Source organism: Numenius arquata, chromosome 5 (assembly GCF_964106895.1).
Source record: "Numenius arquata chromosome 5, bNumArq3.hap1.1, whole genome shotgun sequence".
Taxonomy (NCBI): Eukaryota; Metazoa; Chordata; class Aves; order Charadriiformes; family Scolopacidae; genus Numenius; species Numenius arquata.
Genome location: NC_133580.1, coordinates 50,936,096 through 51,079,042, shown reverse-complemented (window position 1 = coordinate 51,079,042; position 142,947 = coordinate 50,936,096). Strand labels below are relative to the sequence as shown.

Sequence of the window (142,947 nt, the reverse complement as noted above, 5' to 3'; positions counted from 1 at the left end):
CAATGCAGAGGAGAAGCTGTGCTGTACCACCCAACAGGACCCCAATCTTCCAGTGAGGTCTGTGAGGAAATAAAATGCATTTACTGTGTGGCACTGTCTGCAGCCATGTGAGAAGGTGCACCCTGGTGAGGATGCCTGGGGTCTCACCATGGTGTACTAGAAGCCCTCCTCCCCACCACCTGCTCCAGAGCAGGGCTTTCAGCCATCATCCTCACTCCTGCACAGGAGGTGGGCATGAAGATGTAATCCAGAGAGGGGTCCACTTGTTTTAAAACAGGAGGCCCAAGTTATGGTTTCACAGCCTTTTATTTTAGATGCAAGGCTAAATTTGACTTCCTGGGTTAGAACTGGACAGCCTGATTAAGGCAGGGCAACCCCGGAGATGCACTCAGCTTGTGTTTGTGATGCAAGTGTAGCTTATCCCATTCAGCACGCTTCCCAAGGTCCATCCAGGGCAAGAAGTTCAAATTATAATAGCAGAGACATGGTGGGAGAAGGTCTGGGCTTTGGTTTCTGTGGCTGCTGCAGTAACAGGGAAGTAACAGAGGAGAAAGTCATTCCCAGGGAATAGTCGTGTTCAAAACGTTGTATTTAAGTGTTGCCAAATGTGGCTGTCCTCTCTTCCACCTGTACAATGCTCTCTTTCTTGATGTCTTCTGGGCTGTACAAACCGTAACACCCTGTGATGGGGATTGCCATTGAAGGCACTAGGTTGTATTTTAGTGGTTTATCTTCTGCAATGTTTCCAGCACACAATAATCCCAGATACCCAGTGAAATCTTCCTCCCATCTTCTCCCAATTACTCAGCCTAATCCTTGCCAGCCTGTAATCAAGACAAGCAGCCTTGTGAGACACTGATGTGTTTCGTGGTTGTAGTTTGCTTGCCAGCATTTATGACATTTGGATAGACAGTGGTGAGTCATGCGAGACAAATGGTTAGTGTCGTCTATTTTTTTAAGTACGTATATAATTAGATTTTACAGCACAAGAGAAAACAGCCCCTGTCCAGCTTGTCAGAAAAACAATACAAAGGGAAAAGAAAATTTTCTTTGGCAACTTTTTGCAGCCTGACAAGTGGTTTCAATGATAAGTTTCTTAGATGGCTTTTTTTTTCCCAATGAGTTATAAAATAATTTCAGCGCTGTTGCTAGAAAAACATAATAGAGCCATGAAACAGAATTGTTGGAAAGAAGTGAAAATACCACAGCTATTCAAATAGATACTGCATCCTGATACAGTGTGTAGGATATACTGTCTCTTTTCCTCTGGTGGTTTTGTCTGTGGGTCTTCACTTCAGTGCACTCCTCCCTCTCAGGACACTGTTTTGTGTATCACTGTGCCCACTGGTGATCTTTTCTTCTGAGGTCAATGAAAGCCTTTGCAACTCCCCTAGGTGGTCTCTGCAACAGATCTCTAGTGCCTACTCAGTGGATTTCTGACTAGATTTATATTTTTCTCCCTCCTTCACATCAGAAACATGTAATAGTTAACACACAGAGCTCAGTTTTTGTTTCAGACTATGACGTTGAGTCATTATGCAGTTTTTGGCAAACAACGGAGGCTTACAAAAATGTCCACTCATTTCTGATGACTCGGTTTGAGCAGCTTCATACCTCTTGGGCTTGAATTTTGTGAAGGTCTTTGAGAACCCCAAGCACACACAAGAGTTAGTTACACAAACCTGCTGCAAACTCAGCCAAAGTATCCCAATCTGGACGCTTAGAAGCAGAGGTGCCCATAATTAGAGAGCACTTTGGGGAATGTTGGTCTTACTCACTGGGTTTCGGTTTATTCCTCATTAACATAAGGCCAAAAATACTAAGGCTCCTTCTTGACAATAGGTTTTTGTTTGCAAAACACAGTGACCATCAGGTGAAAGTGCAGTGCTGTAAGCAAGGGAAAGGAGTGTGCCCATGTTGAAAACCTGACCATCTGATAACTAGGACATGCCCTTTTACAGGCAAAACCATTTTGCTTAGAAGTACCTCCAAATTTCTGGAGAAATCTCCCACACAAATACAAGGCATCTGCCCAGGAGCTACAGAGAGATAAACAAGCCACTTCAGAGGTGTGAGCAAGCAATTTCATTAGAATATATAGCAGATGCATGCACACTTCAATGCAAGCTAACCAAAGTTCCCAGAAAGTCTCCTGATACGTAACAGCTGGTCCTGCTGTAAAAAATCACCACTGCTTTCATGTAAACTCAGATATATTTTTCTGGCAGCTGTAGATACCTCTACTTGAATTATAGGATCTCTCAAGTATAACTGTGACTGTTGGATTATCAGTCAGTGTGGAAGGACTGTGATCTGGCAACATCAGATCTATTATCCCTCTATGGGATAAAATACCCAAGGTCTCCTCAAGGTGTGATGAAGATTCAGCTGGAGCTTCTCACTGCTGTGTGGAATAATGCCCGAGTGTGGCTGAAATGAAGCTACAATGAACAATTCAAACATTAAAGAGCCTTCAGGAACTGTCTGCATTACAAGTCATGGGCTGTGCTATGCCATTTCTGTTTCTGAACATGCTTTTAGAGAATACAAGCCTCAAACTATTCTCTAGTGCAAGAGAGAATCCGTAACAGAGCATAATTGGATGCATAACTCCATATATTATCTAACTTGGTTCAGTACCAACAGCCCTGCAGTTGAGGGATTATGAGCAGAGGTATGGGGAGAGTGACCACAGGCACTTCTGGCAACTGCACTTTGCTTGTTTGTACCAATGAGAAACTCATGTAAAATAACAGAATAAGGATTTTGAAACCGATTTTCACGAACAAGCAGCTACCAAGGATACATTGTCCTCTCAAAAGGAGTCACACAGGCGATACCTCAGGAGCTCCCCTGCAAAATAGCCCTCCTCTTTGCCCTGATCTCTGTTGCAGATCCTGTCCAATCCTACTCTTTGCAGACACTATATTTGCATCCTCAACACCAAGAAGAACTGGATCGGACCAGCACTTGGATGGGAGACTTCTACCACATTCTAGAGTTTGAGTTTTGAAGTTTTTAAATTACAATTGCTCTTCTTCCTCTCCAAGGGAGATTGATCCAATGACCCGAAATTGTCCATAAGACCACAACCACTGAGTACTTCCATAAAAACCTCCTGATGCTTACAAACGCTTGCTGTCTTGAGCCAGTTTAACTTTTAAGGATTGTTTTTCTTTTATTCTTTCTATAATTCCATAATTATATATCCATCTTCCTGCCTTGAATTAATGGATGCTGTGATAATAAGTTTCAGATAAAGTCTATCCCAGCTTGCAGTAATTCCCATGGATTTCACTAGGAATGTTTTGGGGATTTCTAGTTTCCTTGAAAATCAGGAAGATCCTGATTTTTCAACAGAATGACTCAGGCTACAGTTCAGCTAGGGCATGCACAAAGCCATGGAGGGGTTTGCAGGGTTAGAAGCATATCAACAGAAACTTTAGTGGAAGCCAAATGTGGAAGGTCAGTGGGAGCATCTGTACTATTTACTTCCAGAATATAAATTAGATACAATTAAGACAAGAAAAATCAGGAGTGTGTTTCCTCTACACAACCATTGGAGAAAAGTGAGATCACTTTGAGGGTCAGAGGGGCAAGTGGAAGCAGCATAGAACAGCTGAGCTGAATGCCTGCAACAGGCAACAGGACTAATCCCTTGGTGTTCATTTTAGGAGTGAATATACCAAGGTAGAAGGATTACAAATCCCACCTGAAAAAGAAAATATAAATATATGGGGTCTGATGAGGGAAAATTGAAAGGGAAATTGTCAGATAGAATTCATCAAGTACAAGAAATGTCTCAGACACAACAGCACATAAGATATTAAAAAAGCACAATCAGGGACCACAGCAGGTATCATGTGTCAAAGGAACTTCATTGCTTGAGCTGATGACTAACACCATTTATACAGAAAACAAGCATAGCACGCCAATGCAACCTGACAGAAAGCACATCTCAGAGGCAGCTGCCTCTGATCTGCAGCATTGCTAGAAAAGCAGTGGTTAGCAAGTGTCTTTTGTGGCTTCTGTTCAGGAACCCTGTCAATCAGCAGAGTTATTAAAGAGTTATTTAACACTAGAGGCAACTGTACAGTTTCACACTTGGCTAAATCAAGACAGACAGGAAAACAAATGTTCATTTCTTCCTTCTACCTTTCATACAGCTGCCCTAAGAAAGACACTAAACAAGGGGCAGTAACATCAGGACAGGCTCCGTCTAAAAAGACAAAGGAAGAGAAGACAAAAAACCAAACCTGCCACTCACACAAGCCTATTTACCCAATCCATGTGATTTACAGGCCTCTTTTATTTGCTATTCTCTGTGCATTTGGCAGATCTCCTTGTGTGACGGGGTTATCATATGCCATGGTAGTATCCCCACTGCTGAAGGCCTGATGTCTAAAAGCTACCAAGGAAAGTGTTTCCTTGTATCCATCCACTTGGCAACATAACACATTCCTCTGACATCCTTCCCCGCTTCCGAGGGGTTTAAACAATGTTTTCCAAGTGGGTACCAAAGGTAAATGAAGCCTCAAAGCATTCCTGAGTATTCGACACCCTATACCCTCTTATTTGCTAATTTAAGGAGATTTGTTATGTTCTACCTTTGGCTGTACCTCAGTGTCTGCATGAATACAGCTCCACTACTGTTCAGATTTTCTGAGATCAAGCTGCTTTTGATATGCAAAAGGTGCTGGAATGCACATTTCCTATTATATTTCTTGTTGCCAAGATCAGAAAGTCAATTAAATTCAATTTTTCCTCACTCCTCCCTTTCCAGGTAGCATTGCTTATAATGTAAAAAACCCCAGCAACCCATAAAACAATATCATGGAAATTCCTGCTTGACAATATCCTAGAAATTCCAATAAATATTAAATCTTGCCACGTTTTTTGTTGGTTTGTGACATGCTGACAGGTGATATCGATGACAGATGACATTAATATGAGTGGTTGACACAGAATTTGCAGCACTTTGTCCAAAACACTTGCTGCTGCTTCTTGCTGTTATCTATCTTTTTTTGTCAGTTTTTTGGAATCAGTGTTATTATGCTTGAAGAACTTAAGGCTTTTATTATTATTCCCTACTCTGTAAAAAGTCTATTATTGGAGTCTGACAGCATTCCTAGATTACAGAAAGAAAGAGAAATCCACAGCGAGAGGAAGGTGATGGCTGAGCGAGGCAGAGGCGGCGCGACTCGTCGGTACCATGGACAGCGGCAGCCGCTCCCAACCGCCGCCTCCGACCCATGGAAAATGACCAATTAACTCTAATTTAGGGACAGAGGCGGCTTCTTTCAGGGGGTTTGGACTATTTTGCACTATAGATTCAAGGTAAATAGAGGAGGAGAAAAAGGAGTGTTCAACAAGGCCAGGTGCAAGGTCCTGCACCTGGGTTGGGGTAACCCTCGGTATCAGTACAGACTGGGGGATGAAGGCATTGAGAGAAGCCCTGCTGAGAAGGACTTGGGCGTGCTGGTGGATGAAAAGCTGGAAATGAACTGACAATGTGCGCTCACAGCCCAGAAGGCCAACCATATCCTTGGCTGCATCAAAAGAAGCATGGCCAGCAGGTCGAGGGAGGTGATTCTGCCCCTCTACTCCACTCTGGTGAGACTCCACCTGGAGTACTGCATCCAGCTTTGGAGTCCTCAGCACAGGAAAGACACAGAACTGTTGGAACAGGTCCAGAGGAGGGCCACAAAGAGGATCAGAGAGCTGGAATACCTCTCCGATGAAACAGGCTGAGAGAGTTGTGGTTGTTCAGCCTGGAGAAGAGAAGGCTCCAGGGACACCTTATCATGGGCTATCAATACTTTTAAAGGGGATATAAAGAAAATGGGGACAGATGTTTTAGCAGGGCCTGTAGCAAAAGATTAAGGAACAATGGTGTTAAACTAAAAGAGGGTAGATTTAGACTAGATAGAAGGAAGAAATTTTTTAAAATAAGGGTGGTGAAACACTGGAACAGGTTGCCCAGAGAGGTGGTAGATGCCCCACCCCTGGAAATATTCAAGGTCAGGTTGGATGGGGCTCTGAGCAACCTGGTCTAGTAGAAGGTGTCCCTGCCCATGGCAGGGGAGTTGGACTAGAAGACCTTTAAAGGTCTTCTCCAACCCAAAGTATTCTATGATTCTGTGATTCTATGAAAAAAGCATGCTTTAGGAAGGTTCTATAAAAAAAAAAAAAAAAAAAAAAAAAAAGAAAAAAAAGATACATTAGCCATTATTTGAAATTACAAGGTTTTTCTTGTTTCTGTAACTTTTTAAATATGTTATATATTAAAAATATCATAAAAATGAGGAAATATATAATAGATATGTATTTTATATATAAATCTAATTTCATTCTATTTGTTGATATTTGGTTGTCAGAACTGGAGAAACAACATAGTTTGGTACAAGTTTTTTAATAAAAACTTCAACCCATAAATTATTTTTATTATAACATATTCCCCTTAGCTTATCTTCCCTGGTCAGGTGCTCCCATTTTGCTCAGTGGCACTAACCACATGAGGAAGGAAGTCAGAAAGTGGCTTCAAGACCTCAGCTTGCAAAGAGGATTGGTGAAGAGTACACAAAAGTTTTCTTTAGGTTTGAAATTTTTTCCTTTTGATCAGGAATAAAATATTTTGCTCTAATTTCAAGTTTTGTGAAAGCTTTTTTATTAAAAAATGAAATGTAAATTATAACTAAACACAAGAATGTTAAAGTATTTTACACCAAAGTTGTCAAAACTGACTTTTTCAGAAACACACAGAAGTTTATGTTGACTAAAGTAATGAAATCAATCTAAATTCACAAAATACTCTCATCCACACATTACACATTTCTCTACCTTTACAGGAAATATTTCGTCCTTATTAAAGAAAAGTACAGAGATGAGATTATGTCCGTCCTCCCTTCCTTCCTTCCTTCCTTCCTTCCTTCCTTCCTTCCTTCCTTCCTTCCTTCCTTCTTTTTCATTTCTGGAGTGGAAAAGCATAATTTAAAGTCGATTTTGTTATTTTCAAAGGGTAATGTGATATTTCTGAAGCAATAAATATGACATAAAGGATTCCAAACATGTTCAGCCACCACAGTTTCATTGTTAATGTCAAACACAAGTTTGAAACCTGAAAGTCCAATGGCCAGTCAAGAGCTGAGCAATTCCCAGGGAGAGGACAGTAAATCTAGGTTTCTTTATTTTCCGCTAACCCTACTCAGGAGGTTTCCTCTCCAGACTCATTGTGAAAATTCTCCAAGGGCATTTTTGGTGATAGGTGAAGCCACAGCCCAAAACCTTAGTGATTGCCTGTGGAAAACAAGGAGGAAAGGAGAGGGACTTTTTGGTGGCAGCAAGCGTGAAGAGTTGATGCACTTGGGTGTGATTTGAGGGGTTGTTTTAGAACAGGAGCTATTGCTGAGGTGACACACTCCCAGCCTCGTGTATGACACTCACCCAAGCACCCAAAGAACCAGTTTTTTTATACGTTTTCTTGCTGAGTTCATTTTCTGACAGACCATTGAGCTGAGTCAACTCCCCAAGGAGTCCAAGAGGTGCCAGTCACTTCTTCAAGCCCAGACCTGCAGCTGGGAGGAGGACCTCTCCTTGCCAAGCAGTTAATTTGGCCGGGTTTTCCCGAGGGCCATGCCCAAATAACCCAGTGTCCAGTTTCCAAGCTGGCCAGTTCAGCTCCAAAACTCAATGGCCACCATTCCAACGCACTGAGCCCCACTCAGCCTTCCTGCCAAGGCAAAGAGGGGCTGGGCAAGGAACATCTCACCAACGCTAGTGCTAGCAGATTCCGCTTACATTCTGGGATTTTTTTAGCATTCTGGTTTAGTTTATGAGCAAAACCCCTCTTTGCTTTTAGCAACAGGGAAGCCAGTCCGATTGCACACCTCTTTTTCCTTTTTTTTTTTTTTTTTTCCTAATTTTTATCCAGTTGTGCGGTTGCCGTGCCCGTGCAGCTGCTGTGTGCTAGGAAGGACCGGTTTGAACGCAGAAAAATGCATCGTTTCCGCGGGGAGTCACCATGCCCGGAGGGATGAAACACCTCCCGGCTTGGAGCGGGGCGGAGGAGCGGAGAGGAGCGGGGCGGCGGAGCGGGGCGGCTCCCCCGGCTGCCGGCCCCCGCGGGAGGCGGGCTGTACGGCGCCCCGCTGCCGGTAAATGCCTCCGCCGGCATCCCCATCCCCGGGCAGGTCCTGCCATCCCTTCCACGGGCAGGGCTGCCTCTGCTCCTCCTTCCGGGTGGGACCCCCTCCTCCAGCAGGCTCCCCCCAGGTAAGTCCTGTAAACCCCCCTCCCTGAAGGATACCCCCCCAAACACTGCCTCCACCCCGGGCAGCCCTTCCCCCCGCTTCCTCCCCTCCAAGGGAGAGCCCCTTCCCAGGCAGGACCCCCACAGCCCCTCCCTGGGAAGTGTCCCCCTGCTCCGGGCTAGTGCACGGGGGGATGTGCCCTCCACCATCCTTGGGGTTTTTTTCACCCCTGGTGGGTGGGATTTGGCAACCCAGGGGTGGGGTTTGGCACCCTAAAGGTGGGAGTTTTTGCAGCCCGGGGGCTGGGGTTTTTGCACCCCTGAGGGATGGGGTTTGGCGCCCTGGCTCAGTGACTCCCCTAACGTCAGTGGGCACCCCGGTGTTTGTGAAGTGGGTTTAACTTTGCCCTGAGTTTTACCGCTGCGATCACGCTCCTGTTTCTCCTCACTCCTGGTTGCAACGAACTTGCTTTTGCTGTGGAAGAGCGTGCACTTCTGCTGGGTGGGAGATCTCAAAGGGCAAACCGCTGTGCTGTCTCATAGGTGCGGGTTTGACGTCCTGCGCTGGGGCAGAAACCATCAGCCACACACAGCCAGGCTGGGAGCAGCTCCGTGGGATGGAATCTGGGAGCCTTGTGACCTGGTGTGAGTCCCTGCTGCTGGGAAAAGCACCACGCACCCGGCTCAGCTGTACTGCTGAGCTGCTTTGAGCCAGCTGGCTGTGTTCAATGGTCAGTTTTTAAGGTAATGATCGTGTGTTTTGCTAGGTTTCCAGACCCTGGGCTGGTTAGCTGTTGAAGAGGTTGTAGGAGTTGTTCTGTGCTGATTTGGGGGTGGAAAGAAACCATTCATGCCCTGAGAAATACTGCCCTTCAAATGGGAAAGTTGGATGGAGGAAAAGAGAAAGAAAAGGAAAGTCGGTGCAAAGGCTCACTTGCTGCATGGCCTCCTTGAGCGCATGTTTTACAGGTGGAAGCACCCCCAGGGACGTTCCTTCTCCTTTACCACCACACATCAGCCTTGCAGAGCAATGCACTATTCGGCAAATTACTGAGACGCTGCAGTCTCAGCTCATGGCAGAGGAGAGAAGGAAAATGTGTTTTGAGGTCCTGGGGCAGGTAGAGTTGCATGCTGCCATATGCTGAATTGTATTTAGTTTGGCAGAAGAGCAGAGTCTGGCAGCAAATATATTTCCAATTTTCATAATTCCTCTCAGATTTTAAAGTGCAGTCAGCCTTGAGATTGCAGAGCTTTTTTTTCCTCCCCTGCCGTCAAAAGATACCATTTAGCGATGAAATTAACCATTTACTTGGGATTTGTCTGCTGAATAAAATAGGTCAAACTTTCAGTATATTAAAGGAAAACTGTTTGAATGATGGAGTTGCTTCTCTCAGGCAGACTAAGAGCAGAATTAGCCCATTGGTTTTTGAAGGGAAGAAAAACTGTGATGTCCAAATAAGAACAAAGCAAAGCCTAAGGCACCTGAGATCCCCAGGGAACCTGGGATGATCCCACATCATGGTACAACTAGGCATTTAAACCATTGATTTAAGAGGGTTCTTTACAGGAAAGGCTGAAAGACTGATGTTAAAGAAAGACTGTACTATATCAGCAGCGTTACCACATGAGGAGAATTTAAAAGCTCCAATATTTAAGTTGTGGAAGTATATCCCTGGGAAGGAAGGCACATCCTGCTTTGTCCCACAGATTTCCACAGAGATGTTAAGATTGTATCATCCCCCGCTTTCTTGTATTAACAATTCTCCAGGTGGTTCAGGAGTAGCACTTCCTAGCAAGAGATAAGTTGCTGGCTGCTCAGTCAGAAGCAAAAAGGATGAGAGACATCAAGCTTGGGTGCTTGGCTGTGACAGAGACTGTGGATGAGCTTCCTGGGACTCTCTGCCTGGGGATCCTTGAAAAAGAGCCAGAAGCAGCAGGACCCTGTTGTCTGCACCCTGAATCCAAACCTGAAGTTTCAAGCATCCATCATCCCTTCTTTTTGCTGAATATTTGTTGTTGGAGAAATTGCGGAGGTTGAATGAGTAGACTCTCACTTCCAGCCCCACAGCCTGTCCTCGTGCTCACCAAAAAATAGCATGGTGCAAGAGACTGTGGAGGCATTTGTCTCCTGTGTGCATTGTTGTGTCATGCTCCTGGACATGTCCTACATTAAGCAATCTGCTGTTAGTTTGTCACTTTAAAAAAGCTTTTAACCCAGGCTAAGGTGGTACTCAAGTAGCATGAAGAGCTTGCAAAGATGAACTCTAATAGCTGTGTCCTACTTCTGCTTAAAGTTTGAGGGCAGTGTTTGTTCACAAATCAGTACCAGAGCAACATTGTGTAAGTAATGATCTGCTTTAATTAGAGTTGTACTAGCACTGATACTTACTTAACAACCATGTGGGCACAGTCATTGTTTGCAAGAGAAGATAGAAGTGACTTCTAAGCCTTCTCGTTTCAGTGTTACGCTAAAAAACCCAGGCAATGAACCCATCTGTGATTATTCCAGGCCATAGACCAAAAAATTGACACTGATTTTTTAAACCTTAAGACCTGATTTTTTTTTATACCTTATAATTTGACACTGATTTTCTAAACCATTGATTTTTCATTAAACCTGATTTTTGCTATTTATGTTTTGGGAGCCTGTCTTAAAACTGCACCTTCTTCTGGGAGAATGTAGAGCTGTCTGGGTGCTGTTTATGTGCTTAAATTTGTCAGGGGTCAACTTGAAGTGGGAATCAGAGGACTCTTTCTAGACCCACAGACGCCCCGGAGGTGTGAGGACACCAGCATCTCCCAGCAGATGTGGGAGACAGCAGATGACCAGATGAGCTGGAAGATGGAGGCGGGACTTGTAACCGAGATGGCAGGTTCTGTAACCTGGCCAGCTGTGCAGCCGAGTTGTCACCACATGGTTTTGCCAGCCAGCAGTCACTGTGCTGTCTGTGCAGACCACATAGGGAGAAGAATGGGCTCAACAATTTTTCTGCCAGAAAGTGTGCTCGCATTAAAATCAAACTGTTCCACAGGAGCTCATCCAGTTTGATGACATCCTCAGTGGGATTGTTAGAAAGAATGGTGCAGGTTCTCCTCTTTCCTGTTAATGACGTGAGAGCTGGAGACAGGATTTTTTATTTTATTTTTATGGGGTGTTATCAGGAAGTGAAACGTTGTCCAAGGAACATTTTCATTAAGACTGGTGCACTTAAGACACCCTGTAGACTTTTAGCAGCACCTGCTAAGGGATCTGCCATAGAGCTTGAAGTCCAACAAACCCACTTGTTCTCAGCACAGGAGCAGAAGAGCTTCAGGTCTCTCTCAGCAAGTCCCAGCTCTGGTGAGGAGGGGCAGAGGAGGAGCTTTCCTTCTTAATTTTTTCTAGGCAGTTTTAGTTATTTCTTGATTATTTTTTTCTTAATTTTTATTTTTTGACTTGAAAGAAAGGAATCCACTAAATCCTGCAAGTAAATAGAAGTCAGGGGAGGGAGCTGAGAATTCTGAACTATGAGTGGGTGCATGTAATACATGACTATCTCCAAGGAAAAAGTTGGTATTGCTTTCACAAAAGGCAGCCAGCCTCACAATCACATGGAAGTCCTTGGAAAAAGTCAGCAAGTATGTGGGTGGGTGGGAAGCTCCTAGTTGCTGTAGTCTGCTTGGATTTCTGAAAGGTTTTTAATATGGTCCCTTATGGTGGGGTCTTTTAAGGAAACTTAATAGTCCAGAGTTAAGAAGGAAGTTCCTTGTGTGAATAAATATTTGTCTAAAAGGTGAAAGGCAGTGGGGAAGTGAACGGTGAGTTACCGATGGTGAGTTACCGTTACTCTTCTTACGGAAGAGAGGTCAGCAGTGCTCTTCACAAGGACAGGGACTGGGATATGTGGTGTTCAGTAAATCTCTAACTGGAAAAAATTGTGATTAGTGAAGTGGTGATATTTGGAGGTGAAACAAAGTTTAATCAAGGCATGAAGGATAAGGCCTGACTTAAAGAATTGCAAACAAGCTTTTATGAGGCTCAGCGAGCATTAAAATGGAAGAAGAAATTCAACTGTGAAGTGATGGAGTTTGGGGAAGATTGAGAGAACCTAATTTCCTCATTTCATCCTATTTTCCTATCTAAAACAGCAGGCTCTGAGATGACCATTACTGCTCAGGAATGAGATCTTTGGGTAGTGATAGGCAGTTCTGTGGAAAGGTCAGCTCAGTGCTAAGTGCCAATCAAAAGCAGTAAACCACGTTAGGGTTTGCTATGAAAGGGAAGCAGGACAAAACACAGAACATCATCATGGCCTTGTATAAATCCAGAGTGCATTTACCTCTTGGAGATTTTTAGTAGTTTTGGTCCATCTCAGAGGCTCAGAAATGAAGGAGGGGTGGCCAGTGGATGACAATCACTTCTGTATGAGGAATGGGCAAGTTGGCGAAGGCTCCTCAGCCTGACCAAGAGATGACGAGGTGGCTGAAGGATGTGACAGAGATTAAAGGGCTCACCAGTGGCATTGAGAGAGTGGATGGGGATTGCTTGCATGATGTCTCTTCCAATACAGGGAAGGGCACGAGGTGAAACTAGCTGGTGACAGGTTCAAAGCAAACAAAAAGAGGTGTTTCTTTGCGCGGTGTATAGAATTCTTTGCATGGTGTATCGCTGAGCTGTGGAAGTTGTTACTGTAGGAGGTCATGGATGCTGAAAGTTTGCATGGTCCAAAAGGAAAACAGGACAACTTCATGACTTAGTCCTTGAAGTCCTTGAAATCATCTTTAGAGGTAATTCTGGATCATAGGCTGCTGGAAGGAAAAACAGACATTGGGGAAATTTTGATACATGCTGCCTTGTTCTCATAATCCTCCTAAAGCAAAGCTTGGCCACTGTGAGATAAGGCATGTTGGACTACACGGACACTTATCCTGACCCGTTCTCATGCTGTGCTTAGTAACGATGCCCCGGGAATGTGGGATTGACCTGAGGATAATGTGGAAGCTGAGTCCAGTTGCAGGAGAAGTGGTAGTGTTCAAATATAAAAATTTAATGTCTGGAAATATTTGTATAATTGTCTTTTACCCACAATTTTTGCCTTTGTGTTCCCTTTAGCCACACCAGTGAATTTTGAACTGCTGGAATTTTCACAGTACATCGGTCCCACCTTCCCAGGTACTTGTGACACCACTTGGTCCAAGTCTGGGAACTGAGCTGTAGACAGAAGTATGTGAATTTCCTTGACTTAAAAGTTGCTCATTATGGAGTTGCAAGCATCTTCTCCCAGCTGAGACGCCTCAATTACTTGCTTACTTGCCTGAAGCTCCCTATGTGGTTGCTGGCAGCTCTGCATGGCCATTCAGACTGTAGGATGGAGCTGCTCACCATGGTAGTAATAAGTTCTTAACTTCAGAGCCTGAAAAAGTACCAGGACAACCCAGGGCAGAGCATGTGGGGTTACAAAAGCAGCCAGCCTGGACAAGCAGCTTTACCTGGTCTGTGGTGGTAAAGATGATAACGAGAATATAGAATCAGAGAATGGTTTGGGTTGGAAGGGACCTTAAAGATCATCTAGTTCCAAGCCCATATTTTGTGGACATGGCATGCTGTTCAGCAGGATTTAGCCGAACTGCTTTGATTTTGAATTTCGGTTGCTTGATTTGTTTCCCTCTGCTCTCAGTGCTTTGCTTTTTTTTTTTTTTTTTTTGGTATCATACTTCAACACTTCGCCTGATGATGTATTTTTGTTCACAGGAGGGCTTTTAATTGCCATGAAGGACTTCGGCCAGTGCTGTATATTTATCCTCACCTTTGGGATTTCAGACACTTCTAATGGACTGATAACCACGGCACAGTGATGGCACAGACACAGCAGGGTGTGTGGATTTTTCTTGAAGTAAATGAAGCATAAATATTATTTCTGTACTTTCTTACCCAGACCTACAAGTCATGTGTATTAAAATCCTTATTTATCATTTTTTCCCCTTTCGTCTCTTCCAGATTTTAACATTGGGAAGATGCTAATGGGCAAAAATGAGTCTTGGCTCTCTAATTTCTCCTCTGCTGCCTCCTCCTTTGTGAAAGAAGGTGGCAACTGGGCAGGGATTGGCTTCCAGGAGGTGGTCATTGGGCTGATACTAACCCTCATTGACTTGATCACGCTCCTTGGAAATACAATAGTCTTCATCTGCCCAGTAGTGGAAAAGAGGCTGCGCACCGTCACCTATATGTTTATCATGTCCTTAGCCATGGCAGATTTCCTCGTAGCTTGTCTGGTCATGCCCTTTAGGTAAGAAGTGCTTGTAAGGTAAGATCAGACGGTGGTGTGTGCGTGCAATCTCATTTCTCCTAGCTCAGGGGCCACTGTTTGAGCAGGGTTGGCTAGAAGTTCACATGCTTAGGACTGGGTTCTCAAAAGAGCTTATCTGTGAGTCCGTGATTGTAGGTGCTTCTGTGCCTCAGTTTCCCTACCCTTTATAATGGGTCCCATTATAATGAATGGAGAGAGGCTTCCCAAGGGTATTTTTCCTGTGGGCTATAGAGGGACTCTGGCTGCTGGTCTGAACTAGATATCCAGCTTTTAAGATGGCTCCAGTGTGACGAGTCCCCTCTTCCAGGACTAGCTCTGCCTTGCACGTGGGGCCAACATAATTGCTAAATGATTTTTCATGCTCTGATTGTTTGAGGATTGTGAGATGGGGACTGTCACTGGTGTGTCAGCATTAACTGTAATGACTGTGTTAATCCTAGGTACAGCAACTCATGGAGTATATTTTTCCCTTATTTTTCTTAGACAAGAATGACCACTGAAATCAGTGAAGTTAAATTCTGTGCTTTGGATTCTACATTTCTTTAACCTTATCTTTTATTTTCTGGTATTGGGAGGGAGAAGTAACAAAGTTCCTTACTAATGTAAGAAAATTAATGTTTTCATATTACTGAACTTGAAAGGCTATTGCAGAGATGTTATTCTTCATATTCTTTGTGAAACACAGAATTTTGATCGTTCCTTCTGGTTCAGAAAACATAGCAGTGGAGTTCATGGGGAAGGCTGGTGACCTTGCAAAATAAATCTTTTGCTCCCATAAACAGACTAGAAGAGCTGCAGTCTCCAGTGGGGTAACAAATGGGATTCACGGCACCTGGGGGATTTTTTTTGCCCCTATTACCTGACCACATTGCACATCGATAACTGGCACTGTTGACATAGGGACAAAGGCCATCTCTCTTCTCTGTGGAAATGTAATGATTTTATTTCAGTTTAAGTAGGGTAATTTAGGCTCCCCCTATATTAAATGGAGGAAGAGGCACTTCAGAGGGCAGTTCTCCCTCCTTGAGATTTATGTTTACAGGACTTCACTACCTGGCTAAAACATAGTAAAGCAAATCCAGAAACCAGTTTACTTTAGGCTCTGGCTGGCTTGTGCTGCAAAATGGCCACAGGTTTGTGTAAAGCCGGGGGCTGTGCCCCATTCGCTCCAATTCTTGGAGCAATGTGAAAAAGCTGAACTCTTCTCACATTTGTGCTTTAGTTCTCACAGGGCTGCCTAAGCTTTTGAATTTGGTACCAGAAGATATTTTCCCAACAAGCAATTACAAACTGAGTTATAAGTTTATAGTCTCAGGTGAAAAAAAAGCTGTTAATGACACCCTTTAAAAAATAGTACGGCCAATTTAAATTCTAAGCTTGGTGATTTTTCAAGTTCAGGTTCTGAAATCATCCCTCTGTATTCACCTGTCTCTCCCCTCCACCTGGTGCTACAAATACCCTGAGGGGCTTGGATTGCAGCTTAGTTGACAATGATCTAACCTCTTCTACCTTATTAAAGTCAGTGGGAATGAGGGTAGTGACTTAACCAGGAGATTTGTAGTGCTGATAGTGGGGGGTTTGCTCTATGTTAGAGAAAGATGGGGATGTGGAAGTGGCTTTTTGCCAGACAGGGATGGAAAGGGTCTCCAGGCTGGCCGATCTTGTTCCTTGAGGATCGCCAGCAGCTCCGAGCGGGTGTGTGGGTGAGGACCTGGCTGACATGGCTGCAGCAGTTTGGCTGTCCGCTTCCTTCCCCATTTCCAGCTACCAGGCTAAACTGGGCTGGAGCTGCGCTGCAACTGGGAATGGTGGAGTCTGCGGGCCTGAGCTGGGCTTTCCTGCAAAACAATATGGTTCTCCCTGCCCTGCCCATAGGGGATGCAAAAATGATCCATGTACTCCTGTCAACAGTAGCACATGCTATTTTTTTTTTCCAAGAGACGCTCTGATGTTTCCCACCACATGGTCGGGGTCACTGCAATAAAATGCAGCAGACCATTTCAGCATCCCAGAAAGAGAAAAACAGTGTGTCAGACATCAAAGATGAGCTAAAGCAACAACCTTTCTGCTGCCTGGCATTTCCCTGGGCCATTTTTCTTCTTTTTTTCCGTGTTCTTGTTAAGATCAGAAATGAGAGGTTTTTATCCCAGTCCAGCCCGAGTGTCTTAAGGGCTCCTCTCTGGGACTGCACAGCATCACCTGCTCTTCCTCCCACTCCAACAATCCCTCCAGGAGATCACCTTCTCCGTTACCCCAATCTTACCCAGGAATGGCAGCACCCTCCTTGCTCAAAGAAGACAAAAGCTGAACAACTCCTGCTTTGGAGTGAGTTCCAGCTGATAATTGTTATCACTGCTTCCTCTCCGAATTAGTCTGTTGTCCATCTGATGACTCCTCTGGTATATTCATGTTCAGCTCATGGTTGGAAATCTCTGTGCTTGATTTCTTCCTTTTCTTCTCAATGGAGTTTGGTAATTTCCATTTACCCAGCATCCTCATTACTTCTGCCTCCCACCTACTGATGTGTATTTGTAATCTGGGTGATGGGAGGAAGAGGTAGCAAAGGCAAGTAGGTGTCTTGGCAGCTGTAATTTCCCCTTGCAAGACTGATAGCACCTCCCATAACTGGAGTAAGACCTCTTCCTTGGCAAGAAGAAGAAGGGAATTTGGTACTAGCTTTTATTCAGGAATGCAAAGAGGAAGGAAATCGGACAATTCCTACTTCTAGGCTCTCAGGAACGCATGGAAGGAATGAGAAAAAGCAGCTAAAAATATGTTTCATTAGGAAATCTGTCTGTGGCTTCTCACACCCAACAAGAAAGAAAAAGAAAGGCACAAGTGGGATGAGAAGGAAACCACAGCTGCAAAGAATATGAGGGGAGGGGAAATGATAAAATCATATAATAGTTTGGATTGGAAGGGACCTTTAAAGGTCATCTTGTCCAACCCCCCTGCAATGAGCAGGGACATCCTCAACTAGATCAGGTTCTTCAGAGCCCCATCCAACTTGACCTTGAAATTTTCTAGGGATGGGACATCTACCACCTCTTTGGGCAACCTGTTCCAGTGTTTCACCACCCTCATTGTAAAAAAATTCTTCCTTATATCTAGTCTGAATCTACCCCGTTTAGTACCCTGGTCCTATCAAAGGATGGTAGAGGACATTAAAAGGGTGGGAAAACCAATGGCTTTGCTATGCAGCTGGAGAGAAAATAGCCCACCCAGAAGAGTGATGTCTTAACAAAAAAAAAAAAAAGAAAAAAAAAAAGAAACAACAAAAATAAAGGGGAGCAAAGAGCAGAGCATGATTGATGCTTTGTGCCCCTCCTGAATGTCCTGATGCCACCTGGTGTGAAGTCTTGCCAGCTCCCAGTGGGCCATGTGGTGAGGAATGGACCCTGCTGGCTCCATCAGGCGTTGTTCGGCCCTGCTGATGGGGTGGCTGTTGGTCCACATCTTTCTCACTGTCTCAGCTCTGTATCTATATTGCTCTTTTGAACTGCAGTTTGCTCCTTGTTGGGCATGTTAGCACATGCCAACAAGAAGCTACTTCGGCTCAGGAAAAAGAGGTTTTGTGACAGAAAGGAAAAATAAGGTTGTCACCTGGTGCCTTAATTTCATAAGAGTAAGACTTCTGTTTTGTTCCTGGTTTGGCTTGTTTGCAAGAGTGATTCAGCTTTGTTTAGCTTGTCATCTGCGTACTCCAGCCAGCTCAGCCGTTTCCAGGCTGAATATTTCCAGCTACTTTTTTCTTTCTGATATGTAAGCGAAACACAGAGGTGACTTCACTTCTGCTCCTACCGTGCATTTCTTTGGGCTTTTATTATTCCTTTTTAACCAGCATAATTTTTGGGCTGCAGACTTATTACATCAGAGAAGAGGGAACAGATATCCACTACCCTGTGCTGTGAGAACATCTGATAGATCAGGCGCATCCCCCCAGATGCATGGTGATGAGAGTTAGGTACCTGCTTAGCTGGGATCTGTGTAAAGGGATGTTCATGACAGCAGCACGGTCTACTTCTGGAAGGCTGTGCTGTGGGCACCAAAGGCTTTGCAGCATCTCTGTATGGACCTCCGGATCTCAGGACATCTGAGGAACGGCGCCAAGACATCCAAGTCCGTTACCAGACCCATGCTTCAACTTCTGTATGTCTCATTTCCCCATCTAGAAAAGACCCATAAAACCTTTCCATGTGTGCGCAGTGGGACCCTCCATGATGCCCATGTGGAGGACACCGTGGTGCAGGGACGAGTTCTGCTGTACATTAATGCTTGCTTGAATTTTTGTGTAGCATCCTGCATAACAAAAAGCTGCCAAGGGCCGGGGCCCTTCGTCCAGCACTCTACCCACTTACATTAGTTGTGCTCTAAAAGAACCTTCATAAAGTCATTTTAATGAGTTGTTGCTAATTGGATGCAGAGCAGGGGTTGGTTTCTAACTCCTCTGACATCAAGTTGACTCTTTCTGCCCTTGTCGGATGGCATAGCCCACCTGAGTGCACTGCAGCGCAGCAGCCCCACTTTCACTGTATTTGACCAGCAAGCTGTGAAGTTACAGGATAATTAAAGCTTTGCAGGACTAGGTAGTTACTCAGCCTTTCACAGCAAATTCACACACAATGGTTATTTCAGCAGCACCCCAGGAGCTGCAGAAAGCTGGTGAAAGAAAGGGGAAGCAAATGGCATCTAATTGAATGCTATAGAAACATGCATCAGCCTTCCTACAACTGCCATATGTTCCTTCCTTCGCTGCTCACTTCTTACAGGTCCCTCTTGACTTTGTTAGAAATAATTTTGGCATAATGTCTGCTCTTTGTGGGTGTGTTTACCTCGCTGAGGCATTTGTGAGCTACATAATGGACAAACCACATAGGCTTCCTCCTTTTTTTTCAACCAGGACTCAAAATCCTCTAGTTTTGAAGCGTGAGACCGGATGAAAAGTGAGTTTTGTGGAGGAGAGAACATCTTCCATGCCCCAGGAACTGGGAAGAATTCATAAAAGTCTGTGCTGCTTAGGGCACTGGAAAAAGCTGTGACAAATAAAGCTGTGTAGATGTAAATTTGGGGAGTTCTGGTGGGGGCAAAGCACCTCGCTCAAGGCACCCACTTAGAGTGCAGGCGAGGAGCATAGATTCAGTCTTCTTCAGATACACTCCACCTGTGGATTATTGCCTTGGGTTGAACTTTGAGGATGAATCTCTGCTGTTTAACAGCCTCCCCAGGGTGCATGCCCACCTTTAGTACCTCCATGTTAAGACATGGCATTACCTCAGTGGAGGCTTGAAGAAATGAAATCAGTCCTTCTTGCTTTGGTTTCTACCCGCTTTCTCTGGCAGTATCATTTACGAGGTGACGGGGATGTGGTTGTTTGGGAAGCTGTTCTGCAAAGTCTGGATCTCCTTTGACGTCATGTTCTGCACTGCGTCCATCGTCACGTTGTGCTTCATTAGCCTGGACAGATACTGCTCCGTGGTGACACCGTACCACTATTCCAGAAGGATGTCCCGAGGCAGGTGAGTTGAGTTGCTCCTCACTTTGCGCCTGACCTCCAAATTTTTTACTTGCCCATGGCCTATATTGACTAGGGACCAAATGAGTTGTCGACAGTTGCTGCCCCAGAGCAGAGCGACGTGACAAAAGGATCCTCGCACCATTTAAAACTCCGCAGAAAAATTCTAATGTGGTGCAGGAGAAAAGGAGAATGCAGATGAACTGGTTTGATGGAGCTCCTGGGAAAGCACTTTTTGAGTTAAGAACAGGTTGCAAAATGGGGTAGAAACCGGTGGGGTGGGCTGACTTGTACCTACAATTTCTGCCTTTTGCAGGCATTTCACGGGAATTTCCTCAAGCAGTAGGGGAAACGACACCCAGAAGAACGCATGTAGCAGGAGCCTTCCCTCTCTTAAACTCACGATATTCATGGGGGAAATAAAGAGAAAACAGGCTAAGTTTTTAAGCTTCTGTCAAGGTTTCATGTGAAATATTGAGAGGACTGTAGGGTAGGGAAAGTTGTCTGAGGATGGACAGAGAGGATGTTGCAGCTGTGGGGTACCTTACAAGGTGGGTTCAGGCTCTTTTGATGATGTTTTTCCTGCTGCAACCCTTGCTGTGTACAATTAGTGGAGCACGGGCAGTCACCAAAATGAGGCAGGGGCTGTGCAGCATGCCCTGTCGCAGATCAAGTGGATTTAGTGTCCTCCACCTCTATTGCTCCTCCGAGGATAAGATAACGGCCAGATATTAAAGCTGAAACTAAACAGCAAAATCTACATGCTGTTGTTTAAAATATGAACAAAAATCCCCTGTGAAACCTTTCCTCCTTTCTTTCCACCTGTTCTGAGCGGAACTGACATCCCTCACACTGACACCAACTCTGTAAGCCACAGACCCAATTACCCAGGCATTTGTTAGAGATGCTCACGTATGGACTTCTTGTACCTCAGCTTCTTCCCTGCTCGGTCACTTCTCCAAGCCTTGTGGGACTGCTGAGCAGTGATATCCCACCCGGGTTACCATGGGGATTGAATCGTACTGGGTGTTCTCAGCTCAAAATAACTCAGGCCGTCTCTTCCCTCCGTGTCTCTTTCCTTTCGCAGATGCATCGTGATGACCTGCATGGTCTGGGTATACTCCTCCCTCATTTCCTTCCTTCCTGTCATGCAAGGCTGGAACGAGATCCCTGGGGTGGACTTTGATGCAGGCAGGGAATGCATCTTTGTCACCAACTGGATTTTTGCCATCGTGGCTTCTGCTCTGGCATTTTTCGTCCCCTTCATGGTCATGTGCAGCATGTATTTCTTCATCTACCGAGCTTCACGGCTCAAGGCCACGCGTATCATGTCTCAGACTCTGGAGATTCACTATCACCCCAACAGCAAGCGGCAGAATCATCTGCAGCTGGAGAACAAGGCCACACGGACCATTAGCATTATCATTTCAGTCTTTGTGCTCTGCTGGCTGCCGTACTTTGTCCTGAATGTCTGGCTCGCTGCCAGAGGCACTGACTCCACCAGCACGGTCTTGGTTGACACCTTCAAGATCATCACTTGGTTAGGATACTGCAACTCCACCATCAACCCAATGCTCTATGCGTTCCTGAACCGGGACTTCCAACGGGCCCTGAAGAAGCTGCTCATTTGCAGGCACAGGTCTCAGGTGGACATTGGAGAAGACATGGTTTCCATAGCCACCTTCTCCAAGACTGCTCCAGACCTAGAATATAGCATTACGGTGCCAGTGCCCAATGGTGCCCTGAAGGGCAAACCCAAGTAATAGAGACTCAGAATCAGTTGCTGGAGGTGGTGGTACAGAAAGTGCCAGAGCACATCCTAATGGAAAAAAAAATGGGTAGGAAAATCGGGGAAGGAAGGTCTGGAATATTACAGCTGGGGCATACAACAAAGATCCATTTCTTCATCTTCCACAGTTTTATTAATGAGGAACTTTGATATTTTAGGTGTAATTTGTTACAACTAATGGAGCTAATTCCTTCCTGGGCAATTATTCTTCTAATGAGCATTTCCTAAGACAAAATCAATCTTCATGCTGGAGAAAAAAATCAGTTATGATAACATGAACTTGTCTTTGTGACATCCTGCTGATCTGCAATGTAAGGTGGGACAGTATTTCTTTCTTATCGAGACACTGTAGCTCTCATCTTGCCACTTACACTACAGATTTGAGCAGTTTTAATAACTCCACATGTGTCAGTCTGTTCACGTGACTTAGGAGGGATGTGGTCAAAGAGCAGAGGTCACTTCTTTACAGAGGCGCCATTCTGCTGTCTGGGCTGCTGCTCAGGGTTCAACTCGCTTTTGAAATATTGAGAGGTTCAGAGCTTTCACTGGCTTTCTGTGAATTATCTGTGAGTTTCCTTATTAATTCTGGAATGGAATATCCTGTGTGGCAGACCCTGGGAGATAAGAAAGACTTGCTCTAACAGCAAGAGCACTGACTGCCCAGGGGTTCACAGGGGACTACAGGTGACCAAAACCAGCCAAAGAGGGGATGTGAAGAATTATTGTTTACTCGTGTGTTTTGCAATGTGATATCTATGCCTTGATGCTATGAGTGTAGCTATAGAGTACTGCTGGACCACACAGCCATAAAAAAATGATGATAAATGGGATTGATTATTTTTACCAAGTGCTTGTCTGGACTTCAAACAGCATCGGCTCCCTGCAGAAGGGCCATGGAATACCTCACTGAAGGATTACCCCAAAAAGGCAGGACTGCTCTGAACATCTCTGCAGCATCTGAACAGTGAGTAAAAGCAGGAGCCGAGTCCTCAGGATTACAGCTTTTCTGTAGCATGTCTGGTAACCCCTCAGACAACACTCATCACTCCCCCCGGCAGAGTTCTGGTGAGGTCTCATGCTGGTTTACATGGAAGTCACTGCACTCAGAGCCTGCTCTTAGACCAATCTTCTACGGACATGAAACATTCCAATGATGGCTTTTAAAACTGAAGTTTTCTGAGTGTTCAATCACCTACTTGGGACAGGCAAGGCTTCTGCAGCCTGAGAAGCGGAGCAAACACAGCGGAAAGATAGCCAGGGCTAACATTTAACGCTGAAACTACTGGACTGAGGCACTCAGAGGGGTTAGTAACAGTCCTGAGTCCCTCTGCTCTTCCAGTTCAAAGGCAGCAGAGGAGGACTGTCCTCAGAGGTGTCAGAAAAAGCAAGTAACTACTGCCTGGAGCAGCTCAGCTACTGAAGACACTGGTACAAGGGTCAGAAGTTCTCTCTCCTTAAGAGCCTGGTAGAAGAAACAGCCCTGACCAGGGGTTGCAACACTGGTACTCCTGTCAAATGACCTGCTCTGGGCTGGGTCTCCCAGCTCCTACAACTCTAATAACACCATGGAAGCGGTAAGGAGAGTAACTACACAATCCTGCCCTTATTCTGGGGGAAGTATCTAGGTCCAGTGGGCACAAAGGTGGACAGGCCAAGATTCTTACTTCTGCCACTCATTCATTTTGATAAAGCTGGACAAGGAACTGTGTTTCAGCCCCAAAAGCTAGGGGGGGGCAGGGAGCTGAGCCAGCATCCTCTGCAAGCACAGGCTGCACAGTGCAGCAGAGCCCAAGACCAAAGCTGCCTTTTGCAGGGCTGGCAGCTGTCCTAGCCTCCCATGTTCAGGTGTCCCTCTGCAAAAAACCTTGGCAGGAAGGTACACACCAATTTCCATGGCCACAGGAAGACCTGCGACAGTCTGATAGTTGGTTTCTAGATGCTGATAAGCTGAAAGAAGGCAAATAAACTTGTCTATGATCCCGTAGATGTTCCTCTTGTGGGCTGTCATGTAAAGAGCAGGATCTCACAGAGAAGGAGGAAAGCTGCTGCTGTCATTTGTGCAGAGCTGAGAAAACCCTGCCTTCATTGCTTTCCCTTCCAGGATGTAAGCATAGAGCAAATGCACATTAGACCAAAGGTCTTTTGTCTTTCAGTAACAGTTGACTATTTGGTCTGCATTGACTGAAGAACATCATCTGGCAGAAGGACAGGGATGGAACAGGGAAGTGTAGTATAATTAAAACCTGATTTAAATAACAAAAACACAGAAGCTGCATCCCTCTGTGTAGCCTGGTAAAATAAGAGCTGGTAAAACAGTTCTGGAGCTGATGGGGGTGTTGAAGCTCAGGCGGATATTTCATAGCAGAGAGTAGTGCCTTCTTCCCCCATGGGTGGGGCAGAGCAAGTGGAGCTGCCAAAGGCAGGGAAAAGAGCGCTTGCAGGCAAGACCTGAGTTCAGAGGAAAACCTCTCTGGTCAAGGAAAATACTTTCTTAGTCAAACCCAAGAGAAAAAAGGAACAAAACAGGGACACCACACTCCAGCATCCAGTGCTAAAAGAAGCAAAGACTCACCCACACAGGCAGTTAAGAGCTGAGGGTGGCCAGATGCTTTTGTTGCTGGGCATGCATCACTCAGGGTAGGCTTTGTACATGCTTCGAGGATAAGTGTAGCTTTCCAGAATACACAGACACACCTAGTGGGAACACGTATGCCATTTTTGGTACTGAAATGCTGCAAGGCTTTTGGAATAGGCAGCTACTTATATCCAGCACAGATCTCCAGCAAGGTAAAAATACCTTATTCTTCATTTCCTGTGCTCCATCTGTAATCACTGAACTGGCAGGGAAGCTAGAGAGGCTTCCAATGTAGCCACTTAACTGTGCATTTACAGCTGATGCTAACAGGGAAATCCAATGGAAGAGGACACACTTAACTGTCTTCTGCTTTAACACAGCTAAAATTGATAGTTCCGTTTCTGACCAAATACTCACTGCAGCATTTTGGCTTCAACTGGACAAGCCACTACTTAGGAGAGTTATCCAAGCACAAGAAAGACAATATTTGTAACCCACTTTCGCTTTATCATAAGGCTGCGGAGTGTCAGCTGGTTTAATTGCTAGTTGTACACAGTGCAGTGGAGCCCCAGAAGGATTTGAATGCAGCATCTCTTTAAGAAACTGATTTCAGAGCCTACAACTTCAAAAATTTAAGCCTGTACAACAAGAAAATGCATTTACGCAAAAAAAGTTCTAACAGTGTAAGAATTATCTCTTCAAGACTTCCCTCTCTTGATAGTTGAGAGATTGAGTTCATAAACTGCTCAGTTTAGAAGACCTCAGTTCCCTCCTCTCTTCTGGTAGTATCTGACTTCCAAGCAGCTTGTGCACCTTTGCATCATCGCATGCACCGTGGCAAGCACGAGACAGGAAAGCAAAGCAAGTTACAGCAACGCAGTGCCCGTCCTCCTGTTCCAGCTGCACAAGGCTGCCATCTGCAGCGCACACTGATGCAGGGTCTGAACAGAAGCAACTACTATTTCTTTTTTATAAATAAAAAGTTTATTAAATCATTTAGACTTGAAAGAAGTCACGATAATTAATGCACTCAACAATTATAGCAAGTGCATACTGTACACCACCAACCCAAATGGATTGATTCTGTATTTTATAAATAAAAATTAACATATTTACAATGAGAAATAAAAGCATGGCATTAGGCAGTTAAATTAGCAGATTACACAAATGCCTACCAGTTGACTTTTTAAAAAGTACAAATCTACAAGATTACATACGACATGTATGACTTCATTAGGTTTAAATTTTCAGAATGACAATCTTTTCATACATAATTTTTACTATGGCTCTTCCAACCACTGCCTATAAAACCCCCCTTTTTATGGCAAAAAGCTCCTTTTCCTTCTCTACTGTTTTATCTGTATAAAATGCATTCTCTAAGATCTACTATAGTGCAGAAGTATGAAATGATTTCCTCTAATGACTGGCTATGGAGAGTGACAGTATGTACAACTGTGGTACTTTTTTGCTTTAAAAATAGTGCATATTCCCAGTTTACCCACCAGGGACAAAAATGGAGTCATAGTTCATTTCAAAATCATCTTCATTTCACCAAAGAGCAAGTGATCCAGATAGATACTCACTAGGCTTAGAGACTGTAATTTGCTCTATAAAAATACAGTATTTTAATTCTATTTACACGTTACAGATCTCTCACTTACCCAGCAAGCTGACTTTTGCAAGCTTCAAAAAAAACCCAACAAACCCAAAAAAACGATAATGGAGCACATCATTGGTAAGCACAGTAGCTGGACCCATCTGCCTAGGAGAGTTAAGGTAAGAAAAATGGAATGTGAGAAGTGTGGTTACTGGCTTTTGTTGGCTGTCAAAGTAAACAAAAATCTGTCCAACACGTCTTATACACTAAACATGGCAAAAAAAGTTTCAGTAAACTATTTCCAAGATAGACATTCTGCATCATAGGACCCTTCTACTGAACAATCCCTGTAAAACCTGCCAAGTGGAAGAAGTGATCCTGAGGATAATTATTTGCTTGGTTGTCTTGAATGCTTATTTCCTGATAAACTCATTGTCCGTGACCTCTGCCTAAGCACTGGTTTTGGTGGGAGTTCCAAGTCTTCAAATACAGGATTTTCTATGATTGCTGCAGCCTCTGGTCTTTCAGTGGGACTTGGAGAAAGCATGTCCTTCACCATGGTGTACTGAAAGAAAACACGACATGTGCTACATGAACCAATTCATAAATTATTTCTTCTTTGATGTTCTGACTTCAATTGTAGCTGTATGAACAAGTGGGAAATATATCCAGTGGCTTTCTGAGTAATTTGGGTGTTAGTGCTTTGGCATGGTAGTTAGAAGTGCATTAAACATCTGAAAATATATCACTGTGCATCCATTAAACTGTCTTTACTGTCAAGGACTACAATCAATTTGGCAAATCAAATCGGACCCAAGATTCAGTAGAGTTATAAAATCTTTATATTAATTTGCAATCAAAATAAGTGTAAAACATATGAAACACAATTTATGAGTAATTTTTAGCTTCATGTTTAGGCCACCATGTTTCAAGCCGTACAATAATTTCTCACAGTGAATTAGAGGTTTTCCTTTAAATATACAGTAGTTTGAATATTTGTCTCAAATTTAATCAGAATTACAGTGTCCTGCTCCAGTTGAGCACAGCACATTCCCCCGGGAAGCCTGCAGCTGTAAAGCAAGAAAGCCTAGTCTCATTTAGCTGCTGGTCTGAAGCAGCTGAAAACATCTCAACTTTTTATCGGAGAGGTTTTGTACATCACCTCCTCGTTATCTGAGATCCCATACAGCCACGGTACTACCTACAGTCTCCTCTTTACCTGTCTAGAACTCTGCACTTTCTCTTTGTGAATATGGATTTGTTGCAAGAAATCGTGTCAGAATGCATGTGAAATGAATGATATCAAGTGACAAAGGGAAGCCAGGTAATAGTGTATAGTTCCTGGGGGTAAACTCTGTGACAAAAACATCAGCATCCATGTTACTGCAATGTTATAGCTTTGAAATGTAGTAAAAAGTACACGGATAGAGAAATGTTTCTTAACACAAAAGCTATTTTTTTTCCACTTTTGTTTGCAAAGCAATTGGAAAGCAAAGAAAAAAGCTAAAATTATTAAGGAAAAAACTACAATTAATAGCATCAAATATACTTACCTCTTGTGCATATTTCTGAGTGAACAATGGTGGAAACTGCAAATTTCTAACATCGCTCAAGGTCTGCAAATATATTAAGAAAAAAATGTAAATTTTCTAAAATACCAATCTTGAATAGTATTACTCTATTATTTTTCAAAAAATGTGCAAACAAATAAGTCTGATGGAAAAAATCTTGGTTTAAAGTCTTGCTTTAGTGGTTAAAAATCACAACATAGTTAAAAAGCCAAGTTGCTGCTTCCCTAGGAATACAGCCTGCACTAGGAATCATGTTACAAGATCTTTGCAGTTTTAAATTAGCCAGATACACAAACTTGTACTTTCTTGCTTTGGCTCAACAAATCTGTGCACCACCCATAATCCCCAAGATCACCTACACCAGTAATAAGACACATGAAATGACTGGCTCTGTCTTAACAATGTAAGTGCTAGTCTTTATTCAATGTTTATGGACTAACAAGCAGATTTATCAGCAGTTTCAAAAGCAGTTCATGTTGCATATTTCTGTGTCCTGGCAAGGCAGTTGGTCTCTTTCAGTGTTTCTTCCATAATAAGCACGTTGGCTCCATCTAGTGACAGTAATTTCCCCACGTTCAGACACACAATTTTTTGCAGCAGGCTGCCTTACGAATTTAAGTTCTGTAACTTCCAGCGACCTATGTCCCACTTTAGCATGTTTTTAGCGCAGAAGGGCAATATTTAGCACTTAATTTCTTTTAGGAAGGACCTCCTTTTGTATAAATTTGCACACAAAATATAATAATTCTGAAGTTAAAACAAAATTCAATTAATTATTACTTCACTGAAAGTATAAACTAACCAGGTGATAGTGACAGACAACAGTCAAACTCCTGTACAAGAGAACTGAGTTTTACGACAATAAAATGTTTTGAATAATTGTTCTCTACCAATTCAGTGATCACTTTTCAAACATCTAATTTGGAAATGAATTGCACTGCCACAGATTAACTGCTAACAGCTTGAGGCAGAGGCAGGTCTCCTACTCCCCCTTTGGAGATTTTTCCAGCCCTTTGTCACAGATTCCTAGAATTTGCTGGGCTACCTGGTCAGGCAGAGCACATTTTGCTTCAGCAAGCAGGGCTAATGCTTGGCTGATGCCAATGAAAGCTTCAGCATAACAACTCGGAAACAACTACTGAAGTAGGTAAACTCCAGAACTTGACAATAAAGGGGTGGGTTTATTTTCGATTTTATCAGAGTGGAGCAACAGTGAAAATGATGGTAAGTTAAGGCACTCTTTTTACCCTCTTACAAAGTAAAACATCAGAGTTGGATGCAATTTAAGATTCACTCTGGTTACTTGCTTTGCTTCTATACTCAGGACAGAAACTGGAAGGGGAAAGCTTGATTGCTGCAGGAGATCTATAGAATCCAGGATAGGTCTTTATTGGGTATGTGTCTCAGTAAAACTGATTTTACTTCGAGAAACTGAAACTGGTTCCAGTGCAAGGGGTTCAAGTTAAGCACTGTCGTTCCTCCTCTAGACTGCTCTCTTTTGTGCCATGAAAAGCCAGAGTATTCTAAGCAAGAGAAGGCAACACCAGCATAAGTGAAGCATTCGGTCAGGCTGCATTCATGGTGTGGCTCAAGCTGCTTCTTACATCTCTGCTAAAAACAATTCATTTTCACATGAGAATTTAAACACAGCAAGCACATATAAATGATAAATACAGGTTATAATGATTCATTCTTCCATGCACAGGTCACTGGTCACCACATACAAGAGGAAAAACCTTTCTGGCTGTAGCCCCTGTTCTCTATGAACTCGTCCCTGAGCAAGATGGATCTCACATGCATTTTAACAGCAAGGAAGAGTTATTATACACCATCAAACCTCCCAAATTCACAGCTGATGCAATGAAAGTTGACAATCACTGGGAAGATTGTGCTTGAAGCTGAGTGAGACTCATAGCTAATACTTACTATAGGAAAAGGAGTAGCAATTTTTTACTAAGTGCTTTGGGTGAAAAAGCACTGCAGATGCAAATGAAGGAAGAAGTGATAAAAATGCACACCATGGTTCCAATTCTTGAATGAAAAACAAGCTGGCAGGCTTAAAGTCACAAGCTATATTTGTTGCTTGAGATCTTGGATATCCTAGTTCAATAGTTTCTCTTACTTGGCTTGACAACAGAGGAGCTTTGTAAAGAAATTAAGGCCTCAATTCAACTGCAGACATTAGGAAAACTGCAATTTATTTTCAGTGATTCAGGGGGCCTGTATAAGGCTGATAAAGAAGTTGTGCTCCTAATTGCAAGGCTTTTTCAAAACTGAGAAGAATCTCTTGCAAGTGTTTCACCAAGCGAATAGCTGTTTTAAACAAATGATCAAACAGGATAATCCAATACCGTACATACCCTGACCCTCTCCATCTGTGTGCTGAAAGGGTAAAGCAGCTCAAAGAGAATCAGTCCCAAAGAAAAGATATCCACTTTGTGTGAATAGGTGTTTCCACAGATCTGAAAATTCAAAATTAGGGTTAGGTCAATCAAGCTACTCAGTGTCCGTAATTATGTACAACATAAACAACCCCCTTTCAAGTCAACATACGGAAGTCATTAGCCCTGTGCAGAGCAGAAAACTACAGGACAGGCACATTGGCAAACTTCATCAAATAAGCATGGGCAAGAAAGGTCCTCATCACCAGCTCCCCTTTGCAGACTCAACTGTAATTTAAGTAAGCTGAAACATTTTATACCTCAGACACAATACTGTTTCCTTGCTCAATTAACTTGAATATTATGCAGATATCTTTCTACTATATTAAAAGATCAATGAATGCATCTAAGTACGAATCATTAGCCACTTTTTTGCTAAAATAAATATAGCTATATTAAAATATAAATTTTGGAATTCAATTTAGCTTAAAACTCTGATAAGAAAGAATTTTAGTAACTTGGTTGCAAGAATTTACTAGAAAGAGTGCCTGATCTTTGAGCTCCTGGGAATTCACGTGTCTTCCAGGCACTCCCAGATACAGCTTTAGAGTAGAGCGCACAAACCTGTTCTGGGCTCATGTAGAGTTTGGTCCCTACTTGTCCTGTGTGCCTGGCGTAAGCCGGCATTGGGGTAAGTACTGATTCCTCCTCCTCATCTTGGTCCATAGCAGTTACCAGTCCAAAATCCCCAACCTTTACTACGTCATCCATTGTGAAAAATATATTGGAAGGCTAAGAAAACAAACAGGTGAAAAGAACAAAAATATGTAAGTAATAAGCAAGTCTCTGTGTTTCAGTAGATACAACACTTTGCTCTAACTCAGATAAGCCACACTGTCAAGGCTAAAAATGCTCATTAAACATCATGTTAGCAAACCCAACTAAGAATCTTAGCCGTTCAGGAAAAAGGAAACTCAGGCTGCTCATTTACTGTCTTCTGGTAGCGGTTTACTGACACTACATAGGTCTAACGAGTGACATACTCAAAAGTCAACAATTGTGGGGAACAGCACAGATGAGTTATCCAGCTCTCCATCACATGGCAAGTTCACACCAGATGCTGGAGTTCTGACTCTTTGTCTTTTTTAATCTAATCTCCAAGTGTTAAACTTGTTCACAGTATTACTAACCAGCACGTAGCAAGTCACCTTAACGTTAAATTAAAGATACAGTGGAAATCTGGGAACAAGGTCTGCTTTTCAGTTGGTACTGCAGAGTTTAACTGTGGGAATGGGAGTCTGCATAACAAAATTAAAAAAAAATATTTTTTGACAGAAGCTCAGAACTTTGCAATTCAAAAGAGCAGCAACAGTGATGATGTGGCTTAACTCTCCTTTAGCTTGTTTGCCAGGTACCACCATCTGTGGCTTAATGTACTGATGAAGAAGACTGGAACTGAGATGCCCCCTTGCTAATGGTACATATCTCAGACGGTTTCTCAAGAGACTTGCATTGTGGCTGACAGAATATCACATGCCAAATGAATGATTATTTCTCTGAAACACGACCGCTCCACCTTGGTTACAAATAAAGACAGACATACAAATTTTTTTTGAGGGGAAGAACAGACTGCTTTTGCAAGGGGGAAGAAGCAGCAAGATTATGTACGGTGAAGGGCCGAGGTGTGGTAAAGAGGCAGGTGGTGCTGGGCAAGCTCCTCTCAGAGCTCCTGGACCTTCAAGGCTGAGAGAACATGGTCCGTGCGTTGTTGATACAAACCCTGGAACAGGAGGAGGTAGACAGATACAGAGCAGTATTTTTCCACAAGATTAACGGACTGCAAAGCTGGCCTATTTCAAAAGTCCATCTGACTTTCTCAGTTAAAGACAAACCCACTATGTGCAAGAGGGAAACAAGACAGAAAAAAAAGGCTTCTTGTTTTTTTTTAAGCAACGGACAGCTCTGAGATAAGCACTACAGAAATAGATATAACTTGCTGGTTCCACTGTGCCCACATCCTGCCTCAAACTACCTTCTGAGCCAGGTCTTATCTCCTGATATATTTTCCTGTAATGAATATCATGCCCTTCAGAGTCACAGCTCATTTCGTGCACAAAAGCTACTACCCTGTAAAGCCATAGCGTCCTCCAGGCTTTCTCTGAAGCATTTACACAGCACACTCATGCTATCAAAATCTCTGTATCAGATTTTTAATGCTCAAGGCACAAACATCTCCATTCGGGATTTGTACCCCATTGCCTTCATTCCCCTCTTCCTCCTCCCACAAACACACAAGAAGTCAAAAAGATCTGTCTTGCTTCATGGAGCAAAACTCTTAACAAAAAATTTTATTTCTTCTACTTCTCTTGCTGAAAACAGACTGTGAATGGGCTGGTATATAGTTTCTACAAATTAAGGAAAATAAAGTCTCTGCTATTGCAAACTGCCAGCAAAAATGAGCCATCAAGACCACATTCGGAAAGAGGAAGTCTAAGGCAGATGCACAAAATTTTGATTTAAATTGGAAGAATACAACCACCCTCTAGTTTATTAATCTTGCCAGCTGCAGAAAGAAATTCCTCTCCAGATTCTTCAGTTAGAATAAAAGTTCCCCTTTTTTTCACAGATATGAATAAACCACTCGCATATCTGGAAGGCTACTGCTTAATTCGATTAATGCTGCAAAACGTATTTAAGACAGTTCTTGCAGTTCTATGAAACTCATAATTTCTTTTGAGTTGTCAGGCATGACCGATGGCTTATCCTGGGAATAACAGTGAATTCCCTTGTCGGACAGACTTCGTTTCTGTACCTCATTTTCTTCAAAAGGATTTGAAGTGCGACCTATTTGCTTGCCTACCTAAATTCCTTGTCATTATGCCATCTCTGATCAGTAGGAGCCTAATTAATGCCTCTCAATATGCACTGTTAATTTAAATATTTAAAAGATCTTCTTGACTCTTTTAATATGCATGCATACAAATTTATTTCACATAAGTCAATGAGTTTTTGTTGGTGCCAATGGGAGCAAGTACTGGCTTCTGCTATCAGCTCGCTCTGCCTCTAGCAAAGACAAAACAGCCTCAGAGGTTATTTGCTTATTAGTGCTGGCACAAACTTAGGGTTGCATGACCAATCTCTTGGACAAATTACAAAATTAGTGAGATATGTTCCTAGGAGCTTCTGAAAACTATAGAAAAAAAAATAAATACACTGGCTGTTGTTTTGACTGAATTAACACATAACAGACAAATAAACTTCCAGGATCCAAGAATAACATCTATACACACACGGGAAGTTTTCTGAAGCAGGAAGTTGGTTGTGCATGGAGAGCCTTTCCAAGGCTTATACCAAGTAAACAAAATAAAATCTCTTGTTCAAATTGCTGCCAATATTGAACTTTTAAGATGTTCCAACAAAACACCCCACAACTGCAGATTAAGACTAATACAGCTTTAAGTGAAGATCTACATAAGCTTTACTGAACAGTGACTTCAGTAAAGACTACAGAGCATCACAGCTGACAGTATTGTTGAGAAAGATTAATATAGGGATTTAATTACTTTTCTGGTCAGCTTCTCAAGCACTAAAGATTTTTCAGATAACTGATTCAAGGTAATTCCTTAATGCTGGTGGGGAAAGAAAAGACTTGGATGGGTTTGTGAGTTTTCTAACTTTGACATATCCTTTCAGTGTTACTGAATCTGAATCCCCTTTTACTGCCACACCTGAGATGGTATTTTTTTCTTTTGTTTTTACTGACACCAAATGATTACCATCTGAGAAGCTACAACAATGGTTCTAATTATTTCAGTATTTATGCCACTGAGGTAGGTATTAATGCCTCCTCAAATAAGTGAAGCGGAACAGGAACTGCTTCTCCACCATTCGGCAAAAGCAGTCAACTTCTCAGAGCTTATAATAATAAGACTAACTTCAACTGGGCGCTTTAATTACATTCTGGTATTTGGTAACACATACTGACACTTCCAGTGCTAAAAGTTCCAGCAAGATTAGGCACTAAGGTAAGATCAGAAGCAAAATGAAGGAGGAGGTACAAAAAGTTACTCCTGACTTCAGTTGCACTAAATGCTAGAAGAAAAAAAAACACCCTTCCCAGCCTTAAGATGCTGGATGTTATCAGACATTAAAAAGATTATGATCCTTCAGAAAGCTGGATTATGATAGTTGGAACTGACTCAGAATTTAACTCCAGGACAGTTTACATTTCAATCCTAGAGCAGCAATACTTAATTTTTACTTTCTCTAACAAGGAGTAACACTGCTGGTCTTAGGCAGTATTACTACAGAAAGAAGGAAAATACTAGAACTAGAATAACAGAATCACTAAGGTTGGAAAAGACCTTTAAGATCAAGTCCAACTGTAAACCTAACACTGCCAATTATCTGCTTCACTTGAAACAGCAGAACAGGATCTAAAATAGCTTTCTTTGCCACACAGCTCAGCAATAAACAACCCTGTATAAAAAAATCTGAATTAAAAATGCCATAAAACAAATGCAGGTGATCTGTGCCAGGTACAAGAAGTCTTGCTGTAAAAAAGACTTTAATTGCAACAATGAATGATTAATGTTTATTTCCTGGAGCACTGCACCTCCAGATTATTGTACAGACACTAACTCAGCTTTTTTAACACCTATGCTGAGGTCACTGATAAGAGTCAACTATTTTAGCAAGATTTGTCTCCAATGTTGTATTACTCCCACATACAAAAAAATTTTACCAGTATCCACAAACTCATGATGTGTCAGTTTAAAGCAAAACTTGACACTGAGCTGAACAGTCTGGCACTGCTGTATTAGGAGCAATCAAATTTGGAATTGCTGATGCACAAGTTTGTAATGAAGTAGAGAGGCAGCTACTCTGTGATGCCATTTGAGTCAGCCCACATGTTTCAGAATTCCACAGCACCAGAGACTTTCATATGATACTTTGGGTACAGATAATTCAAGTTATGATAGCTCCAAAGATAATCTCTCAGTACTAAACCAGAAAATATTTGCCTATAGGACACAGTCAGTGAAATAACCAGTTACAACCAGAATTTGGAAAGTTCAGGCATTCAGTGACGATCATGCCAATAAATAAATAAAAAAAACCCAAAACAAGTTTCTACAGTAATCTATGAATACAAACCTTGAGATCCCTGTGCATTAATCCTTTGCTATGCAGGAAGTCAACTGCTTCAGCTATCTGCAGAAATATCTGCAGACACTCTGTCCTTTCCCTCTCCTCTATCACGCATCTTCTACTCATCCAGTCTTTAAGGTTCTCCTTCCGGCAGAGCTGCATCTGGATGTAAAGATACACCTTTGGAGAGGTGGGCTTGACTTTTTCTGTAATATTTTTAGAAAGGTCCAGACTTAAACTTGTTGGCCTTGGTGGAGAAACAGAGAGGGGACTTCCTGAAGTAGATTTCTTGTTATCAGATTCCTTTGTACTTTTTGCCTTATCCTCAGAAAGACTCTCATCATGGGAAACACCAACTTTACCTTCCTTACTAGAAGCATTTCCACAACCAGAATCCTCAAACACAATAGAAGAGGAGGTCCCTTCCCTCAGGTGTACAACAGGAACAGCTGAAGAACAAATTTCCAAGGAGTGCCCTAGCTCGTTATTGTTGATAGTACCGTCTTCTACATCACAGCCTGTAAGGACACTGTCTTGGAGGTTTAATAGTGGATCTTCTGACTGGTGTAAGTCCCTGTTGTCTGTGACAGAAAATTCCAGAGGAGAAAACTGGCTTCCAGATGAATCAGACTGACCACAGGGTATTCCCACGGACGTTACCCTCTCTGATGAAGTGGCAATAACTTCAATGTGCTCCTTTGTAGAAAATGGCTCTGTTCTGATCTTAAATGATGGGACGTCCATCGGACTGGGAGAACTGAGAGGCCAGTCAGTGCTAGAAGAACAAAATCGGAAAATCAATACTACAGAACTTCATTCCACTAGAAATGCATTTTCAGAAGCCCAGGTTTTAACAACTGCTACCTCTGAGAACTCTGTCATACCATAATGGTAAATGACTAGCCAAGTGTGGGAATCACTAATAACTAGGATTTAGCATCCATTTTTCTTAGCGAGGATAATGTTTTCTCATTGAGACAACAAGAGTGTTGATAAAGGAAAATTTAGCAAGCTTTACTTCCTGGATTCCCAATATGCAATCAGGCTCATCTTCAGCTTGAAAATATTCAGTCCTTTAGAACACACACTGCAATGACTATTTAAAGTGCCTTGGAAGAATTACAGCTGTGAAACGTTAATTTGATGCCTGAAATATAAAGGTCACTGTATTCTAAAAATTGTTAAGCATGTTAAGTCGTTATTATGAGACCACTAAATAGTCTTGCATTAAGACTCATTCTTTAAATGCTAACATACACCCACTTTCTCTTAACATCCTCTGACTCCTTTATCTGATTTTCCATTTTTAACCTACTTCTAGCAAGCTTTATAAATCATCACTCTGATTATCCCTCGCATATTTCTGCTGAAATAAATTCATTGAAGCAGTGGAGCACCGAATCAGATCCATCTAAAGCAAGACAACAAAGAGGAAGGACGCAGCAGAAAGGAAAAAACTGGACAGAGATGCCCAAGTTTAAAAATTGAATCACAGTAGCAATGGTTCGACCTTCCAACCACCCAAAGATTCAATTACAGAAGTTAAATTAAGAACTACAAGGTGCCTCCCAAGCTGAAAGAAGGACCTTAACACAACAGAGGACCCCAAAATTGAGAGCCGCTATGCAGAAGTGTGACATATGGGTACCTTGTTCAATTGAAAAGTTGACAGACTAATAACCATCTCTTTCCTACATAGTCTCTCCATCTTCCTGGATCATCTACCAGTTCTCCAATTCTGTGGATGTACAAACTCATATTCAATTGTCAAAAAACCCCACGAGCTACCTTTCATCTTTTAACCACTGTTCATCCATCTTTTCCTGCCATCTCTCAGGTGGAGCTTCCAGCCAGGCGTTGAAATACCGAACAATACCTGGATGCTCAAGTTTAGCTAACGCCTTGACTTCCCGCATCACCTTTTCACGAGCCAGCTCCCTATAATTTGGAGTGAGGAGAACAACAGAGACATGGTCACGTAAAGGAACAGCACAGTACAGAAATTTCTGCAAAGGAATTTAATCAAAGCTAGCCCAGTATAAATCACGCCAGTAGTATTGCTCTTCACACCAAAAAGACAGATATGTCTTAAACTTCTCAGAGTAACTCCTTAGGTTAGAAGTGTAGAGGAGCAGCAAGTGCTCATAACAGCTAAGTATTTAGTCATCCCTTTTCAAATAGTTACAGGCAGCAAAACTGAGAAGAAAAGGTTTATCTTGTTTTGAACTGTTTTCAAGGATAGAAAAAAGACCAATAAACAGCAATATTCTACAAGGATGTAGAAGACACTGACACAAAAGAAGACAGATAGTAATACCTTAGTATTTCTTTTTTAATTGGCATAACATATGGAGACTGCATATATATTATCCCAGCTCTATGCACAGGAAAGCAAGTAGACTTATCTTATTGAAGTAAATAATTTCTCTTCACAAGACCGTAACTGGATCAAATGAAGTCAGATGGTTTTATTTAATGGGTTTGAATATGCTTGGAAAAGAAGAATTTAGGCTACCTTCTGAGCAAAACCTTTAATCTTAAATAGTGACACTTATTTAACACATTAAAAAAATAGTAATTCTAAGTTTCATAGCTTTACCCCCTCCCTCTACTGGCCTGCCTGTTGCTGTTCTAACTTGAGATTTCCAGAAGCAGTGTCTCCCATCTCCCACTAAAAGGAACTGCTGCAAGCTCTGTGTAGGGTAATTCAACAGCATGGCTTGACCACCTATGACTGAAAGAAAAGGTAGGGGTTGTGGGACCAGAAAATGAAACAAATGGACAAATGGAGTCAGAAAAGCTGGTGAGGGAGAGAGAAAGGAAAGAGAAGGTGGAGTAGGGAAGGTAAGGAGAGGAAGGAGAGAAGCAAATTAACAGCACTACAAATAACTGGTCCTGTTATCAAAGGCTCTATTCATAAAGGACATCAAAGGAGTTCCCATGTAGCCGCAGCATCCTTGCAAGGGTCCTGCTATGCAAGTACTTTAGCCAAGCAGGTCACCCTTCTGCTGTGATTACATATGCTAATTCTTGATGCCAAAACTAAGTCATCCCCCCCATTTAAAAGTATGTCATTCATCCTAATGCAGTATTTTGGAAATCAGTTCAGGAACAGATGGTTCAGTGTAGGATGGGATCCCACCATTCATTCATTATTTCCTCTATATCTCAACAAACTCATTCATTACCTGTTAGGTAAACGGATCCTTTTGATAGCATAGTTGCAGTCATCCACTTTATTTCTGGCTTCAAAAACTACTCCAAAACCTCCACGGCCAAGACACTGAATTGGTTCAAAATCTGTCAGATATCTGAGAGGAGAAAGGTGTGAGGGAGGGACAGAAGAATGGAGGGAGGACAGAGGAAAAAAATGCATTAGTATAGATAGAAAAATGAAATCATTCATGACTAAGAGTGAAATATTTCTGTACAGGCAAAACATGTGAACAACTTGAAGCATTTCTGACCTTCTTTCCAGCTCATCCACTGAGGCAATCAGATGGTTGCCTATTTATGAAATGGACAGTTGCTTATTATGCACTTATTCAGTGCATTCTATCACAACCCAGCAAGATCCATTATGCACGCACATGACAAACTAAAGAAGTCTTTCAGAATATCAGGTTGCATGCTTACTGGATCATCATGAGTATGTAGCCTAAGTTTCTATACCCAAACTGACAGCTAAGTATTTTATAAATCATGATTTGCCTTGAATGCCACCCCAAATAACTCTTTCTGCAACTAGTACTTCTAAGCATTCCTTCTGAAACACCACTGTTTTTAAATCTCACTACCTTTCTTATTCTTCCTCATTTTAAATACTCCAATTATTACTTTCAGTAAGTTACAAACGTAGAGGAAGCAGTCACATTTTCTCCAGAGTATCATGACATGCCCCTATACACCCTTCTGTCTTAACCAACTCCTTCATAACAGCAACAAAGGTTTGTTCCAAATATAGTCTGCTTATTCTGCAGAGTATATAAAACATCATCTACTTCATCTGCAACTGCCTTTCTCTGCTTTAATCCATAAACACAGAAACAGAGGGAGTTAACACTAATTCAGGCCTTCAAGAATCAATCTTCCATTTCATGTATCAACAGGAAATATGAGAGCAACATTCCTGACCACAGATATCCTGTAGACAATCTGGGACTGCTCACACTAATCATAACTGCAATCACGCATTGGTAGTGGGGCGACAGGGTTCTTTGTGTCAATTGCCCATTATCCTGTGAGGTTGGAGGACTAGGGTAGGTAAGAACAAGTGAACATCCAGACAGTACTAGTTGTCACACTGACTAAAAACCCTGTACATGTTGTGTTGAACTGAGCTCACCTTGACACGTATCCAGAGTTCTTGACATCACTCCAGCTGCTGTCTTTAACATCTCCACAAGTGGGCTCATATTTACTATCAGTCTGACACTGCGTTTCAGATTCCTTCCGCAGCTAATCAGGGTTACCAAAACAAGAACAAAAAACAAACAAATTCAACTCCTTAAGTACTTGAGACCAGTTTGTACTGCTAGATATGGCATTAAATAATTTCAGTGTAAATATCTCCAAAGATGTCAGATATAGTCGAAGCAGTCTAATCTGCTTGCTAAAGCAGTTAAGCAAATTGTACGTGGCAGGTGACAGCCTTCACAGATAAATTAAACAATAAATTTAGGCTTTTGATTTTGTTATCTCATTAGTTATTAACTTATTAATACCACTCATTGCAGACTCAAAACCAAAAGAAAAGGCTAACATAATACCTTCTATATTTAGGAGTCAGAAAAAAAATACTTACTCTGCTGTAGGGATGGGGATGGAAAAGTTTGCGAACGATAAAAGTTGTGGCCACAATGCAAAATATAATGGTGCCAACAATTTCTTTCCACCAGTGAAGCAGAAGAACAGGATCTTTTTTGCGAATGTTCTTATAATTCGTCTCATCAAAAAATCGAACTGTGATCTGAGTGCTACGTTTATTTCTTTCTCTCTTGTAGTAGGGTAAGTAATAACCATTATCTGTATATAAAAGACACAAAGAGGGAATGTAGGTAAGTAGAAAACAATTTTGTCTTCTCAGTAATAAATTTCCTCAACAGACACAGGGTATTTTTGTTTGCATGCCCCATGATTTTAAACGGCATACAGTAAATTCAGTTAATCAAGGTTGTGGACTCCATCGCAGCTAGGTCTCCCATCAAAGTTTACCATTTCAGAAGGCTTGACTGCTGCTAGCTTTAAACCAGAATATCTTCCATATGGAAAACTTTATACCACCAGGCTGAGTCTCTAGCACTATCAGCAAATTTTGAAAAAAGCAATTCACACGCTTTTTCCACTCAGACCAACTATCAGTGGCAATGGCAGTACACACAATATCTCTGCAGTAGGAATTTCTGGCACTCCAAAGTGCTTTGTGTGGCACTAACTGTATATACACCACAATTTGGAAATCCTAGTTTCAGCAATAATTTCCTAGTTCGTTAAATGTTAAAAAATTACACATGATTAAGATCGAACAAATGGCCATTTATCGAACTTCACAGATAATAAATGGGTAAACTTGGCTATTTAAAACACTTCAAGATTTGGAACTTCCGCCTACCATATGGATACTGCAGAACCGAAAGTGCTCCATTACTGTACTCTTCATGAGAATACTTGTCATTGCTGAGACACTTATCGAACTCATCAGACCCCACCAACACTGGAGTCCTGGAAGGGGAATCTAAGCATAGAAAAGACACAACTTCTTGAGCTGAACTGTCATAAAAATTCTGTTCTTGTATTAATTTAATGACAATTCCAATTGCATAATCTTAGAAAATGCCTTGGACCAGACCATAAGAACCAAAATTAATGCAAGGTAACATTAAGAAGGGTATTTTAAGGTAACAGTTACTTAGCACCTCTCCCCCTTGACAAAATACTAGTTTTGGACAAGTCAATTCACTTATAGTCACATCACTGCAAAAAACTTCGTCTTTGTGTTGAAAAAACTTGATTTAGATGACTCAACATTTCATTATTAAGAAAGACCCTGTCAAATCCATAGTAAAAGAAAGCAGACATGAAACATTTAATTAGAAAAAAAATAAACAATTAATAAAGGACAGAAATATTTCCTGAATTGGTTTACAGCTAGAAACATTAGACTAGTTTGAAACATACTGGAAATCAGAAAGATGTCCTGTCTTTTCAGAGCTAAGGCAGTAAATGAAACTCTGAATTGTTACTTACGGATTAAAGGTTTCCATTTGATTTTGGGAAGAGGAATAATTGCATTATCATTCCTGGATTCCAGAGCCTTTGGGTTGGTTGGGAATTTCTCAGAAATTCTGACTGATGACTGAAGATACAACTGGCCCCTGTACATACCTAAGTAATAAACCAGAGAGCTTATTAGTCTTAAAATTGAGTTCTCTTCACCCCCAGAATAAAATTGACTATTTAAAATATGTGGTTAAAAACATTTTTGAAAGTATTTCTTTATATTCTGAGGATCTGAGATACTGACTCTGATTGCTAAGCTGAACGAATTCAAATACTATGTTCCCTCTGTTCTAGAAAACAAGAGATCAGGACACCTCATTTTCACTGTTGGAGAGCTGGTGCTACAGAAAAATGCCAGCAATTTTTAAGAGCTATAAAGAAGCTTGGGCTTTGCAATGGTAAAACTTCTTTCAGACATCCTACCCATGTTAATGGTGGTACAGATTACTCCTCAACAGCCATTACCAGGAAGGCTGGAACAATCTGGCTTTCTCTTAGTGTTATTCTGTACCGGTGTAACCACTAACAGGATAGCTACAAGGTGTAAACACTTACATAAAAAAGGCTAAGACAAATAAAGTCTTAGAAAACCTCTCTCTCCTCTGTCTCCTCTCAGAGACAGACAGACAGCTGAGAGGAAGAAGGACCTGGGGTCACTCTATTTCAAATTGTCACAAACCACATCAAATGAATTCTGACAGCTGGATGAAAATATTTACCACATAAAATCTTAACTGAAATGTCTTCATGGTAAGGTACTGTAATCAGTGTAGAGGAAAAAATGAATGTGACAAATTAGTGGGCTGGATGGAGATTTGCTTATTGCTTACCAAGCAATAAGACTGTGTTGTTAGCCATAAACCTATCTTTAAAAATTTCAAGACTTTCAGTCATCTCTAATGTACTGAAACTACAAAAAAAGTGAACGTTTCAGAATGAAAATGGAAAAGATTATGGTTTTGAAATGTTTTGGTTTTGAAAAAGGAAAAAAAATAAAAAAGCAATCAGTCTTTTAACTATCACTGTCTAGGTTAAACAGTCACAGATATTAATTCTGCCATAGACAGAGGCATATTGTACCTTCTCTACTTGTCAGAATTTCTAAGATACATACACAGAACTCTGACTTTCAATGGCAACAGCAAAGATGATTAGAGCAGGCTAGGAAGAGATGAGAACAGATGTCTACCTTTTGAAAGTCTTTAAATCAAGTCAATGTGCCTTTCTGGGAGAAGTATGTTAGTGAAGCCTCAATTTTTGGACTTTATAAAGCAAAGTGGGTAAATTTAACAGCCTTCATTATGCAGAATATCAGACTGGACATGTTACAGCTCCTCTTAACTGTAATCTACCAGTACAGAAACTACAGTACAGGTTGCTTTACTACAACCTCAATGGAGAAAAGAGTAACGTTTACAAAAGAAAATGCTCACCCAAATAGACGCTGGACTCTGTGGCCCCTCTGGCAGCTTCCACAAGATCTTCTTCATCTTCCAATACTTCATTGTTAGCAGTGTAACTTGTGTCATCAAATAGACTGATTGGAATTACTTTGCCATCCTTAACCAGCCATGCAGAAGCAACTGGAGTGCAAAACTGAAGGAGAGAAAGGTAACAGGAAAACTGATATTGTATTAACTAGATACTATATAAGAATAATACTAAACAATGTGCTTAAATTCCTTGTTTTAATTTTTGTAACAGATGTAGCAGCTGAAAAAAAAAATTAAAAGTTAAAAAAATTACAAGCAGATGTGTGCTTCTTTACAAAGACAGCACCTGAAACCCAAGATGAAAGACATCATCTATGATGTCGCAAAACTTCTACTTTTGTAAAATTTAATATTCTGTCTTTTCCTCTACCTGGTATTCCCATTCCAGATGTCCTCCTCGTTTGTTAAAAGCCATCACCTTCCAGTCAGCTACTGAGACCTTTATCACTGTATCTTTCATCATAGCTTCCTGCTCATCCACATCCGAAATAATTTTTGTGTCTTCTTTGTTCATATTTGATTTAAAATTACTCTCAATATATCCCGCTCTAGTTTCAATATCTGGGACGTAGCGCAGCTCAAAGTGACCAACGCTGAAATTCCACCTGAAAGAAAAAGAGTAAAACTTTGCAGAAACAACTTACATATTCCAAGGAACTCCCAAATCCTCTGTCCAGGAGATTCTTAAACTGAATTACTTATTTGGCCCGTATTTTCACAGTAAACTCTCAGATTGTCAGATGAACACAACTGTACCAGGAGGGGGAGTGCTAATCCAGAATACAAAACAAACAAGCTAAGAAATCTTGTCCAACATGATGGGTGAGTTGAGAAAACAGCTGGTGTATTAGGGCCAATGGCATTAAAGGTTCAGTATATGGAGAGGGCAATTAAACCCATCAAGTAGTACAGCTCAGTCTCTTTAGGTACAAAAATGTCACACAGCTGATGAAAGCAATGAGTCCAAAGCGTTTAGGAAGCAGCATTCTACACAAGACATTTCTCTTCATTAATAAAGAAGATTTAATTTGAAACATAAGGTTTTCAAGCTAGGGGAAAGACAATGCTATTTTTTTGTTTTAATCCCACACACAATGTAACAAAGGATCTCTTTGACAGGTATTTCATGAAACCAGGACTCTTCATATCCCATAGATTAACACTGAAAGAAGATGACTATAGAAGGAACACAGACCTGTCCTGCACAGCCAAAAGCTCTTTAATTTTTGTAACCCAACAAATTAGGGCAGAAACTCAAAATTATTTTCAGAAAGAGAAAGAATAATTTGTTTCTTATTTCCATGATATATTCCAATGCTGTAGAAAAGATACAGAGGCGAAAGATGGCAAGTTTGTGTCTTGAACAGCAAGGATGGGGGAAATATTTCTTGAACAGTATGTTTGAGTATCCAAAGTTTCTTATGACCAGTCTGGCATCAACCAGGAGCTAAAACTGTCTCCTTAAAGGATTTACACCCCTATGGTAAAAGTTTGGTGTATTTTATATATTCAGTTGATATATCAAAAGCTTTTCTTTCTCTGGATTAAAAACACAGGGCTATTTTGTAAACTCCATAGCAACAATACTGTGCCACCAGGTCTCTGACTACAAAGACAGGAGGATTCAGGTGCACAGGATGTCATGCTATGTTTTTGAAAGAGATACACAAAGGCAAAAGCTTATTCTTATGATATATTTTTCCCTGTCAATATCAGTCTCCAAGAACCACGGAATCCAAGATTTCTCTTTTAAGGCTTCTGATCTGCGAATCTATTTGAGTTCTAGTTAGTTTATCTCTAGTACACTACAGATGCACAACCTGTCAAATCCTGTTGCTAACAGAAGAGGGAGCAGGGGAACTGGGAATGACTAGTTCTCCACTAAATTGTTGGGCAGTTACTGTATCTGTGTATGGCAACCAGCCTTTTAAGCCTGCACTTTATGAAGTGGGTTTTGGTTTGTTTTGGTGGTTTTTTTGTGGAATGCATGTCTGTATTTTTATAGAAATCTTGATACATTAAAACTTCAACATGACAGCATTAGAAAAGTCACGCAGTGAACTAGTAAAAAACAGACCACCCTGTTATGAAACAAAGTAGATTTAAGAATGGAACTTTTAAAAAATAAGATTGAAGACGTTTTAAAATGAACTTAAAATGAAAGCTAAGACATCAAGGTTAAAAAAAAAACCAGTTACCATGAGTAGGTAAAGAACTTAAAAGTCAATCAGTAAGTCTTAAGACTTTTAAACTGTCTCCTTTTGTACAAAAATCAACAGTTGGAACTAACGTTAAGGACACTTGCCTTGTGCAGTAGAGCAGTGACAAACTCTTTTGAGGTATGCAATGACAAGAAAAGGAATCTTCGTTTGATTTAGAGGGAGTAAACGTGGACATGTATTTTTTGTCTAATCCTCTATAAAACTGAAGTTCAAGACATTTTTCACAAGCTGTGAAGAGCAAAAGGGCTCGATCCTAGCCAACAGTCTGGTGCATTCCTTTGGTTAACAGTCTGAACTCCCTCATGCAATTCTTAGTCTAACGAGTGTAAAAAGAAGGTCAAATCCTTAAAACGTTACATATTAAGAACTCATCTCTATCGGATGGTTTCTGAACAACTGTTACACTTACTTTTCATTGCCACTGCGTGGTCCAACAGCACGGACTGTTTTTTGGGTTCGGTGTAATAGGAGCGTCTCTTCCTGTTCTGTTTCATCGTCATCCCACCGGCGACAGCCCATAGCTGAGCAGATGTACTTCACCTAAGGGACAAGGCAAGAGAGTCACACGTGCTTCCAAATTCTGAAGAACTTCAAGACAAACAAATGTAATCACCAGCAATATTCAAAGCTAACAATCCTTGCAACACACGATTTTAGGTGCTTGACTTGAGGGATGTTGAAAAGCCTGGTTTAAGTGATAAGGGCTTTTCAGAAATAGAATTTTCAAAAGACTGTAGTAAGTCTACAGTTTGGGCTATTTTGACTACCTTTTGACTATATTTTGCACATATTTCTACTTCTAACAGAAAGAAATCTTAGCTCTCTCTTTTCCCACTATTCCTATGCACATCAAAAGAACATTCCTACAAGACCCAAAGCATAATTCTGCTTTCATGTCATGGTTGCCTCAGCATAACTCTATTAGCTTCAAACGAAATACTATTGATTTATATAAAATAGCTCAGAGCCTTCCCCCTTTACCTTGTCAGCTATTAATGGGGAAAGACAACCTTATTTAACTCTCATGGTAACACAGACTTTGCAACAGTCCCAATCTCAAACAGAATTTGGATTATATGGGCAATTGCATATTGAAAAGGGAGTTGAACACACTTTCAGGAAGTCTGAATCAAATTCATACTGCCAAAGACACCAGACTGCCCAAACTCTTAACAAGGAAGAGTCAGGCACTATTTCCTGTACAAGGCACCTTTGCTACTGTGAGCATAAGCCAGAAATTAAAGAAGAAACCAAATTTCCACTTCCTGAATACCGGGGGAGGAGCAGTCTGTTGGTGCACAGCTCCCTCTGCTATCAATGAGGAAATCAAAATGATTTCATGAACTCTTGTTTTGGGTCTATACTCTTATCACTGGTGATCACTCTACATCATACCATAGAAGTGTTCTACATTAAAATGTATCGTCAAAATGAAAAAACAGATTTTGCGGAAAACAAACATTGGAAGCTTAAAATGTTTAAACTGAATCTATTTTTTTAACTTGTTTTAAAATGCACCAACATTTCTGATTTAACAGATGTCTGTTCTTCACAAAGTATCTACAAGCATTTTAATGACATCTGACATTAAAGAGGGTGAGGGGGACGTCAATTCTAGGACTGTGGATAACACAATTAATTCCTGTGCTTTTTCTAGCCTTTTTTCTTCTGTGCTTTTTCAAAATGTACAACTTTTAACCAATTGATTTCAGAAGAAAAATACCTTCTGAACTAGTCAGATAGCCAGTAGTTTTCAACTTAACTTTTGCATACGATTTTAAAATGGAAGAACTTCTTCTAAGAGATAGTAAACTCTTAAGACTTGTAGTTGTTGTCAGAAAGTTTTGCATATGTTGAATGTTTTCCTTACTTTCAACAAGCTATCCCTCATTAGTTGTGAAAAATCTGAAGTTAGCTGTGAAAAAAGTGCATCACCTAAAGCCTTCTTTCATATGCAGTAAGCTGAACAGGAAAGTGTACTTCAAGCAGAGCTATATGATAAAGCTGAACTCCTCTCTCAGCTTGGTAGAAAGGGGTCATCCCTCATTTGTTCCCTCACTCATCTCTGGTCACAAAACCCCTGCCCATTCCCTTGTGCTGGCTCTGCCACTCCCTGGCCCCTTGCTGAGCTGGCTATAGCTAACCCAGCACAAAACTAATCCAATAAAAAGTGAATAGTTTTCTGTGGGTTAGTAAGTTGAATCAGCTTAGCAAAGGGTGAAAGAAGCGTTAAAGCCAGCACAGGTGATACAGCAGGAGCTCCCAGGCAGAAGATTGTAGTGAGGGGCTCAACCATACCATCTAACTACACCAGCCATTAGCCTCACTCCAGCCCACTGCATCTGTCGCCCAAGAAGCTGTTTCTTCTTTTTTGTGCTGTGCAGTTGTATGCTTGAGCTGTACTGCAGTTTAAATCTCATGAGCAACCTATTTGCAAGACAGTACTAGAAACGTGCATATGCCAGGCAACTTTTCAGGATCTTACCTTCCCTGAGTATGAGCTCAGCCCATAGGTTGTTAAAGACTTTCCCCCAACTAGGACAACATCCTCGCCAAATTTGTAGGATGACTCAAGAAGAGATTCAACTGTGAAAGGAACTGCTTCCATGCTCTCTCGATCCCGATCCCACTGGAAAAGGTCTCCATCCAAGGAAGGGATTATCATCTTATTTCCAAATACCTAAAATAATTGAATTGAAGGTTAGCAACCATTTAACCATGATTTTATCAAAACACACAGCTCACAAATGGAAACAGAAACGCTGTATAAGCAAGTACAGTGCATAAAATTCCAGTGTCCTATTTTATGGTTCATATCCCAGAGTCTTATTTTTCAAAGTCATACTGAAGACAGAAAACTTTCAGGCATTCAAACCAAATCCATACTTCGCTATTCTTAGTTAAATAACAGTTCAGTGTGTGACACTTCTTCCACTTTAAATATTTTAAAGCTCAATCAGTTGATAGACTAATATTCATCCAAACCGCAGAAAATACGATACTGTGAGAAGCATTCTTGAAGAGACTGTCACTGGGTAAAGTGCAAGTGTTGCAGATTATCTGTGACAGTTTCAAGACAGTGGCATTGTAGGAAAAATTCTACTTCATTATTGTTGTTTTTTCCAGAACTAGTTTACTGCTAAACACAGTATCAATCATTCACTCTAGATCAGAAGGCTGAATTTAGTTTTAAAAGAAAGCTAAGGCTGTATGTGAACTCGCTTCCAGCTAATGACCACTCCAGAGTATCTATGCTCCTGTAAAGCAGAGAGAGCAATTACCATTGAGATCAGAACTCACATTTCACCTTTGCCTTTCCAGACAGTTAAACCTAACATCTTCCCTGAATTCCTTAAGTATACTGTTCCTTTAAAACTTGCCTGGCTTTTTCTTAAACACGTCAAAAAAAATAAATCTTCACTAGGATATGGCATTTCATCCATTACACTGAGATTTTCAAGGATATCCTAGTTCGGAAGTATGAGTCATTGTCAATGAATACTAAGGGACTTATTAAGAAACTCATTATCAGCATGATAGACCATAACTAATACTGTGGAGCCACAGTGGCTGTGCCCATCAATAACAGTGAGAAACTGTAATCCACATAATCTTAGCTATTGAGGATATGGATTAACATAGAAGATTTTAATGCTTTTCAGAACCTCTGTCCATTTGGGCAGTATCCTACAACATAATTACAAGAAATTCAGATACCTTACATGTTAGGATTTAAAGACTACTTGTGGTACATGTGTATCAGTCACTTCAAACAAAATATTCCCGCTCAGACTCCAAGACACAGATGTGTATTACAAAGCCATATAAAAGATCCAGAAGGTTTCTGGTTATTATTTCTGGAACCACTGTGAGGATCTGAAACCACATCTTCTGCATGATTAGAATTCTCTGAAACATGAGACTTTTTATTCCTCTAACTGGGTCACAGACAAGCAAGCAGCACTAAGCAAAGTTGGGAATCACCTAAACAGGGAGGGTAGGACCGATCTTGTAAATGAGTTCATGTCATGACTAATATATCTTCTTACACTGTTTGACACACCTCATTCAAAGAGAAAATTGAGATGAGTTACCTGACAACGCTGGTGACTGTGTATAAGATCCCTACAGGATCCAACATGGAAGCTTTCTGGCTTTGAAAAGCCTCATGATGACCAACAATTAAAATAAAAACTCCTCTCAGGAGCACAATGTGTAATTGAAGAGATGATAAAAATAAACCCCTGAGAGTAGCTGCAAAGTTTTTTATAAAACAAAATGAGCTATGTTCTTTCCCTCACAGATATTTACCTTATGGCAATAAAGGCCAAACATCCTGGAAAAGACATTGCATGAGATCTGTGATACACAAGAAACGTCATGCTATGTCCTACCATTGGGGAGGAGAAGTACAGACGCATGGGTCTATACATATGCTTACAGAAATAAACCAGCAAAAAAGCAAAAATTTGTGTGGGGAGGGGTCATTTGTAGAAATCATCTGATCAGTGGAAAAATAAAGCAAACAAATAAGGTTTACATAAACATTCATAGTCAAGAGCAGCCTTGTGATCTTGAGAAACAAAAGCATGCAGATTTTGGAAAATACCTTTTTAAAAGTAAAAGATACTAGTGCCAAAGTTGCAGCTGTAACCACGTTGGAGTATCTTGTTAAAACATTCAACACAAGCTTAATATCATATAATGTTTTTGTAATATATTATTTCAGAAATGCATAATAATTTTGATGACAACTTTTAGTCTGTGCAGCTGTAACTTTGCATTAATTAATCCTCTGTAAATTTTCTTCCTGCAGATGGTCCAGATACCTGCAAGTAGTTTGCAGGCCCACGCAATATGAGATATTCCATATATAAATAAGAATGAACAGCAAAGGTTCTTTTTATAAGCAGCTTTCCAAATATACAAAAGCCAAACTAGCTCCTGTACCAGTGTTTCAGCACACAGAGCCCAAGCCCGGCAAACCCAGCCATCAACTGACCTTCAAGTCAGATCCTGAAGGAATTCTACTGGCCATAAGTCAGCTGAATTCATATAGTGTGGTCAAACTACACGTTTGCCAGTGTGAGCTAGACAGCCACTTGCAAGTTCAGACTTTGAGATATGCTTGGTGGAAACCACAACTGCAATGGCTTTGTAACATGGCATGCTCATAGGGCTGCAGACCATCCCATCCGTTTGGGAAGAGAGGAGGCAGCAGTGCAAACTGCCCAGGAATCGCTGCTGAGCAAAGGAGGCTCTTGGTGGGTAACTCTGTGAGCTCCGGGGACAGTGCGACACACCTCACATTAAGTGGTTCCCTTGCCCTGAAGCTCTTGCTCCAGGGCCCAAGTAGGACATATTCCACTAGCAACCAACAGGCAAAACGCTGGCCATTTCTGGGAACCACACACTCAAATTCCCAACATGCATGAAGCTCAGTCAGCAACACACACTTTTATACTCCCAAAATATGGGTCAAATCAGGTCATGGCTTGTATGCCTTCCAAAATTCCCTGACAGTAGGGCACTGCCTGCTCATCTGTTAAAACCTTGCTCCCCATAAACCGTGGAGGACAGACGAAAGCGTTTCGGTCAGCTCTGCTGATGACCTGCCTATGCGCCCAACCTTGAGGGCAGCTACAGGAGCAGCACGTCCTGAGTGACATTGGGAACAAAAGGCTGAGGAATGACACAACTGCTGTCGGTGAGTACATCAGGAAAGGGAGTGCAGGCAGCAGAAAGAGCGATTGCATGAACGGACAATGCCAGAGGATGAGCAGATGGGGTTAAACTGACCGTAAGTGCAAGCTACACATTTCAGTTACTAACCATCACAAACGTGGTACTTCACAACAGAAACAGAAGAAAAAAATAATCACCTTCTTTTAAGATAAATGTATCTATAAACGGGATTACATGACATGGTGCTGACAAGGGACTGCACCTGATTACCACAAAGATCTTCTTTTGTTAAAATAGCTTTATTTGAAGAATGGGGCAGGTATGCAAACCTGCATACTTGTGGGTGCCCACATACACACATAACAAAAGGCATTTGTGGTGACATCCTTTAAAAGAGCAGTTTAGCCAGAGGCTTTAGAAGGACATTAATAATAACAACTCCTATCTGAGTTATGCAGCTCATTCTCTAGTATATCAGAAGCAGCAAAGGGACTTTCCTTGAGAGTACTAGCAACTAGCATCGGCATGCAGCTCAGGTAAAGGAATGACATCACCCTGTATCTCTAAAGCATTACCTCATCTCCTAATCCAAGGAGTGAGTCACCCAGGCAGTCAGCTGCAAATCTCTTGGCACAGAAAATGTAGGTTACCACGATGCACTTACACATTCCTCTGATCTGTCAATGTAAATAGCTATTTGTTCAGCTTCACTGGTCAGCAATATGGCATATAATTGTTAAGTGGCTTGTCTTTCAGAAGTAACACTTAAACACTCCCCCCCCCCCATTAACTATCGAGCCCTAAATGAGACGCTGCTCTTTTGCTCATTAAGAGTTTGAAGCTGAAGTTCTCCATTGGCTCGGCGCGGGGTGCCGCAGCCCTATCAGCGGCGCTGGCTGCTCAATCTCCAGGCCGACGGGTGAGGTAATGCAGTTTCTAAAAAGCCTTCACAAAAAAGCAAAAAGGCATAACGATCCGAAATGGCATATGCTACCAGGGAATTTGCTGTCTAGACTCTTTACTGGAAAGGAGGGCACTGCACGCGAGGTTCCATGGCAGGTTGATCGGTGCAGGAAGAAAGCTGCTGATTTACAGCAGGGAAAAAAAAAAAAAAAAAAAAAAAGAAAGAAAAAAAAAGTGTAAACAGAGATCAAAACAAACTGAAGCACTAAAGCTTCCATGAGCTGTTTAACAGTAAGTGTGACATTCATTTCCCATGCCTAACACTGTTTATCATATGAAGCAGAAATCAAGCCTGTTCACGTGCAGGCACATCTGAGACAAGTCTGGTGCCAAAACAGTCAATATTACCGGTTTCAGATGGGCTGTGCTTTACAGTGACTACAAGGAAATAACTAAGCACAAGTAAAATATTTTCTTTAGAATAGGAAGTGTTACATCTTTATTGTTTTTCTAACACTTCAGCTTGTGGTTTTCAAACCTCACTCTTACGATAAACTACGAGAGCTTCATTCCAGTTACTAATTAACTAAGACTAACCTATATGATATTAAATGTACCGTTTTTTTTCCCTCTATGATTATCTCTACAATAGGATCACTTTAACAAACAGGGTCAAAGCCAACAGCAGGCATGTTCTTAAGAAAGCTACTTCTCAGTGAGAACTATGTCTTTTAAGCCCCTTGAAAATTAATGTAGACAACACATAAAAAGCCACGTATTTTTACTCTAAAGGGCAGCAACAAAAGGCTGCACAAAAAAATCTGGGAAAGAGAAAGCAATCATTGTATGTTCAACATTTTTTGAAGAAATGTATAGGCATACAGTAATGCAGGTATCCTTACTATCAATGGTTACAGATGTTTCAGGTGTTACGTGTGTGTGTATGTATCTATATGTACACACACAGAGGGCAACATCTTGAGATGTCCCTAGTTCAGGTTCCTAGACCTGGAACCGATTTATCATCTGCCCTTTTTCGATACACACACAGGGAAGTATCTGCACAAATGCACTGGTTTGACTTCTTTCCAGTATAAGAGGTTATTTCTCCTCTTCAGCTTGGATTTCAGGATCTTGATTCATCTGTTTTCCCTTCAGCTGCCTGCAGAAATCCTGAAGCATAGGGTACTAACAAGGATGAAAGCATACTAACAGGGAGACCCTAATCACACAGGAATACACTGGGATGAAGCGGCCAGCTAAAACCTAAGGAAGTATTTTTCTTCAAACTTCCTGCAAAGCCCACAACATCACTGCTTCCTTAAGACAACAAAGACCCAGAGACTAGTACAATTTTTTGAAAAACAAAAGCTGTCGAGTTAAGCTGTTCCTCTGCCTACAGCACTGGTAAAAGAGCAAAGTATTCTTCGGAGCATACAGTGCTGTTTAACCAGCCAAGGAAGAAGAAAATTAACTTCAAAGGGAAGTCCATGATTTACATCAGCAATGACCTTCTGAGATGTGTTCAAGGGCAATGAGGAAGCTGAAGCAGGAAACACCAACAGACAGGTGGCTGTTTTGTCTAGAAAAATTTTCCTTGTGAACGGCATTAATTTTCATCTCAGCACTACAGTTGTTTACAAAGCGCATAGCCATCCCTGACTACCTCCTGCTCCTGTTAATCAGCATACATGCTCAGACCATCTTCAAGACCAGGACTGTGAGAAAGGCTGCACGTAGACATCTGATGAACCCAGTATGCTATAGAGCAGTTTATGGAGGCAGGATTACGTGGTCTTTCTCCTCTGAAGAGGTGAAAGCCAGCCTGTGCCAAAGCATCAGATCAGAGAAGCCATGGAAATAAGTTCCATCTCAGCTGGGGTGTGACACACCAAAAGGGCACACCAGCTCTGCACAGCAACAGTGAGTGTAGATGTTTCTCAAACCTCAGGATGATTTTTATCATCAGGTTGTACAGCTCAGCCAGTAACAGTTCACTGAATCTGTCAAGAGACCAAACCTAGTCCCCTCTCTCATTCATGTTAAGATCTTTATGACAGAAGTTTGTACCTATTATAGTCTTTCTTCTCCTTCCACTATCGCTCATACTCCACAAGCTGGTAGCTTTCATTTCATTTTTCAGTGGTGAGAACACAAGTTATAAACATAACTTTCATGGCCCTGTGTTTTGCGTAAGATGAGCGCGTGAAGTGATGCTGTAATCCTGTGTCTGGATGAATACTGGAGAACTCATTTGAAAACTCCCTTTTTTCTCTTTCCTCAGAGCAACACCTGCAACGTCCTTCCAACAACTTTATTAAATGGCTACAGTTGGTATCTCTATCGGGATTCTATACTTCAAATCTTAAAATCTGATCAGGTGTAAGCTACCAGGGTTCTGACAAAACTGTCTTGTACACAAACAGTGCAAAAAGCAACAGATGACAGCAGCACAATCGCTTGAGAATTATACTCTCCTTTCCAGTGACCGGAGCACAGTATCTTGTTCATCTTGAGTTTGCCATTAAAGGAATCAGCCCTACTCTGTCCTCTGCTCTCCCTTGAGCAGCCATGCAGGGAAAAGGAGGAACCAGAGTGTGTTAACTAGACTGCCCCAGCTTCAAAAGAGATCAGGTCCCCAGTACTGTTCGCTGTGCAGTCAAACAGACCCTTCTTCTGAAGACTAGCAAACTAAAATACCACCGTTATTTTAATCATAGTCAAACAAGACTTGGGGTTTTGACTACAGACATGCCAGCCTGCTTTGCTGCCATGGTAACAGACTTTTAAAAACTGTTCTCCTTAATAAAAAAAAAAACCTCATATGGTGCTTTAAGAAAGACTTAATTTTGACATTATTCCATCCCCCTCTTTAACATGGCAAGTTTTATTAATAAGAAAAGACTGCAACAGTCTTCTGGAACTTAAGAGTAGTCCTTTCTGAGACAAACCGGAGCTGCTGCTACTAAGCTCCTTAAAACTAATAGCACATAAGGGAGAACATAGTGAAACACCCAGAATCTTGCCTCTACAGAAACAGGCCCTACACAGGAGCTCATTAGTCACCACATCGAAATTAGTACTGTTCCAGTATTGGGATGTTTTAAGAAGATTTTTTAACTCCACCCCCACCTCCACCCCTCGAAAGCTTTCTTGCAGACTACCTGGGCTCCTATAGCACCACCTGGGAGCTAAGCAAGATGCCTCTCTCCAGAGACAGCGAAAACAAGCAATATCAGAAGCCCATATCACTTCAGGGGTCCAGGATTTAAGCTCATCTCTGCCGGCTCTTCTGTGTTTCTTCCCTTGGCCCTGCCCTGTCCTTTAAGATAAGGACACAGAGTCCATGTGTCTTGAAAAATTAAGTCACAGAACAACTCCTATGGGAAAGCAGAGCCCAGTACAGGAGATCAGAACACAGCAAGTGCAGAGTCCCCTTTTTCAAGGATGGGAAGAAAGTAGAGAATATGAAACATGCAGTGACTGTGACAGGAAGATTAATAGTTACCTGCGTATGGAGGACAAAGTCCAGAAGAAATTCGGAAATGAGATGTCAGTGACTGTGCTGCAAGAGGAAAGATTTCCTAAACTGTCTCAAATGCTTCGCACTTGAAACAAGCACTTTCTTTTACAGATGAAGATACAGGCTGAAAGTGCAAAAAGGTTTTTAGGGCAGAATAAATCACTTTGTTTTGTTTTAGGCAGCTGAGCTCCAAATAGTTAAGTTAACCATTCCCTGTGCTCAAACGGGTGTTTGTCTAGGCGTTACTAGAGTTGATCCATGTTAATATCTGCAAACACCAGAACTGCTTAACAGCCAATATAAAATGTGCAGTGTACCATATGTAATTAAATTACAAGCTACTGTAAAGATAAGTAAACAACAGAGACAGCAAGCTGATGGCAAACGCCCTTTCCAAGATTTGCAGCAAGGCATTTTGACCATGTCTGTAAACGTGACAAATGAAAGCCGGCGATAAACATTAGCCCAGAGTGACTTTGAGAAACTTTCCTGGCTTTGTTCAAGGCACAGCATCACTTGTGAGGATTGGGGTTGAGAGCGCCGATATCACACAAGCCACAAGATCTCATTCTGTAGCTTCCCACATGTCTCATAACGGACGTTGTCATCCCCACAAACATCGTTACAGTACGAGTTAGAGGACACATGTCAGCACTTTATCAGAGCTTTATCAGTGCTAATGACGTCAAGTGTCAGCAAGAAAGGCACCAAGCTGCAATTATAGAAGTCTTTTGTTTTTTTAATTGAACAAGACAGTGAACTCAGATGACTGGCTTTGAAGATGTGCAGTTTCGATAAATACATAGGACCACTTGTCTAAGCAGTAGCCCTACTTGTCACCCCAACAAAAATCATGATGCTGCATCATACGAACCACTAACTCAGCTGTCAGACGCATCTGTCAGCAATTCCCCTCCTCCACAGGTTTACCACTTCACATTAAGAAGTTTGGTTGCATTTCCTAGCACAACTTCTAGCTATCCAAATATTCTAAAATAATTAAGTTTTTTTACCAATGACTTTTCTCCACTAAACATCACTAGAAGTTTATTTTCAGAAGAATCATAGAATAGTTTGGGTTGGAAGGGACCTTTAAAGGTCATTTAGTCCAAACTCTGCTGCAACGAGCAGGGACATCTTTGACTAGATCAGGTTGCTCAGAGCCCTGTCCAACCTGACCTTGAATGTTTCCAGGGACGGAGGATCTACCACCTCTCTGGGCAACATGCTCCAGTACCTCACCACCCTCACTGTAGAAAATGTCTTCCCTTTATCTAATCTAAATCTACACCATTACCCCATGTCCTATCGCAACAGGCCCTGCTAGAAAGTTTGTCCCCATCTTTCTTATAAGCCCCCTTTAAGTACTGAAAGGCCACAATAGGGTCTCCCCGGAGTCTTCTCCAGGCTGAAAAACCCCAACTCTCTCAGCCTGTCTTCATAGGAGAGGTGCTCCATCCCTCTGATCATTTTTGTGGCACTCCTGTGGACTCGTTCCAACAGGTCCATGTCTTTCCTGTGGGGTCTCATAACAATGGAGTAGAGGGGCAGAATCACCTCCCTTGACCTGCTGGCCACACTTCTTTTGATGCAGCCCAGAATACGGTTGGCCTTCTGTGCTGTGAGCGCACATTGTTGGGTCATATTCAGCTTTTTCATCCACCAGCACCCCCAAGTCCTTCTCCTCAGGGCTTCTCTCAATCCCTTCAGCCCCCAGCCTGTACTGATACTGGAGGTTGCCCTGACCCAGGTGCAGCACCTCGCATCTGGCCTTGTTGAACCTCATGGGCCCACTTCTTGAGCTTGTCCAGGTCCCTCTGGATGGCACCCTGTCCCTCAGGTGTGTCAACTGGACCACTCAGCTTGGTGCTGTCTGCAAACTTGCTGAAGGTGCACTTAATTCCACTGTGTGTGTCATTGATGAAGATGTTTAATGGTACTGGTCCCAATATGGACCCCTGAGGGACACCACTTGTCACTGACCTCCATCTGGACATTGAGCTGTTGACTGCTACACTCTGGATGTGGCCCTGCAACCAATTCTTGACCCACTGAACACCCCAACCTTCAAATCCACCTGTCTCCAATTTAGAGAGAAAAATGTTGGGGGGGGGAGGGGACACGACCACGTCAAAGGCCTTACAGAAGCCCATAATAATTTATAATTATAAATTATAGCTTTTTGTTTCACCAAGAAAGCAGCAAAGATCTGTACTCAGAAATCCACAGATCTCTCCAGAAAGTTTCCCAAGCCTGTCACCTCTTTATGGCCATGCACACCATGCATGTTTCCAGCAACAGAAATGAAAAGAACCACTTGTGCCATCAGGAATCTTAATACATCTATGTAGTTAAAGAGCAGCCACATCTATTCTCTTCTTGCAAACACAGGCTCCACTCCCCTTGATAGCCCTAATAAACCTTCTCTGCCTCAACTGCAATTAGAATTTATCTTCCTTTGAAGTACAATTCTGGACACTCACTTCTTATTCATTATGAGCTTTTCCAGGACCATTTAAGACATTATATCTCTCTCTCTACCCGCAGGCAACACAGGATCACATTTCCTTTCCCTGCAGAGGAATCGAGATGATAACGTGTCACAGGATCTCTTAGTACACAGTATTCTCAGTTTTAAACTGATCGCCTTCAACAAAGTTGTCATTATCAATTCCCACATCTTGTATTTCATTTAGTACAGTTTAATTCCATTTCTGTTACAGAAAACCTATACAATGGAGAACTTGATGATGCCCCAGCCTTCCTCTATAGGAATGATATCTTAGCTATCAGAGTGCCTGGTGGTCCCACATCTGTCTCAGTAGCACAGACAAAAAAAAGGTCGGCTACAGGACACAAGGAACTCTACTAGCACACTCTTCCAGACAACTGTGATCAGACCACCTTACCTGCAAGGAAACAGATTTTCCCCAGATTAGTCACCTCAAAACCAAATCCATTGATTTACACTCTGCCTGCTTGAACAGAGTGGCAATTTGGGGCTTTACATCTGGTCACAATATATTACAGCTGGAAAGTAATTTTACAGCATTAATAGAAATTTTTAAAATTTTATTCTTCACTTCCTTGAGTAAAACTTTGCTTTAGAAAGTTTTGCACACACTCAAAAGCTTAGGAGAACCCACTTCTTGTCCTCTGTATATGGAAGTCTGATCCCACTGCACAGCATTGGCTCCTGCAAGCACCCTGTACAATACACACAGACTCTTCCTAGTGCTAAGCAGGAAAGACTGCTTCTGTTGCTGATGTGCCCATGCCAGATGTCTTAACTTTTAATGTATTTGTGCATGTTAAAATTAACACCAGTGAGCTAGACAGATCCATTCATTTTTAAGTAGAATCCAGAGAGAAAGCCATTGTCTCAGAATGTTTGTGTACTAATCTCCTTTTGTTTTGTCCAGTGACCGTTAGCAGCATCAGAACAGATTTATACAGGTCTAATAGAATTTCGTAATACTCAGCACTGTATTCAACTGCTGCTATATAATAACCTTTGAAGCAAAAATACTCAAACAAGTCTGACAGTCTTAAGTATTCCTCACCTATGCCCAAAACAAACATATCTCAGTTTCCAGTTGGATGATATTTACAGGCAGTGACTTAACTGAAAAAAAAACTAAAGTAGAAAGCTAAGGACCAAACAAAAGACTCATTTTTATTCAGGCTAATAAAATGCTGGTGCAGGTGTGCCCTAAGTGGTAGATGTGACTTTCCTAAAATTGATGTCACGAGATTTCTCTTTCAAAGAAACTGTTAAATTATTTACGCTCCCCTAACCTCTGGGAGAGCACATAAAAGAATTCAGACATCACAATTCAAGCCCCTCAGAGGGCATTTTGACCTCTTGTCTTGCCCTGACCCACTTCAGTGTGGGTTTTGCAATTTCTTCTGCACCAAAGTGTAGGAGACCAAAGGATGAGAGTTGCTGAATTTCTTCCCGCATTCCCAAAGTGACCCACGACAGCTTTTGGTTTTTCTCTGGCTTGACTGGGTACAGAGGTTGCCTGATCTAATGTGCAGGAAAGTGCAGGCAGTCAGCACCTTAAAGTGATTCCCAGGTGCCTGGACACTCCACAGCAGAAATTAGTAGTTCTTTTGGGGAATCTAAGCACTGAAAATTTGCAAATGTTTGTGATGCTGGTAAAGGGAAGAAAAAAAAAAAGTAAAAAAAAAAAAGATACATTCATACCATACATTAAATCATGTCACTAGCGGAGCTCTGGAGATTTCAAAATTCTTTCCCAACTCACTGCTCTAAGCATCAGTCTCTCCTCTCCAACAGGCAAAAAAGGAACAATCTGCTAATGGTATCTACGGGTTCACTTTGCCTACAAAGCAATTACTTTTCATCTGACTTCAGTATAAAACTTCTTTACATCTCCACATTTCTCTGGGGTGAGCGGGGGGGGGGAAAACCACAACAAAAAAAAAAAAGGCTATTCCACAAAACTGTGGCACTTTTCTGTCCGAAAGAAGATCACACAGATGTCTAAGTTTGTAGAAAAGTTTATTTTATTGCATTACAATAAAAAACAGCAAGAATTTAATTTATATACAATGCAACTCAAAGATAACGAGAGCATGTGACATGACATAACCCAATTATTTCATTTTTCCAGGATACGGTGGTATGTTTACTGTGACTGCTATAAATGTCGGCGTTGTTGACTGAAACTCATTTTGTCTCATGATCCTCAATCTCTCAAATAAGGAAATAACATGCTTACATAGGGATTAGTCTGTAACAGCCAAATCATGAGCCAATGCAGCTACTTTTATCGAGTATATGCCAGTGCAGCTTCTGTCTGGAGCACTGAAACTACTATGACTGGAGCTGCCCCATCAGGCTGAACTCCCTGCAGTGTTCCCGACAGTGCAAAGAAAAATCATGTCACAGTCGTGAATATATTTTTAAACTGTTACTCTCACATCTTCACTATCAAGTATCCCACTTATTTTGCCCTTTTCACATCAAACATCAGACAGCAGCTTTTTCACAGGAGTATCTCTACCATTTATCCAGCCCACAGTAGACTTTTTTTTCTGTCTCCATCTCTTCTCCAGACTCCTCCGTCCCATCAGTCATGCTAGCCACTACTGGCCAGTCATTTTAATATACAGGGATGATCACACTTTCTTTCTCCTCATAAAAGAAAGAGACGGAAGCCCATTTAGTAATTCAGTATAAAGCTACCCAGGTAAGAGAACACATCACCCTCATTAGTAAACGACAACAGTCTAGTAATGATGTGCTAGGAATCATTTCCACTTCTTGAGAGGCACATGCCTATTTTCACTACGATCAAACATCATTATTTTAACAGGCTGATTCTCCCAAAAGTATTCCCTTCTAAGTACAGATGATGTATTCATTACAAAGCTAAATTTTAAAAGAGTAAATTAAAGGGTTTTCCTTAAAAGTAAGCCCCCTTTTAGAAAAGTTGAGGTTCAATGACTTTACTCCGAACTTCAACAAGCAATCTTTATGTGCAAGTAACAAGAAATCTTGGAGTTGTAAATATACAGCTTTTATAGAGAAGGGCTCATCATTGTAACACAATGGATGGGGAAACAAAGGGGTTTTTTTAATTCTTATGCACAAGACTGAAACAGAATCATACCTTTTCAGCCTTGACACCCTGACCGTGATTGTTTATGTTGGAGCTTAGAGCCAAGGAATGAATTTTACTGTTTCAGTTACCCAGACACACAATTAGTAGTTCAGCAGCCTTTCCCTTCTAATTGATCTGTTCACATGACAAATGATGAACATCTCACTTGTCAGTGTCGTAAGCAGTAGTTTCAAGATCTGAAGTGTTTGACAGACCTGCTGGAACATTTGAAATTTTACTACCTCGGTTTCCTAATTAACACACAAGCTTCAGACAGCCAAGTTGACATTTTACAGTTAGGCAAAGGAAGTACCTACTATTCTATTAAACACTAAGTTTGAAGATCTTATCTCTTCTTTTAAAAGCCACTTGGAAATTAAATTGATGCTTTCACACCAGGACCTGGAACTACAGCTCATTGCACTCTCACCCGAGATAGTTAAAAAAACCCACCTTATCAAAACAATAATACACCGAAGCACACACTTTCCTCATTCTGAAAGAGCAAAAATCTTTAACACCGCAAGTGTAACGCAAAAAAAGTTTCTCATCTGCCATTTCTTGCAAGAAGATGTAGGTTAACAGCTTACATATTGGTACTGGTTTAGGATGAAGATAATATTGTGGTTGCAGGCACAGAGGCCTTTTTTACCTCAAAAGTGTTGGAAGAGGAAGAAAAAGCCTTAATAGTTAGAGTAAAACTTAACATGCCACATGCCCAAATCAGAGAGAAAATACCATAGAGTGGGGAGATGACAGACTCCGAGACTTTAGTGAATTTAATATTTTGACCCAAACGAGAATTGTCCCAACAACTTTACTGAGGCCAATTACTCACTCAAGCAGTGTCTAGATTCACTGCATGAAGTCTTTCAGCTGACACTGATATCAGATTAAACATTTTAATATTTAAATAGCTTATTTGGAATATTCATCACTTTTGTTTCTTGTTAAATTCTGTCTTATCTTAACAGCATTTGTTTACATGACAGTAAATCTAAAAAGGCCTATATTCATAACACTTAAAACTTCATTCTGGCCTTTTAGAAGCTGTTACTTCCAAAATTAGTTCTCTTGTAGGATCTGCATCTTAACTGCCAAAATCCATCAGTGTCTTTGGTCACAGTTGTAGAAATGCAACAATCAGAAAGCCCCTCTGAAAACTTCCTACATGCATAACAAACGCTCTTTGCAAGTGTGTTTTTATGATTCCCACAACTTATTAACTTGTAGCTACAAAAGAGAATTAAGCATTGCACGGACAAACTACAATTTTTGATGTCTACGCATCAACCTTTAGCTTCTACAGTCATACCATACTGGAAATTATCAAACCTCTGGACATATCAGTTGAGCAACAAAATCTAGATTTGCAAAAACCTCTTCTCTAATATTAAATGCTTGCATTCTTGACAAGTTTAAAAACCTGAGCTCATGTCTTAATTTGTACTGAAAAATTAAATTTATATTTGCACATATTTCAAATGTGTGTTTTATAACTGGTTGTTCTATTTTCACAGTGGTCATTAGAAACTATTCGCAGCAACAACAGATAACAGAACAATATTTTAAGTGTCTAGTATTGAAAACATTTGTGAAGGACCACAGTTTACAACTGGCAGCTTCCTCTTTATGGAGCTCTTTACAGTTCTTTTTACAGATTTCGATTCTTTTAAATTCCGCCCTAGAACATTTTTAAGGAAGTTCTCCTTTCTCACAGTGCTTTTTCTTCAACACAAAAATACATCTTAGACACAAAAGTACATTTGAACGAGACTCAAAAATTTGCATTTGTAAATGAAATTCTCTCTCAGAAACAAAGAAATATGAGTTAACATTCACATTACTTCTGCGATCTGAGATAATTATCACTAGCTCTCATACTTACACTACCACAGCAACAGACCAAATCTTGCCTTGGACTTCTTTATACCGAAACAGAGGTCATGTAAACTAGATGGCAACAAAAAACCTTAAGCAAGAAGCTCATACAGTCTGAATACCCCTGAATTCAACTTTCATTCTCTGATGCTTATCACGTGAAAGCACAATATAGGACTGGTCATCAAATTCTACCATCCATGACAGCGAAGGACTGTGCACTTTGTCGTCATCACCACAAACTCTCTCTTAGTTGGTATATTTACTCCTCCTTATCCTAGGAGAAGATGACTCATGGGTCTTACTTCTTCAGTGGCAGGGGGGGGGGAAACACCAGCAAAAAACTTCCTTCTAAATTCTAGTGTAAGTTTATTCAAACTGATGGTGGAAATAGCACCAAACAAGAAATTTAACTCTTTATATTTCCTTCTTACAGTTCATCAGCAAGAATTGATGCAACCCTTTACCACCTGGTAGTTCAGGGTGACCTTCAACGTTCTATTTCATTGTTAACACATTCTATTTCATAGGCAGTCCATTTATCTAGTATATTAAAAAAAAATAAACAGTAAGTCTTTGTTCATTTGTTAAGTCACAAGGACTTTTGCTTTTCTTAAGGAGCAAAAAAAAGCCAGTACTTGCCAAAAAATACTGTAGTAATACAAAGCAGATGATCCTTTCATTTGCTTCGAATTACAAGTAACTCATTTTCAGTCAGCGATTGCATACAATTCCCAAACTCAGTTACATCATCTGGTTTGAAAGTTATCATATATGTCAATCGCAAGACTAAAATGCTGACACATTCTAGTTTGAAATGGCAACATGATGCAAGCACTCAAAAAAAAGTTTCAGAACAGCTATCAAACTTTATCCATACTAAGTTTGTTGCATTATTTGACATCTATCAGGTACAGAGGAAGTTGCATTTGTTTTATTATAGAAAATTCTGTTTTTAAAGATTTAGTTAGGAAAGAGATTGAGCCTTACCTCTGGTTTACTGAGGCTGGATGACACAAGAGAACCTGATCCCACATCCAGATCCCACTGTTTTCTCCCACTGTTTTCTGGATCCAGTGCAGCAATTCGTCCATCCAAAGTGCTGATAATTACTAGAGATCTGCAAGTTGGAAGCATTCAGTCAAAACTACAGCAGTATGGAGTTTATCTATTAGCTCTTTCCTATATTTAACACAGTGCAACTCCAACTTAAAAGTTAAGTCTATATAATCTGCAAAACAGCAATTAAACTTGCTAGCTCTACCTAGCCCAACAAGGGAGAGTAGAAAAGTTGAAGTATCTGGCTGGATGTCATAAATGAATTTACATGCTGTAAGACATTCAGGGGAAGATAGTTGACTTCTTGCTCCCACATGCAGGTGTTACCACAACACTGAATGAGATCCTCTTGTTTTGAGATATTTATATGAAGAGTACAGATCCTATTCTTTTCCAGTCCCTTCCACACTGATCTTTAATATGTCCTTTCAAAACACCCTAGACTGAAACTATTAACCCAGCAAATAAGTAAGTAAGAAATACTAATTCACAACTAAGTTTTCAATACCTCTGGATCAAACATCGAAATCCTGGAGATTCGACAAGCCTTAGAATAAAACAAGTCTCGCCTAAGGTACACACAGGACACCAGAATCGACCTCCAACGTCTGCAGATAACAAAGCAAGCAAATTTCCTTATGCAGCTTAGGCTGTAAGTAGCCCGTCTGTCTGGGGATACATGCTAACGGGAAGCTAGCTGTCAATTTCTACAGCACCTGAAGCTCATCAATTTTAGTAAATCTTACACAGCAGTACAATTAGAATAATCATTTCTGATTGGGCTAGAATTCAAGCATTAAAATAAAAAACCAAACCAAACAAAACAAAAAGAAAACAACAAAAAAAACCCTAAACAACACATCAGAGAAAACACCCTGACAAGGCTTTTTTGAAGGGCCTTTTTTCCCTTGAAGATTGTTTCACTCTGACCTGAAAAAGCTGGGATGTGTTGCCAGCTTTGGCTTGCAGCAGGCTCACCAATCTTCAAAGGCTGTGGGAGTAGAGCTTGATCACTTTACAGCCTGTTTGCACTGAGGGGGGCTGGATCTAGTGACCCAGAAGGACCTTTATAGACATTGGTTTCAATGAGAATAAGGAACTGGGCAAATAAACCTGATGGGTAGATTAACTATTTTTGGGTAGAGTGAAAGGGCTGGGGGGAGGTAATGCACATACAGACACGTATATGAATCATTACTTTAAACAATAAGGGACACTAAATTACTGTGTAGAACTGAAGCCAAATATATTCACTTGTCCAAAGTTACCAGTGCAGTAAGCTGAAGTTTAGAGAGGAAATGATGGGGGCTATTGTTTTTCTTTAAAGAGGGAAAAACTAAAATCATGATCTTAAAAATATGTTCAGGGATAGCAGCTTATTACATCACCTATAACAAAGGTCATGTAAAACACTGCAGTTTTACATGTAAAAGTAACCCACACATTTTATAGGACCTTATACCATACTATAGCACTATATTATTAATAAGTAGAAAATGAAATACATCTTTAACCTTTACCAAAAATAACATAGCAGCTCCTACACATCTGAAGGTGGCCAAGTATCACATTCTTTCAAAAGCTTAGTTTAAGAAACTGCTAGAAAAACAGCAATTGTGCAAATATTTGAACAGTAGAACGCATGAGTTTTTATAAGCTGAGTACATACAATTATTCAAACTGTACCAAAATCAAGACCAAGTTAATAATAAACCAGATTGCAGGAGACTATCTATTTTCAAGCACCGTAAACAAGTGCTCACACATTAAAGGCCTTGGACACACATGTAACAGAATATGTTTGCTTTACGGTAAAACAATTTATCTGAAGCCCTCTAGCATTACATAAAAATATTATTTCAAGTGGGTCTATTTAAATTTTATGTTGATCCAGCTGACAATGAGGTTATAAAAAAGGTAGAAGTGTAGCTAGAAGGGAATTTTGGCATTAACACTGCAGAAAAGAAAAATCCTAGAATTGGACTGTGAAATGCTTCCTTGCCATCTACTCCCATTGTTTTCCCTTTATATAATTCTTCCTGCTTGAGTTCTCCTGCAAGTAGCAAATCTTTTATGCCTTTCTATCTTACCTTTCTTTATTATCTTTTCCCACCAGATGCAAATCTCAACCTTCCCTAAGAGTTCTCGCATTATTTAACCCTCGCCACGACGACCCAAATTTTGGAATCTGTACTTGCATCATGATCTCCAGTCACCCAAATTGTAGTGTAACTGCACTTAATTTTAAATTCAGCTGATTAGGAAAGGGGTGGCAGGGCGGGTGGAATAATCATGCCTTCAGAGGAAACCTTTGTACCACTAGCACGCATTTTGAGAAACTGGTTTATCCAACCGCTTCTGCATACCAGAAAAATCCTAACTTCTCTTAGGTGCAATGGTACTCTTTATTAGTCCCCTTAGCCAACAACTCTACAGTGGACTTTGTTTCACAAACTCCACCTACTGAGCAAACACTTCACTAAGGCACAGGAACAGGACCAGCTCGGCTGTACCCAAATCTTCCATATGGCTACTTTTAGAATTGCAACTACGTACAAGAAAAGCATTCATTTCTGTCTGCTTTTTTTATGACTGACTCATTTTGAACCACATAGTCATGTTTCTGGTCCCGTCTTCATCTTGCCCTACAACAATAATCCCGTGTGACAGAAAACAACTGCTAAGAATCCTTACTCTTGTAATAAAATTCTTCGTTAGTCTATTTTCTATAATTTAAATCTTAATAGCTGTTCTCCCCATCTCTGACTGACTCCAGTGAATTAAAATCCTGTCACTTGACCTCAAATTGGTATAAGATCTGCAATTTGTCTACATGTGCCCTGGATCCATGCTAGTGTTATACCTTCTCACTACAAGATTCTGCTTTTTTCAAGTCTCCCCCCTTTCTCTGTGAGATTCCACTGCTTGCAGCTTTGCGTACTGAGAGTATGAAGTGGTGCCAAGAGATCTTCCCATCTTTCAAGTAATCTAATCAAGCACTAGATCAACACACTCTGATAAAAGCAATTTAGGCAACTACTTCAAGAAACCGTTTCAGAGCTTAAAAAACAAACTGGCAACTTGCTTTTTGTCACCCCACAGTGTTATAAGTTTACTGTAGCATGTTAAGCCCAATTCTTAAAGCAAATTCTTACAAACACCAGTAGAATATGGCCATAATTCACGAATAAAGAGCCGGCCTTTTAGCCATCTCTTTGCAAGCCTTTGCTGGCTGAAGAGGTTAAAACTGTGCCTGCAATTCCATTACATTAAACTGAAACGGTGATATTCTGGATGCATCTTGGGGACACCTAATCAACAAGTTGCAAGGAAAAGGAATTCCCACGTTAGCTTTTATTTTGGTTAAGCCTGATAAACTCTGTTATTCTCTGCAAAACGACACCTTATCACTGGCTGTATCAACACCACCTCCAGCTTTACTGGGGTAAAGCTTAAGGACTACCTTAACCAAAGAAGCCAGCTTCCAACAACACACATTTTTTAAAAACGCGACTAAACTAGACCTAAATTATGCATACCATCCCACACAAAACACAAAATATTACCCAACTTAAGGTCAACGGTCAAAAGGTCAAAAGGCACAACTATAATGCCAAGGAAATGAGGAGGATAAAGACAGCATCAAGGCTGCTAATTCCTGAAACAGCAAGGCATTGGGGGAAAGTAAATCACGGAGCATACTAGGGAGTGAATCACATCACGCACATAATAGAGAGGGAAAAAAAACCCCAAACAAAACAAAACACCAACAGAAAATCAAAACTGCTGTAGTCTCCACATGCCTGGACCAGAACAAAAAGATAAAGAAAGGAGTTACTCCAAACTAGGCAGTTACTTAAATCCCAAGATCCATCAACCAAGCACCTGAGAAACAAACCTCAGTAAAATGATGAAGACAGGTACTTCACCTTGCCTCTAGCTGCTGCTCCAGAACACATTATGAACCAAGTGATGGAGAAGAAAATCCCTTCTGGGCCCTTACAGATGGCCAGCAGAAGGACTAACGCAAGGGGCTAGTACAGTACGGTGCATACCAAGGTTTCTGTAATCACAGCAGCTGGCAGAGACTAAGCTAACACTATCTAGTCAGATTTTATTTGCACTTTGACAATATGAAAACACATCTGGACATACTTCCCCCACCCCGACCACACACAAACAGCCTCTATGGTTAAATGAAAACGTTTTCCTCCTATTTCCCATCCTTTTCACTCACAGACTTGAGCTTCTTGTTGAAGGGCAGTTATAGTGTTCCCCCTTGAAACTATGCAAAATATCTACTACAAACTTCCACATACATTGACAAAAGGCCAGTCCTGGGCTTTAAAACTATTGTTTATTTCCTATCACGAACACAGCACATATTATGAGATCAAGTGGCCTGACCACAGCTCTGTTCTACTTTACAGAAGTGAAGGTATCTAATTTACCTACAAACAGAAGAAAAGGGCTAAGATTGCAAGGGAAGATGTAAACAGGATAGAGGAGAAACACTTATGCAGCTTATCTACACCCTTTCACTGTGCAAAACAAAATGTAGCTATTCAAATGAGTTTTGTTAGAAAAACAAAGCAGAATTTGTCATCGCTTTATCACTATTCCTGTTTCAGTTTTAAAAAAAAAAAAAAACACAACCCACAACCCTAATACCCTCCACCCTCAAAAGCCATTTGGGACATTGCAAATAGGACTGTTTGTCAAACGAACTCTTAAGCAGCTATTCCAATTTCAAAACTCGCATGTTTGTATGTAAACAACACGGTAATTCACTAACCCATACATTTTCTTCTAGGAAATTACAAAATCCTCAAAACCAAGAGGATTACATTAATTTGCCTACAGCAAAAGTAGCTGGGGTTTTTTTTTTGGATTCTGGTTTTGTTGTGTTTGTTTTTCAGATTATACTGACCTGTTATATTACACGGATATTTGATTGCTGAAGAACAATTAGCTGAAGTGAGTAGAGTTCTCAGAGATGAATAAAATAAAGAAACGCAGGCAGATACTGTGGCCAGGCAACAATTCTATTTTTATTTGATGACAGCAAATCTATTCCTATACACTGATCAATTAGAGAACAGCGACATTTAATCTTAGTCTTAAATTACTAAATTGAATATCTTTAGCGTATTTTACTTAGCTCTAGCAGTCAGACAGAAAATCCATTTTTAAATATTTTCAGAGCTAAATAAATGAAGGACTTATTAAAAATTGAATGCAGTAGAATTGTAATAAACTAGGTAGCATTTTGATGACCTGATACACAAAAGAATGATATCACAAAAAAAAGTCAATAGATTTTCCTCAAAGAAAACAGGGTGCCAAGTTATCAGCCAGTTTCTTGCTCTAAGTGAATGCTTGGCTATACTAACAAAAAGCTTTGGGCTTTTCATTTTTAGAACAGGTTCTCAAATATAGTAAGCATTTAGTCATGCTCTTCTTCCTTGAAACTCTGGCTGTGGCTTATCACCTCATCTTTCTCAGCCAATTCAGAAACAGACTGGAAACAGCTCAGTAACATTTCTGCACTTGAGTCATTCATTAAAATCCTTCTTTTGCCAGAGCTTCTTGCCACATGCAGTTATTAAAGGATGTTATTTCCTCTTGTTACATTCTGAAACTTGTTCAGCAATTTGTCTTGCATGTTTGGCTTCCTTTCGAGCATACACCAGTGTCTCTGTTTAACAGACAATTAAGTAAACAGGAGAACTGTATTTTCTTTAAAAGAAAAAGATGGCAGAAAGGGATACAATGCTCCGAACAACTGTGAGCTGCAGGTGCTGGAAAGAGTTTAGACTATAGATGTGGTGCTTGCGGGTCTCCTTCCCACAGGCACAGCACTGCCATGCGGTAACAAGTCAAGGAAGGGATCGAGACTTGGTTATTACCAGGCTAAGTAGACTAGCCAGATGTCATTTAGCATGACAGCCGGCAGCATATCTGTTTAAGAATTAAGGCACCCATTCTCCCTACTAACAACCACAGAAAAGAACAAGTTCCTTAAGGATGGTGAGGTCCTGAAGTACCCTTTCCTTAATGCTACAGCCTCTCCCCTCACCCCTCCATCCAGCCTGTCCATCACTGCAGGGCTCCTTCCAGCCCCATGGTGGGACCCATCTCTTCCGTCCTTTCGCCTCACCTCCCACCCTCAGATACTTCCCTGGGTGTCCCTAGAGGTCAAAGCCACACACCAGCTTGCGGCACCCCTGTTTCTCCACGCACCGCTCCCTCTATAAACGACCCACAGCCCAACTCTCCCACCTTCGCTTTCCCCAAACTACTGATCCTGCCAAACCCTATTCCCTGCGGCGCACCCCTAAGAGCCTTCTCCTGCACGACCCCTTCACCACACACGACCCCCGGGACCCTGCAGCTCCTTTCCCACCCACCGACCCCCCCACAGCGCTCCCTGATGCCGATTCCCAGCCTGGAGACTGCCACTCCTCTCCCTCCTTCCTTCCCCAGCACCCCCAGACACTGACCCTGGACGCTGGCCCCTCTCTTCCCGGAGGCACCGACCCCCGCCCCCGGGTAATGGCCCCCGCCAAAGCACCCGAAACCGGGCGCTAACCTCCTCCCCAGCATCTCCAGGCACTGACCCCCCCGCCCAGACGGCTGACCACCCCTCACCAGCCCCAGGCACTGACGCCCACCCCGGCCAGCCCACCCCCTCCCCAGGCCCAGTCACTGACCCTCATCCCAGTCACCGACACCTCCCGCCCCGCCCCCGCCGCTGCCCACCTGCCGCCGGTCCGGGCCTCTCCGCTCTCCTCGGGCTCCTGTTCTCCGGGCGCCGCGGGGGCCACACCGGCCTCATCGTCCTCCACCGTCACATCAGCGGGACCGGCCGACAGAGTGGCGGGAGCGGCGGCCGCCCCCAACCCGAAAGCGGCCTCCACAGCCGCGGCATCACCGGCCAGCGGTGGCGACTCCGGGCCGCCTGCCGCCACCCCGAACAGCAACAACAGCAAGGTAAAGGCGGCCAGAGCGCTGCGGCACCGCGGCCCCCGCATGGAGGGGCCCCGCCTCGCCCGCCGCCGCCGCCGCCGCCGGCCGTTAGGACATGAACGCTGCCGCCAACGCCGCCGCCACAGAATGGGCGCCCGCCGCGCGCCGCAGCTCTCCTTGCCCCGCCCCACCCTGCCGCCACGTACCGGCACTCTGCGCGCGACCGCCCCCGACACCGCCGCCCGCCCCTCCGCGGCGGGGAGGCAGCCCGTTGGGTCGCCGCCACGCCGCTCCGCCCGCTCCTGCCTCTTGATTGGGGCCGGCCGACTGCGAGGGCGGGAAGGAGCGGTGTTTGTCAACAGAGCGGCCGGGCCAATTGGAGTCACGCCGCTCTCTCCCCTCCCTCTGCCGCTGCCCTGGCCAATCGAAAGCGCATGATTCACCGATCCGCTCTGGGATTGGCGGAGCCGGCGCCCAAAATGTGCCGCTGACTGGAGCGCCGGGAGGCGCGGCCCCACCCCTTCCCGGCCGGCCCTCCGCCGGGCTGGAGACGTGGCTCTTCCTCCGGTGCCGGCAGGGCGGGACCAGCGGCGCGCACCACCCGGCACGCGGGGACGGGGGTGGACGGGACGGGTAACGGACCCCTCCGGAGCGGAATGGGCTCGTCGGGCGGGAACGGCCCCAGGGGCCGTCGTGTTCCCCCTGGGCGGTGTGAGGGAACGGCCGGCCGAGAAGAGGGCAAGAGTAGGTACGTCTGTACTCACACCGACACGTACAGGCCCTGCTGAGGTGCCCGTAGTGGCCATCCCCCTCCCGAGGCCGGTGGTTTATGTTGCTTCGGGCACCTCGAGCACCGCGATTCCTTCAGGAAAGGGCACAGCAGCATCAACTGCTTCCCTCAGGAGCTCATTCCCGAGTTAATGGCCACCCTGGCTGGTGTGGCCTTCAACAGATGAGCTTGGCTGGGTAGGTGTGTATGTTCCACAACATGGTGACTGATAGGCCCAAGAACAGCAGCCTCAGCATGTTGGCCAAGTGTTGCAGCAGCCTCGGAAGCCACCTGTGGTACATTCAACTCATGTTTCCTCTGTATTCAGAGATTTTGATTTCCTTCATCAAGCAGGTAATACCTCTGCATCCTTCAGGGACCATTCCTCCCCCCCCCCCCCCCTTCCAGCAGTTACGCCCTTTGCTCTGGGAAGCAGGAGGGGCTGCTCTGTCAGTTCCCATCACTGGGGCTGGCTGTTGCCTGCTGAATGCCTACGGTCTGCCATGATCTGAATGAACTGAATGCCAGATCGTGCCATGATTAGAGCTGCTACCATCAGTCTGTCTGTGTCAGTATTCATCCCTGTCAAGGTAGGTGTGTAGTTTATCAAGCCACACATTCATCATCTTTGTAACAAACCAGATTAGTTAAAACTCTTCAATTTTTGTTGTGAGATGTTTCTTCCAGCCCTTAAATTACAGTTTTTTATCTCTCCTCTTTTCCCTTTTTTTCAGCATTGCATTTCAGAATATGGAGATGACGGTGCAGTCTTCATCTGTATCCAGGGGTAGATAAGGCTCTAGTTTATCCCTAGGTGTGCCTCCGCTTTCCGTAGGAGCAAAGGCTGACTGTAGGTCATACGTGAGCACACAGCACAATGCTTTTCTTCTTTTAACCCCCACATCTCACCCAGCTGGTCCCTGTGGGTGCGTACATGTGCGTACCTGAGATGCGTGGCTTTGCATTTGACTATCTTATCCAGTCACTTTATCCAGGCTCTGTTTTGAACAACGGCTTTTGTCATCCTGATGGTACCACCCTGCTGATGCAGATGTCATCTGCAAATTGTATTAGGAGTGATTTTGTATTTACTTCCAAATGATTAATGAAAATATTGATTACATACGTGTGCAGTACCGTACACAAGATCCTGGAGGGATCCCATTAGATTATTCAGTAATGATTTATAACCAGTTCTAAAAAAACCCCACTATGTGGCCAGTGTTTAATATATGCTTAACTGATGTTTTATTACCCTTTATTTTTCATTAAAATACTGTGCAGTTCTAAGTAAAAATCCTTTAAAAAGTTTATTACACCTTCAAGAGGAAATTGAATGTTTTGTTATCGTCTGGAAGCATAAAATGAGATTACTATTAGACCTCTGACTGGCATTACTAATTCTTTCATCAGAGTCACATAAGAGCTTTTTTTGGTACTCAGCCGGGACCTGTTCTTACATCTACATTTGCTACAGATCATACAACTGTCCTTTCTGAAGACAGGTACCAACCTGGTACATTTTTAGCTTTCCAGAATTTCCCTAGCATATCAAGGTTTAGCAAAGATGAATGTCAACAGACAAGGGGTCTCCACAGCCAGCTGTTCCAGAGCTACTGGGCCGCAGTTAGCCCTAGAAGAGAAGAGCTTCATTGGTTACTAATGGACTGATATTTATCACATCACTGTTAAGTAATCCACCCACATATCTTCCTCCTTCTTTACAAACATAGATCATAAGTGTTCAATGAACACTTCTGCATCATTATTGACATTTTAATCATGTCCATGTAGTAATGGGCTTGTACCGTTACGAGGGGTTTCTGGGATTTAGCCCTGCCAGCTATGGATTTCCTCTGATGTGCTTCACTTCCAATAACTAATCTGCTTCTCATAACTTATATGGTCATTTATACCAATGCATTTTTATTTCTTGCTTTCCCCATTTTGGCTATTTATTTTTCATTTTTAATCACTCCAGTCCACTAATAAAACAGGAATTGTCAATGTATTTTCTCTCTTGATTTTGAAATTTTGGCTCTCTGAACGCTCACTGAATTCTTTTTGAAGAGCTTGTAACAGTCCTAAATTGTCCTTCTACCTAAATTTTTCTTCCTGCTTGCACTCTCATTTTCTAATGAGTTGGAAATACAGCTCTTTTAAAGCACTAGATATATGCAAAGTCAGCTCATGAACACTGCTCCCCAGACCACCACTGAACTGCAATCCAGAGTTGTTTTTTTTTTTAACTTCATTATAACAAAGTTCGAAAGAGTTTACCTTGTGCCGCATGCCAAACTGCTCATGCCATTTTTAGTAACTTAAATGACATTTTATTATTCTACCCATATGGTCTTGTGCTAATATTTTCTTTATTTAGATAACTCCTCTCTTGAGTGTCTATCCGTTTATATGTTTGGAAAGTAATTAAATTCCTTCTGTTTTGCTAGGCAAAACAAGCCAAAGGCTTTTATTCTTCCCTTACACTTTTGGCTCTCTGCTCCCATGTTCATCTCACTAGCTCTCCCCTGCATCTGCTCCCATTTAAATTATTCTTTCTTGCATAGCGATGTTTTGAACAGTCATGTTGAAGGGTAACTAGTATATTTAAATTTTAAACTCCATTATATTTATGGACTGCAGAAAAACTGGTTTTGTGCTATGCCTTCTACAGTAACTTACTGATTTTCCTACTAGGTATTGAAGAGGCTTAGATAGATACACAGTGACCACAGACCCCAGCGAGTTTCGGAATATGAGAATACTTCACAAGTAGACTTGCACTTTTACCTTTGTGCTGGTTCATGGAGGTTTATTATGCTTAAAGCAAAACAATAACAGCCTCATGCAAGTGTCCCTGTCACACCCATGAGCATTACCTCATTCTCTTGTGTTTCCTCCCACCTCCCTGTCCCAGATCAGCAGTCTTCCCATTGCAGCCTTTTATTTTAGGGGGGCTCTAACAGTTTTCAAGAGAGTCCATGTTTTCTTCTAGCCTCCTCCTAGATTCCTTACCACTGAGGCGTAAGGAATAACAACTGTAATCTAAAAGTTCTTCCTTTTCTCTTTTGGTAACATTTTTCTAAGGCATGGACAATGTTATTCACAAATCTCTAAGACAAACACTGCAACACAGCCATATAATTTTCTCTCTGTATTAAAAATTTGTGCCAACAAAACCAAACTTCCTGCTTTTTTGCACAGCATGACTCACATTCTCCATTCTGTTTTGACTGACTGACTGACATAAGAGATCTATTTCAATCATATGACAATAACTTTAAATCTGACCAGCCGTTTATGTGGAAATCAAAGCTTGTTCTTGCAGGAGGGATGGATGTTAACAGGAATAGTGTTTTACATAACTCGAAGATCTGCCTGCTTTTCTTGAGTAACTTGCTCCAGAGCAGCGAGGCGCAGCAGCGAAAGCCCAGCATGCCACCTCGTGGCTGCCCTGTATCAAGGGCCACTCGTAGCCCCCTGCAAAATGATCATTTGTAGCCTCCCTTTTCCCCCCAGGGAAATTCAGACCGTCAAAAAGCTGCATATATTGTAATTAGTATAGCAGCGCCCCTGCTGATGTCTTTTCACAAGCAGAATAAAACCAAGCAATTCATCCAACAGATCAAAACAGGGACAAGCAGTGAAGCTGGTGTTATTCAGAAGAAATGTCACTGAACAGGAGTTTGTGGGATAAAAAATTAGGTAGCAAGAATGCAATTGCTGGGACATGCCAGGCTTGTGGAGCCACTGCCAACCAGAAAGGGAGTTTATCTGGAAAGATGAGTTAGAAATGCTCGCTCTTCCACTTGGTATCTCCAGTGTGTTGGTGAAGTTTTACCTACATAGGTCTGGTTGTTATAATTTTATGTGTCATGCCTTATGAAAGGAGAGACATACAGTGAACTGGATAAACACATCTGACACCCGGAGACTGCTGTGCCTTCACCAGGATTTCACTCAAGTTAGCATGCACTTTTGCAACAGGTTTAAGCTGGGCAGAGTCTGCCACAGAAGATGGTCCTACAGCCTTCCCACTCCCAATGGGTTGATCTTGCTGCCTTCCTCAGGAGAGGTCAAGGAAAACTAACCTTGATTTTGTTGGTTGCTTTACCTTTCAGAAAAAAAACCCCAGCTCTCTGTCAACACAAGGAAGTAGCAGGAAAGCTTGGCAAGTGATGGACTGTAAGGTGGGAATGCTCCTTTTTAGGGACGGAGCTGCTCCACTCTGTCTTAGACCAGAGCAGCTTAAGGCATCGGAGATATGTCACATGTTAAGTTTGGCTGAGCCAGTTCAACCTCACTCACCTGGCAGGAAGACTGCTCTTTTTGCCTGCGTGGCAAGGTGAATCAGCACGGGGTCAGAGGAATGCCAGAGCCAGCACAAACTCTGTACCCAGGTTGAGAGTGGATGGTGGGTGACAGTAGTACAGAGCAGGAGCTTTCCATTTCGTCAACAGCAAGCTGTTATCTCAGCTACTATGTAATTTCCTAACATGTAATTCCAGGCTCAGATGCAGAATTCAGCGCCCAGAATCACGCAGCCAGCCTTGGCAGCCTGATGGTCCAAGCTACTCTGTTCATCAGCGTGGCATTTCGTGAGGGTTAACACCTCACAGTTACCACCCTCTTCGACAAGCAAAATGTCTGTTCAAATAAAGCAGGTTCAAACACCGCCCTCTGTTCTGAAGCAGAGAGGATGAGAGTTGGCTCCCAGAGAGGCTTTGACATGGGGCAAACACAGGCTGGTACAAAAGGACTTTGAGCTATTTGCAAACAGAGCTGGTTGTCGCTGAAACTTAAAAGGAAATCCATTTCCAAAATGTCCAACGTCTTCTTTTTGTGCGTAGGCAAGGCTCAGCACACCACAAATGAAAGATTTTCCTGCATTCGCTGAAACTGTAACTCACCAGCAGGTTCAGATAAATTGCTAACAGAAAGCCCCATTATCTGTAAGTGGAAATTTCACTGAATTTCACTGAATTTTTTAGAGTTGGGACCATAAAGATCATCTAGTCCAACTCCCCTGCCGAAGCAGGATTGCCCAGAGCATGTCAGAGCATGTTACTCAGGACTGCATCCAGGCGGGTCTTGAAAATCTCCAAAGAAGGGGACTCCACAACCTCCCTGGGCAGCCTGTTCCAGGGCTCTGTCACCCTCACCGTAAAGAAGTTTCTTCTCATATTTGAGTGGAACCTCCTATGTTCCAGCTTGTGCCCGTTGCCCCTTGTCCTCTCACTGGCAACCACTGAAAAGAGTCTGGCTCCCTCCTCCTTCAACCCACCCTTTAGATACTTATGAGCATTGATAAGGTCTCCCCTCAGCCTTCTGTTCTCCAGGCTAAAGAGTCCCAGCTCTCTCAGCCTTTCTTCATAAGGGAGATGCTCCAATCCTTGAATCATCCATCAAATGCCTGTGTTCCTCCAGGCACGTGCACTGCACAATGTCTTTCAAGCCAAAGCCATCAGCTGTTGCTGTGAGGATACAAACAGGTTTATTGCCCCATCCATACTTAGCTTCTCCCGCTCTGGTGGGATTACAGAGATGCCCACATGTAAGGATGGGATTCCTGAATCAGCGTAAAACCCTCATCACTGGTTTTCATTTCAGGCAGCAGGCAAACATTTAGGGTACTGAAAGGAGTAACCCCAAACCCAGTCAGCTGCTCCTTCAGTTGTACCATTAGTGTATGGTGGAAGAACACAGTACTTAAGGTCTGATTCTTTCTGGAGTACATATATCCCATGAGATGTGCGTATTTACACTCTGAAACGTGTAACTTGCAGGAAAGATCGTTGCCAGCTAGCAGAAAACACCTAACGACTGCACAGCAATCACGTGCTGCTCTTAACAGCAAGTCACCTGCTCTGTACAGAAAGGTAAGGCCTTACCGCGATGAGATAAGCCTGGGTGGTGAGAACGGAGGCTTTGTTGAAATACCAGCCCATTGTTCAAAGGCTGCTGTGCCGGCCCTGGGAAAACAAAGGGAAACGTTTCTAACCCTTAAAAATCACAGTAGAATTGCAGAGGTTGGCAACAGAACAAGTCAGTCACGCACCGAATTAAAAAAAAAAAAAAAAGCCAACTGCAGCTTTTCTGTTGTGCAAATAATAATAATAAAGAGATTATTCTCTGTGCATTGTGGTGTGGCCTTGGAGTGTGTAGTGAGCCGTAAGTACTTGCAATTCTCATCCATCTTGGTGGGACTGCAGCCTGGAGAGAAACCGAGATGCCTGTGCATGGTCCTAACGTGGCCCCCAGGTGCAGAGGTACCTGGAGGTTGATCTGCCTCTCTTAGTATTTTTCACAAACAGTTTCAGCAGAGGCCAACCCAGGACAGAGCGGGGGAAAAAAAAAAAAAAGGCTGTGCGTGCTCCCTGACAGAAACACTTCCAGAGGGTTTTATCCTGACCCTCCTGCAGGGTGGGGTAAGGACGAGCGAGCGCTGGTTGGTGACGGTCTGAGGAGCAGCGTGTTTTGCCACATCCAAGGTACTACTGGTGAGTCCTGCGACACCATCGCTCCCAGATGGGGCAGGTCCTGGCTCACCAGTCCTTCACCCCCTGCCGTACAGAAGAGCCTTCCAGCGAGGTCGTGCTACGAATTTTGAGTAAAAGTCCGAGAAACGTTCATTCTTGACGCTTCTGGCAGGCCGGGCAGAGTTCCAGTAGCCCCCTGAGCTCGCTGCGTCGCCTGGCGCCGTGCGGGGGCTCCCCCCGCCACCCGCTCTCCTCCCCCAGCGCTTCCAGGTGCAGCATTTCCCATTCCTCTGCACTTTACGGGAAAGCCTCAACCCCTGCATCCCTGGAAAACCCCATACACACATGTCTATACATCGATAAAACAAGTGGTTTCGGGGCTGCGGGTCGGGCGGGCGCAGCGGGCACCCCCAGCGCTGCCGAGCCGGGCCGTGCATTGTGGGAGCTGTAGTTCGCGGCTGGCAGCACTACAAGTCCCAGCCTGCCGGAGGAGGAGGAGAAGGAGGAGGAGGAGGAGAAGGAGGAGGAAGGGAACCGGCTCGGCCCAGGCCTCCAGCCCGTGCGGGAGAGCCCCCCGGGGGCGGGCCGCGGCGGCATGCGGCTCCTCGGCCGGCCCGGCCCGCTCCGCAGCACGCCCCTGGCTGCCCGGCCGCCGGGGAGGGTCAGAGCGCGGCCGGCGGCGGGGAGGCGCGCCTTCGCCCGCGGGCGGCTCGGCGGCACCATGGCAGAGGAGGCCAAGAAGCTGGCCGCCTGCGCCGCCGTGGACAAGCACGTCCAGGTGAGACGGCCCGGAGCCCAGCCCTGCTCGGGGCGCGGAGCCCCCGGTGCGCGGAGCGGCCACGGGGTGCATGGAGCCTCCCAGTGCGCGGCGGGGATCCGGGGTGCACGGACCCCCACAGTACACGGAGTGACCATGGGGGGCACGGACCCCCTCAATGCACAGAGTAGCCACGGAGTGTACAGAGCCTCCCAGGGCATGGAGGGGCTCCGGCGTGCAGGGACCCCTCAGTGCATGGAGTGGCCGCGGGGTGCGGGGACGGACCCCGAGGTGCATGGAGCAGCGCTGGGGTGCAGGGCACCCCCCCCAGTGCACAGAGTAGCCGTGGGGTGCCCAGAGCCTCCCAGTGCACGGACGGGCTCTGGGTTGCACGGACTCCTCCAGTGCATGGAGCAGCCCTGGGGTGCAGGGACCCCTCGCTCTCTGCACAGCATGGACGGTCCTGGGGTGCAAGATGGGACCCTGGGATGAATGGACGGGCCCCGCTGATCCTCTTCCTCCTTCTCCTTTGATTTGGACTGTGCTCCTTTAGGCTGGAGAGAAGGCAGAAAACTACTTGTCCCCTCCTGTCTCTGTGCTCCTGCCGGGCAGCAGCTCGGTGCCTTGCCCGGCTCAGCACAGTGCTCCCCGAGTTCAGGGGAAGGTCTTGCACCTCCAAACTTTCAGCATGCACCCTCCTGCAAGCTGGGCTGCGGTGGGAATTCAGGCTAACGCTGTGTCCTGCTCCTTTCTCCGAGTCCGAGGTGCTCTGCCGCTGCACTCCCTGCCCGAGCACCGGAGCAAGGAGCAACAGCTCCTAACCAGAGGGTCATGTCCTGTCCGCTGCAGGGAGGGAAGTGCAGCAAAGGGCTTTCGTCAACCCCTTGAAGGTCAAATAGGACTGGAGCTGCTTTAGGTTTGGCACAGGCTGATTGTGAATACTTGGAAGATCAACGGTTAAAGTCACGCAGGGGTTTATCACAATGTTTGCTGTGCAAGTCCTTTTGCAACAGCCGTGATGAAACGGGCGTAGAGTCGCTGCCAAAGAGGTTGATGTTAGCACTTGGTGGTGGGGGGAGGAAATTCCCTTTTCCTTCCTGCTCCCCCCCACAGGGTTGGGGTTTTGAGGTTCAGTTGCCGGTGGCTTCCCTGGTGTCCCATGAATGTTTCACTTGTTTTGCAGCCTCTCCTTCCCCTGAGCAGTCTGTACTTACCTGCATAGAACACACCCGCCTGCTGCCTGAGACCTACCCCCTGCCAGGCCACTGCGCTCAAAAGCTGTCCGTGGGGTGGGGGAGTCTGGGGAATGGACTGGCAGTTGCATAAAACCCCATTTCTTGCACAAAGCAAGCTCTAAAGTTGCACATTGAGGGATTGCAGGAGGAAGAACTTTGTGTCGCAAGGTGTGGAGCCAAGGCACGACCGCTGCTGTCGGTTGTCGTGAGCTGGGTCTGCCTTTGATTTGGGCTAAAACATGACTCTTAATTTTGGACTTTTCCTAGTGAAATAGCTGGCCTTTGTGCTGTTTTATGGTCAAGCAAACTTAGGACAATGTTTCTGGCTGTGTCCCAGCTGATTAAAGTTCAGTGCCCAGCTAGCGACACTGATTAAATAAAACAGTCAGCGGCTGGGGTAATACTGGAATTCTTGCTGTGCAGATTGGTTTGAGGCGATGATGGAGGAACAGGTTAGAGTCACTGCCAAGGAGTTAGATGGTCTCGGCTGTCAGAGAAAAACTGCCTCCCCTTCAGTTTGCACTGTCAGGGTGCAGCTGCTGTTTGCAACTGATAATTTTGTGTGTGACTGTTAGAACTTCACTGTTAATGAAGGGAGCAAGGTAATCTTTGAAAGCAAAGCTGCAGACTTCCTTCCTTGCACGCAGGGACGCGTGGGAGACACCACTGACTTCAGGGTTCAGTTAGGCTGGACAAATCTCTCCCACTTAACTGTGCCATAAATCTGTGGCACCAGGGGCTTGGTACCGGTACTAGATCAGGCCCCTCGCTCGGAATCCTCCTTCACACCCATCCCTGTCTGTGCCAGCACAGCAGCTCCTCGCACTGCCTGCACCAGATATAAAACCTGTGGGTGGGGGGATTAGGAGAGAAGAACTTTTTTCTCTTTGGGTTTGGTTTTTTTTTTAATTAAAGCCAGATTGGTGTGTTTACCCACAGCACTTGTCCCCAGGCAGCTGTAGGAGCAGAGTTCCCCGGTACTGGAGCAGACACAAAGATGACCAACCTCAGAACCTGTGGTGCTGACGGCTCGGAGGAGTGGGGCTGGCACGGGGCTCAGGGCTTTAGAGCTGTAAGCTGCTTGGGGAGAGCTGGCTTTGCGTTTATACAACACCTCTGAAGGCAGGCCCTGCTAGCGTCTCCATTAGAAATGGAAAGATAGGTGAGAGCTGTAGGTCCTGCTGCCCCAGAGGGCTGAGCATTAATTAGAGGAAACTTTGGGCTTTGCACTGTGTTTATCTCCTGCTCTTTGTTCATATAAATCCTAGTCTTAGAAACTTACGTTGGACCGGCCAGCCCATGTGGTGCTGCTGATACCCACTCGATGTGCGTTGCCTTGTCAGAATCTGTAATGTTTGGCAGCGTCTTTAGGCCCTTGGGTTAACTGAGAAAATGCTGTGATCCCTGCTGACTCCCCTTGTGGAGTCCATACGTGGGTCCTCAATGTGCTGTGGCTCGGTGTCTTGGTTTTGTTTGCTGGGGCTTTAGTATACAACCTGAAATGTCATTTTTCTGCATGGGGTGCTGCTCCTTGGTGCTGTGAGCTGGACCTGCCCCTTGCACACTGACCTTGTGCTCTGCTTCTCGCCAACATTTGCCCTGCCCCTGTTTTTTGGCTGCTTTTGCCCCTGGTCTGGGTGGGGAGGGAGCTGAGGAGGGAGAGGTGGGAGCTGCGGTAAGGCAGGGGTTGCGGCAGCACCAGCTTATACTGGCTTAAACTGTTTTTCTGGGAAAACCACTTAGCCCAAAGTCTTACCACCACCTAAGGGGGGGTGCTTCACCCCTCCTTGCTGATAAACACCTTCAAGTTTATTGTCAGCTGTGGGCTGGGATCCTTGTGAGCTCTTCCCACTTCACTACAATGGAGTGGCTGATGCTGAGGCTTTCCCCATCCCTTTAGGGCGTCCAGCTGCTCCAAGAAGCTGTCCCGCCCTATAGAAACAAGGGCAAAGAGAAGAAACTGCTTCTTCCTGGGTCGAAACAAGTCTCTTGGGAACACCGGTACTGCCCGTGTCCTGCCAGCCTCCGCATAGCTTTGCTTGCCCCTTCCTTGGCCAGCCGCGCTTGGCTCTGCCTGCTGGGCAGGAGAAACTGAGGAACCTCGGGAGCTATTGGGTTTCTGCTGGCAACGTTGCAGGCGTGCAGCTGTGATCTGTTGCTTTCCCCATCTTTTGCAGAGTCACGGTGATTAGTGCGGGCTGGGATATAAACCGAGCCTTTGGTTGTGTGCTGGATTTTGGAGAGCTTTTAGTTTTTTGAAGCTTTTTAAGCAAGGGAAATCATTAATCCTAGGGGAATGTGACCTGCCTTGAGCTCCACCTTTTCACGCAAGCTTGCGTGCCAGTAAGACTTGAGCTGGTTGAAATGCTGTAGGTGTGGCTTTTTCCACACCTGCTGAACTCTGGATTTGCTACAAATGGAGAAAGAGCTCCAGACCTGTCTAATGTCCAAGAGATAACATACAACAGCTCTGTGCCTGCGTCTCTGGCTGGTTTGAAGTCTTGCTCATCTGAAGTCTCTGTAGTGATATTGGGCCCCCTTAAGTCAATTTAAGCTTTGGATCCCATCCAAAGAAGGGGAAGTAGGTTGAGAACTGGAAGTGTGCAAGAGGCTGCAGGTAGCTCTCAGTGGGTGGGCGATTGAGCTGATAATAAACAGAGACTTACATCACAGAGCGTTCTCTCGTGGAGATAACACAATTGCATCCATCTACCCTCAGCCTGCAGCGCCTTTTAGAAGTGTATCTCTGTTATGGATGAGGTGGTAGCAATCCTTCTTAAACCAGACCATAAACAGAGAAAGTCCAGGGCTAAGCTGTGGTTAAAGTGTGATCCTCTTCAGCATACGCTGTCAGGCTCACCCGTCTTTCAGGCGCCTTGCTGGACTCTCATAGGCAGTTGTATACTCTGTTTTGGAGAGCAGATTTTATTATACTGTAGGAGCTGCTGCTGTGCTCTTTGCTTTGGCCGCCGGTGCATCCATACTGTTTACTAACAATACCGTTGGCAGCAAACCCATGCTTTTAGTGTGCGGCTTCCTTGGGAGATGTTATCTTGAGGTTGTTTCAGCTTCTTCCTCTGTGGTATTGTCTGAAACTCCCAGCTTTCTGGCAGGAGAGGGTGCATGGTGTGCCAGCAACTAGCAGTGAGTGTGCATTGAACACCCTGAGATTCAGACCGTGGTGGAATTTAGCAAGCACGTGTCCTTTAAGGTGAAGGCCAATTGCTTAAAATCCCTTAGCTACAGACAGTGGTCGTGCCCTCTCTGGTACGGTGTGTTCCCTTCCTTGCCTGCAGCGTGCTAAGACGTTGTGTGTGGGCAATGCATCTCTGGGCAAGGTTCCTCTTGCATGTGTTTATAAGGTTGAGTCTACCAGGAAAAGCAGACAGACCTTGTGACGAGCCCCCAGTAACAGATCTCCTCTGTCTCTCTTTGATTTGCAGAACAATCAAGTTCTTGGGATTGGAAGTGGTTCTACAATTGTCCACGCGGTGCATCGATTAGGTAGGATGCTCCCCTTCGTGTTCCTCTCACCGCAGAAAGTACCCTTGTCTGGCTGCCCCAACTACTTGAAAAACATGCTAAATCATCTGAATGCTGACTTAGAGCTAATGCGTCGGGTCTGTTCACCGACTGCTGTGTCTGCCTTGAAGCTGAAGGTTAAAACTGGGTCTTATACTCCAAATTTATTGCATAGAGAGTCCTGAGGAGGTAATGATTTGCCACCTGTTCTCCCCATACAGGCGGGCAAAGTGCTTTACTGGCACTCACCACAAACTGGATCTAACCCCCTCTGTTTTGTTCCAGCTCCTCCTAGTCCTGACTTGCTTTGTGGCTTTGGGCCACACAGCTGCTCTGCTTCCGTTAACCCATTTGTACGCGGCTGAACCTGCTTGCTCGCATCCACATTATTCACATTGAGGGTCCGGTCCTGCTGAAGTGTAATGAAAATGAGGAATGTGAAATCCTGCTGCATTTTTTAATATACCCTACGGCTAGGTTTATCTGCTTGCCCCAGGTGCAAGTTTATGCAAGGTGTGATTCAGAAAATTTCAGCAAAATATTCAGTGCGGTAAAGGCATTTTTGCAAAGTGAATGTGAGAGTAATTATCCTCATGCCTCATTACAGAGGGTGCAGAGGTTTAAAATTTCCTTTGCAGGGCGCTTTTGGCCCTAGGACAGATCTGCTTGTGGAGGTAGTGTACGTTGTCCTGCTTTGCTGTCCTTGGATGCAAAACGGAGCAGCCATATGTGACGGGTCGGGAGTGCAGCATCAGGCTGTTGTTCATGGTTGAACACAGAGCAGGACATTCATTTGGAAGCAGAGTTCGGTGTGTCCTACCTGGGTAGCTCTGTGAGGCTGGGAAGTCCCCTTGTGACTTCCAGCTCCCTAGGGCAGAGCCGTCCCCCAGCCCAACAGGGTCGAGCAGGGCTGAGGTCTGGGCACGGCGCAGTGCTTTGCTTCCCAGGGGAATGGCAGAGATGGTGCTGTGCCTGCATCTTGGCACCCGCCTCACCCAATGCTGTGTGCAATACACTTACTTGTCTGGGAGCTGGCTTGGGAGCTGCGGGTCAGCTTTCTGGGTTTGGCTCAGTATTGCAGCCACTCCTGACTGTAAGACAGAATCAGTCTCTAAATAAATAGGTACAGTATTTAGAGTGCATTGCCTGTTCCAGGCTGCAAAGTCTGACTTTTCATGTCTACTGAATGCATTAGCACTGGGATGTGGGTTTCCTTGAAGCATGTAGCCTATGTGCTTGCTCTGGTGCAAGAGCTATTGCTGACTCTTGGACTGTTGGCTTATGCCTAAGTATTGTAATTATTAAAATAACATTTTGTCCATAATGATATCTTAGTAATAGATTTTAGTCATTTGAGGTTAACCCAGGGGAGGAAATATTTCCTTCCATTTAATGGAATACCGTATTTTATTAGTCCTTTCCCTGCCATATATTTAAATGTTCTATAATAAATTAATGTGATGTCCCTAAGGCAACAAGCCAGAAAACCTTTCAGACAGCTGCTGAAGCTTTCTGTTTACAAGCAAAACCTGTCTAATGGAGTGAGAGAGGGGAGTGGAGCTAATTTCCTAGGTGACTATTTGCTGACGAGGCTCCTCTGCTGCTGGAGACACAAAGGTTAATGGCTCGTGGTGTCTTGGGCTGAGCCAGGGTGGGTGTTTAAACATTTCTGACTGTAGAAACTGAGCCTATGCAGGGTGGCACCTGTTTGCGTTTGAGCGTGACTGAGTTATTTGCAAGCCAAGCAAGTAATTGCAGTGATTCAAAGGGGCTGCTCTGAACTGAGATTTCTTAAAGTGAAAGTTGATGTGTTTTTTCCCTTCTGCAATGAACAAACTGAGGCTTCTGCTTTTTTTCCTACAGCTGAGCGGGTTAGACAGGAGAACCTAACAATTGTCTGCATCCCTACATCTTTTCAGGTAAGCACATTCCTCCTTTGCTTTCTGCTAGTCCAAACACTCACGCAGGGGATCTTCCCTTTGGCTGCAGGAGGCAACCGCGCCGCTCTCTGGACTGGCTCACTGTGGGTGTGAGTTAACTGAAAGCACCGGTGAGAGCAGCCGAGGCGCAGCCTGCCAATGGACCTCATGAAGCCGGTGGTGATGATGCTGTGTTACCCTGATGCGGGCTGCAGGGATCCCGTAGTGCTAGGAGGCGTGTTTTGAACCAGTGTGGTAACGCTGGTTGTGTCCGTGTTGATGTGTGGCTTGCTCTGGATCCCACTTTCAGAAAAACACTGTTGACAGTGGTGAACCAGACTCATAATGCAAAACTCATTGGAGACACTCTCTTTTGATTCTGTATCAAACCCTTAAGCTGTAAAAAAACATGCTGCAAGCAAATAATAGCAAGCTTATGTGTTTTCAGAGGACCTTGAAATGCATCAACTGGCTTTTACAAGAAATTGCAGAAGAGAAATCAGCTTAATCTTTCCTTTGCTGCACAGCTTTTGCAGGGATTGGTTCACACCAAGCTAGCTGTTGAGAGGTTTGCAGGGAGAGGGAGAACATGGCTTGGTGGTGAAACAGAGTTGCTGGGGAAGCTTTTGAGCTTCCATGCTTCCATGCCTTCAGGCAACTGGCTTTGGTCTCCCTGCCTCTATTTTCTGAGGTGGGAATGCCCCTCAGAGGAGCAGTTGTCACCTTGTCCCCTTTGGGCAGGGAGAAGTGACATGATGGGGACTGCCCATGGGGTTTTTAAGGCTGGGTGGCAACGCCCCAGTCTAGGAATTGGGCATGTGTCCTCACGGTCCTGGTGTGGACCTTGGGATTGTACTTTTGTCACAACTTTTTCAATCAGTGAGGCAGGCTGTGCAGAGTCCGTCCGGGGTTTTCAAGTCCTGAGTGGGGTAAAGACCTGAGCGATCTGTAGCTGACTCTGCTTTGACCTGGAGGTTGGACAGAGACCACCCTGAATTATCCTGAAATCTTATGAAAACTTAACATCCTCCTACCCTGCAGATGTTCTTTAAGTGTGAGGCGATGGGACACTCTTTTCCCAGTTGTTGCAAACAACCAGTGGCCAACTGGGATATAATACAAACTTCTGCAAAGGGAAAAAAGTAAAAACTAGACTTATTATTTTTTTTTAACCTATATCAGTACTTCTGCTGCATATAGACTGTGATGAGAGTCTTGTCTTTGGTCTGTCTAAAATGATCCTCATCCTGAGATACCAAGTCCCATTTGAACTTAGGAAAAGTGCTCTGAGTTTAGTCATTAGGTCTTAGAGAAAATATTGATAAAACTCTCATAGTGGGCTGGAGCCTGTCCTGCCTTGAAATGTTGGGATAGTTTGTGTAACACTACAGAGTTTCTTACCAGTAAAACAAAAAGGTTGCTGTTAAAGGGAAGACACAGATCATACACCTGCAGGAGCCCAAATCTCCCAGACATGGGGCTGCCTTGTATCTTTTGCAGTCTCTTAGACCTCAACCAATTCCAAGTGAAGCATCCCCAGGTCAGCAAAATGGCATCTTATTTTTGCTACGTACAGGTGTAAATGGCTGCCTCAGGTCACTGGCAAGGAAGAATTGGTTTCAGTGGGCTTTTATTCTCCTCCCTTCCCTGTTGTCAGGTTGAGTTATTCCATCACCATCAGTAAAGCTAGAGCCGGGGTAAGTATCTCTCCCTTGGCTTTTGCGTTGTTTCTTCTTTTCACCTGGACATGTGCTGAGAGCACAGAGTGAGACCGTTCTTGGCAAGTGCTGCGCACTTACTGCCACTTTCCCCCCATTTGTGGGAGCTCTGCTCTTGATTCCTGCTGGTCTGCTCCCATCGCCTTGCAAGCAAAGAGCCTGAAGAGGGCCACCTCGTTTCCACACTGCTGACTCTAAGCCTGTTCAGGATCTGGCCTGCATGTGCAGCACAGTGTTTTTCAATGCTTTCAGTTCCCAGATCCCAGAAATTTCTTTATGTGGACACCATGTAATGACTGTAAACCCACTGATTTTTACTCTTTTTATTTTGTGAGTCCTTAGGGCAGTCTCAGTGCACAGATCAAGAGCCCACAGCCCATGGATGTTAAAACTGCATGCTATGAAATGCCACAATAAAAGATTAAAGTCATATCTCATTGCCAGGATTACCACCTGCTAACTCTTTTTAATGTTTCTGGGATGCCAATACATGCAACTGAGACATGTTGTTAGTGTTAGTGGGTAAAATTCAGGGGAATCATTGATCGGGGCTATAGCAGTAGGGTTTCTTGGTCTAGCTACAGCACAGTAGAAGTTGAGACTTGAGCAGAGTCTATGCAAGGAGAGACTCTTACTCAGGTGATGATTTGTAACACAGAAAGTTCAACCAATTCAAGGTTCTCTAAGCTTGAACTCCTATTTAAACTGACAGACTGAGTGGAGGGTGACTTTGGGTGCTCTGTGTTGTATTGCCACTAGAGGGAAATACACAGCCACTTCTGTAAAAGTAGATTGGAGCCACCAAACGGCTGTTTCAGGTGGCTTTCCACACTTTCTCCATGAGTTGTGATTTTCTTTTTTGCATTTTTTTGTTTGTTTGTTTACTTCCAATATGAAAAATATGTTCATTGGTAGTCCCACATTGCTATGGTGTAAATATTTCATTTTCTTGCTCCTGTTTTTCAGCTGAAGGAAATCAGAGGGGCTGGATGGGTACGAGGGAGAATGATGTCCAAGCTGAAACAGCACAGGACTCAAAAATCCCGTGTCTGCTCTAATGCTTAGATACAAGTGATTCCCACCAAGCTGATGGTACCTTTTGCTATTTAGTATGGAGAGACCTGAACCCAGGAGTCCTGTTGCACCATTTTAGTTCAAATCAGCAGCAGGGTTTTCTTTTGATTAAAATAATCTGGTCTGGAAGCATCATTTTTTTTCTTGGCCATGCGTTCCCTCTGCTGGCTGCAGCCTCTCCGCTAGCTCAGGGTGGGGCAGTGGAGCTCTCCCAGGGGGATTCCATCCTTGCCACAGCTGGTGGAATGACACCCCAAGTCTGTGTTCCTTTCATGCCGCCGGTAAATGGTGTTTGCTGTGTTCTTGGTGCACAGGCCCGTCAGCTGATCCTGCAGAACGGCTTAACACTAAGTGACTTGGACCGACATCCAGAGGTAAGTGGGACCGTAGAGGCAAGACCTCACCCCACCTTCCCTTAGCCTGTTTTTTCATAAAGCGTCAGGCCCCTTTATCCTCCCCTGAGGCTGAGTTTAGGCAGCCACGCTGCACAACGTGAGCGAGAACTAGCTTAGTTTATTTTTTTCCATCAAGCCTTAGTCTTGTCTTGGTGCTTGTCCCTTTAGACAAGCCTGACGAGTTGTGTTTCCTCCAGGTGTTTGGCATCTCTTCCAGGCTGAGACTTGCTGTCCTGAGGCAGCCATATTGTGTTGCTGAAGTGTCACTGAGATTTTCCCTAGGAGCTCCTTGCTTGTGTGCTGGTCCTTAAGTGACAACACTAGAGGCTAAAGTGATGTGTCCTGCAGGCCAGACATTGGTTTTGGTTTTTCTTTCTCTTGCTCTCATATGCCTGTGGTTTGGTGGGGGCTGGTATCCTTGGGTGGCCGATCCAGATGCTCGTCTCTGGTCAGGCTGGCATCTGGCTGCTTGGAACCTGACACCCTCCTGAGCTGCACCAAGAGCAGTGCCTGGATGCTGCGTGGGAGAAGTTTCCACACCAAGTCTCTCCTCTTCCTACAGCTCGATGTCGCCATCGATGGAGCGGATGAAGTGGACACTGACCTCAATCTTATCAAAGGTGGCGGGTGAGCCTTGCTGTCCATCTGTCTGTGTGGGGTGCTAGTGATGGTGGCCTCTAAGCATCCTTTTCTGCCTGCGGATGTCTCAGGGATGGGCTGGAGAGGCTGACGGGATTCTGTGCAGGGCTGTGTGTGCACCTGCAGTGGGAGATAACTCCTGACTGAGAGAGTGTGCAAGGGACAAGGAGGATAAACTGATGGGGCAGGGGAAAGAGCCCTGATATGGGCCAACAGCAGCACTAAAACCAGCAAGAAGATGGTGGAGGGGATTGGACTTGCAGACCATCAGGCAGGCTGAGGAACAGTCTGGTTTCTGATTTTATTATTTTTTTCCTCCTTGCAGCGGTTGCTTGACGCAGGAGAAGATAGTTGCAGGATATGCAAAATGTTTCATTGTTATTGCTGATTACAGGTAAAATTATTACTATTCATTATAACTGTGTCCCGTAGGAGGATTTGGATGGTCCTGTGGTAGGCCATTATTGTCCTTCCAGTGGGTCAGGGAAGTGAGCAGGAATAGGTGGAAATGAGCCTGACTCCCAGTGCTTCAGCAATTCAATTTAGCTCTTTTTTCTTAATTTTCAACTCAGCAGGCCTGCTTAGGAGTCAGCAGAGCTTGTGGGGAAATGGCTGCTCTGCTCTTTGAGCTCAGTGATTGTCAGCACAGAATAAATTTACCCGTCTGTACATACAGCCACAGGGCTATGGAAAAAACAACTCATGTCCTGCTTGTCCAAAACGTGTCAAAACAGGGCTTATGAGTGAATAGAGCGTTGTGCATTAAACTGGTTCTTCCTATGTATGTGCACATCTGAACTGACCGCTTTGCCCTCCAGGGCCTTCGCCTGAGGGGTTTGCAAGAGGTAATGTGATAAGTGCGTTATGTTAATGGTCTTAGCAATGCAACGTCTGATGCTAATCCCACCTCAAACTGTGTCCTCAGGAAAAAATCAAAGAGCCTCGGGGAGCAGTGGAAGAAGGGAATTCCTATTGAAGTCATCCCCATGGCTTACGTCCCCGTCACCAGAGCCCTGACCAAAAACTTCGGAGGCGCCGCAGAGCTGCGGATGGCTGTTAGCAAAGCGGTATGTGTTGCTGATCAGCCCCACATCCCCGGAGGAGCCGTTTGAATGTGGGCAAACAGAGGACCTGAGGTCTGGCCTTTCACCTCATTAAATCTGGGCTTTCACTCCCGCGAGTGGCATCTTGTGTAATTCCCCCTAATTATACTTCCATTAATAAACTGTGTGTTTAGGGGTCGGTGCTGCTTGTGGAAAGCCTCTCTGGTTTATGTCTCCTAAAGCAAGCATCCCTGAGCAGGGAGAAGGAGGGATTGCCCAGCCCAGGTCTGACCTGCTGCTCTGTGGGGATGTTTGGGGGCTGGAGGGCAGTCTGCGGGGCCCAAGAGGGTCTCAAGTTGTGTGGGCAGCTCGTGCTCCATCCCAGGCTCCTCCGTACCACACAGAGCCAGAGCAACTAAATTAACGCTGGAGATACTTTGTCTTCGCTGCCACTGTCCTACCCTGCCTTGGGCAGTGGGGCTTTGCCAGCCCACGTTTGCATGGCAGGGGAAAAGGAGAGCTGTCTGCAGCAGTGGCTGGAGTTAATGCCTGAAGGCTGAATACGTGTTTTTAATGTGTCTAATCCCAAGAAGCTTTAGGGACTACATTTGGGTGCCTGAGAAGAGCAAACCAGTCGTTCTCTATGAAGCTGAGACCAGCCTCGCTCAGGGAATGCACATTGGTGCTGCTCCAGCACGAGCCTTGTCCTTGGAGGATGCTGGTCCCTCCTGGCATGTGTGGTTGCACACCCTCCTCAGTGCCACGGAAACACCTTGTCCTCGGCCCCAGCTGTCTCTGCTCTGTTGAAAGGACATAATTGCTCCTTCTGTTGGGCTTGAGTCTGGTCACATCTGGGATGCTGAAGGCCAGCAATTCTTCAACTCCAAAACCTCCCTATGGCATCCAGCAGCACACTGTTATCACTGGAGCGGAGGGGGGGGGTGTCTTATTTTGCTTCAATTGCCTGTAATAGCCTTTTTAGGACATTAATCTAGCTTTACTCTTGTGAAAAGGATCCCCTGTTGCAGTGATAAAATTACATTGTTGTTTCCAGCTTCTGCATGATTATCAGTATGCAGGAGAATGAGGAAAAAGCAGTTGCCTTGGGTGATGGTTTTATTTACAGGCTTATTGTGGACTGCCCTGATTTACTTGAATAATGACTCTCTCTAAACCATTGCAGCAGGGGTGGCTGGTCCAGGTGAAGGCTGTGACAGTCCCTGGCTGTGCTTGGTAGACAAGGAGCTCACAGTACTGACAAATGTGTTTGCTTCCCAGGGCCCTGTGGTGACAGACAATGGGAACTTCATCCTGGACTGGAAGTTTGATAAAGTTCATGAATGGAGTGAAGTGAACACTGCTATAAAAATGATACCAGGTAATGTCTGTGATAAAAAAACCCAAACCAACAAAAAAACCAAAACCAAAAAAAAAAACCCCCCAAAAAAAACTAAAACCAAAAGCTGGCTAAGACTTGTTCCATGGTAGATAAACCTGACTGTGGGAGGTGTCCTGTGGATAGGAGGAAATGTGTGTGTGTGTGTGTGTGTGTATGTTTACTGCCCCTCTTAAGGGTCCCTACATTTGTTTCTTCTTCAGGGATCTATCAGCTGAATTAGTACAACTGTACCCAAGTGGCATTCCTGTATGGTGGTGAAAACCTGGGGTGACACCAGGTTGACTTCTTGACACTGTTTTCCATCAGGCACGCCAATCCTGTGCTCTTCCTTATTCTCCTTGTGCCCAGTTAGAGAGGGGCTTTTAGTGGAAACACTGGTGGACTCTGGAGCAAGGGTTTGCAGTGGGCTACAGTATTTTCCAGAAGCTGTGTACAGCTCTGCATCCCTCTACTGTTGTGTGGTCCTGCAGTCTCACCTTGCTGTGAGGGCACAGCTATTGCTGTAGCTATTGCTGTACAGGAGAGAAGCAGTGGCTGATACCACTGTTAGCAAATGAAACAGCCTCTCTGCAGAACTCCTGCCTTGCATGAGACCTGCTCCCCAGGCCAGAGCTGCTCCTGGGTGATCCCAGTCTGCCCAGGGCCAGTGGCACTTGCTGGACTTCAGGGAAGCAGCAGATAGACTGGATCAGCCACATCTGGATATCTTGTCTGGTTATCTTGGCAAAGACTGCTCTTGAATCTGGTCAGCTTTTGAATATGTATTGTTGTATCTTTTATCTTTGAGTTTATCCCAGATGCCTGCCTGCCCCTGAAGTCCGTAACACAACTGCCTTTGCTGTCTGTGCATTGTCAGAGAACGCAGGAGCAGGATGGGATCCAGTTGCACAAACTTCAACGTCCCCGCAAAGCAGCAGTATACTGTCCTGGCATCACAATTAAAACACAAGAGCAGGCAGAGGCCATGAGTATAGGCTGAGTGAAGAGTCACTAGAAACTTCTAGTTGCTTCTGTTCAGTGCCTTTGCTTCCCTCAATGCTGCTTATAAGGCTGATTTACTGACAATATATCCATTTTCTCTTTTTCTTGCTCTAGGAGCATACTGCTAGGATGCTATCTCTGCCTTGGCTTATCCCGGTGGCTTTGTTGTCTGAGTAATATTTGGCACTTGCTTGCAGTCAGCAGTAGATGGCAGGTTTGGATCTTCAGCAGGAGCAGTTCTAAATGAACCAGTGACCACAGCTGGTCTGGGCTGTCCCTGGGGCAGTGCTCTGTATCCTAACGTGGTTGCTGCCCGTTGCCATACAAATGTCCATATCATTAGAGCTGTTTCTGTGCAAGAGAGAAACAGTGGCCGGTCACACTGTTTGCAAACAAAATAGCCTCTCTGCAAGGACTTCTTCCTTGCATCTCCTTTGGTTGAGAGATGAATGGTTAATGATGGGGCCCATTCCATCATGTTGGTGTGGAGATGGTCTCAGCACTATTTGCTGCTCAGAAACAGACCTGCTAAGGGGAGAAGAGTATCTTCCCTACCCAGAAGTGGATGAGCAGAACTGTTAAAGCCTAAATACAGTGGGACTGTAGGGCTGTGGCTTGTGGTAGCCCTTGTCCTCCATTTCTTTCTACCTTTCTGGCCTCTGGCTGTGGCTCAGTGATCACTATGAAATTAGGAGCACCCCATAATTAAATGCAACCAAAAGTACATTTGCAAACAAGCTACAAATTGCAGAGATAGCATCAAATCTGCTGTGTCTTAACATTTGAACAAGTGTTATCCAGCTGTTCTCTAACAGGATAGTTTTTTCAGATGTGCTTAAAGGCAAAGTGACTAAGCCTGTGGCTGCGTGTGGTTTCCTCTCGTTCCTGTGGGTCATGGCTGAAAATGCCACGCTTGTGATTGTGTTAGTGTAATGGTGGTGGCTGGGGTGGTGTGAATGTCGGGGGAGCTTTCAGAGCTGTTTCTCACCCTGGAGAGAGCTTTCTCTTTGGGTGGCCAGATGGAGAAGACTTCCTGGAGGCTCTCTGTGCAGCTGATGCAACATCACCCAGGCTGGACACCTCTCTCCAAACCTCTGATGGAGACATTGGTGCCTTTTAACAAACAAAAACATGGTCAGAGCAGAGGATTTGAGCAATGGGGTGGCTCTGGTATTAACCGGCACGTGAACTCTTGTTCCCCAGGTGTGGTGGAGACAGGGCTCTTCATCGACATGGCAGAGGTGGTGTACTTCGGCATGGAGGACGGCTCAGTCAGCGTGCGGGAGAAGCAGCCTCGCTGATGGCAGTGTGCTGCCTGCTCTGTTTCGCCTTCGGCCAGTTTGATTTCAGCTGTTGTAACGGTGCCAACCTGATGTTTTGCCTTAACAAGCAGCGGTTATCATAGAAGACAGATGGGAAGTTGATCAGAATCCGCTGATGTGATACTGAATGTCTTTTTTTAAAAACTGAAAAAAAATGTTATATCCTATTTCTATATATATATATTTTTTACTTTACAGGAATGTTGTCTTTTTTTAAAGAATCATTTAAACAAATTGCTTTAACATTTTTATTTTATTTTGTAAGAAATACTTACCAAAAAGAATACTCCTTGATTTGTGTTTTTAGGTGGTTTTTTTTCTTTTTTTGAACAGAACTTGAACCCTTCTGGTTGCTCATAGTGCTTAGTGACTGAGGTCAGAAATACAATCCTAATACGTTGTTCCTAACCCCCCTGGCTGGGTGGGTGATGCACATAATGGGAGCGCATCCAGTCGGGACCTGCTGATGCCTTATTTGGAACCTTTTTGGTTCAGTATTTTATGCCTTTTATTTTTCTATACCACTGTTTTTTAATAGTTCAGGATGTCTAGTTGTCCTCTGTGCACATGACAATTCTCTGAGCCTAGGGTGGTCTCTACATCCATCTGTCTGGGACATTAATAAGGGCCTTTTCTGGGCTTCTGTATGAGGAGATGCTCATCCTTTGAGCCAAATTCTGCTCTCCATTAATTCAGTACCTCTGATTAAAGTTTGTTCCTGTAGCTGGAGATGTTTGGGACTTTGTCCTTGTAAACCGAGAGCAGGACTGGGTTGTCGATGAAGTTTACGGAAGCATATTTGAGCAGCTTAGGGCAGCGTGGAATATTGTTCAGTGGCAACTTACTTGATTTGGAATGAAGGTTAATTATCACCCCTCGCAGCTGGTTGATTTGTGGAAGGGTAGAGCAGAACACACAGGAAAACTGAGTCTTCCTGCCCAAATTTTCCACATGTAGCAGGAGAGAGGCACTCGTTCAGTATCTTGTTCTTGATGTATAGGTGCTTTGCATGGTTCTGGTTTCAAAATGCAAGCCCTCTCTGTGTTGTAGACACTGAAATAAAGAGCTGTTATACCAGATTTGGTGGTAATTTGTTTTTTAAAATAACTATTTCATGAACAGTGGGGCAGATCATTGTCAGACTAACTTCTGCTGTAGTTTTCCCCTTACAAGGGCCCTTCACCCAGGCCAAATTCACCCTTCTGCATTTGATTTCTTTTTGCTTAAGGTAAATACATTATATTTTTTAAAATTAACAAGATTATCTAATCAAGACTTGTTGCAGTACTTGTCTTGAGTATTTGCATGCCTAAAACTTGTGCATCTAAATACAGCTGCCTTTTTTTTTTTTTTTTTTTAACAAAAAGGAGCTATTTTTACATCTTTATATCTTCCCCTTCTTGCACATCTATTGTTAATTCTGCAGCACTTGAACTGAGCAAACTGGCTGCCATCCAGCCAACAACTTGTTGGAAACACTGGAGTATCTCTTCCCGCAAACCTGATGCTGCAGAAGCCCTTTGCAAAAACCCTAGTTCTTGCCATGGGCTGTTTTCAGATGCGTCTTGGGCTCCTAATGTAATCCTAGATAAACAGACAGCAATCGAGCAAAGCTTTGTGCCCAAGCGCCTTCTCACTCAGCATGCGTCTGGAAATGAGATTAGCAGGAGCGAATGCTGCTGTTGACTCTCCTCTCTCTCTGAAATCAAACAGCTCCTTCTCAAAAAGCCAATAAAACCATTACTGCACCATTACTTTCTGGCCCTGGACCAGACGTGATCTCATTCAGCTTTGTGCTTAGCAGAGGCTTGTTAAATCTTAAGTGTGAAGGTGGCAGGTCTGACTCTTGAGCTTCTCCGGGAGCATGGGATGCAGGTAGCACTGGTGGGTGCTTTTGCAACAGATGCCCTTGCTGGGGTGGGGCTTCGAGCGGCTCTTGGGCTGTGGGTTACGGGTGCAGAGTTTACTACAGAGATGGAATTAAAATCTCTGAAGTGCTGGAAAAACTTTGCTGTCTGAGCAGTTCTGTAACCTTTGTGCAGATTTCCTTTGTGCAAATTCCCCCAGTTCGTATTTTCAGTCAGTACGTGAATTTTTGAGTTAAGGGTCTCTTAAGAAAGGTCTAATCCTTTCCCTCAGAGGCTGCCAGGCTCCCCGACCTGCCATGACTATCCACATCTTTGCCAGCATGTGTGGGGCATGTTTAGTGCAGGGTCCAGGGACTCTGTCTCCTCCCAGCGCGGCTTTGGCGTGCCGTGGCTCTGCCCTGTCACCAGCACAGCCTGCTTACACCGATGCTTAGCTGCCCAGCCACAAGCGTGTTTGATGAAAATTAAGTGACAGGCAGCAGAGGTATTTCTAGTCCCTGGTTCTTGCTTTTCCAGACTATCGCTATTATCATTACAATTTTTTTTGAGACATAATGGTTTATAGGTGATCATGCCATGTGTGGTGGGTTGACCCTGGCTGGACGCCAGGTGCCCACCAAAGCTGCTCTCTCACTCCCCTTTCTCAGCAGGACAGGGGGAGAGAAAATATTACGAAAGGCTCACGGGTTGAAATAAGGACAGGGAGATCACTCAGCAATTACCATCATGGGCAAAACAGACTTGACTTGGGGAAAAAAAAAATAGTTTAGTTTATTACCAATCAAATCAGAGTAGGATAATGAGAAATAAAACCAAATCTTAAAGCACCTTCCCCACATCCCTCCGCTCTTCCTGGGCTCAACTTTACTCCCAATTTCTCTGCCTTCTCCCCCCGAGCGGCACAGGGGGATGGGGGTTGCGATCAGTTCATCACACATTGTCTCTGCTGCTCCTCCTCCTCAGGGGGAAGACTCCTCACACTCTTGCCCTGCTCCAGCATGGGTCCCTCCTACAGGAGACAGTTCTCCATGAACTCCAATGTGAGTCCTTCCCACAGGCTGCAGTTCTTCACAAGCTGCTCCAGCGTGGGTCTTTCCACAGGGTGCAGTCCTTCAGGAACAAACTGCTCCAGTGTGAGTCTCCCGTGTGGTCACAAGTCCTGCCATCAAACCTGCTCCAGCATGGGCTCCTCTCCACGGGCCCACAGGTCCTGCCAGGAGCCTGGTCCAGCATGGGGTCACAGCCTCCTGCTCTGGCGTGGGGTCCTCCACGGGCTGCAGGTGGATATCTGCTCCACTGTGGACCTCCATAAGCTGCAGAGGAACAGCCTGTCCACCATGGTCTTCACTACGGGCTGCAGGGGAGTATCTGCTCCAGTGCCTGGAGCACCTCCTCTCCCTCCTTCTTCACTGACCTCGGTGCCTGCAGAGTTGTTTCTCTCACATATTGTCACTCCCCTCTCCCACTGCAACTGCTGTTGGACAGGATTTTTTTCCCCCTCTTAAATACATTATCCCAGAGGCACTACTGCTGTCACTGATGGGCTCAGCCTTGGCCAGACGTGGGTCTGTCTTGGAGCCGGCTGGCATTGGCTCTGTCAGACATGGGGGAAGCTTCTATCAGCTTCTCACAGAAGCCATCCCTGTAGCCCCCACCCCCCGATAGCAAAACCTTGCCATGCAAATCCAATGCACCATGGTAGACCTTCAGATAAGGGCAGGCACTGCAGGTACCCACGACTTCCCTGGACGGGGGCAGTTCAGCTGTGCCCACACCGGTGGGCTGTTCCCAACAGCTCCTGGGATTGAGTTTGTTGAATTTAACACCTTGGCTGGTTTGCACTGTGGCATTTGCTTTGGACTTTCATTTTTCAAGGTGCTCTTCAAAAGAGCCTTAAGAAGCCTTTAGAAACGGGGCTGCCACCCCTATCCCACCCTCCTCCCTTGCAGCACTGAAGAAGAGCAGGGACATAAGTTTAGAAGCTGGCATTGCAAAAAAAAAAATAAATACCAAAAGCAAGGGGAAGGAGGTGTCTTTTTAAAGCTGAAGGCAGGATGGTTGTGGCTATTGAGGGTCCTGTTCCCCGCTACTAACCACAGTGAGACCATGCAGCCCAGCCCCTGCACCCAAACGCTGGCGTCGCCTGGTGGACCGTACGCAGTGGGTAATGCACAACTGATTCACCATTAGCGCTGAATTATGGATTAACCCGGCCCTGGAGAAAACAAATGTTTCAAGAAAGAGCAACAGCAGCACTAAAATTAATGAGCAAGAGAGGTAATGAAACACTGGTCCCATTCAAAAAAAAAAAAAAAAAGCAATATAAATATAATGAGAGTGCTTCAGATTCAATTTAATTAACCTTTGGTTAATAGGTTAAATAATTAAGCTGAATTAATTATACTAAGTAGAAAGAAATTACGTGTTTAGTTAAACTGAATCACCTTGTTCCACCTTATAAAGCAAGTATTACTGTCTGTCAGGTTTTTATTACTGTCACTGTAGGATGAGATTTATGATCTGACATAATTATTATTCTGAGAAATGTGACATAGAAAGAGATGGAAATAATTAAGCAGGCAGCATAGACCAAACTAAATGATTATAGCCAGTGATAGGGAGAAAATAAGCACATTATAACCAGGGAGAAAAATTAGCTGTAATGAATATTAGCAAGCTGTAACAAGAATAAATATCTTTTAAATATAAAGCCAGATCCATCTTGTAACCAGGGAAAACCTTCCCATTACTTTTCTGGATAAAGTTAGTTAAGTCTGGACAAACTTTTAATTCAGGTGGTTTTAACCAAAAATTGTGTAGTGACGTTGGCTTTAGTCCAGCTGCACCCGGAAAGGAGGAGGAAAAGGAAAGAAGTCATCATTTTCAAAGTGATTTTTCAAATTTATCAAGCCTTGTGAATCCTCCAAAACTTCTTTGCAATTTTTTTTTTATTCAGTACATTACCAAAAAGATTATGCATTTCAGTTTGAAGATGAACTTAAAGACCTATAAACTGCCATTTTTTGTACTAGAACTTCTAAAGTTTATTCGTTTCAACTTTAATGAGAGTTGTGTCATCCCTACATCTCATCAGGATCTGAACTGTTAAAAAGCCCCTATATAATCACAGAACTTGACAGATCAGCTATTTAGATGTCTTGAATCACATGTGGGATTTATCTCCTGACAGAGCACTATAAATTACCATGAAATTCCCTAATGAAATTTTTTCTGTAGAAGCGTCTTTGTAACATCATCTCTGGAAGAAAACTGGTATCAGCTATTTATTGTTTTCAGTTCAGTAGACTTTCCTGTTTGTATTTTTACAGCTACTGACACAAACATCTTTTAAACCCCCTTAATTACACTTACAGCCTTGTGAAAATAATGTCAAATCATTGAGGTAAATGTAGTGAGGAAAACAGAGAAGGATCAGTGGCTTGGCTTTGACTATAAGAAATCACAAACTTTTTTTAATGAAAAAAGAGAAGACTTTTTAAAAGAATGTCATAGTGTAAGTAGTTTTCTAACATAGATCATCAATCATCTTGCAAAGTTAAATGCTGATGATGATTTATGTTGTTTCTGGAAGTCAATAGCAGAAAGATGAAATTCAGTGGAAGAAAAAAAGTGACTATTCAGTCAACCATCTCATATCTGTAAACCTCCCTGCAGTTTAATATCCAAGTTAATTTGGGGTGTCGAATTAGGAATATTCTTAATCATGTTCATCTCATGCTGTATTGTTAAAAATATGTGCCATGTATCTGATCAAGCAAAAAAGAAATCACAGAAGGTGCAGAGCCTGCTAACTGGAACGGTCCTTTTATTGTACACCTAATTCCCTTGGGGTGCTCTTCCAATGCAGGGTTAACTTAAAAAAATGCTAACATAAGTACCCTTTCTACTTACAAATGTCTCACAGGTTTGTGTAATCACTTACTGAAGCTATTACTGGAATGTCTTATAGATCAAAATCATTAATTAAACATTAATTCCCTTAAAACATTTTCAAAGCCTTAATTTTAGTAAGTTATTTCCCTGCCATAGTGCACTGTCTTCTTGTAATCAGTATTTAATAACCTGTACAGTTTAATCCCAACGTAATGGATCTGGCAATGACAAATTACACTGAAAAACTTGGCTGTAAATCTAGATGGTACACTGTGATGCTTTTCTTACTACAGTCTTGCCTTCCTTAAATACTTACATGAGTTGTTTTTTGAAGAGGAGTTTTTCATTCCCTCCTTTACTTTTATATATAGCTTAGTGAGGGCTGGACCAGATCAGTGAGGAGCCAAATCCAACAGCTCACAACTAATGTACCAAAATCTTGTATAATTGAAGAGCAAACTGCTATTTATTGTTTCTTTCTACTGAGATGGTCAACTGCGGGGTCACCACTTCATGGGACAGGTTGGGTTGATGTGCTGGTACCTCTGATGCCCACATCGGAGCTTCATTTCCAGTTCCTCGGGTGCTCTGCCTGACCAACACCATTGCCTCAGCAGCAGCTAGACTGGCCAAGGAACGTCCCCTTTTTATCACTTTTAAACAAAGTCAGCAAGAAACCTTTAGCAGATTATAGAAGATTCATTAGAAAAATCTCTGCTCACAGGATTGTCCAACTGGAGGTGCCAGCAATGTTCTGCCATGTGTTAGTCAAATTCATCAAAACCTTATTCACATGTTTGGTATTTTTTGATCTATCTTGCCTGGGAAATTTCTTTCCTTTACTGCATTAAATTAGTTTTGTGTCTTGTAAAAAAGATGGAACAGATATGATGTTTCTTTTCTGGAAGTCAGATGGACATGTTTTTAAGCTCCCAGGCAGGCAGCATTTCACATGGGGGATCATGTGCCATTTCTATATGCATTTTGTGTTTTAACACAACTCTTATACTTGGCTTCATAAAAGTGGTGCAGTCACTAAGTGCTTAATGTGAGCTCTTGTAGCTTATTTCAGTCATCCAGACTGGGAATATTTTGGTTATAAAGGAACAAATAAGCTTAATTCAATCAATTACCACTTAGAAAACTTGAACATTTCTGGATTAAATAATACTCTAAACTTCAAACTGAATATTCAGTAAATGAGAGGGAAAAGAAACCTGATACGTTTCTAGTCTTCATTTAACTAATTTAACAGAAATACATTACAACCAGCGTGAGAGAGAGTCCACGTTACGCAGTTATTCTGCAGTGGATGGCTGCCTTTCCCAAGAAACATTCAGTGGAGATATTCATGCCCTAAGGCCTGTATTTACTGCTTGAGGAGTAAGTTAGATATTTTAGGGATGTCATTATTTACAGGATCAATATTGCTATTTAGCCAGACGGCTGGCCAAGCACGGCCAAATATTGTCTGCTATAATACATTTATCCGTCTATCAATCTATCTCTGCACCCATTTTGCTGATCAAACAGACAGCTGTAGCAGGACTAGCAGCAACTTATTCCTAGTTTTACTGCATCAGTAATAGGATTTGTCTCGCATAACTTCCCACTCGAAAGCTATGTGAGCAGTTAGCTTGAGCAAACACGGAGCCCTTCGGAAAGAGCCAAATGGATTCAATTCATCTATTTTAGGCAGGACCTATAACCTCCTGGGAGCACCTACCCCAGACAAATGCAATCCACATCCCCTCCTGCCTCCCAGTCTCTCAACATCAGACAACCACAATAACACTTTAGCGAAGTGTTGCATTACTTAAAGAAGAAAATGTAATTTTAGTAGAGAAGTGTCAAAGTGAAAAGGATGGGCACAAATTTTTCCTGAATGCAGAATAATCAATGGAGGATGCAGAGAGGTTTTTTTCAGTTCTCCTCCAGAAAATATACAGAGCACTTCATGTCAGTCCAGGCTGTTGCTTACTTGCTAGGAAAGTGTGACCTAGTAAAAGGCTTCTACTGATCAGAGGGCGATGACCCACAGTTCCTCACTTCCACACAAAGCAGGAACAACTCCAGTGAGACAGGTGAAGCTAATGAAGAAATCAGTGTTAGCTGCAGATGGATCCAAACATGGAGAAGGAAGATGTTTTGAAATTTTGAATGAGATGTGGTTTTAAAAATCTAGGTGATTCACAGAAAAAGCCCTGATGTGACACATTTAGAGGGCTTGCTCTACAGCGAGGTATGCTCAAGGGGAGCAGGTGGAGTTTTGTGAGCTGAAAGGTCCCACAAAACCTTGGTGGGAGCAGAGCCTGCTTTCTGGGAACCAGCCAGGGCACAGCAGAAACATCACAGTTGATTTTTGCAGAGTAAGATGGAGAGCAACACACTCAAATTTATGTTGTTTACGTCCCTATCAAAGGGATGGTGAAGTGTGGCTGTGCTGGGGAGAGGCTGTTTGCCAGGCAGCTGGTCACTCCCTGCATCCAGCACTTGCCACCGTATCAGTTCTGCCATTGCCTTCACCACCTGTGAAGATCTGATTTAATGGACTCAGATGCCAGCAGCCAGGTTGCTAAAGAGCATTGCTGGGTTGTGACCAAACCTGACCAGCCATGGGGTTGCTTTTTTGTGATACAATTCCAAGAAGACATAAGAGACAAGAGCTCTCAATTTTCACCTGGCAATACTAGTTGTCACCCCTGTTGGTAAACAGATGGTTTGAAACCATCCTGGTTTCCTAGAAATGGGCAAGGACTCTCCAAACAAATATATGCAATGCTTAGGAAGGTCAGTACACACAGTGGAGGTAAAGTACACAATGCACCTTGGGTGCCTTGAAGATGGTCACTTAGGGCATCTCTGATACATCTCCATCCCTCTGTGTAAGAAAGGGGGCTGTTTTTTATACATCCCACCTGGGGTAAATTATGGGCTGAGTTTCTTTTCCCTCTGGACATGAAGGGCATTTGGCACCAGGCTTCAGTAAGCTGTGATTTGGTATTACCTCAAAGAAAGTGTCACTGAGCCTAACAAAAATGCTCATTTAGCAAAGCATGTAAGCATGAGTAGATCTATTGGCCTCAGTTGGTTTCAGTCTGCATCCGAAGTCACAGACAAAAAAAAAGCATTGCCTTAAAGTGCAGAAGAGGAGTTTGACTAAAGCCACTGTAATAAATAATCTCATGACAGACAAGTCATGCAAATTGGGTGAATGTAGATAAACAGGGTGGGAACCATCTGGCCAAGCTTCAAGATGGGTGAGGCATTTCAGACACCTCCATGCTACTCTGGGTTCAGGTTACAGTCCATCAGCGGGGAGCTGTAGCCACCTCCTCCCTCATGATCCATCTCCTAACCCGTGGTCCACCTCTTCCTCTGCAGTCCATCCCAACGTGGAGAAAGCAGAGCCAGCATGGCAGAAGGGCAGTGTGGATGAGAAGGGGACACCAGGCTGATCTCAGAGGCAAAGGCAAGTGCACAAGAGATGGACATGGGGAACTAGAGACAGGGGGAATATTAAGGGCATTGCACTCTCAGATGATGGATCCAAGGTCTCCTCAGTGGCTACATGTGCCTTTTCACATGTTATAACTTACTTGTCATACTCATTAAGTCTTCTAAGATGATGACTATCCGAGATTCAGACTACAACCCTAGCTGTCCTTTATACAGTACTTCCCTGATTTGTTTGGGCATAAGGATGATGCAAGTAACTGAGAAATTGGTCATTTCAAAACTTATCTCCTGAATGCCTTTGTGTGTACCACCGCAGAAGGTATGATTTTCTTATTACTGCACAAGTATATTCCATCAAAATCATATTTTGTCACCTGCAGATGTATGATGAGCAGTATTTTTCTGTGGCCTTCTTCAGGACTTGGGCTTGTCTAGTTCCAAACCTGTGAATAATCCCAGTGGTTTTCAATATTGCAAATATTTGTGTTTGATGGTAAATGCCCCTGGGTGTTTCAGTGGAGCGTGAGAGCAGACAGCTACTAATCTTCTGGGGTACCCACTCAAGTGGTGTAACCAAGCAGAAACCCCATTGAGCCGAAAAATGCCCCTTGCTCAGGAAAAGCACTCTGCGCCTGCGTGCTTCTGATGCCCCTTGGTGGGACATATCCTAGGGAGGTGAGAGAGTCTCCAGTGGGTTTCCTCTGTTACCCACTGGAGGTCTGATCCATAGCTCATTCAAGGTAAAAGTGCCATTTATTTTTGTAGGCTTTCAAATCTTTTTCCTGTTAAATGCACTCAGCTTTCAGGAAAGGATGCTCAGGATATGAATGAATTTAGCTGAAGAATTTAAGTGGTGGGACACAAAGTTCCTGGACTATTCCATTTCATGTCCATTTTAGGGACAAAGTTAAATCAGGTTTTTCCTTGGTTTAATCCTTGCCTTGCAGAGTAGGAGCAGCCAGATGAGTCAAGCCTGAAAGAGCATCCTGGTGTGTAAACTAGGCTGGATGCTGATAGAAGGTGTGTGAGAAGTAATGTGGAGAGCTCATAGCAGTTCTATATGGGTGGCAGTGTGGCACTGTGCAGGTGTGAGTTGTGCACATCTGGTTTGCATGAAAATTCATCAGCACCAGGCTGCAAGGCGATAGATGCCTGCAAGTTATCCTGGTGGACACATGGGAGTCTCCTTGCTCTTTGTGGGAACAGCAAGGGGAATTAACACTCCTCAGCCCCAGACTGTCTAAAATGGACTCAATAAAAAGCAGCTGGTTGGTGCTGGAAGCAACATGTGCAGCGGTGCTGGGCAGGGATGCAAGGCTCCAGTCGGCATTTGTTGAGAATGCAGATGTGATGCTGTTGAAACAACAGAAAGTTGAAGCTGTGCAAGGCTGGTATTGCACCAAACATGTCCACTGCTTTGTGTAAAGTGCAGTTTGTTCTGACAATCCCTTTTGTCTCCTTTTTTCCTTTTTACTTTTAAAATTGTTTTTAGTTGTCTTTTTTTTTTTTTTAACCTTCAGGAAATGCTTTAATAGCAATTTCACAGGAATTCAGTTCGGGTTTTGTTTGTGATAAATGTTACCATTGGAGTGAAAAAGGAATCCACAGGAGCAATTACTGGTCATGACAGAGTGAATAAGTGAATTAATTATCTTCAGCTTTGTTATTGTTTTCATGTGCATAATGATGACAGGCTGATGCACTGACTACAGTGTCTTAGAGGAAGAAGAAAAATTCTCTGAAGGCCTGTGGGAGATAATTAGTTTGAATATCCATCTGAAAAAGGTGTATTTTTCTTGTGTGGTAACTTTAGTGCTACGTCTTAAGGATGAACATGTTCCTACAGGTGACACCAGAGACAGAAATCAGAATATCCTGAGAAGTGGGGGAGAAGATTCTTCCCCTGACCTTCACATGCTCCTTCCTTCGCGTTGCAATTATTTGCCTCTCTGACACAAGCTGCTAAAATAGGGTGGAGATACAGCCAAACTCTAGCAGTTTGGCACTATAATTAGCTCCTCTTGACAGAAACTGCTGCAGTTTGGCCTAATTATGTTCGGTTGATGTTTTTGCTATTTCTTAACTATTTCAGTAGGAGGTGGCGGGTGTTCATGAGTTCCACGACCAGCAAGCATCAATAACCACAACACCACAAATGCCATATGTTAACTGTAGAGAAAGATATAGAAAATTTACTTCCAACACCAACATTATCAGAATAAAGGAGTCCTTGTGGTCACTTTTATTTCCTGGCTTGAACCAAGTTTTTTGTGTCCCTCTTCAAACCTCTTCTCCTCCCTGATTTTCTGCTGTAGCTTCAAAGAGCCAGGGAGGGCCTTCAAGTTTGATAGTTTCCTTCAGACTGAATAAATTGCAGTCTTTTTGTGCCTGCCTGGTCCAGCTGGAAGACTTCAGAAGTGTATGAATTCTTTTCCCCAAAAAGGTCTGTCCTAAAGCATCTTTGTCTTCCTGAGGACGAAAACCTGGGTTTGCTTAGTTGCATGGTCCTTGCTTTTGCTCTTCGGCTAAACTTGCAAAGGTCCTTCTCCAAGGAAGGCCAAGGCTTTCAGTACAACAGCTCTGGAAGAAAAGTTAAACAGTGAAGCAGTTGTGACATCTAGTGGCTATTTGTGGCTATTCCAGAACAGAGAAAAAGATACACTACAAATACGACCATATATATATATATATATATATATATATATATATATGACCACCCTGTCACCAAAAGAAGAAGCCTTGATGACCAACCTGCACTCTTCCTTTACGATGGGGCTGCAGAAAAAAAATTTTCATCATCATTTTAGTCATGTGCTGACCCTAGTTCCCATGGAGAAGTAGGCATGGTTAGCCATCTACTGCTTTTCTCTGCTGCAAAGGAGTTTGAAAGGTTTCCCAGAATCCAAGAATAGAGGAAATTGCTTTAAAAGACAGATTTGAATGTCATTAATTCTTTGGGTTTTCACCAGTGCCAATGCAACTTTAGGGATGAATAGAAAAATATATAATAAACAGTGTTAAAAATGTAAGAATAGGTATATTTAGTGAAAGCTCAGTGTGTGCGTGTTTGTGTGTATGATATAATAAATGAAGATGTGACAGCAGCTTTTAAGAATACAGAGGTGGGTGGGATCTCATGGAGACCACAAGGTCTCAAGTGCTGCAACTGGAGTGACTTCACTGCTGGTGCTCTAAATTTAACTGCGAGTATGTGAAATGAGGATTAGCCCCTGTGTATTTAGTTTAGACATTTGTCTACATTTTTTAGATACTTAGTTTGAAGAACTAATCCTGAAGCAAAGAATTTCAGTTGAACATTAACTTGGTCCTGCCCAGCAACGTTACTGAGTCAGCAATATTTCAGCAAAAGAAAAAAAGAAAACTCAAAGGAAAATCTTCACTTTACAAAGAAACTGGGTACTTTTTATGTTGTCAGTTATTTTTGCAAGGACAAAGCTGACACACAAAAAGCCTCCAGTTAGAGCAAAATACTTTTTTCTTTAGGTGCAAGACAAATCCTGCTATGGGATAAATCTACATTTATATTTTATTCTGGGGTTCTTAAGCCTCCAAAAAAATAGTGGACAGAACTTCTATTCCTCATCTATTCCACAATGCCTGAAAACAAAATCAATTTTAGTACAAAAAAAAGCTCAACAGATGGCATCCAATAAAAGATAGTAAAATGGTGTAATTTGTCAGCTCAGCATTTCTTAAGGCTTCAATTTATATTTGGAATTAAATAAAACTTGCAACTGAGCTTTGCTTTGTGCTTTCAAATGTGTGTCCCCAAGGAAGGTAGGTAGGGAATATCCCCATGAAACTGCTAGAGGGAGAGGTTCATCAGCTGGGGATAATAAAAGAAGCTACCAGTTCCTGTTCCAGGACCACACAGCCCAGCCAAGTGGTCATGCTGCAGTTGTCCTAGCGATTTTCCCATGAAATACCAGATGATGAAAATGATAGGGGAACAAGAGAAGATGGAAGTAGCTGGATTTCCTGCTTTACATGATGAAGAAGCTTGTTCCACATGTCTTGCGACCTCTGGGGACACAGGACCAGACCTGTCCTGTTATAGGCTGTGCTACATTTAACTAGGTTGAAACCTTCTTCTTTGATGTGGCTTTTGGGTGCGCAGAGGGAGGTGGTTCCCACTCCTTCTCACTCTCTCGTTTTCTGGTGCTGATTTTCAGAAGTTTGGCTTTCTAAAATCTCACAGGGATAAAAAACCCAAATTGCTCCTAATTACGCAGAGACAGAGAAACCAAAGTGTTTCAGGGCTGCTGAGGTCAAAGGGGAGGTGCTGATTTCAACCTCTGCAGCTCTGGCCCTTAGACACCAGGGTTGCATCAGCTTTCAGCTTAGCTCATGCTGAGCTGCACCCCATGATCCTGAAGCCTTAAATGCCAGCTTGGCCTTCAGCGAAGGAGAGTTATCCTGCTCCAACACCAGGACAACCCCATGCAGGATCTCTAAGAGCAGAATTTGCCCTGAACTGCTCTTTTCCTTTTGTGAACCCCTCCCATCTTCAGATCTGCTCCATTCCTCGTGACCAGCAGGGCAGCCTGATCATCTGGAAGAGCAGGTCTCCAAGATGTGAACATTTCCCAGCACCATGGGGAAGCCCTGGGTCTGACACCTGTGTTTTTAATACACTGGATCGTTGTGCTCGGCTGCCCTGTCTCCAGGAGGGCGCAAGGCAGTGGATGTGTACTGCTGCTCCGGCTGCAGCCCAGTGAACTGCTACAAAAGCCCATCAAATGTCAAGCTTTTCTTTAAGACCTGAAATTGTGGAAGCATTTCTGGCAAAATTTACTGAGTAAAATGAATACGCTCCAATAAGCCTCTGATACCTGACAGCACTGGACTTGCTTCAGATCACACAGCAAAGGGGGAAAAGAACTATTTAGATGATGACCTCAGGTCTTCAACAGCATCTTCCTTCTTGGTGAAATCCAAGCCATGATGGACCTGAAAGGGTCAGTCTGGGGCTGGCGGGCTTTGGTGGTGTCCATCCTTGGGGACCCCCTAAAGTGCCTCTGATGTTGATGTTGTGATGCTGCTGGTGCCAAATTGAAATTTGACCCCCTGTTTGTGAAGCGCCATAGAAATGTCAGGCTCTTTAGAAATACCAAGCCATGGCACTGCTTAGGGAAAGAAGTGGGTAGTTTTTGTGTGCTTATTTACTTTCATTTGGCACTACTAATACTGAAAAAAACCTAAAAGGACTTTATTAAGAGCAATACCATTTGTTTGCATGATGTTTCAGCAGCAGAGAACAGAATATAAAATTTATTTGCTGAAAGCAGTATGGGGATTGCACAGAAAAGGAGCAAGTGAGGTGACACCACCGACACCCACCATTCCCTCCCTGCCTTAAGCCCTCAACTGGTCTTTATCTGTAGTTACACCAGAAGTCCCAGTAAGCCCATTTCTAACTAATTCCTTAGCAGATTTTCTCAGCCATAGCTCTGTTACTGCAAAACCACAAGCTGCAGGGAAAAAATAAAGAGGGTTAAAGCACAAGTGTGGCTAATCCCTCCAGAGCGAAACCTCACCTCTGATTTTCTCTGTGCTCTTTACAAAGAAAAGGAGAGCAGTGGTCCAGCTCTTCCTGGTGACTCTCCCGGGGCTGAGAAGCTGGGACTATTTTTTGCTTGCAACCCGTAAAATAAAGCATAGAAAACCACAGATGACTCTGTTTTTAGAAGGGTCAGCACCCTTAGTTGATGAAGGCTGGATACAGGCAAAGCCAGGGTTAAGCTTCATGCTTGGGTCCCTGCCTTGAATCAATCCAACGGAGGAAGGACCGATTTATTTGCAGGTTCTTGTGCAGACATCAAGTCCAGTCACAGGATGCTGCTAAAGCTAATGAGACAGAAAGATTTCAGGCTGCAGGGTTGTTTTGTCAAGGGTTAAGAACAGAAGACAGTGACAAAACATCAGCTGGTTGAAGGAGTGTAGGTCTGGAGTCATTGCTGATGTAAGGGCTGAACCAGCTGAAGACCTTGTCCCTGGTTTAGCAATCCCCTAAACACAGGCTCTCCCTTGAAGGGTGGCCTTCCTACTAAACCCTCCCCGCTGCAACCTGTGTTTGTCAAAGGGGTGTCTTTTAGCTCTGGCCAGCACCAGGAGACAAACCTGTTTCTGATTCTGAGTAGGAAGTCTGGGGTATATTTTATGCCATTAAGTATCTGCCCACAAAGTCCATTTTGCGGCTCTACCGACTGTGTTGTTTGTACAGCTGCTAGGGTGATACGACCGTACATTTTTTAACATGTCTGAGTTTACCATATGGATCAGGCGAGTGACTCCTGCCACCATCCCAAGGGATTTCTGCCTGGCGTTAAGTTCACCACAAAGCTTGTGGCATGGAAAAGACAGCCGGGAGGGAAACGATGGAGCAGATCTCTTGTTTGCACCAAAACATCCTTGAAGAGAGCCCCAAACAGACCTTTTATTCTGGCCACATGGAAGGGAAATGCCACTTCTTATTTCCCATTTAATATGTAATCACTGTTTGGAATACTTTGAGGTTTGCTGTCTTTATGCCACGGTCAGAGTGCATGTCCTGTTACAGAGAGGTCTGCAGGAGCATCATGTTCCCAACCAGCACCTTCTTCAGCTCAGAGATAAGTGCTGGCAGTCCAGGCACTTCATATTCCTCGGAAGATGTGCTGTAGTGAATGCTGAAGACATTGGGGTGCAAGAAGCTCGTTTCAGTTTTGAGCTTCCTTTTCAGGAAGTGGCAAGAAGTTGATGGAGTCCCACAAGCACCCACACAAATCAATGTTACAGGAAAAGACGGCAGGAGGAACTACTGGACCAGAGCAAAGAAGGCATCCTGCTTTCTACCACTCTTTTATGATAACATTTAACAGAGATATGAATGTATTTTAATGGGCCAGGTACAGAAACAGCATCTACTGAAGCTGTCAGTCAAATTCAAGGCTCAAACCCCTAAGAGACTGGTGGCAGCATTTAACCTCTGGCTGTGCAAATACAATCGTGAACAGCCAACACCCTGTGATACATGCTGGCAGAGGGACTCCCCTGGCCATCATTTTACATTGTCGCTCTCTGGCAAAGCAGTAACAGGGCTCCAAGTCATTTGTCATGGCTTGGGGGTCGAAAAAAGTGTTAAAGGCTTTTTTTCAAGCAAAGCAACCATACCTTCAGTTTCGTGCTGTACCAGACAGCTCCATGTGGGCTGCAGGTACCATTGTATCACAAGCTTGGAACTGAACCTGGCCCCAACCACCGCATTAGCCTGGCTGTCTCCATCTCTCTTACTTAGCAACACATTTCACTGGGTTCAAAACACTTTTGGGTGGGAGTCAGGTCCAGCTTCCAACACCTCCTGCAGACATACCCACCATGGGCTGTCCCCATGGGCGTGGGTTTCTAAGCTCTTATTGTAACCAATGGGGACATCTAGCATCATTGTACCAAGAGAGAAATTCAGCCCTCTCCTTGCAGCAGACGCCTGTGGACACCACGTGGACTGCTTCCTCATCTTCGCTGACTGAACTGAGTCGGTTTCCATTGGCACAATGGGAGCAGGGATAGCACATATACACCACCACGAGACGCCTTCAGGTGGCTGAATCTGGACCTGAATTTCAGCTGTAGCTGCATACTGTCCCAACAGCAAAGACTCATATTAGGTGTCTAAATATAGGTGCCTAGGGGTGTGTGGGGTGCCCTAGGGTATCTGAGACCTCTGCGGAGGACTGGCTAATAGGATACAGGACTTATGGAAACCCAAGCTTTCCTGGAGAAGGAAGCAGGACAAAGTGCTGCCAGGCGGCTCAAGCTGCACTAGGTGCCAGTCCACAAGCAAGTGAATTGAACTGCAGTTCAAACATGTCTCCTGTGGTATCTGCAGCAAGACCAAGGTCAGTATGAAACCCAAAAGACATGGATTCATACCTGGAAATGTGCATGTGGAAAAGAGGACGCTGTGTGAGTTCAGGGACGCTGTGTGAGTTCAGGGGTGAGTTCCTCATGTGGATGAAGAAGACTGAGACTGGCAGGCACTTGCTGTATCCATCAAGGCCTCAGGGAGAAGAGAGACACAGGGGGGCGGTTCATGCAGGTGACAACTACATCTTGGTGTTTCTAAGTGCCAGTGCCTGGAGCACAGTCAGTTTTTATTCTGCGGTATAATATCAGACCTGGGCTCTGGGACGTAAACAGGACAACCTGAAAAACCTGGATGTCTAAAGTGTTTTGGCTGCTCTTAGTGGTAGTAGATCCAGACAGTTAAGGGGTTGGTAATTTATTTGCATTGCACATTTTTGGCTGATGATGCAAGTAAACAAAGCATTAACAACGACTTCTCTTATGGAGAAGAAACCAAGGCTGGGAGAGATTGAGTGATTTCAGTGATAACCCAGAGAAAGCGTGGAGCTGGCCAAGCACCACACTCAGGTCCCTCAACTGCCCTGTCAGTATCTAAAAGAAGGAAATAAGAGTTTTAAGGAAGTACCAAAGAAGTTGCATTTTGTGCATGCAGTGAATCTCTGTTTCATCTAAAGATCCAGGAAAGGGAAAAATGTTAGCAAAGTGTTTTTGTCTTCTGCTGTGGCTGGAGCTCCCAGGTAGGTAAACATTAACATCATGTTCCTTTGGGCTTTTTACTAGCTGAAGGTCAAGTCCTCTGCACAGGGATACTACGCAGAAAATCCTGTGTTTAATATCAGGAAGATCTGCTTTCAAACAGGATTAAAGCCCAATTGTGGGTAAGTAAGCAAGAAAAATGTTTTCACTAGAATTCAGTTTGTCCCTGGGTGTTTGATTTTCATAAGGTTCAGTTCCAGGACCTGTGTTGCTCTTAAAATGAAGGCACTTACTTAAAAATACATTACAGAGAGACTCCACCCCTTATCTGACCTTTGGGCTTTCTGCAACGGTTGAGAAGTATTGTTCTTAGATTAAATCCCCAAATCTTTCTTAATCCTTTGGCCACCCCATTAGAACTGGCTCTGTCTTGAACTTTGTAAGGCAGACCTTGTCATGACTACCTGACCATTGCTAATTGCTGTATTGTTTCTCCCTGGGCTTAATGGTTTCTTTCTAGGCAGTCGATTAAATCAGCTAAATTAATGTAGGTGGACAGCATGTGCTCTGGCAGGACCAAGCCACTGCATTAAAACAAATGAAAATAGTTTTATTTCTGCTCAATTCCATGTATGTCTGGCCAATTTTATATTGTACAGACAGTTTCTGCACCCTGAAACTTTTGCTGTTAGGGTGTCAATGACGTGTATCAACATAGGATTCAAAAGACTATATGCATTCAGGTTCTGAATGCAAATGGCTGAAGACATGTTTCTGCTGCTGAGATTTGAATAAAAAAAGCCCAACACCTAACAAGAAAACCCCTCATCTTTCACAATCCTACAAAAAACACTAAAAAATTGCAGTTGTCCTTATTTTGTCATGTTGTTTGACTTTATGCCTGAGTTATTTTAAGTGCATTCAATTTCCAACAGAGGGACTTCCGACGCTACATAGCCCAACATAAAAAGGAGAAAAAGAATAACCCACTGTATAATTTAGCTGGGATCAAAAGTTCCGGACCTCCCTGTTGACAGGACTGGGGCTCTTCTCTGGTCCTTGGCAGTGGGACAGTCCTGCCTTTCAGTGCCACCTGTGAACCAAGGTGAGAGGGATCACTTAGAAACAGCTGGGGTTCTTATTGTTCCATTTGTTGTTTTGTTATGCAGTCTCACTCATTTCTTTTGTGTGTTATTTTCTGGATCAGCTTCTCTCTCTCCCCCTCCCGAAAATAGGGTTTTGTAGAGAAACTGCTAAAACTAAAATCTTAATGTACACACAATGATAATACAGTAGCATCTAACTCAAATTCTATTAACCCCAGGAGAGTCTTAGTGAAAGCCTCAAGTCAAGGAAAAATTGATTTGGAAATAGATCCAGGAATAAATAGTTTAGTAGTGAGTGGGTTCCTTATAATATCAGTGTGTATGTCCTCCGAAGGGGATCATATATACCTCCTAAGAAGCTGAACATTTGGATGCTTCATTTATTTATTACGGCCTCATTCTGACCTCAGTTTTATGGACATGAAGTGAATGAAAATATCAGGATGAAATCAGGGTATGACTTTGCATGTTTACTTTTGTCCTAAAGGAATACTTTGTCTTGCCCCCCTCCCGCATGTCAATGCCCACAGATACACAAATATATGCACATGTTGTTTCTGAAGGCAGCCAGTGGCATACATGATGAATTGCCCTGTGTCTGAAGCTCGTGCGTAGAAGTGAAAACACTTTAAAACCCCTTTATGGGAAGTCTCACGGTAAGAGTTCAGTGGTTTCTTCTGACACCGATCTAAGGCCACTTTAGTCGTGGCAGCAAGAACTGCACATTTTTTTAAATAAATGAGTTGACTTCCCAGATTTCCCTGATCCAGAGGTACAGACATATCCTCTGTTTGCTCTGGAAACGCCTCTCTCATAATCACTGTGCCTGACACATGCTTTTCTTGTGAATGTTTGCCTAAACTCCCTCGTCAAAAAATAGGAGCTGAGCCCTTCTTGTGTTTCATTAACCATTTTCTCTTCCAGAACAAATGCCCCCTGAAGTTTAGCAGATAGAAAATGCTGCTGTTAAGAATCTCCGTAGGGAGGAAACAAAACAAAATATTGTTTCAGAAATGTGTTGTTTGATTTATACAAATACATTCCTTTTACTGCTCCAGGATGAGCCAGGTGAATAAACTGTCCCTGGTGAATGAGAAAGAGGATTGTCAGTTCTCCTCTGTTTTTTAAAATTATTTCGCCTCAAACCATTTAGCCCCAGTAGAGTATCAAGTTTCAGGACTGACACTTATCAGACTGGCCCTTACAGCCTGGTGGCTCTTCCTGGGACCTCTGTCGCTTGTGTCCTCCTTGTGTCTCACAGCGTTTACTTAATGTGTGCTGGGCTCGGTCAGGACAGGGGCTTTGCTCTCTTTCTGCAGTGCTTCAAGCACATTACTAACAAACAGGGTCAGGTATGTAGAGAGGTAATGTATTTCACTTGATTGACCAGTTAACTTGTATGTGGATTTATAGTTCAGTTACTCACTTAGAAGATACCACCTTTACCTGAAAAATGTAACTTTCTTTTGGCATTACCATACCCCCCACAGCCACAGCAGGCCGTGCGGCCTCCCCCTTTGCAAGCCCCCTTTGGCTTGTTTGGAAACGCTTCTCCTGGCCTTTACTGACCACCTATTCACGTACCAGGGTGGCTTTTAACGGGTAGTCAGAGCATGCACCCATCAAAACCGGTTTTGGCCTGAATTTAGCTCAAGTTAGGAGCGACGAGGGCTGGCTATCATTGTTGTTTGTTTGGTTTGGTGTTGTGTTTTTTTGTTTGTTTGTGTGTTTTGTTTTTTTTTTTTTTTTTTTTTTAATGTGGTTGGACTCTTTGATCTCAAAGGTCCCTTCCAACCACTAAGATTCTGTGATTCTGTGATTCTGTGACCTGCGGTGGCACCAGGTCTGTCACAGATCGGCCCTGTCACCCCACCTCCCGCTCCCCGAGTCCTCTAAGGACTACCATACCCACAATGCCCCGCGAGGCTCCCTCCGGCCCCGCCCCGCCAACTAGTCTTTGATTGGCTGCACCACTGGGGGGGCCCTCTGTGCTGAGCCAATCCGTGCGCGGGGCTGCCCGCCGCCGTGCCGGGGTGAGCAGTGCTCAGGCGCCGCGCAGGGCCGCTCGCCCGCCCGCCCGCCGCGATCCGCCGGGCCGGTGTCATTGCCGAAGGGGACGATGTCTCACTGCAGCCGCGCCGCCGCCCGCCTCCTGGGCCGCTTCCTCCGCTGTGAGTACCGGGCTGCCGGCACACCCCCCTCCTCCGCCGCACCGGGCCGCGGGGCCCTCTTCGCTGCCTGGCAACCGCTCTTCGCCGCGGCCTGCTCCTCCCGCGGCGCCCCTCCGCGTTAGGCCGCGGGGCCTGAGGCTGGGGAGGGGGGGGGACGGGGACGGGGGAGGGCGACGGCCACTGCCGGTGCTCGGCCGTCTCCGCCCGCCGCGGGGGAGGAATAAGGGGCCGGGCCTGCGGCGGAGCAAGGTCACCCGGGGGAAGGGGAGCGTCCCCCCTGTCGCCCGGCGCATCGCTAGGCCTCTGGGCGCGGAGGGGCGGCCAGCAAACTCCCCTCCCGGGAATCGGTCTGCTGGCGGAGCTGGGTCTCCTCAGCCTCAGTGCGGGAGGCCCGAGGCGGGCTCTGAGGGCTGTTCTCCAGTGCCGGCTGTCACTCTTTCAGAGCATTAGGGGGAGGGAAGGCGGGGGCAGGCTCTTCTCGGAGGTGCACGGCAGTGTAGGGCAGGGGGCACACGTGGCTGCAAGGAAAACTATTTTTAAAAGTTAGGAAAAGTTTTCGCGTTGAGGGTGGTCAGCCGCAGGTATGGGGACCCAGAAAGGTTTTTCTCTCCAGAAATACTGAAAACTCGGCGGGGCCCGGAGGAAGCTGCTAGAATTGCATCTAGTCACTTTGAGTGGTGGTTTGGACTAGAGACTTCTTGAGTTCCCTAAATTGTTCTGTGATTTCAACACGAGTTGGCAAAGCTGTTCTCTATTGTAAAGGATAAGAAAATTAGCCTTTAATTGCAGAGAACACGAGCAGTCTGAGACTAGTACTTCAGCTTGAAAGTTTTTATATGTGTTGTTCTGAATCACAATAAAAAATAAAGTGCCTTTTTTTTTTTCTTTTCAAGATGCTTTTTTTGTGCAGTTAATACTGCATCCTCTACTGAAATCAGCATGGGTATGCCTAGGCATAAGAGCCATTTCTTGGAATCTAAACTGACGAATTAGTGCATTAATATTGGTTCTTGCAGCTGAGAATAAATGGACAAACTTAAACCTACCTCATTTCACAGCGTGCAAAGTGTTTTTGTCTCAGTGCGGTAACTTGCAGGTCAGAGTCTCATAACATGATCCCACAACATTTTAAGTTGGCCTGAGTTGTTCCTGTAGCACACCTGCCATTTCCTCAGGTTTCCATTCCTACCTCTGGTCCTCTGTGAGCAGGAGCAGAAAACTGTTTTCTTACTGTACTGTTAATTTTTGCCAGTTCAGGTCTTTGAATTGGCTTCCCTGAGTCTGATGAGAATTGGTTCTGATGGAGGGAAACAGATGGGAATGTAGCATCTCATATTTAGCTTAATTTATGCTCCCAGCAAAGCTCCTTTTGGGTGCAGTTTTATGTCTTAAAAACCCATGTTATTCCCTTTATAAATAGCAGTAAAGAGATTCATCAATGAATGCTTAGAGTGATTTGGGAGGGGAGAGGGGAAGAAGTGGTCTAACTGGCCTAAGGAGTGTTCTGTTTGCAACGGTTCATGAAGTCTTTTAAAAAATCTGCAAGACAAAACAGTCCTTCATTCGAAAACTTTCTTTGGTTTGATACTCTTTACAAAACGTTAAAAAGACTGCTGAAACCTTACATTTGGACTTTGCACATATATTTTCACTAACAAATAATTAACATCTGCTTCTCAGTGATTTAAAATCATGAGTCTCTAGTGTGTTTTGTTGCAAAAGAGATGCAGTATCTATTTTTGTTGGTGCATTGCTGAAGTAAACATGCAGGGTGTGTGCTTGGGAGGTGCAGTTCAGGAAGTTGTGAAAACATAGTATGAAATATGTCAATGAGTAGTAAGTGCTTGCTCAAAGGTCAGCTGAGAGCACTGTTTCTGTATGGACGGAGTCAAGAAAGACCTATGCTGGTCTATACCACACTTTGAAGTCTTTGTAGGCACCTTAACTGCGAGTCAGGGTAAGGGATCTTATGTTCTGGGCATGTTGTAAGGTTTTGTAGAGCTCTTAGATTAAAAGATTACAGTAAATGATGTGAATAACCCTGGCAAAGAATTGCTGCAGAAATAACAATCCAAACTGAAGAATTCACTGGTTGTTTTTCTGTAAAAAGTGTGGGGGGAGGAAAACTTCCAAACCATGTTCTTAGTGGAGTATGCAAGGGGAAAAACAGTTTGTTGCCTTCCAAGAAATAGTTGATTTGTGCTGAGAAGAACGTGTCTGTTTCCCTGCGGGCTTGCAGATTCACTGAGATTCTTCACTCTGTTTCAGCTTCATAAATTCAGGAGAAAACTTTTTTTTTTTTTCCATATATCACCATGTCTCCTGTGACCCCCTGTAGCCAGTAAAGTTTGTCACAGTGAGCAGGAATTTTTGATGAGGAAAGAGAAGTGTGTTGAAAGGACTGAAATTTTTCTGAATGTCACTTCCCCGTTAGTCCTTGTTTTGTTCTAATGTGGTAAATGTAGCATAGTCATTGCATCTGTGCTTTACAGGCTGATTAATTTACTTAATTCCTCAATTCTTGTGCCACATTCATAGATTGGGGTTTCCATAATTAACAGGAATTTGGCAAGGGAAGGGTGAGACAAGAGAGGCTGAGAAGTGATACCTAGAAATCCTTCTCTGAGCGCATAATCCTCTTTAAGACCAGGAGTAAGATATTTTGAGCATTCCCTCAATAGCATGAAAACTTCTTTGTCAATAAGGATCATCTTCTTCTAATGCAGCTGATACCTTTAAGCATGAATTTTGTAGATGGGTTTGGGAGGAGGAGACAATTGTCCAAATGTAATATTGTGTGTGAATATGTACATATGGCCTGATAATGAAGACTAAAACCTAATAAAGGACTGGGATGGGAAACTGCATGTGTAATATCCTTGTTAGTATCAAGCTTCTAGACAGTAAACTCTGAAATTTGCTGCAGCACTTCGGTCTTTGCCACTTTTTTTAGCATCTGTGCTCTTCTGTAATGTAAGAAGCTGTCCAGAACTGTTTCTATTCTGTTCTTTTCAGGCTGTGCATTTGTAGTCAGAGGAAAGAGAAGGGAGATAGTTATGAAAATGCAAATTAAACAACATGTACAAAATATTGAAAGGTTTTCTTAGTAACAAACTGAAGGGCTGTAGCTGATGGAAAATAAGGGGGGGGGGGTGTGAAAGAGAGAAAAACCCCCAACTTTTTAGCATTTTGGCTAGTGTTCTTTGTACTTCAGCTCTTCCCTGATTTTTCTCTTGCACCTCAGTTCTTCCTCAGGTTCCTCTTGCACTGACTTCTGTTTTCCCCATTTGTATTGTCTAAGGCTTTCTTCTTTCCTTGTGTAGGTGATAGAAAGCAAAAGGAATATCTTCCTTCACCAAGTTAGCTGGTTATTCAGAGGCGGAATTTAATTTATTACTTGTCAGTCTTCTGGCAATGTAGGTATCTGCTCAGGTCCTTCTAGAAAGGAATCTCTGCTGTTTTACCATGCTTTTATACTGCGCTCATTTTGTGAGCAGCCTCAGATGCTACCTCAGCTTCCAAACTTCCTTTTCTTTTTGTCTGGGATAAATGTGGGCAAGATGGAGGCACATTGACTTGGATTCCTGTCAGTAGCTCTAGGGAGTCTTGCAAGAAGTCCTGAAAATAACAAGGGTTCAGCTTTCTAAAGTTTGAGTGAGGAAGAGATTTAGCCCTTAGTATCTGTACTCTCAGCTGGCTCACACAACACAAATAAGCTGGACACACGTAGCTTGGTTTGTATAATTTTAAATGAGATTTGTGCTTAGGAGGTGTTGCTGCTCAGTGAGTGCCTGAAAGCTCAGTGTATTTACATCTTGCAAAGGGGTCAGTTCTCTATTTAACATGTAAATTCATGTTTGGACTTCATGATAAATAATAGTATATTTTTCTAGAAAAGCTTTTTGTTTGTAATATGCAAGTGAGCTTAAAGCCCTGCTCAAGGCTACAAATTCTAAGTTTTCTTTTAAGAAGTAAATCACGGAATTGCCAGAGTTGGAAGGGACCTCTAGAGGTCATCTAGTCCAACTCCCCTGCTAAAGCAGGATTTCCTATAGCACATTACTCAGGACTGCATCAAGGAGGGTCTTGAAAATCTCCAGAGAAGGGGACTCCACAACCTCTCTGGGCAGCCTGTTCAGTGTTCTGTCACCCTCACCGTAAAGAAGTTTTTCCTCAAATGTAGCTGGGTTTTCCTGTTACTTGGACTGCAGTGAGTTCTGGGCACAGCTGGGGTCTTGTTCCTCTGGAAACTACCAGCAGTATGTGTGTTGGAGGTAATTCTGTCCCTTAGTTTCTATTAAGGTTTCTGTACTGTTAAAACAACTGATGTTTTATATACAGGCTTATACCCCTCTGCTAAAATTTAGATCTTCCTTTTCAAATCTGTCCTGGGACAGCAGGGTTTTGGTATTTGAGTACTTTTTGCAGCTACTTGACTGTCCTGTACAATGGACTAAAATAGCTTCTTGCCACAGTACGTCTCTCCTTAGCTATGCAGAAGCTAAAGTACTGGAAAGCCAAAATAAATGCATCTTGTTATTTGTATAACTATTTTTTTTTTTAACCAAAAACTGTGCAAAACAGAACAGGGATGGGGCAGAAGTGAAAGGGCTTGCCTCGGAAACATTATCCAGTTCCTTATTTTATTTCTAGTACTCTTTTCTAACGGTCTGTTACAGGCCTTTATTGGACACAGTTATGTTATGTTAGAACTCTGATCTGGCAACATACAGGGTTTCCGCTCTGCTTTTGCAAGATTTGGGTTACACTTTAGGGCTTCATCTGGAGCCTGCACCTTTGTAACTTGGCCTATAATTTAGACGTGCACATTAAAATAGCATCACTAACGAGTTTGGCTTTTGCTGGTTTGCAGCTGAATCCTGGTAACCGGAAAAGCAAATTTCCCCCCTCCCCCCCACCTTGTCTTCTTGAAGGAACATGCATTTATACTCGGGCACCCTAATTTGTGCTACTAAAAGCAATTGGCTAAGCAGGCACTGGAATTTGTGAAGCAGCATGAGCTAGTGAATGAAAGGTCCTGGGTGGAAACTGAGACTTGGGTTCTATTTCTGACTCTTACCTGCTGTGAACTTAGGCGTGCCATTTCAATTTTCCACCTGTTTCCTTCTCATCTTATATCTGTCTATTTCAATCTATCTATATCAATATCTTCTTAAATTGCCAGCTGTTTGCACCCGGGACTTGTTGTTTGTGCCACGTACAGCAGCACCTCATCTTGATTGATGCCCCTGCTGCTCCTGTTGTGCTGATAACTGGGGGCAAAATTTTCTGCTTTCGACAAGGCCATGGGGAGAAGTATGGAGCTCTATCATGTCAGTTTTAAAACCCCAAAAACTCATAAACACCTAGCCCAAAAAGTGAAACATGATTTTTTCTTTTTTTTTTTTTTTTTTTTAAAACCCAAAATGTAGGTTTCCCCATGCTTAGCTGCCTGTCTCTGATGGCAGCAAACGGCTCAAGCCAGGGTTTTTTGAACCAGTTGTATTTTCTCTGAACCAGGGCTCTTCAGTAATGTAAGAAACACATGCAGTTTTCAAGAGTAAATCCAGACAAAGCTTGGAATTTAAGCTGTCTTTTAAGTTATCAGTGCCTTTTTTTTTTTTTTTTTTTTTTTTTTTTTTTTTTTTTTGGTACTTTGATAGCTTGGAAAATGCTCAAAAGCTTCTTATCCTTGGAATATATATAGTCTTCTCAAAACTGAGAATTGACAAACTTAAGCTTTCAAAAACGTTTTTCTGCAAGGTTATAAATATCTGAAAATAGATATGGAATGGACAGCTGAACAGTAGAATTGCTTTTATGGTATTGAGAAAGGAGTGACTATTTATCAATTTTTTTTTTTTTTTCTTTTCAAAACACTGAAATTGCTGAGTGTGTGCTATGTGCCCAGCAATCGGCCCTCTCCAGTTTTGCAGGTGGATTTGTCAGTGTTGTAGCACAAACAATACGTGTAAAACTTGGATTTGAATTAGTGTAGTGTTGCTTGTTTATTCTTTACCCTTGCAGGCCCCTTAGAGGCCTTTCAGAACATGCACTGGCGTGCTTCTCGCAGCCCTGAGCATTCTCCACAAGGCATCCCTGGTGGTAGGTCGTGACTGTAACAGCTTCTTCACAGGGGGGTCATCCTCTGCTTTTCTCAGGGTTGGGTTTCACCCAGTCGTGTCCTGTGCCTGTGAGGGATTGCCCAAATGGCTGAGATCAGACCGACCGATGCCCTCCTCTCTGAACCAGCAGGCCAGCTGTTTCTTTGCCTATTTTGTCCCTCCTTTGCTGGAGGCAGGCTGCTGTTTGCCAGTTGTGCGTTTGACTGACGTGGCGTTGCCGCAGCGCAGGTGCAGCCTGCGGGGTGTTGCAGCCTTGCCTAGGGAGGCTGAGCTGTTGGCCAAGTACAAAGACCATACTGTGCTGTCTTCTGTAGCTGTGGCACTGAACAGCAAGACATTTCTCTACACTTCCACAGACAGCCGTGTAACCCTGTTCATTAAATCCTAGCTTCAGACACATGTTGTCCATTGCTGCTTTGTATTTCTTCTTGTCGTAACAAGTTCTGTAACAGTATTTGTGGATAAAAATGTGATTTAGGTTAAAACCCTGCAGGTCAGTAAGCCGACGTGCACTTTTACTACTTTGCTTACAGGTTTCCTGCGTGTTCGTCTGTACGTTTCTTTTTAAAATCTAGCAGAATTTTATTTTATATTGGTCTGAAGATGAGATGCTGTCACGGCTCCTTAGAGAATGGCAGGAGATGGTTGAAGTCCTGTGTTCATGTCAGCACTTTTCAAAAACAGAGTAAGGACTTTAGATTTAGCAATAGCACTGATGTCTGTAGGCTTCTTCTGGTATGGTTTTATTTTTCTTCCCATTTTTTTGAATAGAAGTAAAGCATAAAAGCAGTGTATCACTAAAATTTAGTTGGCAAAAGTACTTCTGGAAGAGTCCTATGGAGCTCTGGGATAGAAATGTGTATATACATGGATCTTAAATTTTCTGTGCTATTTTACTACGCCATAGAAATTGTGTTATTACAAGATGTTAATAGTGCATCTCAGTGGATTCTGTGCATTAGCAGTTTATATTGAAGAATTCCTTTTTCCTTTTTCTCACTTAATAGCTTTTACTTCCTTCTTAAAAATCAAGAAAGAAAAAAGTATTACTCACTGAGGCATGGCTGAACAAGGGAGGATGTGGAACAGTCCAAGGACCATGATTCAGAATATCTTATTTTTATTTCAGCTTCACTTTGGACTTCCTCAAATCTTAAGTGGTAAAGTTTTAAAAGAGCTAAGAAGGTATATAGTAACATACTGGTGTCAGTTTCTGTATTAGGATTGTACCTTCCAGTGTTCACTCTAAGCACAAAATGTGGCTTTTATCTAAAGCACTTGCAGGGACTAAATTGGTTCTGATCCCCTTGAAACTATGGTATTTGAAAAAGCACATGGCAGTGAACATTATTTTTTTTTTACTAAAGACCTCTTTTTTTCTCGTCATCTGAAGCTTTCATGTGTGGTAATGTTCTGTGCATTTTTTATTTTTTTAAAATCATTTGATGTTAACATATCTTTCCCTTCAGCAGACATGCAGTCATTCTCCTTGTCTCTTTGGTACCAGCATTCACTGTGCTGGTTTTCTGTAGTTGTGTTGTTTTGTTTTTTCAGGACCAGAGTGCTACAGAGTAAATTGAAAATGGTTCTAGTGGAGTATCTGGAGAGTTGTATTTCCTCACGAGCCCAAGTGCATTTCAAGCAGTGATGTCTAAGCTCCTGTAGCTGGGCATCTGTTGGAAAAAAGTCTCTTGCTGTATGTCTTGCTTGGCATTAGATTTCATCTGGGCCGAGGGACCCTTGACCTCTTCAGTATCTCTCATTGTCTAGGACTGTGCAATAATTCACAGAAGGTGTAATGTAGTACCTACGTTGTAACAGCCTCTGGGATATCGGGATTTTAGTTCGGCTTTCTCACTTTGCGGAAGTTCTTAGAGGACAGAGACATGTTTATTTGTAAATGAAAGTAGTGGTTAAGACATTATTTCAGTCTGTTGTGACTGGAGTTCTGATATTAAGTACTCAATATGAGAAAGACATAGTTTGATTCCTAGCAAACTGAGTAATCGCAATGATAGGTCAAGTGAACTGGAGGTTTTTAATATCTTAGATTAACAATCTTAAATACTTAAAATCTTGAGAGCTGCTTTGAAAACATCAGCTACTGGATCAATTAATCTTTTGATGTAAGCATTAATATATATGCACTCACTCAATAGAACGTTTTGTGACCTAGAGTGTAACAAATCAGTGGATTAATGGTTTGCTCTCTTTTCTTTCTTTCTCTAGTGCAACAGAATGGAGTACGACACTGCTCCTACACAGCATCAAGGAAAAATCTGTATATTAACAAAAATACAAAGGTTATCTGTCAGGGTTTTACAGGCAAACAGGTATGTATATGAACTATTTCTTCTGTCACCCTTTCAGTTCAGAGAGTTAGTTGGGCAAAAAACCATAATAACCTATAAAAGGGATTATATACTGGCTTTGCTGGACTTCATGACCAGGAGTCACAGAATCACATGGGGTTGGAAGGGACCTCTGGAGATCATCTAGTCCAACCCCCCCTGCCAGAGCAGGTCTACCTAGAGCAGGTTGCACAGGAATGTGTACTGTCGGGTTCTGAATGTCTCCAGAGACAGAGACTCCACCACTTCTCTGGGCAGCCTGTTCCAGTGCTCTGCCACCCTCAAAGTGAAGAAGTTCCTCCTCATGTTTAGATGGAACTTCCAAGTTTGTGCTTGTTACCTCTTGTCCTGTCGCCAGGCATCACTGAAAAAAAGACTGGCCCCATCCTCTTGACACTCACCCTTTAAGTATTTATAGGTGTTGATCAGATCCCCTCTCAGTCTTCTCTTCTTAAGACCCAAGTCCCTCAGTCTTCCCTCATAAGAGAGATGTTCTAGTCTCCTAATCATCTTTGTAGCCCTTTGCTGTACCTTCTTCAGCAGTTCCCTGTCCTTCTTGAACTGGGAGCCCAGAACTGGACACAGTACTACAGATGGGGCCTCACCAGGGCAGAGTAGAGGGTGAGGATAACCTCCCTCGACCTGCTGGCCACACTCTTCTTGGTGCACCCCAGGATGCTACTGGCATCCTGGAAGGTCCCTTCAGTACTGTAGTCTACTTTCTTTGGTCCAAATAGACTTTTATTTTCTTAAATTCCGTAGACTAGGTTTTTTATTTTTCCACTTGTGCACAACTTAGAACTTGGTTTTGAGTCATCTCTATTATATTACTTTTGATTTTTGTCGTTGATTTTGGTCTTAAGCCTTTTTACTGTATAGAACTGAAAGGGTTTCTTTGTAAAGGGAAAATGGCAAAAAACCTACAGAAATCTTACTGTTTTAGAAGTACCTCTTTCACAAATGCCTTTGAATGTCAATGCCTATGAATTAAATCTCTGTTTTTATTTCAGGATACTTAATAATTTTCTCACATTCACTCTTTTGCATGTTTGCAAGGGGAGAAGATTGCTCTTGCTAAAACTATCAGCTAGTCATAGATGAGAATGCTGATGTCTTCTATTTCATTATAGTGTTTGTCATCTGCCAGACTTGATGTGGAAAATTAAATGTGGCTGCTATGTCTGCCAGTGTACTAGTAACACAAAAATGTCCTTTAGCGTGCAACCACAGTGCTCTGATTTAAAAGAAAAAGCATGGCATGTGCTGAATCCATTTAAAACATACTGATGTACTCTTCTGAGTAGCTGGTTGTATATATGTAGTGAAAATTTCCCTTCTCATTGTAAATTTACCTGCCATAAGTTGCCTTCAGAATTGTAGATAACAAACTTTTTTTTTTTTTTTTGATTCATTTTATTTGCTATTACATGCCTTTTAACTTTTTTTTTTTCTCTCCTAGGGCACCTTTCACAGCCAGCAGGCATTGGACTATGGCACCAATCTAGTTGGAGGAATTTCTCCAGGGAAAGGGGGGAAAACTCATCTGGGTCTGCCTGTGTTTAATTCTGTGAAGGAGGTAATTTGCAGCAATGACTGGAGGGCAGACAATTTAATGCTGCTGAAGGGCTCCTTCTTTCATTGCTCACACTGGAGAGACAAATGTTTGAGCCATGGATGTCACTGTGGAAGGAGTGAAATGGAAGCCTTGTAAAAGAGGGAGCATCCAGTGTGACGAAGCATGAGTTTGGCTTCCACTGTGAAGTTCACAGTCTGGATACGCTTACTTTATGCATGCACCTAGTTTGTGATTGATTCTGGTGTGTATGATGAATTTTTAGGAAACTATTTTCTAAGGGTATTTATAATGGGGGTTCATGAGGCAGATCCTTTCTAGACAGTGATTAGTTCTCGGTTCCCGAGTTGCGCTGTATGTGTCTTGTCTTCAGTGAATTTAACACTTGCGTTGATTATAGTAAATTAATACATATCCACTTACTTAATCCATGCCTGTGAAAGGACATCCTTTAAATGACTAGCTGTCACGTGTTTTCTTTGGCCCCACTAAATGCTCAATGTCTTTTTTTATTATGTCTGTTATAGGCTAAAGAACAAACTGGTGCTTCTGCCACTGTTATATATGTACCTCCTCCCTTTGCTGCTGCTGCAATCAATGAAGCAATCGATGCAGAAATGCCCTTAGTTGTATGCATTACTGAAGGTATTCCCCAGCAGGACATGGTTCGGGTTAAACACAGACTGCTTCGGCAAGATAAGACTCGACTAGTGGGCCCGAACTGCCCTGGAGTCATCAATGTAAGTGACTTCTGGATTTGCTCCAAGGGTGAACCATTCTTAGTGATGGTTTGAATGTTCCATCTGACTTCTCCCACTCTTTCCTTAGCCTGGAGAATGTAAAATTGGTATCATGCCTGGTCACATTCACAAGAAGGGAAGAATTGGTGAGTTTTTGAATATTTATGCATCATCTAAAACTAAAGTTTGGTACTCTACTGTTTGTATTCATGAGGCTAGTCACATCCTACCCTGAAGGCAGTTGACATGCTGTATAAACAGCTTGTCTGTCCTTCAGTTTGTAAGTGAACTTTGCCATTATCAATCCTGAAGGCCAAAATCATTCGGGCTACTACGGCAGGCACTGAGTACTGATGGTAGAGGCAAAGCAATTGAAAGTTTCCTTAGGTAATGTGATTTACTTGGTTTCCTTAACGCTGTCCTTTGAGGATACCTCCATTTATCTTTGACTTTGAGACCACTAAGCTCTCCGACGCTATTCCTTCCAACAGCTCAACTCCTGAGGGCTAGGATCCTACACCTATAGGGAGCTCACTATTATAGCAAAGAGAAGAGATTACAGGCAAGTTTATAACATGATAATTTAGACAACTATACCATGGCGAGTATAAGTGACAAATATACCTACTTCTCAGACCTCAGAATTAAGGTCAGAAAGGCAGTGACTTGTTCATAATCATACAGTAGTTATGCACCCTGTTGCATGCCAGTCTCTTGTCCTGTCTCCTACTGGTTTCTTGTTCTAATCTGCAGAAGTAACAACTCGGTTCTTTTTAAAATAGTGCCCTTCAGGACCTATAAAAAAAATTCTTGCAAAGTGTGCATTTGTAATTAAATAGAGCTCCAGAAATGTTGTAGACAGCGTATGCTGCTGTTATCTGTCAGTGGGGGTAACCAGTCTAACTTGAGCACAGTACCCTTTGCAACATTTTTGGTGAAAAGTGTTTTTACTGCGGAAAAATCTGTTCAGTGCTCTTGAACTACATGGACTCAGTGCAGGTTTTCTAACACAAAAAACTGTCTCTACTACTTAGCCACTACTGACTTGAGAATAAGCTGTACCTAGTGAATGCTGGAGGGTGTGTTAACACCTCCGCCTTTCAGAAGTACCTATAAACCTGGAACTGAAAAATCAGACAACTGCAATCATGCCCTTTGTAGATACTATCAAGACATTACTCCATGACTGTAAAAGGTAGCATCAACAGACGTTGCCTTTAGCTCCCTTCTGAATCAAAGTTCTGTTAAGATTTTCTAAATATCTACAAGAAATGTCTTGTAGTCATGCCATACTAGAATCTGAATACAAGGCACATCAAGTGCAAAAGAATATTTTAAATCCTGAATCCAGTTGCCCCACTATTCCTGGAAACATTTTCAATGGTGATCCAAGGATCAGGGAATGAAAATGCAACTTTGCCATCTTCCCAACTTCATTTAACACTATGACCTTTGGTGATATGCTCCCTAGCTTTCTATTACTGTGAGGTGTCCAAGAATCGTTTGATCATTTTGGGATACAAGCTATAAAAATAGCCGTGGTCTTTGGACCTTCATCTGTATCTTCTCTGAGGCAATCTGATCTTAATAGTAAACAGGAAGCCCTTTGCAAACATAGCAAAGAAAAGAACCTTTGCTAGCAGACACCTGCACTGTCCAGTATAGAGTTGATAAAACTAAAGTTGTTAGTTTATTTGTGTGTTTTTTCCTCTGTTCATTCAGTATACTCATTATATTCCATGTTAGATGACTTGAAGTGGATGGAAGATGATGTCTGTTTTTCCTAGAAACCTTCCTTCTTGCAGTAGAGAGAAATCTTGACTTAGAAAAATCACCAAAAAAACCATGCAAATATTTTGCCCCTGATTTAGGCTCTGTATTACCTTTCATCCTGAATTTAAAACTAGGGTTGTGGTCTCTTGCAATATTGTAATGTAAATGCTGAATGTGTATTGTAGAGCAGTGAGCCTCAGCTACAAATACCTTAATAGTGATAACTTGCATTTGTGCAGCATATTTCTGTTCTAGAGGATCTCTCGTGTGCCTGGCCATATTGGAGCTGTGATTAATACGGAATTATTTTGTTAACTGTTGAGTTGCAGCTCAAGTTCAGTGCACCAGCTACTCACATACAAGACAAGAAGTATATTCTTCTATTTTGTTTTTAGTTTTTTTTCCTGGTAAAGCTGCAGCATGAGGAATGCTGTCTCAGCCAGTATTACTGACTTTCTGGGTACATTTAGTCTGCTGACAATTAAGTGTCAAATAGTATACCAACGTCAACCAAAAAATAGTACAGATAGAATATATAGAGTTTTCATGTTTTGGCAAGGATAGCTGGAAAGCCTGGCATCTCATGTTTGGTCTATTAAGGTGATTTTCCTGAATGTAAGAACAGCTGGTTCAGTCTTGTGCTTAGCTATATTAGTATTAAGTTTATTCCATTTTCTTTCCTAAAGGTATTGTGTCAAGATCTGGAACTCTGACATATGAAGCTGTTCATCAGACAACACAAGTTGGATTGGGGCAGTCTTTCTGCGTTGGTAGGTTTCCTCAGAAACAGCCTGTTGCACCTAGACTAATCTGCTTTTTCTTTACAAGAAGTCGTCCAAAGTAATTTCTTTTTGCAAGAAATTGCTGAATGGCAATTATGTTGAGAAATTAGATCCCTACGTCCTGTCAAAAGTATAAGCCTTCTCTCTTAAAATTTCCACATCAGATAATCACAAGCCTAAAAACCAGCTTTGAACAGAGAACAGCCAGAAAATATGTCAATTTGGACACAAATTTTCTGAAAAAGTTTAGTGTTACAAAGGGATAGGGCATTCTTAGACATTTAGTTGGGTATGTTAAGTAAATTCAGGTTTCTTACAGTAAGATTCTAGAGCTGGGCTCTTGGTCCTACTATGTCTTATACAGAGAGTCTGCATAAGGCACAATATTTTGTGTATGGTTTGAAAGGTGATTATCCAGATATTAAAGCTTTCTGTAAGTTGTGGGGGAGATATTTGGAGCTGGAATTTGTCCCACTGACTTGGGAAGAGCCTTCAGAGCTCCCCTCTTATGAGCCTTTGGGAATACTCTTCATGCTTAAATTTACTTTGAAACTTTTATTGTAAATGCAATATTATTTTTTTTGAGTTAATTTTTTTTTTTTTTTGTGGTTATAATTTTTTTTTCAGGGATTGGAGGTGATCCCTTCAATGGAACTAATTTTATTGACTGCCTTGATGTCTTCTTGAAGGATCCTCATACTGAGGGGATCATATTGATTGGGGAAATTGGAGGAAATGCTGAAGAAGATGCAGCAGCGTTCTTGAAAGAAAATAATACTGTAAGTCTTAAACACCTTGCTTCCAGACACCTTGGTAGTAGTTAGCCAACTTCTTTTGCCAGTTAGCCATCTTTTGCAATGTTGAGGGAAAACTCAGTTCAGTCTCTAAGCTATATTTACAAAAAACCCAAACAGTCATACTTTGATTAAAGAGAGAGAGTTGAAATTAGGAGCTTTATCCAGATTAAATCTAACTGGAGAGCGATGTCGACTTCTAATTTTTAATCCTGTAATGATATTTCTAGTCAACATTCTCTTTTTTTGTAATGTAGTTGGCTCTATAGAGAGATGTTTTAAAATTTCTGATTGCTTCTGCTTTATGATGCTTATTGAGAGAGAAACTATTCCCTACTCTTCAGAGTCTTGGTTCCACGTTGTCTGAGGTTTCTAGCTGTTGAATATCATTGCCTGGCTAGTTGATATTTCATAAATAAATAAATCTGCCATCTGGGATTGCCTTTCATCTCAGCCTCCCCCACATAACACAGTACCTTTTCTTTTTTCACAGGGTCCAAATGCCAAGCCGGTGGTGTCCTTCATAGCTGGTCTGACCGCTCCTCCAGGCAGACGGATGGGTCATGCTGGAGCAATCATTGCTGGGGGAAAGGGTGGAGCTAAAGAGAAGATAGCTGCTCTTCAGAGCGCTGGTGTGGTCGTCAGCATGTCTCCTGCTCAGCTAGGTAGCACCATCTACAAGGTTCGTTGCTTGGAAATTGGTATACATGCTCATCCAGAGCAAGCAGCTACTTTTGAGGGAATATGAGTTGGGAGTATGTCTCTTACCCAAAAATTCTGTTGCTCTGAACATGGTTAAATGTAAGAACTCTATTGACTGAGCAAGCTGCAGTTATTACTTAGATAATATTTGCACGTAGTTTTATTTAATGTTGCCTTTCTAGAAAAGTAAACATAGCAAAATAGAGAACAGATTACATTTTACTTTCAAGTGTAGCAACTTGTTGAATTGTGTTTTCTGAATGCGAAGAACCTGAATTAATTTAAAATCTGAAGCATTCTTTGAAAGCAGGGTACTTGAGGAAGGAAAGGCTTGGCATGTAGGTCTGTCTGTTTTAAGGACTAGTTCAGAATTACGGTTGAATGAAAAACTTGCGTATGGAATAGGATTATTTTCATTTTTCCTAATTCATATCCAAAAAAAAGGTATTGCTTCACAGCTAGAGGCAATGCATAATTCAGCTGTGCTAGGTACTTTCTTTTTTCCTGTGGTAACTCTGTAGTATAGCATCTTCACAGGCTGCTGTGGGATTCTTCTGTTGTGTTTTTCCTTTACTAAAATGAAAATCTTTACTTCATTGCTTCCTTGGCTTGAATCCTTTACTGTAAGGATTCTATTGCAGTTCTTACACAGAATTAGTGTTTTTCAAGCCTGTCATGCTCTGCCTGGGAAAAAAGGGTTCCCTCACAGCATTGCAATCTGCGTGCAGTGCACTGAGTGCAGTGTAGCACTACTGGTTTTTCATAGCCCATTTGTTAATGTGAGGTGGGAGAATACTTACCCTCCTTTGCATACATTATGCATTTTATATTTTAATTTTTAATTCCGAAAATCAGATTTGCTAAGATAAATACAAAGTATTTTAAAATAAAATAGTAGTAGAAGCCTTTTCTTTTTTTTCCCACCTGTAATGTTTGTGTGTTATTTGCAGGAGTTTGAGAAAAGGAAATTGCTGTAAGAGAAGACACTTCGGAATACTGTCTCCAAAACATCAGTGCAGCACCTGGCCTCTGCTTATCTTTTGTCTGCTAATATTCGGTTGCCCAAATGACTGACACTGGTCTTTGAATTTGACTTGGAAGCCATAAACCTCCTGGCTAAACCTGTTTTGATGTCTCCTTGGTTCAGACATGATCACCTCATTGTAAATCACAGCAAATTAATAAATCTACTACTAAATCTGATTCATCTTTTGAATTCCTGAAGCAGAGCCATTTCTTCAACCGTCATAAACAAAATAATCGGCCTTGAAGGTCTGAATCTTTTGTAACTTAAGCACTGCCCATTTTAAGGTAAAGTCGCTTATAGAGATGCTTTTAAGGATCAAGGCACTGACTTTATGCACATATCACACTTTGCTTTATTTTAAAAAAAATCCAATCTTACTTGTTCATTGCTGGCAAGTATGTGTGTTTGAACAATGGCCAAAGTTTCCGTCCATTAAACCAAAGCTGCTGGATCTGAAGGGGTTGCTTGTTGATCCACGTAGCTGGATATACCTGAAGTCCAGACTTTCTTTTCAAGGCTGATGAGCTGTGCACAGTGTAGTCCTCTACTGGCAAGGAATTCTCTTTGTTGTGTGGAGAGATGGAATTTTTATTGACAAAAATGAATCTAATTTCCTGTGCAAATATATATTCAAAATTGTCTGTAACTATGAAAATGATTTGGTCTTTAGCTTACATTATCTTGATTCCGTCTTTATCTTAACTAGGATTGCATTGCTTGTGTGTTTTGAAATCCTCATAACATTGGGACATAATGGAGGAGAATTACTATTCTCTGGAAGAGAATGTAATAAGGTATCTTTCTTATTGACCACTCCCACCACTGTAATGGAAAGCCCTTTTTTTACTTTGGAAATAGCCCGAGCACCGTGCCTATAAATGAGCGTTATAAGTTTTATCGGGATGGACTAAATCTAAGATTGCTTTCTTTATATAGAATGAAAATTCATGTAACCTGGCACTTGTCTAGAGCTAACCTTGTGTTCCATAAAGGTGCTGTTACACAAACTCGTGTCGTTATTTGTTTAAAACTAGTCTTAGTTTTCTTACTCAAATGCCTGTGGAATTTCTCTTCCTAATGCAAGCAGTGAACAGGCATCTTGATGCTGACATTTACAGTTCCTAGAGTTAAGCCCTGACAAAATGCGTAAAAGGACAGGTCATATCTCCACTGCACTGAATGTATATTCGTATGTTTCATACACGGTCGGGCATCAGTCAGATGATACAGGCCTTAGGACACAGAGACCAGATGCTGTGTTATTCACCTTGGTATGATTTACTAAAATGAACCTGACATCCTGTCACTAGATGGCTGAAAGCGGTATTGAGTGGTAAATCATTCGGTGAAGTCTATGACAACAGATAGGAGTTTTCTTACTAGATCTGCTCAGTTTTCTGGTGGTGCCTGATTTAATCAGCAGTGAAAAGACCAAACAGTGCCCTTTAGCTAGAGAAATACCAGTGCTAACGTGTCTTGGTCTGTGTAAGAGTGCAATTCTTCACCAGTGACTGTCAGGATATTGCAGCCTGTCTTCTATCAAAGTAACTCATGGTAGTGGTGGGCTTCTCCACAACATGAATTTTGGGATGGGTAATGCTTATTAATGAAATGCCTGAATTCCATCATTACCACCAATGTTATAACAGATGACCTTCCAGGACAACTGAGGTGTAGTAAGTTTCCTGCTAGGGATTGCTCCATGGAAGATCTTTTAGAGACACCAGCTATTTTAGAAGACAGCCATAAACTCCAAAGACTGCTGTCCCCTGAGAAAGTGTTTCCTCGTATCCTGAGATTTGAGGATGGGTTTACAAATGCAACCTTGATTCTAATGTTTGCAGCAGTCATCCCGTGCTGCACCTTCACAGCTGCCCGGTTCTGTTTGAGCCTGGGGCACCGGTCTGTACCAGCCTGGAACTGAGCATCACCTGAGGATGGGGAAGACACCTGACCTGGTCTGATAGAAAGGCTTAGTTTCTGCAGTTTTCTTTTGCTGCCTGAAAATGTGCGTTTGACATCAGAGCCTCTTACATTGCTTATGACAATGTGTCTTTGGAAAACATATTCACATCTGTTTAATAGCATATGTACTTGTGAATAAATATTTTGAGTAATCTGATCTGGAAAATTGTTAATTATTTTTTTAAATGCAAAAGCTAAGTTAGCGTCAAGCCTTAAGCCTGTTGGTACTTTATGACTTAATAGTTTTTATGTGCAAGAGAAACATTGCTGATGTTATTGTTTGAGTTCTCATTAACTTTTATGAAATAGTCCTTTTTTTTTTTTCCCCTTCATCTAGACTTGACAATGGTCTCTGTCCATAAATCACTTGCACTTCTGAGGGATGAATTCTAGATGTTCATTTTGGTTGGGGGAATTCCTTGCCACGCTGATTTTCTTGAACAAGATGCAGATCTACTTTACACGTTTGTTTTTTTCCTCTTGCTGGGTAGTATTTGTCTTTGATACCTAATACCCTCACTAGTAGGTGCTTCTTGAGTTTGGTGACGGTAATAATTTTTTTTTTGAGGTTGGTCAGAGGTCTGTCACACCAAATGAATACCATGCTTTTTGTGTTTTTTAGAATGTATTCATACCCGATTATTTTATATTTTTCTTCTGTGTTTATGCTGTTTTCCAGATGAATGTTTTTATGTAATATTCTGGGGGAAGACTGGTAAGTTGCTCTCCGTACCTTTGTACTTAAAACAATGCTCTGACTTGAGATTCTAGCAAGGACATTTCTTAAGATTTGCTTTATTGAAGCTCACAAATGAAAACAACAAAAAGAAATTGATACTAATTCATTTGGTCAAGTAAGGTGGAGGTGGAGAGGGAAGGAGAGGCTGCTGAAAGATGGTCAGCTCTATGCTGCAGTGTCAGGATGTTCTTAAAACTATATGGGATTATTGAGATGATTAGTGGTGGATTTCTCAGCGGTTATTGTCATAGTTTCTGAGGTTTGCCACAGTTCTTCAAGTTGTCACATTTTTTGGATGTGCCACTTCTTACCCTCTTGCTTACTTTTGTAGTGGATTTGAATTCCACAGGGCCCTAGCACAGTGCTAATTAAAATCAGTTGGCTGCTGTATTGAGATGGTCTAGCTGGTTTTAGGTGAGTGGAAGATGCCACTTAATGCTTTGCAGATCAGACGATAGGTATCAAGCTTTAAGGTGAGGAGAGGAGGGCTCACTAATGGGCCTCTCTGGTGACAAGTGGATTAGAGGCTGTGCTCTGGCAGAAGAGTGCTAATTAGGTAGACTACAAAGTCATGTTGTCTTTCAGCCTGGGGCGGCGACTGACCTCTGCTCAGATTCGCCACTGGTCTACGGCAGGTCTAGTGATTGGATCCCCTGGTAGCAGCCAAGTGAGGGAAGGGGGGCAGAGCAAATTGGGCCAGGAAACGCCGGGATCTGAGCCCTAAGAGAAATAATAGCAGTTTGAAGAAGAACCTTAGGGGCTGGCTTCTGTGCTGATGGCTACAAAGTGGTAGCTGACTTGTGATGCCCAAAGAATAAGCTCTTAATTGTGTTGAAACGGTGGAATTAACTATTACCTGCAGTCACATAATGATTTGCTCAAGTGATTTGCTTAGTTTACCATCACCTTTGCCCTCCCTTTCCCAGTGCTTGTCACTGGTCAGGATTAGATTAAAGCTTTTTGTAAGAGGGGCTACGTGCAAGTCTCATAGTACAGGTAGAAGCCTGCTGGTGGTTTCTGAAGGCAGCGATAGGAGGAGTTGTGCTGCTATAGACACCTGGCAGGCAGGAGATTCAGGGTGTTTTACACAGCAGGCAGTTCCTCCTGGAGCGTCTGTACAGGGTTGGGAGGGCTGAGGCAGCCTCTGGCTTCGTGGTGACTAGAAATAGCTGGTGAAGAGGGGGGAGTCCAGGTTTGACATTTTACGCAGAAATTGTAACACCAAGACAAAAAAAAAGTCTCTTGGACATCAACTTGCAGTACCCCACTAGCAATTAAATGGGATTTATGCTACATGTCTTTAGCCATATTGTTAAATATTTGGTTCTTTTGAATTAATGAGGTGTTAAACTGTTTCTCTATCAAAGGTACATCTCGGCGCTGGATGGTACCTTGGTTTCCTGAAGTTAAGGTGTGTGAGGCTGCAGCACGTATGGGAATTGCTGTGTTTAATTTGTTTAATCAAACCTTTGCTCTGTTCAGCCCAAATCACTGAGGGACTGTTCCCAGAGGGTTAACTGAGATGGGTGGGAATGGAAGGTAAGTAAGGTAATTCACAATTCAAATAAGTAGTTCACCATTCTGCATGTATAGCAATGGCTCACCTTCCTCTCTTCCTCCTTTCCTGGTCTGTATAATGAAGCGGGGGAGCCCCGAGACTGGGTATGTAATGGAGGTGATTTATTTGTGCAGGGATTAAAATCTGATAGGTAGGATTTTTAGGGGAAGGTTATTCTGATACGTCCCCTTTCCTCCTGTCTGTGAGAATATGTTAATTAGTTAACTGTTAATTAGTTAATTAGTGTTAATTAGTTAGTGTTGAATTGACCTGGAATAAAAATTTATAATTTTAGAAATGCTTTTTGTCTCAGAAACGCTGAAACACTTCCCATTTTCAGAAGGAAATTGGCAACTTGTTCCAATTTGAATTTGGGGTGCAAACAGGATATTTCCCTAGAAGTGGAAATTTTTAAGTTTTTCTTCTGTTAAAACCCTGAGGAAACTTTCTAAGATGTGTACCACCATTTTTTTGGTTCCAGTTTAGGCTTTCTGGCACAGTGTGTCTTCAGCCTGATCTGTCGGACCTGCTGAGCATCCATAGCTCCCTAGCAGGCTTGGATCCAGACAGTCTACGGCCGTTCAAAGCACCCAAAGCTTCTTGTTAAAAACTGACTTGCTTTCTGCCACAGTTTTGTGATCTCAAAAGAAAAAGAAAGAGATTGCTTTCTGTTTACACAAACCACATAAATTTATAGAACTGGGAGGAAAAAAATGTTTTTTTCTGTCTTATAATCACTGAACCACACACAGCAGTGTTTGTGCTGGGAGTAGGCGCAATAGCCTATAATGATATCTGTGCTGTCCAGATACATAATTAAGGGTCTCTTAAAAATCTGTTTTGTTCCTGTGAGAGACAGCACAGCAAATTTATAGTTTTCAGCACATCTGTAATGTTATGAGATAGACTGTGTTGTGGTTTTTTTTAAAGCAACTATTTCTTTTCATTTGCGGTTTTGCTCTCTAGGTGGCAGGTTTTGACACCAAAACGCTGTTTTCATTCCTGCTCAGAACTCAGGGGCTCAAAATGTGCTGGAGAAATAGAAGATGAAAATAAAACACTGCTACTTTATTCTTTCTGGATGTTATATTGATTTATGATCATATCCTTTTATGCGAGTGGGGAGAGGTGGTAAAGAACCTTGCTGGTTTTCCTCCCTGTGCTCTCAGTACGCTCATGATGTTGAAATTTCTTGTTTTCCAAGCTGGTATGAGTAATGTTGTCTGAACTGTGTGGCTTTGGCAGTCAAATGGGACCTGCCTTAGAGAAATAGCTGTCTTCATTTTGAAATGGACAAGAAATGGCTTAGACTCTTTCTTTCTTAGCAATTCTGACTTATCCTTTTTAGTTTTTATTCAGTTGCCCGAGGCTGGAGGGCAGAAGAGGGGGAGAAGAGGTAGGGCTGCTGGGGAGGAGAGAAATGAATTGTCAGACTTAAAAGGGTGGGTTTTTTTATTTATTTACAACAGCAAAAAAACCAACACAAGAACCCAAACCCAACCAGTGCATAAAAAAAGAAACTATGAAATAGTCACCAACTGCTGAGTCCGTACACAGAAGCAGAAGATTGAGCTCTTTGGAAGAAGAGCATCTTCCATGCCCTTATGTTCACCAGTCTCCACATGCTTAAGGTGCCCAGGGCAGTGGGTGAGCAGTGCCATTAGGGACCGGACCAGTCCCTGAGTGCAAGCTGTAGGATGAGACCAATTCGGTTCAGGGTCTTTGGTGTCAACCCTTGTATGGAAGAGACCAACTGTGCTGAAAGGGGTCCTGTGAGCTGTGTTTGAAAACAGCTGCTGTGTATGTGGAGACAGGTTGCACCTGCATGTGAAAGCATCTCTGAAAGATTCACAGCCTGAAGGGCTGTGTCTTGCTCAAGGTCATTCTCTCCTTTCTTGTTCTGCTCTCAGACTGCAAGTCTTACTATTAACTAGTTCTGGCTGCAAGGACGAGAAGCAATAGGTGGGAGATTTAGTCTCCAATCGTTTCAGTCATTTAACTGGATATATTTTATTTATCTTTCTGTAGGCAACAGTTATGTTTGTTCAAGACAGGCACTAAATTTTTTCTCTTTCCCACAGCATAGATGAATTGGGTCTAAATCCAGCTGAAGCTTCATAGATGCCAGCCTAGACTCTGGTTCAGCCGTGTCCTGAAACATGGAATCTGGGGCAAGATCCATATCCATCTCTCAAAGTTTAGACACCTGGCAGAATTGGGTGCTTGGGGAGCACATATGAGAAACAAGGCAAGGACAGAAGAACCTCTGAAGCATCCCATAGACACATTTGATCATTGATCTCTAATGAATATAACAGAAACTTAGACACCCAAGGCACACACGTTCACACCTACATGGAGACAGCTACACTGGGAGGACAACTAGGTTGTCTCTCTCTGGAGATGTGCTCCTCCTCCTCCCCTTGGTCTAGTGATTTACCCCAAGTCGTATTGAAAGTTTCTGCCAGGCCAACTCTCCTGAAGCCCACAGCCACATTTCAAGCATCACCTGAGTTTTCCTTCCAGTTTCTAGTTTATACCGTTTATACTTGGTATGCGCTGTGCTATCCTCATTTCTGATGCATTGGAACACAGCAGCAAATCCGTATTTTTCAATTTGTCCTGTTTATGGTACATCCCATTTCTGTTGCAAAAAAACTGTTAATAGGTTATTTAATGTGTCTTTTATAAATCATTTGAGAACGCCGAGATCTGATGCTTGTACAGGGAACAAAATCATACAGCATTAATCCACTCTTTCTCGCAATGATTCTAGCTATGATGGAAAACAATATAATTAGAAGCCATTCTTTCAGCCTGGAAATTGTAATTGGATTGTGAATTTTATAGCAGCAGCCTTCAAAAATAAACAAGAATTAGTCGACTAAAGAAAATATGTTCAGCTTGTTTCTAGCAGGGGCTGTGTTCTGTGGTTAACTTTAGGGTTTGTTGTTGTTTTGTTTTGCTTTGTTACTGGCAAATAAGGCAACCTTAGAGGCTGCAGACGTGGATTTTTCCCTAGAGAAACCTGCTGCAGTGCCAGTCACTCAGCCTGAAGCAGGCACCTGTGAGTCCTCCTGTCCTCTTTGCTTTCCACCTTGAAGCTTGTTTGGAGCGTCTCTGGAAGTATTAAAGTTCCTGTGGTTCAGATTTACTTTGAGATTTGGTGGAGAAGCCAGTGTACCCTAAATGGGGGGTGATATAGCAATGTGCAAAAATGAAAGGAGAAATCCCCAAATCCTCATGAAACGGCGGTGCTGGAGGAGAGCCTCAGAGGTGGAAGAGGGAAGGCAGCAGGGGAATGATGGAGGGGAAGGGGGGTTGTTTGTATTTGCTGCTCACTTATTTAACGCAGTCTAGGTCGAAGCACAGAAAATATGTTTGTCAAGGTATTTCTTAGCTCTGCTTATGATAAATGGGTAGAAATTCTCTTACATGAGGCACTTAACGAGGACTGGGTGGAAAACAGGCTTCTCGTTTAGTGGGAGATTCCTTATAACCTTGCCAGCCCAAGGGTGCAGGTAGTGGCTGGATCTGCAAAGCTGTGAGGTATCTCAGGGCATCTCCTACGTGGGTTTTTTTTTTGTCTCAGCAGCCTGTGAACTTGGGTGTTCTTCCTTAAGGCACTTCAGTCATGCTGTTTCCTTACACTTATGCCTTTGGCTCTGTTCCTCTGGCAAGATCCTGTCTAGCAGACCCTCCCAAGGGGATGCTATGGGTACCTTTTCCAGAACCAGCCCCAGGAAACACCTTGACAATGTCAGTGCTCCATCTCTGCTGTCATTCATGAAGCAAGGGGCCCCCAAGCTTTGTGTGTCAGCCACCTCCACCCAAATATCCGGGTCCCTCCTGCTGAGATAGTTCTGCATTGGGTGCACAGAGTGGCAGCTGGGTATGATGTAAGTGCTGTTTCTTTTGCCATCAGTTTTCGGGGGCCCCAAGATCCTCTCCAGGCAAAAATGCTCAAAGAAACCTTGTGAAGTATTTCAGGTTGGATGAGATTGTCTTTTCCCAATTACTTCAGTATTGGCTATTAGAGTTCTGCTCAGCTTTAGCTAAAAACTGAATGTTTCATGTGAAGAGGAAAAGTAGTCAGCAGGAACTTTCCTTCTACCTTCCTCTTCTCTTCTTAACCTTGACCTGAGGGTTCACAGAGGGAAAGCTGTTTCCCAGCTATCTCCAGACTACTAAATACTACATTGTCAACTAACACAGTAAGGCCTCATATGAATTTTATTGTTAGACAGTGAAAAGTGAGGTTTGGTAAACACTGCGTATTCTTATGGAGACTTTGTTACCTTTGGTTTATGGTTAAAATAAAACCAGTAACAACAGAGTCTCTCGAAAATGCTCATATCCATAAATTTCAGATCTTCCCGTTCTTCCCCCAGCCCATGAGGCTTTGCAGTCCTCCTCGCTACATCACTGTCCCACAGACAGCGCCGGAGACCCTCCCCTGACAGCTTTACGGCTGATGGCTGAAGAACAAACTGTTACTCCTTGCAAATTATTTTCTAGATTGCCACAAAAATATACATCATTGTGTCATGGGATGGCAACTATATTAAATCTGGTTAGATAGTTAGGGTGGGTTGCTGTCATAAATCAGCCCCTGCCTGCCTTGTTGTGGTAGAAATACAATCAATAGTTGTTGCAATGGTTTATGTAGTTAAAAACATTTCCTTTTGCAAAACAAATTTTTAATACTTCTCCAATTCATTAACATCTTGTCTATTTACTGCTTTGAAAAAAAATCAAGCACATCATCCTCTTGGAAATCTGCATTGTCGCTTCAATGATGCATCAGTATGAACATTTGGAAGTTGTTAAAAAGGGGAATTATTTCATCACGATAAAAAAAGAAGAATGAGAACAGCTCAGCTGAAAAGATTGCGTTGTCAGTTCTGATTTAATGTGTGAATAATGCTTGCAGGATGGGGAGAACATCTTCTCCTAGATAGATTGGTTTTATGTTGTTAGAGTCTGTGTGCTGGGATTTACAGCTTGAAACTATTTTTTTTTTTTTTTTTTTTCAGAGGATAGCTGTAATGAACTGGGGTTTGTTTCATTTCTCTTGACTATAAGGATCACCTGAATGTCAGTCATGCAGAAGCATGAAGATGGTTTGGATTAGAGGAAGTCTAAAGTTTGGACCAAAAGCCATTCTGCCATCTCTCAAGTTCTTGTTGTTTGCCTTGTCGTTTAATTCTGCTTCTTAAACGTCCAGCTCCAGGAGGCAAGTGTTCTTGTGAGGTTGCCAGCCTATTGCAATGGCTGTATCTTCGCTGGGAGGGGCAGTCTGGTAGCTCTGACCCCAAAGCTGTGGAGAAAAGCTTGAAAATCTGACTTGCCTGCAACCTGAGAGCTCAGAAACTGAAATCGGGGGAACTGCATTGTGTACTCTGGATATGGGTGTAGCCATAAAATCCTTTTGAAGAGTTCCTTTTTTGCAAAGGCATAAGCAAGGAAACAACTTTTTAGAGGGTTAAAGAGCTGGAGGTTTGAGGACCTTTCTAGCCCTTGCAGCAGTTTCCTGTCTTTGAAGCCATTAAGCAACCTGGCCAAAGTTCCCAGAAAGGAGCTGAACATGGAAGAAATGCAAAGGTTACTTTCCTGACCAAACCTCTTCAGTTGATGTGAGTCAGCTGCCTCAGGTCTGAGGGTTACCTGGTTTCCACCTAGAGAGCTGCACTGTGTTGCTTTCTAACCTGCTTCTGTGCCTGCGCTTTAGCAGGGGAAATCGATAGCCCACACTCATCCTTCCGGGCAAAGAAAGCATTGCAAATTTAAACGCTTTTCTTCTCGCCCAGTAATTCCCCTACATCAGTCTTTCACAGACGAAGAAGATGCTTAGCTGGAAGTTTCCTGGGGAAGGAAAGGTGATGTAGGGCAGTCTCTTCTTGGCCATGAGCCTATGTGAAAAGCACACCCAAGTTTCTGGCTCCTTTCAGGCCTCTAAAACTCTGTGTTCCTGCAGAAATACCCAACACTATGTACCTTGGGAGCTCAGGTTTGTGGAGATTTTTCAAAGACCGTGCAGCCTGGACTCTTTCCAGTGAGCATTGTTTGATTTAGCTAAATGAGCCAGGTGATTAAAGAGAGGGTGAGATTAACAGCTTGTTGGAATTTGATTTGTGAATATTTTTATCCTGTGCACTTATTTGTTTTATGGTTTTTTTTCTGATTAGAGAAGTGAATTCCAGCCTTAGGATTTGAAAACTATGTTCTCCACAGATGTGGCTCTAAAGAACAGCTAATAAATGCCAATTATTCCAGGCAGCAGAAGGTCCCTCAAGGGCAGAAGGCTACAAAGTCTGATGACTCATTTGAGCCATCGAAGACCTCTGATTCACCTACTGTTTGCATCAAACCATTCCTGCTCTCTTTCTCATGGCTGGTGAAGCCCTCTTATGCAAAATATTAAAGAAGCAGGGCTAGATTTAAAACACTGCTTCCACAGATGTCACAACTTAAATCCTGCTCATCAGGAATAAGGATATTGGTATCCTGGTTATTAATGACTTATCTAGTAATTGTCCCATGTCACACACACACTCACACCCCCAAAGAGCCTGAAAGCTCTTTAGGAACATTACAAACTAGCAAATGAGACAGTAAGATGGAGCAGAAGGGGAAGAGACATCTGAAGGTGCGAACAGTTAGCACAAAAGGGGAAGATAATGGTTTTGCTCAGCTCCAGATTCAGGCACCCAAGTCCAGCTTTGGCCAAAGGCAGGAGTTGGATTCAGCTTCCCACATGGAGATGTCAAGGAACCAAAGCTTCCACACAGGGCTTATGGATAAGATACAGCATCTATGAAACACTTGTGGGCTAAATGAGAGCAGACAGAGGCTGAGGAGGGCAGCCTGAAACACCCAAACTGGCATCAGCTGGTTGCTAACTTGACCCTTATATATCCACTGAGACTTAGACAGCCAGGTAACTCCTGTATTTGGATGCCAAAATGTAGGTGTCTCTGAAGCTGAATCCCATTTTAAATGTTGCTGAATTAAAAATAAAAGGGGCGTGCATGTGAATTTTGACATAGAGAAGGCTACGTTCGTAAACTAGCTTCCTCCTTTGTGAGCCTGCCTGTCTGTCTGTCTAGCTGCCTATCTGACCAAAGTGACCAGCATCTGCATTTCCATGCTCTGCTGCTGTTGAGGAGTCTGTGCTGCCAGACCAATGTGATCAGTCAGTCTTTTTGTGATAGGAATCCAAGTGTTCAGCTATTAATGTATTTATTCAATTGGCAAAACATTAGAAGTTTCTCCTGAGCCTCTGACATAAAGGGTATGTTGCGCCACTTTTCAACAGCAAGAGTTTTAAGAAGTTATTTGAGTCTAGGTCAGTCTTACAGCCCTTTTCACTTTGATGTGCACTCCAGACCCAGAATTAATCGTAGGTTGTGAGCCCTGTGGAGAGAACAGGGATGGCTGGAAAAGAAAAGGCTTTTCTCTGAAGCTCTAAATCGTAGCTGGGGCCTCCTTTTTCCTTTTGTGGTTAATGAGCAAGCACCTCTGTATGCAAAAGGATTTCAGTGCCTCTTTCCTACACTGGTATCCTCTTAAGGGGTTAAGATCTCAAGGTGTATCAACTTCTGAAGGTGTTTGCAATACTTCTGCATTTGTGAGCAAAGTAATCATTACAAAGAAGTGTTTGCTGCTGATTATTGGATAAAAAGCTTTGGCCCATGCGTTCAGGTCACACTCAATGGCCACAATGGTTCTTTCTGGCTTTTAACACA

General features: G+C 43.1%; 4 protein-coding genes across 6 annotated transcripts; 3 read left to right on the top strand and 1 right to left on the bottom strand.

Annotated features, from left to right (window-relative positions):
• The first annotated feature begins 14,082 nt into the window (after positions 1-14,082).
• LOC141465054 (histamine H2 receptor-like) lies at positions 14,083-21,810 on the top strand. The gene is made up of 4 exons (XM_074148235.1): positions 14,083-14,101; positions 14,226-14,514; positions 19,875-20,051; positions 21,135-21,810. Exons 1-4 carry the CDS (start codon positions 14,083-14,085, stop codon positions 21,808-21,810), a joined length of 1,161 nt encoding a protein of 386 aa, XP_074004336.1.
• Positions 21,811-25,382: 3,572 nt separating this feature from the next.
• On the bottom strand, positions 25,383-70,946 carry EIF2AK3 (eukaryotic translation initiation factor 2 alpha kinase 3). Its single transcript, XM_074147633.1, has 17 exons — positions 70,552-70,946; positions 63,721-63,850; positions 47,591-47,785; positions 45,515-45,645; positions 43,254-43,488; positions 42,824-42,986; positions 41,358-41,495; positions 40,723-40,845; positions 39,916-40,136; positions 39,457-39,569; positions 38,300-38,422; positions 36,900-37,049; positions 35,118-35,886; positions 30,585-30,752; positions 29,940-30,041; positions 27,562-27,624; positions 25,383-26,573 (listed from the first exon to the last, which is right to left on the bottom strand). Exons 1-17 carry the CDS (start codon positions 70,821-70,823, stop codon positions 26,397-26,399), a joined length of 3,273 nt encoding a protein of 1,090 aa, XP_074003734.1. The 5' UTR covers positions 70,824-70,946; the 3' UTR covers positions 25,383-26,396.
• A 7,655-nt stretch (positions 70,947-78,601) lies between these two features.
• RPIA (ribose 5-phosphate isomerase A) lies at positions 78,602-95,088 on the top strand. The gene is made up of 9 exons (XM_074147907.1): positions 78,602-78,784; positions 83,442-83,502; positions 85,384-85,439; positions 88,546-88,605; positions 89,189-89,253; positions 89,591-89,659; positions 90,191-90,332; positions 91,587-91,686; positions 93,892-95,088. The coding sequence occupies exons 1-9, from the start codon at positions 78,602-78,604 to the stop codon at positions 93,987-93,989; spliced, it is 834 nt and encodes a 277-aa protein (XP_074004008.1). The 3' UTR covers positions 93,990-95,088.
• Positions 95,089-114,915: 19,827 nt separating this feature from the next.
• SUCLG1 (succinate-CoA ligase GDP/ADP-forming subunit alpha) lies at positions 114,916-133,064 on the top strand. 3 transcript variants are annotated; one of them, XM_074148321.1, is made up of 10 exons: positions 114,956-115,070; positions 121,098-121,175; positions 123,425-123,528; positions 125,006-125,122; positions 125,647-125,859; positions 125,948-126,005; positions 128,319-128,402; positions 129,042-129,193; positions 129,702-129,890; positions 130,861-133,064. In XM_074148321.1, exons 1-10 carry the CDS (start codon positions 115,019-115,021, stop codon positions 130,885-130,887), a joined length of 1,074 nt encoding a protein of 357 aa, XP_074004422.1. In that variant the 5' UTR covers positions 114,956-115,018; the 3' UTR covers positions 130,888-133,064. The 3 variants fall into 3 exon arrangements, with proteins under 3 accessions (XP_074004423.1, XP_074004422.1, XP_074004424.1); XM_074148322.1 differs by lacking the exon at positions 121,098-121,175 and having other exon boundaries at positions 114,916-115,070; XM_074148323.1 differs by lacking the exon at positions 121,098-121,175 and having other exon boundaries at positions 115,019-115,055.
• The last annotated feature ends 9,883 nt before the right edge of the window (positions 133,065-142,947 follow it).

Excerpts from the sequence above, each read along its gene's own strand:
- RPIA (XM_074147907.1), top strand. The coding sequence starts at position 78,602 with ATGCGGCTCCTCGGCCGGCCCGGCCCGCTCCGCAGCACGCCCCTGGCT. Across the intron at positions 89,254-89,590 it reads AATCTTATCAAAGGTGGCGG|CGGTTGCTTGACGCAGGAGA; the intron begins GTGAGCCTTGCT and ends TCCTCCTTGCAG. Across the intron at positions 91,687-93,891 it reads TGCTATAAAAATGATACCAG|GTGTGGTGGAGACAGGGCTC; the intron begins GTAATGTCTGTG and ends CTTGTTCCCCAG.
- SUCLG1 (XM_074148321.1), top strand. The coding sequence starts at position 115,019 with ATGTCTCACTGCAGCCGCGCCGCCGCCCGCCTCCTGGGCCGCTTCCTC. Across the intron at positions 125,123-125,646 it reads TGTTTAATTCTGTGAAGGAG|GCTAAAGAACAAACTGGTGC; the intron begins GTAATTTGCAGC and ends TGTCTGTTATAG. Across the intron at positions 128,403-129,041 it reads GGGGCAGTCTTTCTGCGTTG|GGATTGGAGGTGATCCCTTC; the intron begins GTAGGTTTCCTC and ends TTTTTTTTTCAG.
- EIF2AK3 (XM_074147633.1), bottom strand. The coding sequence starts at position 70,823 with ATGCGGGGGCCGCGGTGCCGCAGCGCTCTGGCCGCCTTTACCTTGCTG. Across the intron at positions 43,489-45,514 it reads CCACGCAGTGGCAATGAAAA|GTGGAATTTCAGCGTTGGTC; the intron begins GTAAGTGTAACA and ends TTTTTCTTTCAG. Across the intron at positions 26,574-27,561 it reads CTCAGAAATATGCACAAGAG|TACACCATGGTGAAGGACAT; the intron begins GTAAGTATATTT and ends GTTTTCTTTCAG.
- LOC141465054 (XM_074148235.1), top strand. Across the intron at positions 14,515-19,874 it reads TGTCTGGTCATGCCCTTTAG|TATCATTTACGAGGTGACGG; the intron begins GTAAGAAGTGCT and ends TTTCTCTGGCAG. Across the intron at positions 20,052-21,134 it reads AGAAGGATGTCCCGAGGCAG|ATGCATCGTGATGACCTGCA; the intron begins GTGAGTTGAGTT and ends TTCCTTTCGCAG.